The sequence below is a fragment of the Phyllostomus discolor genome, chromosome 3 (genome assembly GCF_004126475.2).
Source record: "Phyllostomus discolor isolate MPI-MPIP mPhyDis1 chromosome 3, mPhyDis1.pri.v3, whole genome shotgun sequence".
NCBI classification, from domain to species: domain Eukaryota; kingdom Metazoa; phylum Chordata; class Mammalia; order Chiroptera; family Phyllostomidae; genus Phyllostomus; species Phyllostomus discolor.
In genome coordinates, this window is record NC_040905.2 from 66,893,545 (window position 1) to 66,997,096 (window position 103,552).

A 103,552-nucleotide genomic window follows, 5' to 3' on the forward strand; every position below is an offset into this window, starting at 1 on the left:
GTGACATGATCCTGACATGATAAGGTTTTCAAATGATCCATCCTCTCTCCCCTTCAGAAGATAGACTAATCTATCCCAAAGTAATATATGTTAAACAAATGCTTTTAAAACTATACCTAAAGATCTCAGAATGTTTATCTTTCCCTAAATTAAATGTTGATTCCAATAAAGAACATAATGAAACCATACATATTTTCTTTTTGCTAGTCAATCAGAATCACATGTACAAAGTTGCTATGCTTCACAAGACTGTAGAGAGTTAAGGAAACTACTTTCTCAGATCTAATTACTAATTATAAAATATCTCAAAACAGGTCTGAGGTGTTACTGCATGATATACTGCTATATTATGTTGTTTTCAATGCACTGCTACTATTATCCACATATATAGGTCCTTTTATTAGAAGTTAGATACTTCACTACATACTGATTAATCATACTATCAAGTTCTAGAATTTTTGTCTTGCTATCCTCATTTAACATCTGGCTGATTGCCTGTCCAAGAGGCTACTTCTACATTCAGTGCTAATACCTCTCGAATGGCAGTGAGTTGATAGCATATGATGGTCACCTCCAGTGTAGGCTTTAACCTAGACAAGAGAATATGGTGATGGAAGGGGCTCCTCTCATACTGAAATAAGGTGTTCTTGTTTCTTCTAATTGTAGGCATTAGGCTCAATTAAAATAACCTGGAGGAATGGTGTTCAAACACTTAATAAAATAAACTAGAATTCAGAAAATAATACACAGTGCACGGAACATAATATAAACAGTATTTTGTGAAAATTTTGCTTCAATTATATATGCTTTATTTACTGAGTTGAAGGATTGAGATTTTTTAAAAAGTACATCTTACTTGGAGTAGACATACTTCCTGTTTCTTGTTCCTTCACAGTCAAAATAGGTCTAGATGGACCTAGAACAGAGTGAGAGAGTAGAAATAGGATATAACATTTTTTAATGTCTGTTATATGTCCTGTTATTAATCCTTACAGGAACAACAGCTATCATTATCTAGATTTTACATATTAAAGAGTAGATTAGTAACTCACCCCAAATCATACAGCTAATAAATGGTCTGCCACCTATTAAGGATATGAAATCAGTACTCCCAGTCAGATATCTCCCATGAACTTTGCATTTTTTCTTTAAATTGCTACAGCTTATTTCTGTTGGTTAGAATTATTACATAGATATTCTGAGAGATCAAGACTCATATTTACCTATTGATGAAGTCTGAAGACTAATTCTGCTCAGAATACCCCAGAGTATTCAGATACCCAAATTAGGCTATCAGAAAATGGTTAGACAGAAATGGACTTAAGGTAGTGTAGAAAGGTGTAAATAGATATGATCACCATTTTCTCTATGAAATATGAAGCAATTTAACCAATAAGCAAATTTTGCTTTCATGAGATGTAATTAAATACAGTTATAATTTAGGATTATTTTGCAGCTTTGAATTAATAGATTCAAAGAAACACAATTGATCCATTATGTACTTTCAGCCAAGATGGAGGTGTAGGTAGACATGCTTTACTTCCTTGAACAACCAAAAAAGGAAAACAAATTTAAAAACAAAAAACAACCAGAACTGCCAGAAAATAGAACCTGTATGGCGGTCAGACAACCAAGGGGTTAAAGAAGAAACATTCACCCAGACAGGTAGGAGGGTCAGAGATGAGCAGCTGGGGCAGAGAGGAAATTCAGGAAGACAGTGGACTAGGTAGATAAGGCGGGAGCTGGCAGACTGAGTGGTCCCATATTCGAGTGCACAAAGGCCAAGGAACAACTAGGGAGTGAGACAGACCATGCAATCCAATGTTCCAGCACAGGAAACTAAAGCCTCAAAACCTTTGTCTGTAAAAACCTGTGGGGTTTGTGGCAGCAAGAAAAACTCCCAGACTCACAGGAGAGTTGGTTGGAGAGAACCACAGGGTCCTAGAATGTAAACATGCCCACCCACTCAGGAATCAGCAGCAAAAGGGCCCAGTTTGCTTGTGGGTACCAGGGGAAGTGACTGAAAGTGGAGCAAGAGCTGAGCAAGTAGAATTGTTCCCTCTCTGACCCCTCCCCCACATACAGCACCACCAATGCAGCAATGAGGCTTGCCTGCCCTAGTAAACACTTAAGGCTCTGCTCCTTACAACATAACAGGTGCACCAAGACAAAGAAATATGACCCAAATGAAAGAACACATCAACCCCCCCCCAAAAAAAGAACTAAGTGAGGAGGAGGTAGCAAACCTATCAGATGCAGAGTTTAAACCACTGGTAATCAGGATGCTCACAGAAATTATTGAGAATGGACATAAAATAGAGGAAGAAGTGAAGGCTATGCAAAGTGAAGTGAAATAAAGCAAAATACACAGTGAATCAACAGTAAAGGGAAGGAAACTGGACTCAAACCAATGATTTGGAGCAGAAGGAAGAAGTAAACATTCAACCAGAACAGAACAAAAACCAAGAATTTTTTTAAAAAAGAAAAAACTTAGGAAGCTTGAAAACAACTTTAAACTTTCCAATATCTGAATCATAGGAGTGCTAGGAGAATAGGAAGAGCAAGAATTTGAAAACTTATTTGAAAAAATAGTGAAGAAAAACTTCCCCAATCTGGCCAAGGAAACTGACTTCTAGGAAGTCCAGGAAGCTCAAAGTCCCAAAGAATTTGGACCTAAGGAAGCACACACCAAGGCACATCATAATTACATTACCCAAGATTAAAGACAAGAAGAGAATCTTAAAAGCACTAAGAGAAAAGGAACAGTTACCTACAAAGAAGTTCCCATAAGACTATCAGCTGATTCCTCAAAAGAAACCTTGCAGGCAAGAAAGGAATGGAAAGAAGTATTCAAAATCATGAAAGGCAAGGACCTACATCCAAGATTACTCTATCCAGCAAAGCTTTCATTTACAATGGAAGGGCAGTATAAAGTGCTTCCCAGGTAAAGTCAAGTTAAAGGAGTTATCGCCAAACCCTTATTATATGAAGTGTTAAAGGGACTTATCTAAGAAAAAGAAGATAAAAAATCTGAATAGTAAAATGATAACCAACTCACAACTATCAACAGCTAAACCTAAAAAAATAAAAACAAAAACAAACTAAGCAAACAACTAGAATAGCAACAGAATCACAGAAATGGAGATCACATGGAGGATTATCAGTGGGGAGGAGGTGGGGAGATAATGGGGGGAAAGGTAAAGGGAATAGGAAGCATAATCGGTAGGCATAAAATAGACAAGGGAAGGTTAAGAATAGTATAGGAAATGGAGAAGCCAAAAAAACTTCTATGTACCGTCCATGGACATGAATCAAGGGAGGGAATGCTTATAGGAACAGGGGTGTGGGGCGGAGGGGGATAAAGGGAAGAAATAAATGGGACAACTGCAATAGCGTAATCAATAAAATATACTTAAAAACAAAGTAGCACAGCCATCATGCACTTAAATCTGTACTCTCTAAGGAGAAATTTCTACCCTTGCAGAGTCATAGAGTTTTGTTGAAAGACTAGCAAAAGTAGCATTGCTTCATTTTAAATACATCTTGCTCTTACTGAAAGTGATTATCAACATCCCTCTCCTTCCCCCTACATCCTTTAAGCTGCAATAATGTAAGGAAATGGGTTCAGGTTTGCTATAAAAAGAGAAAAATGAGACAATACAAAACTCTTGGGTTTTGTCTGCATTCATTCTGTGGAAAATTATCATTTTTTGTTTGGTCAATCTAAGGTAAATCTAGGGAGCGTAGTCAAAATATACCATGTTAAATTTCAGAAGGAAATTTATAAGTTGCTATTATCTTAGTGGATTTTATTTGCCATTTTTCTGAAGGTGGAGAATGGAACAAAGAGGGGTATCCAAATTTTACGGCAGAGCTCCAACAATGTACACAGGAGCAGATGCCTCTGCCTACAGATATCACTCTCTGGAATGTATAGGAGGTAGGTCTTCCCAATCAGGAACAGGATGAACCAAGGGAAAGTGGCTTAATGACAGCAGCAATCCAGATTATCTCACTAACTCTTCTTGTTCTGATTCCACTCTTAAAAGCAATCGTATGATTATATGTAGACCTTCCATGTAGATATATACCTTTAGAATGAAAATGCGCTTATGTGCTTATCTTGAGTACCATGTTCCTGTCTATGTGCTTTTAGTATTTTATTGGTTTCCTTATAGCTGCAGACTAAATCCTTTACCAGTATAATGCTCTGAGGCTCATAGAATATTAAAATTAGAGGGATCTTGAGAGAACCTGAGTACAAAGATGGTCAAGGGCAGATATGGTTGAAGAATATTAAAAATCCCAATATTAAAAATTTATTAATGACACTTTATTTCATATTAATAAAAGCAAGGAAGAATTTTAAGTTATCTTAGTATTCTCCACTTTTCCATTTCAAATGCTCTACAAAATGCATAAATTAGAAATAACAAATTATATCTAAGAAAAAATACAGAATTGAACTGGATTATTTTAAATACTGTTTTGAATTGCAGTTTCATAGAAAGATATATTTATATTGAAAAAATTGCAGCTGTACATTTTTTAGTCCTACTAACCATAAATTATTAAGGCAGTACATCCACAAACATGGACAATCATAATTTTTAAAAAAGAAACAAATAAACATTTAATACAATAATCTCATGAGAAAGCTAACCCAGTCAGTTGTGAAAAATAAACTATTAGTGTAAAAATTACTGTACAGTATCAAGTTGATTATTTTATTAGAATTCATTTAAAACATCAACTCCAAAAAGCATACTTATTCAGATACCACAACACTAGATATAGTGAAGAAAGCATTGTTTAACTTACATACATTGAGAAATGCTTTAAACTACAAGAATTTTCTACTGTAAATTAGGAATTAGAATATTATTTCTAAAACATCTAAAGGCATTTTCCACTCAAGATCTGCTTTTGATGCCTGAAACAGTTGTTAATACTCTATGATTCTAGAGGATATATATAATCACAATGTTATGATTAGGTCAAAATGCAATCTTTGCTGAATAAACACACAAACTGAAACACTTGACAGTCTCATCAACCCACAATTTAATTTCTACCCATTTTTTGAACAAAAGAAAATAGATGATGAAGCTTATTAAAATTTAGATTAATAGAATTGTAAAAGACATCAAGATACCAATTGTTCCCAGCGGTCTGCTTCTGGGAAGATTCATGTCAAATGCAACCAAAAGCTCAATTCAATAAGAAGCAGGAAATGGGCCAATATTAAAGTGAATGGTGAGTAAGGAACTTTTATATACTCTTGCAGAGCAGTCTTTTAATAAATACCAGGAATTGGGAGAAGTCTAGTGTGAGGTTGAGGAAGATAGCAGGCTACTATTATTTAGCAAAATAATTTACTTGTAAACACAAATAAGAGCTTCAATAAACAGAGCTGAAGGCAACAGAAATAGTTAAAACAAAACAAAAACTCTTACATTTCTACTTTATAATTTGTGAAAGCTTTCAGAACATCCTAAAAGACAAGAACAAAAGATGCAGAAAAAGAAGACAAAGGGAACAAAAGTGAATGAGACAGAAAGAAAACAAGTAACATGGTGATATTTTTAAACCTATGTTCATAATCACATAAAGTGTAAATATGGTTAACATTTCAATTAAAAGGAAAAGATCGGCCCTCACTGGATAGCTTGGTTGGAGAGACATCCCTTACACTGAAAGGTTGTAGGTTCAATTCCAGGGCAGGGCACATACCTGGGTTACAGGTGTGATACCCAGTCCAGGTGTGTATGGGAGGCAATTGATTGATGTTTCTTTTTCATTGATGTTTCTCTTTCACATCTGTCTCTCTCCCTTCCTCTCTCTCTAAAATTAAGTTAGGAAAAAACTTATCCTCAGGTGAGTATTAAAAACAGGAAAGATTAAGAGATTATCAGATCTGATACAAAATGTAAGAACCAATTAAATACCGCGCACAAGAAACATACAGGAAATATAAATTATAATAGTCTAAAAGTAAAAATTGAAAGTTATATATTATGTTTATACTAATAATAAAAAACCTGGATGGCTGCATTAATAATAGTACAAAACTTCAAAAGCAAAACTTCACAGCAAAAAAAAAATAAAAAATAAAAACCTATTACTTGGGTTAAAGAAAGTTATTTCCTAATAATACAGGGGTAAATTCATCAAGAGGATGGAAGTATCCTGAACAATTACACACTTAGAAACAACATGTCAAAATGCACAAAACAAAACTGCAAGGAAAAATAGACAAATGCACAATTACACTCAGAGATTTTAATACCTGCCTCTCAATTAGGGTATAGTTGGCGAGGGAAGCTTGAGTGGAGGTGGAGGTGGAAGCCAGAATGTGGTGCACTGAAGAGTTAGTGGGAGATGAGACGGGAGACAGCACCTGCAGCCCTACTGTATTCAAGTACTTGGTTTGGTGAAGGCTGCACAATTCTGACTATACTGATAAACCCCTAAGCTGTACACATGAAATGGGCAAATTATATGGTATGTGAGTTGTATCTCAATAAAGCTGTTTTAAGAAAAATAAAAATATAGGTAATGTAGCTAATGCAGACAAGGACCAAGGTAACAGGAAGACTTGAACATATTTATATGTTGAAAGATAAAACCCAATGCAAAGAGGGAGCATAAAAAAACCATGTTGGGAGGGTTCTGAGAATCACCTAAGCACAGGATTCAGCAGCCAAGGGCAGAAGGGAACACATTGTGGCTGTGCAGAGAGAGGGAAGGAGCAGATGTAGATATGTTTGTGGGTGAGGAGGGCTTGGCAGTTGAATGAGCTTCTACTAATGACTTACGGCTTGTATTTTTTCTGTGAAGTAAGACTTCTGAAAATGAAAAAATCCATCTTTCCTGCTTCTGTCTCCAGCTGGGACCACCTGCTAAAAACAGGGACTAGGGGGATAGTTCTGAAACAAAAATAGTTTCAGACACATTGAATTAGAGACATACAAAATGGGATAGACTGCTTCAATAGATAAATTTCCTGTCACTGGAAAACATAGCAGGTCAATTATTGGGGATTTTGTGGAAGGCATTCAAGCTATAGAGATTTGCATTGGCAATCACTGAAGACCATTCCAAATATAAAATTCAGTGATGCTAAAACTCTATAATCATCCATAAATTTTATAAAACACTAACAAGATATAAACTTAGTTAAATTTGTTTCCTTAAACAATTATTTAGTTCCAGGGCCATGATTAGAATTCTGTTCTCTTTCCACTAGGACACTTTTATTTCTTCCCCTGGTCGTTTCCCATAGCTAGCAACCTGTTTCCCTCCAGGCCTCAGCCAGGCAAATAAAGGGACTGTGTTCCAATTTGACTGGAACCATTCTTGACCTCACTGGCTAAGATGTTTGTTTGTTGTGACCACTTTCTTTTCTTAGCATTTTTTGACTGTCTAGAAAATAAATTTCTCAGGCTTCTGATGTACTGTTTACCCCAATTCTTGTTTTCTTTCTATGTCTAAGGCATTCAAAGTATGTGTTAGCAAAGAAAGAAAAATTCAGTCCTGGGATGTAGGTGGGAAGTAAGAAAACAAGAATGAAAATGCTACCTAGTTTTGAGGTCATTCATACAGTGAAATGAGTGAAAAGACACACACAATTGTACACAAACAAATACTTTCCCAAATAATGGACCAGAAGGTAAAAGGTACATTTCATGAATGCCACTCAAGACTTCCTAAAATAGTATAACAAAATAGTACATTTGGTATGCTGTAAGCATGAAAATACTATAAGCATAAGCATTAATTAGTTACTATAATATATGTGTCAGAATATTCAAGCATCACTATCAACGGCAAAGTTTTGGATAAATTACACATCCTTTTTTAAAAAATATTTATTTATCTACCTATTTATTTACTTATTTCTAGAGAGAGGGGAATGGAGGGAGAAATAGAGGGAAAGAAGCATCACATTAATCAGTTGCCTTTTGAATACACCTGTCCAGGGGCCATACCCATAGCCTAGGCATGTGCCCTGACTAGGAATTGAACCAGTGACCTTTCACTTTGCGAGATGATGCCCAATCAACTGAGCCAGACTTGTCAGGGCTACATATTCTTTTATAATGTCCTTGTTTCAGAAACTTATTCCTGTATTTCTTTGCCCCTCACCCCACCAAAAAAAGTCAAGAGTAAAGGCAAAATTCCTAAAGTGAAATTCAAGCAGTAAAATAAAACTTCCCCTAGGGTATTTACAATGACACCAGAGAGTAGAGGCTAATCTGGAAAATAGTTTTCCACCAACCACTAGGTACCACCCTGTGACTGTCCCAAACTTAAACAGTAAAGATAATTTAAATAACTCCCAAATATTTTTGCATTTATTATATAAAAATATAGAGCAAAGTGACATAATTATTATGGTTCCTGGTTCTTAAATACTAGGTATAGAAATGTCATTTTTGAATCTTAGGAAAGTAAATGCCAACACAGCCATCCTTCCATATACCAGGGCGATTGGTTCAGGACCTGCCTCAGATACCAAAATTTGCAGATGCTCAAATTTATGTATCAGGGGAGACCCACCCTCAAACACAGAATTATCTTCTGGAGGGTGGGCCCCTTGTAGTACAGGCTTCCCCTGCTCAGTGAGTGTTCTAGGAACACGTCTGTATCAGTGCACCAGCTGGCATTGTTGTGAGAGGCTGTGTTCAGCTTCAGTTAATTTATTTTGAAGACTCTTTCAACACATCTGCCCATTTCATGATGAGTGATTTACAAGCACACCTGCCCACACTAAGCTGAGCGTTCAGTCGTTTTTGACCACAAACAGCATGACCCCTATGCCCCACCACCCAATTCACCTGATCTTGCCTGAGAAATTTTTTTTCACTTCCCCAATAGAAAAAGTCCTCAAAGGAAAACCTGTTGCCAATGTGGAAGAGGTGAAACAAAAAAAAGCAGAAGCACTAAAAGGCATCAAATCAATGAGTTCAAACAGTGTTTTGAGCAGTGGGAAAAAACCATCATTATAGGTATGTTGTATCAGATGAAAAGTACCTTGAAGATTATTGAAGTTTAAACCTGTAAGAATAAATACACATTTTTTTATAAATAAATTCTGTGTTTCTTGGGTCCCCACCTCATATAATAGGTAGTATTTGCAGATAAGTGACACACAGCAGGTTATTCCTTCACATCACTGCACTGGCACGAATTCAGCACAATGTCAGGTATGGGTGACAAATTCAAGTTTTGTTTTTTGGAACTTTCTGATTTTTTTTCATAATATTTTGAGTCAGCAGTTTGTTGAATCTGTGGATGCAAAACTTATGGATACAGAAAGCTGGCTATATACCATTTTAGATGTTTTAAAGAGAATAGATTTGGTCATAGGGAATAAACAAGGCTGGCATTGTCATATAATTTTTACTTTACATGAAGTATATATGGAACTTCTTTGCACCATTATTGCAAGTTTTCTGTAATTTTTCAATAGACCAAAATTTGTAAAAAGAAGACCTTATCAATATCTTTTATAAAATCCTCCAGTGCTTTCCATCATACTCACAATAAAATAATGTTCTTCCCATTGCTTATAAGGTCCTATTTATTATAGTACCTACCCACCATTGCACCATTATCTCATACCACTTTACATCTTACTCAGTATACTTTAGTCATAAGGCCCCCCCTATTTCCTTCACATGACTTACTTTTTTCTGCTTCCTGACCCTTGAACTTGCTACTCTCTTTGCCTAGAATATTACTTTCTAGGATCTAGTAAAGCTGACTTTTCCTTATCATTCAATCTCAGTATGCATGTCATCTCAGGGTGTCTTTCTATGGCTTGATTGAAACATTCATCAAACACACAAAAAACACTATTACTTTGTCCTAATTACTTTCCTTATATTATTTATCACAATTCACAAGTATTTTCTATACTAGTTTATCATTATCTTTCTCCTCAACCAAAGTGGTTTTATATTTCCAGTTTTAGCATGATGAGTGTTCAATATGTGTTAGATAAATCAGTTTGAAAGAGAACCACGATATAGTTATTTTTGTAATAATTATTTTGATAGCTACCATTTCTTTTGACAGTAACATGCTATATGTGTATAATTTCCTACCACATCCTCATCTTACTTACCACTGTACCCTTACCTTACCTTTCAGAGTGTGATGGGCAGCTTCTGAAATGGCTCCAATGAGTCCTATCCCAACCACACCGTTACATCATTTCCTTCCCTTGTATGTGCTGGCTGGACTTATTGACTTGTCTCTAACAGTCAGGATATCTCAAAAGTGGTGGAGTGGGATGATTAAAAAAAACAGTAACTTTGCTGAAGTTAAATTTGGTGCATATAACCATGACCAAATCATCAAGGTTAATAACATTGGCAACACAGTTTGACATCATGTCCTGATAATGTGGTGCAATAGAAAGGGAAAACCATTTCTTTGTTATTCTTCCCATAATGTAAAATCTCCATATAATCATGACAAGATATCAAGCAAACCTAACTGAGGGGCATTCTACACAATGACTGCCAGTTCTGAAAAGTGTTAAGATCATGAAACACAAGGAAAGACTAAGGAATGATTACATCAAGGAGACTAAGCAGACAAGACAACTAAATGCAGTGTGACATCCTGGATTAAACTGTGAAACAGAAAACCATGGGTGGAAAATCTGGCGAATTCTGAATAAAGTTGTAGTTCAGTTTTTTAAAAAAGTGTTGAGATGTCCGTCCTGAGATGAGGCTGTAGAAGACTGACTTCCATTTGTTTGCATTTACTCTTTGGGTCTTCTCGCTAGGCACACTGATGAAGCAAGATCCACAATGTGAGCCCACATGGAAAGGCTCATGGGCAAGGAACTGAGGGTGATTTCTGGTCAAAAGCCAGTGAGCCATTCAAGTCCTTGATCCAAATCCCTTGAGAAACTGAATCCTACCAACAATTGTGTAACTATTATATGATTGAGCTTAAAACAGACTCTCCTCTACATAAGCCTTGCAATTACTGTAGCCACAATGACACATTGATCCAGCCCTGTGAGATTCAGAGCCATAGAACCCAGGAAAACTGCACCCAGATGCCTGACACACAGAAACTGGATGGTGTATGGTGTTTAAGCCTTAAGTTTTAGATTAATTTGTTACACAGTAATAGAAAACAAAGGCGCATGTCTCTATACTATTATTATTCTTACTTTCCCAATGAGAAAAGTAGCTAAAATTAGATAGTTGACCAGTTACATAATTGACAAATCATATGCAAACACCAGTCTTTCAGAGACAGTATAGTTTTAATCACTGCATTATAATGTGCTCATAAGGTCCCTTAAAATAGCAGTTGTATTTCTTAATGAAATTGTTCTAAACCAGAATCAAGTTTACAAAACATCTGAACCTACTGCCAAGTAATATTAAGAAAAAATACCCCCTAATATGTAACTAAGTCAAAGGAAAACCATGGGTTTTGGGGCATTTTCACCATGATCCAAATGGATAATATTAAGTAATCCCACTTAGTGAGTTCTCTCAGCTACTTGGAAATACTTGTTGCAATTAGCATTTAGTGGGTCCAGCAATGATAGATAAAACCAGACATTCTCTAAGATTCTATAGTGTGTTCAAGGGATTTTAGAGCTCATCAAGGAAAACATTATAACCATGAGGTGGCAGTAGCACATATGAGCCTTATTTGGGCAACACTTTGACAAGTTTGCATGTGGAAGTCTGTCACAGCATGACACCACCTAGAGGAGGTAGCAAAAGGAAGGAGATGAGAAGCAGTATCCAGGAGGGGAGGAGGGAAGGGAACACTGGGTGGAAAGGAAACTGAGTGAGGTGCTTAGACGTCTAGGTGATGTCATGCAGCAGCTGAGCAGGAAGTCTGGGACAAGAGCTCTAAAAGGTCAGCAGCAGTTTGGGGCCTTTGATAGCTACAGATTTACAGATGTATTTTATCTATGGCTATCTTATCTATTTTATCTATTATTTTATCTATTTTATTTATCTTTTGGGCACAGTTTCCTGTGATATGCAAAGCAGATAACTCAAAATGGCTAAAAAAAGTTTATTTGGGCTATGTTGAAACCAATTGGATATGTAAAAATTGTAGTTTGGCACAATGGTCTTGAACTAACAGATCTTAGAAGCCACTGTAAAGAAATAAACAACCTAGGAACCACTTGGGTTCATTTACATAATAGATTCACACTCAAGTTCTATAATTGACTGGGTCAAATGGCAACAACTTGCCTTTAAAAACCACTAGGCTAAGACAAAATGATAACTTTTAGTTCTTTGGAAAATAATTGTCAAAGATGTATTTGTTCAGGCTTCAACAGGCTCATATCAGGATTATTTACAATAGCCAAGTGCTGGAAACAGCCTAAGTGCCCATCAGCAAATGAGTAGATCAAAATACTGTGGTACATTTACACAATGGAATTCTATGAAGTAGAAAGAAGGAAGGAGCTCCTACCCTTCCCAACAGCATGGATGGAAGTGGAAAGCATTATGCTAAGTGAAGTAAGTCAGGCAGTGAAAGACAAATACCATATGATTTCACCTATAAGTGGAACCTAATCAACAAAACAAACAAGTGAGCAAAATAGAACCAGAGGCTTGGAAACAAAGAGCAAACTGACAGTGACTGGGGGGGAGGGGGAGGGAAATAATGGGGAAAAGAAAGGAAAAGGTCAAGTCAAAGAACATGTATAAAGGACCCATGGACAAAGACAACAGGGTGGGGGGATTGAATGTGGAAAGTAGGGGGTGGATAGAGCAAGGAGAGCAATGGGGATGGGGAATGGGGACAACAGTAATTAAACAATAAGACGAAAAAATTAAGAGGCTGCAAGTTCTTTGGGAAAAATATTGACTTCTATCCTGCCATAGCTGTAGACTGTGAACCACTCACTTTTGTGAGGAAGAAATTTCTTGGGATTACAGCTAAGCAAAAATAACACAACCTCTTAACTTGTTCAACTGCTACTAATGATTGTCAGTAAAGATCATATGGATCTTTTCAATAAAATACAGGTTTCATTTCAGGCACTAGCCACAGAGCACAATTTAGAAATGTAAACACTCTACACTAAAAGTATCTAAAAGTAAGAGTCTAGGCATAATGTTAGCTATAAAGTCTTTTAAATTCTGTAAGTTCTGTCTTCAAGCCAGGACTCTAGAAATTAGAGAAACTTAGTTTGTGGTAGAAATATTTTTACTAAACTATAATTTCATGTTCTTATTTTTTGTGGTAAACTACATGTATGTCACATTGTTGTAACAAATTACCACTTAAATCGTGGTGACTTATCATAATAAAAATTTTATTTCTAGATCAATGTTCAGTGAGGGTTTGAGAGTGATTGCTGCACTGCACATAGTAACCCAGAGGCCTTGGTTGCTTGAGGAGCTACTATCTTGGCATTGTGCCATCTGAACCATACTGACACAGCAGAAGAAAAGGGTCTAATCTGAAAGTAACCCATTTCACTTCTCAAATTTTAGTGGCCAGAATGAGTAACATCTAACTCAGGTGGACTGGAAAATGCAAGTGAGGAGAAGAAATAGAATATTTGATGAATATTATCTCTGTGACAATGCCAATTTAACAAGATTTTGAGGACTAACATAGTAGACACATTAGTTTCTTATTGCTCTTATACCAAATTACCACATACAAGTGACAACACAAATTCATTACTCTAAAGTTCGGAAGGTCAGAATTCAAAAATTAAAATCAAAGCATCAGCATTTGGCATCCCTTGACTTGTTGCCCTAGTCCTTCCATTGTCAAAACAGGAAGTGGGCAGTTGACTGTCACATCACATCATTCTGATACTGAGTCTTCAGCATCCGCCTTCCACATTTCAGGATCTTTGTGATTACATTTGATTTAGACAAACCAGGACAAACTCTTTGTTTTAAGGTCAGCTCGTTAGAATCTTAATTCCATTTGCAAACTTAGCTCTCCTTTGCCACATAACATGACATATTCACAAGTTCCAAAGATTAGGATATGGACATGTTTGAGGGGCCATCATTCTGCCTCCTGAAGAGGATGTAAAATTATTTGTGCAGCTCTGACACAGATATGTTAAAGATAATTCATATTATGTTCTGCAATGGCTTTTACATACAATTCAAATTTTAAAAAATTTTAAGAACTGACAAGTTTCCTTTTATCTATTCATGGAAACAAAGTAACACAATATGTTTTCCTTTTAGTGTTAGAGAGAAGGAAGAAGAAAAGTGAATTCAGTAATACATTGCCATACCCATTTCAGTTTCAGCTTCTGGAACAAGCAAATCTTGTTTTCCTAGGTAGTCCCATAATTTATTTCTCCTTTTAAAAAAATGCTCCCTACAGCTTCCAGTGCTTTTAGAATAAAAAAGTATTAAGAAGTGCATTCTTAATAATGTCAGCATTTCTGAAAGAAAAATTGTAGAAATTTGGATGCAAAGTGAAAGGAAAATAAATATTGCACATTATTCTGAGGAATATAGTTACCCTTATATTTTATTTACAACAACACAGAAATCAAGACATATATGAACTTTGAAGAAAGAACATTCAGAGAAATAAAATAGAATCTCTTTGCTCAAGAAGCACAGCATTTATTTGTGATGAAAAAAACCATTTCCATGAAGGTATAACTAGCTACACCTAGCATGAAATCAGCAGAAAAGTGTAGATCAATGCTATATAAGTTAGGAAGAAAAGGAGGAATATTGAATAATTACATGATAAAAGACCTGATGGGACAAAGGTGTTTTAACAATAAATTCTATTTTAGCTGTGTATTAGGTTCACAGCAAAAATGAGAGAAGATACAGAAATTTCCCATGTAAACCTGTTCCCAGTCCTACACATTCATGGCCTCTGCAATTATCAACAGCCCCAGAGTAGTACCTTTGTTACCATTTGTGAAACTACATTGACAAATCATTGTCACTTAGATCAGGTTTCACTCTTGACATTGTATATTCCATGGTTTGGGGCAAACTATAATGACACGTATCCACCATTAAAGTATACAGGATAGTTTCATTGCCTGAAGAATTTTCCATTCTCTGCTTATGCCTCCCTTCCTCCTCCTTAATACCTGACAACTATTGATCTTTTTACTGTCTCCATACTTTTTCTTTTCCAGAATGGCATGTCATTGGAATTATACAGTATGTAGCAGAGCAGAAGTTTTAATTTTAATGAAATACAATTTATCAATTATTTCTTTCATGGACTATGCTTTTGATGCTTAATCTAAAAAGTCATCATCATATCTATGGTTATCTAGATTTCTTTCTGTTATCTCCTATGAGTTTTGTAGTTTTGTATTTTACATTTAGATCTGTGATTCATTTCTAGTCAATTTTTTGAAGGGTATAAAGTTTGTACCTAGATTCATTTTTGTCCATGTGGAAATGCAGTTGTTTGAACATGCCAACACTATTAGTTGTAAACACTAATTTGTCAAAGATCAGCTGACTCTAGTGACGTATATCTTTTTCAGGCTGTCTATTCTGTGCCAGTATCACACTGTCTTGACCACTGTAGCTTTATATTAAGTCCTCAAGTCTGAGAGCTTCAAACCTCCAACTTTTTTCTTTTCCTTCAATATTTTGTTGGCTATTCTGAGACTCTTGGCTTGCTCTATAAACTTTAGAATCATTACTCTGGGCAAAAAGGACTAATAAGAAGAACATATTGATCCCTCAAAAAACTAGGTAAAATTTAAAAAAATTAACACAATGCTTGTTGGGCAAAAATCTATCAGATCAACAGATCACAAGGAGAGGAAGAGACCAATTAAAAACAACCTTGTTGATGAAATGGTTTGGAACCACCATTTCTAAGTTAGTTAGTACTTGAATGTTCTAGAAAGGGGACTCTTGTTAGCCCTACTCATCTGAGCAGTTAGTAAACACAATCTCTTTTACCAAATACACTGCTAGTGTGTAACTTGCATTTATAGATTATTTTAGGAAGGATTTTCATTACAATGTAGGAAAACAACATTTTATCTTTCTAAATTCTAAAAACTCATTTCTTATGCACACATTTTTGAATTTACATCTTACTTATGGCAAAAGTTTTCTAGTATACACAGAGTTGTATCAATCTGTTAAAAAACAGAGTTGCCAAACAACCATACCCAATGAGAAAATGAATAAACATTTTATATCCACAGCTTAGGAATGCTATTTGTCAAATACACACCTGCAAACAAAGAACAAGGGTGTAACCATCACAAAATAGTTCTATTTATTGTTTTTCCAGATGACGAATGACCAAAAATTTAAACTGTACAGATTTAAGGGCTTAACCTTTGTTTTTCCTCTTCTGCCTCACCTACCACCTCTCAATAAACAAAACTCCCTGTGACTTATATGGGAAGAAATGCATGGGTCAGAAGTGACTGCCATAGTCCCTTGGTTTTGCACAAGAAATAAACTACTGGCATTCATATCTCTATCTCCTCCCTCTCTTTGAGCTGAAATAAACATAAAGCTATTTTTACTAAAAAATACTGGGAATCCCTGGGTCTGGACTTGCCTACAAAAGGCAGAATTACATATTAAAAATAGTATATGACAATAACCACTTTAAATAACTCATCACCATACATCTATCTCAAATAAAAGATAACAAATTAACTTGTTGCAATATTTTATAGTAAGTGAAAAAACAGAAGCTATATCTCATATTTATTTTTATCTTCAGTTGCTTTGGTTAATATTACATGAACTAATTAAACAGTAGTTGCATCTGTCAGACTTTGGTGTCAATGACATTAAAGGCACTAGCCGTTCCTTTGGTCAACTGTTTTTTGAAAGTTTATTACATAGAAAAGAATAAAGTAATGAACAACACAATATTTCCTTTCAAAGCTGTGGTCTAGAAAAGAGCCAGGAAAGTAAGCAATTACAATTCATTGTGTAACACAATCAGACTGGCATTTAAAAAAAAAACACAAAAAATGGAACTCCTTTCACAAAAGGATGGAGAGTGGATTGGAACAAGAAAAGGCCAAGAGACTAGTGAGAGAAGTATTATACTAATATGAACAGAAGTTACAAAGGTTAGGTCATGAGGAAATGATTGTAAGGACAAAACAAAGACACACAGAACATTGTGTGGACTGAGGGATTCTCTCAGGTTCCAGCCACCAAATCTATAACACCATCTGCAGTTGCACCCATTCTTTCTTTATGCCCTGTGCTGCCCAGGAAGAAATCTCTTCACTTCACTCAGCTAATCTTTCTTCCTATTCTTTGGAATCCATCCTATCTCTTTCTGAGTAATCTAGCTCTATTAAGTACATTCTTGCTCTTTGACCACAATCTCTTCCTAACTTCCTCCTTCTCAGTAGCCTTTGGACACACTCAAGCTACCCCATCATAACACTAGTATCAACAACCACCATATCTGCAACCCTCAACAAACCTCAGGACTCCAGCCAACTACTGGCTTACGTCTTCTGTTTACAGCTGCACTTGTAAAAGTTGTTTACATTTGATGTGTCCAATTGCTCATTTACAGCACATTTGGCTTCTGCTCCTACAGTTCCTCTGAAACTTCTCTCATCCTATTGACCTCTCAGCAACAGGTGGCAGTTTTGACTACACCCATCATCTTCATGTACTCCCTTACCTGGCATTTTATTGTATTGATTTCAGCCCAGGTCTTCTTCTTTCTTCTCTTTCTTAGTCTGCTCCTCTATCTTTCCTCTAGCCGTTTCTTATATTTTAAGCTCTTCAAAATTCCTCAGTTTGTGGTAGGCTTTCTCCTCTTTGGAAGTTGACCTGTCTTTTCCCACAGGTCAACTTATTATTTTCATACTGATGATCCTCCATTATGACTCCAATTGAGCTCTCTCACCCCACCTTTGTATCTGTGTTTTCAATGCCAAAAGGCATTTGGCTACCTCATGGATACTTCAAAAGTAATATGTCCAAAACTAAACTAATATCTTATAAATCTTCCATTCCTCCTGTGTTCCACATATTAATAAATGGTAAAACTCTGTATCAAAACATACAAGCCAAGGATACCAAGTTCACTTCCTCTCCCATTCTCTGTCTCTCTCCCTCCCTCTCTTTCTCCCTGTCTCATCCCTCATCCCTTACAATGCATACCCTACCCTCAATCTCACTGTATCACTGCAGTCACGGACTCTCTAACACTTTAACTCCTACAAATTTCTTCTTAAAAGAATTATGTTTGGTGCATGATATATGTCTCTCCCAAACACCCCTGGGACCTAGCGAAAGCTGATTGCATCTGCAGCTCCAAGGCTAGGACCTGATTAAACCATCCAATTATATCAATTATATTCCCCTTGGTGTTAATTAATTTAGGAGCTCAAATTTAAGGCAATCTGGTTATTATTACCTTTTCAACTGTTATTGTTGTGGGCATAGGCATGCAACCAATGAATGCACAAAATGCAGCATGTTAGCTTTGCTGCTATGACTAATGTTTTACTACTTTAAATGTCTTTATAATCATATCACAAATGTATATGTCCATAAATAATGTACTATTACAAGTTATAAACATTTATATATTTAAACTGTAATTTGGAATTTTTGTTCAAAATTGTTTTCTAAGATGTATTTATTTTGACAGCTACACCTCAGTTTCATTCACTTTCATGGTAGTATGCTTTCCGTCATAAAAATATGACATAATGTATTTGTATAGTATCTAATTAATAGTTATAATGTTTCATTTATTTCCTAATACAAACCAAGGCTTTTTTAAACATTTCAAACATTTCTGTTTTTGGACATATATAAAAATTTTCTAAGATATATATTCTTGGGAATGAAATTGCTGAACTACAGAAGCTAACACTGAATGGCTGTCCGCAAGGCTTGTACCATTTTACACTGGTGCCTGCAGTCTAAGAGAGCTCCTGTTTGGTCAGATCTGCAACAAGAAATACTTTCATGCTTTTTTAAATTTTTGTAATCCTAATGAGTACAAAATGGTATTTTTATAATGTTTCTCAGTTTGTGTTTTCATGATTACTTAATTTGGGCAAATAGCTTTCCATACGGTTATTGGGCAGTTGTGTTTCCTCCTTTATAACATGCCTATTTTTCCATTGAGGGTTTGTCTTTTGCTGGTTGAATTTGAGAAGTTGTAATATTTATGCATATTAATATATTCAATGTTTTCTTGGACCTAGGCAGGAAGTACCCTTGTCTTAGGATCTGTGCCTTATGAGGCCTCACTCACTCTGGCTCAATTCCAGCTTTTCCCCTTCCCATTAGGTGAGGAGTTGTTGATGCCTACTGGATATATCAGGAGTTCCAAGAACTTGGGGTTTTCTGATTCAGCAGCTCTAATCATGCTTCCTCAGTCCACATAGGCCTCTTCCTCTTCCTTAAATCAATCAGCTGGAGGTCATACCACACTGCTAATGTGCACACTGTTAAGCCCCAGGAGTGGCCAGCAGATAATTATTTGCAGGGAGGTGGGTACCCTGTATAGCTTTGGGCATAAGCACCAATGTGTCCATACACTATGCACAGTGCTGGTGAAACCTAAGCCAACATTTTGCTTTAAACTTAAAAAAAAACAAACAAACAGAAATTCAGGAGACACTAAAAAATAAAAGGTAGCAGAAATTACTAAAACTATGTAAATAATTATGGCTTAATATTGTCATTTCAAATACAGATATTACCACATTAGATGGAAAAAGTGTAATTAAAATATTAATACATAGGAAAAGTTAAAATTAAAATATGGAAAATGTTACCCCAGACAAATAAAAAAAATGGTAAAGCTATATTGTTATAAGATTATGTGGAAAAGGCACAAGATGGCAGAGAAGTGAACGAAAGCCACACTCGCCTCCTCCCAGGACCGATCTGGAGTTACAACAAAACTGTGGAGAAATCACCCAGAACAAACAACTGAGAAATAGTGAAAGAGAAGACTTACAACCCAGGACAGACAGAAGAATCAGTTTCAGCACAGCCTGACTGGTAAGGAGTGCAGTGGAGACTAAAGAAGGCTGGGTAGGTGGCCAGAGATGGCAGTGCCAGAGGGATAGATAATTAAGAAGCAGGTTGGATCCCCATGAGAAGAAACAGGTCTAAACCCTAAGCTGGAATCCCCAGCCTAGAGCACCAGAGCCCCAAAAGTACACAGATACCAACCAGCAGCAAAAATTGGCAAGATTGCTCTCTGCCAGAGATGGATGATTGGAGATACAAAGAGCTGTTTAAAGGGCCAATGCACAAATTTTCATTTGTAGCCACTAACCCTGGTCTCCCACAAAGGTGGGGGCAGAGTGGGCTAGAGAGGCCTGAGGAAAGACTGGGGAGAGACCTGAAAGGGTAGATGCCAGGAGCCCAGTGCTCAGTCATCACCGATATGGCAGCAGCTATCCCCCACAGGCAGACCACTCCCCTATGAGCAGCAGCAGCATGAGGGAAAAATATAGCCCCAACCCCAGGAGGCTTTCTGCATTCTGCTATGCTCTATGGGGATTAAGCCTGATTGCTGAGGACAGAGTGACTAGATTAACAACTGAAGGAGACAGCCCCAGAGAGTAGATCCCTGGCAGTCTCAGGGTAGGCTGCCTAAGGTCAGACAGGGTCAACATGAGACATCACCAGAGGCAGATCCAGAAATAAAAAATAGTGGTAAATACTAGACGCTACGAAAACAAAATCCACTGTGGCCTTCTCCATGATTTGTGATATTTGCTTTCCTGCACAGCTTTTTATAATGTTCATTTCTTGTCCATCAAAGTTGTGCATATTAAGACTTTTATACTAGAGTTTATCTCTCCTTTCGTATAATAGTCTTAATCTTTTTACGCCCTTGTTAATACTGGTTAATTTGCTGTTGATTGTGGCACTGTGGGGGGAACTTATTTTTGTGTAAGTGGGTTTGTTTCCTGGGCTTTGTGGTTTTGTTCTGGCAGGACCTGCAAAACAGCATACAAGATGTGGTGGGTGGAGGGACCCTCAGTCAACCAGCAAGAGAGAAGGACTCACCAAAGAATGACACAACAATAAAATCCCGAATATGTCCAGACAGCCAACATAAATGGCATAAAGGGCATCCCAAGAGCATCAAGTTCAGGAGATCAAGGAGATGACACCACTGAATCCCACAGATCTACTAACAGATCACACCACAAACTCAGATAGTCAAAAGAGATCAATTTAAGAAGTAGAAGCAAACAAGATGAGTCTCACAGATAATGTGAAGACAAAGAAACCACCCCCAATCAAAATAAAAGGAGAAATCCTCAGAAAGACTGCTAAATGAAATGGAGGCATGTCAACTATCAGATATTGAGTTCAAAACAATGGTTATATGGAAACTTAATGAACTCAGTGAGAATTACCAAACACTACAGGGAAACTACAAGGAACTTACTGCAAACTATACCAGCATAAAAAAGGATGTAGAAATTATCAACAAGAGCCAAGAGTAAATGAAGAATACAATTTCTGAATTGAAGAGCACCGCAGAAGGAATCAAAAGCAGCTAGATGAGGCAGAGGATTGAATTAGCAAGCTGGAGGAGAAGGTGAAAAAAATTCCCAGAAAGAGCAAGAAAAGGAAAAAAGACTCAGAAAGAATGGAGAGGGGTTAAGGGAACTACGGAGTGACTAGATTAACAATGGAAGGAGACAGCCACAGAGAGCAGATCCCTGGCAGTCTCATGAAACAACATGAAACATAATAATATCATATAATAGAAACACCAGAAGGAGAAGAAGAAGAACAAAAGACAGAAAACTTGTTTGAAAAAAGTAATGATGGAAAACTTCCCTAATTTGAGGAAAGAAAAAGTCACACAAGGTCAGGAAGCACAGAGGGTTCCAATCAAGAGGAGCCCAAAGAGGCCTACTCAAGATACATCATAAGTAAAATGGCAAAATTCAAAGACAAAGAGAAAATCTTAAAGGCAGCAAGGGAGAAACAGATAATAACATACAAGGGAGCCCCAATGAGGCTAGCAGCTGACTTCTCAGTTGAAATGCTCTAAGCCAGAAGGGAATGGCAAGAAATATTCCAAGTAATGAAAACCAAAGGCCTGCAACTGAGACTGCTTCATCCAGCAAGGCTCTCAATTAAAAGGGAAGGCCAAATAAGGAGCTTCCTGGACAAAAGAAGTCTAAAAGAATAGACCTCCACCAAACCAGCTCTGGCAAGAGATGCTAAAGGCTCTGCTTTAAGAAGAGGAAGAAAAAGAGTAAGAAAGAGAGGAACAGGTACAACAGGGGAAAAATGAATAAGTACCTGTCAATAATAACCTTAAATGTTAATGGATTAAATGCCCCAATCAGAAGACATAGAATAGCTGAATGGACAAGAAAATATGACTCTCACACATGTGCTGCCTATAAGAGACCCACCTCAGAACATGAGACCTACACTGACTGAAAGTGAAGTGTTAAAAAAAATATTCCAAGAAAATGGAGAGGAAAAAAAGACGGGGTAGCAATACTTATATCAGACAAATAGACTTCAAAACAAAGGCCATAAAAAGAGACACAGAAGGACAATTCATAATCCTCAAGGGAAGAATTCACCAAGAAGACATAAACATCATAAACATGTATGTACCCAACATAGGAGCACCCAAATATATAAGGAAAATCTTGGAAGACTTCAAGAAAGATATAGACAGCATCACACTTACACTAGGGGATTTTAATACCCCACTGTCAACAATGGATAGATCTTCCAAACAAGATATCAACAAAGATATTGTGACACTGAACAGTGCCCTAGAACAAATGGACTTAACTGATATATATAGAACCTTCCATCCCAAAGAAGCAAAATACACATTCTTTTCAAATGCACATAGATCATTCAAAGATAGACCACATGATAGTACACAAAACAAGCCTCTACAAATTCAAGAAAATTGAAATTATATCAAACATCTTCTCGTACTACAAGGGCCTAAAACTAGTAACCAACCTTAAGGAAAAAACTCAAAAACACTCAAATTCATGGAGTGTGAATAGCATGCTATTAAACAATGAGTGGATCAAGAATGATATCAAAGAAGAAATAAAAAAAAATTCTGGAAACAAATGAAAATGAACACACAACAGTCCTAAACTTATGGTACACAGCAAAGGCAGTCCTGAGAGGGAAGTTCATAGCAACACAGGCCGGCCTAAAAAAAGACAGAAACTTTTTTCAAATAAACAACCTAACCCTATACCTACAAGAACTGGGGTATCAACAACAAACAAAGCCCAGAGGTGGTAGAAGGAAGGAAATAACCAAGATCAGAGCAGAATTAAATGAGAGACTAAAAGAACAATTCAAAGCATCAATAAATCCAGGAGCCAGTTCATTTAAAACATAAACAAAATTGGCAAGCCTTTAACCAGAATCATCAAGAAAAAAAGAGAGAGGACCCAAATAAACAAAATCAGAAATGAAAGAGGACAGATTACAAATGATACCTCAGAAATTCAAAGTATTATAAGAAATTCCTATGAACAACTATATGCCAAGAAATTTGAAAACCTGGGTGAAATGGACAAATTTCTAGGAAAATATAATCTTCCAAAACTGAATGAAGATGAATGAGAAATCCTGAACAGACTGATAACAGCTGGCAAAATCGAAGCAGTAATCAGAACTCCCAGCACACAAAATCCCTGGATCAGACAGTTTCACAGAAGAATTTTACAAAACATTTAACAAAGAGCTAAACTCTATCCTTCGCAGACTATTTAAAAAAATCCAAGAAGAAGGATGATTCCCAAACTCTTTTTATGAAGCCAGCATCATCCTAATCCCAAAACCAGATAAGACACATAAAGTCATAAGGGAAGCGCAAATCAAAACCACAGTGAGATTTGTCACTGAATATCAATTAGAATGGCTGTGATCAAAAAGCCAAGAGATAACAAATTCTGAAAAGGATGTAGAAAAAAGGGAACCCTTGTGTATTGTTGGTAGAATACAACAATGTAAGTTGGTAATGAAAACAGAAAACAGTATAGAAATTGTTCAAAATTAAAAATAGAACTACCATATGATTCAGCAATTCCATCTCCAGCAATATGTCCAAAAGAAATGATCATACTATGTCAAAGAGATATGCACTCCCATGTTCATAACATCTTTATTTTATCATGGGCAGGACACAGAAACAACCTAAGTGTCCAAGTGATGGGTTACAAAGTATATATGTGTGTATATATATATATATATATGTGTGTGCGCATGTGTGTGTGTGTATACACACACATGTATATGTAGTTATATATATAGTTATATATATATAACTATATCTATATATAAATACACATATTTATATTTGTATATATAGAATAGAAAGTTGATACATTTTTATTCTACATAAGAAAGAGCACATGCTTAATTTAAAACAGGAAACCTTCAATCCAATACAAACAAGAATCCAGAAAAGGAAAAGCTTGAGGAACCAGGATTTTCATAGTATTTATTCTTCAAGTTTGGAGAAAACTCCATTTGAAGAGCACAAATAAACTCATCGACTCTAAAACATGATCATTTCTCCTATAAAGTTTTGTATGCATTCCTTTAAAATGTCCTTTTAGGCAAAATCAAGCACCAGAAATAACTAGGCTTAGAAAGAAAATACTGTAAAGGTAAACCACTCAAAAACCAATGCAACTTTGTAACCTGTCCTAATGAAAACAATCAGTCTTAATAAATCTTTTTTTATTTTATAATTTTTTATTGTTGTTCAAGTACAGCTGTTCCCATTTTACCCTGACTATGTGCCCTTCCTCCTACACCACCCATCCCCACCTCCTGCCCTTGAACCTACACCCTTAGGCTTTAGGGGAAGGGCCATCAAGGGACATTTATAAAGGACTCAAAGTGTTAATGAATCTTAGCACAAATAAATCCCCACTGGAATTTTCACCTAGCACCAGGGTCAATCAATTGTATGTTCAAACACTAGGGCTCACCTTTCATTTTTTGCATGTAGGTCCTTGAGGGCATGGATTTTCAATGGAGATGTTTCAACACAAATTAAAAGTCTTGATATTTAGAAATATTTGCAACTTTTTTAATCATCACTTGTAGTTTCACTAGATACACAAACATTGTAGAAAACATACAGATTCTTGATAACATCAAATCATTCAAAATTGACTCCAAAAGGAAGGTACTTGTGTAGGATTTTTATTTTTATTTTTTAAGGTTTAATATATTGCTAAGGTCTTCTCTTTAATAGTGACAAAACTTCCCTTCATTGTTTCAAAAGCCACTAAATTGGTGTTAACCAATGCAACATCTGAGTTATACTTACATCATTTCTCTATTTACTAATTCTCTATAAACTAGTTTGTGACATACAAACTGTTGTATGTTCTTTCGTAGCATAAAGTTGTATTCAAATTTAAAAACTTAATGCTACTCTCTAAAGTGTTATAATTTTTAGTATATCTTTGCTAGTTTGTTTTCTAAAAAATACATATATAGACAATGCATATTTATACATACACATTACAAGCACCTTCAAAATGGACCTGAATGTCATTGTTTTACTTTATTCTGGTTATATAAATTTTAAAATATATTTTACATATTTTTCAGACAGTAGAATATTAAGGAAGGATAAAAGTAAACTAAAACTATTAAACCTTAATTTTCCTAGAAAGAGTCATATTGTAAACTGATGTGTAAAATCCTATATACATTAAAAACAAATTAGAAATGTTTCACAGAAAAGTACTTTATTGTGAAAAGAAAGATCTTCATAGATACATTTCTACTAGACAGGTGAACATCCTGTGTGATTTCCCTTTCTAAATGCAGGGCACAGCATCACATCTGGTAGAAGCTTTGAAGAAGAAACTCCTGCTTTCACATGCAGCTCTGCAGACATTCTGCACTCCTGCTCATTCAAACAGAGAAGAGTCAAGCAGTTAAGTAGAGTTTCCACCCAAAAAACTAGTTTATAGATGTTCATAAGTGCATATTTAAGTTAAGGAAGAAAAATATGTAGTATCATATAAACACTCCCTGCTTCACATTTCTTTCTGCTAGACAGGGCCCTGAATAGGGCAGGGAGTACCCTTACACACACAGTCATTGGCTACAGTGAGTAACAAAGGACAAACTTTGTCAGTTGTTCCTTCTCTCAAGAGATTAAAAGCTATTGTCGATAAAGAAGTTTTTGTTTTATAATAACCTGATTTTCATTCTAATATTTGCATTTTTGCTATATAATTTGGATGGGAGCATAAATATATATGAAGTAATTAAAACAAAAACTTTGTATTGACATGTTAAAGCTTAAGAAAAATTCCACAAAGGGTTGACACATCTTCTACACACAAATTTGAAAATTTCTTCACATGGAATAATTATTATTAATCATAAAATGACATTTAAATACACAAAAGTGGATATTAATTCAGGTATCAGGTAGGTTTTATCAATAAAATTCAAGTCAAGGTAAAAATAGAAAGGTTACAATATCATGCTGAATTTTATGTCTACTAAAATTAAAAGACTATGGAAAATATGATAACAAACTGGCCAGTTGACAAGAGACATTTTCTAAGGAAATCTCTCCATCACCAAATACAAGAAAAATAAAATGTTCATTTTTAAGGGTTTAAAATAGGTTTTCTTTTGGAGAATAAATATGACCTTAATTTAAATTTTTATTATATGAACTGAATTGGCAAATTTAATTTTGAAAAATTATTGAGAAATAAACACCCTCAATGCAAATAAAAAGTACCACAAAGAAAACATATGAAGCCCAAGTAACATTGTTTAGCCAAAGGCCAATGACTAGTCTGAGACAGTACTGCATTCAGTCACTTGTGTGTGTTTTCCCATATCCACTTTGTCCTTTTCTTCCAAGTATTATTGTTTTATTAAAAGTATGAAATATATATATTAGAATCTGTAAAAAATTCAAAACACAAAGACTATATTTCTATATTTATACTAAAGTATACGAAAACTTATGGGATCATATGGAACACATTCATTTATTAAACATTCAATTATATTATAATTATTTTAGAATTTATTAGTATAATATTCCACTGAAGGACTGACAACATATAATTCTTACACATTGACGATCCAGTTATAAATCAGTTTCTTCCGTCTGTCTCCTTTTTTTAAATTTTAGAATTTTTACAGGCATAGATAGGAATACACTCTTTTCCTTTAGTGAAAGTTTGTATAGGTAAAATGCAGCAGTAGTGGACAAGATAGTGCATACTTTGCAAAAAAAACCTAAATTAAAAAAAAAACAACAACCATCGTATGCATCAATTTATTTAAAGTAAAAATATTTGTGGAAAGAATGTTAGTTGCCAAAGAAAAAATAAGTGTACTTTGTCTCTAAAGGTACCAATTTTCTTATTGTAGAATGTAATTAAAGTCACAAACATATTAGGTTACTTAAAGGAGATCTTTAAAGTACTCACAAAAACTTTCAGATTTCTTAAATGTGTAGCCCAAGAAAAATGCAAGGCGTGTTGCTATTTCACAGAATATATTAACACAAAAACAAAAGTAATTAATTTCTACCTTCAAAACTTAACTATAAATAGGAACTGGAATCTGTTTAAGTCATTTCATGCAGCCTTACTCTTCTTGAAATATTCATCATTCTCCAAATACAAACAAATGTTTTAGAAATATTAATTGATTATAGGAGGGTTTAAATTGATTTTTATGTTTCAAGTTTCAGAAAATTAATACAGTACAAGTATTACTTAAAAGTACTTGAGCTTTGGGTTCAAATAACCCTATCGATTAAAGTAAAAAATATTACAGATCAACAATATCAATTATCTGATAATATAAATTATAGTGATTTCAAAAGACAAAAGAAAAAATTAACAAGCCTATATCATTTATAACGACACAGTATTTTGTACATTTCATTATAAGAGCCAAACACCATAAACAATCCAAATATACATGAATGAGAATAGATAAACTGTAGTACATTCACAAAAAAAGTTAAAAGCTCAAACTACTGCTATAAAATATCATGGATGAATTTTCCAAAAGCATAACATTAAGCAAGACAGACACAAACAAATAAACAAAAAATCAGTATATGCTGTATTACATTTGCATACATTTCTAGGATAGGTAAAACCAACATATTGTGGTAGAAATCTGAAAGATGTTTATCTGTGGAGGAGGAGGATGTTCTGGGAAGGGGCACAGGGGGAATTTCTATACCTTGTTTTGGGTGGTGGTTCCACAGGTGCACTCAATTACTAAAAGCCATCGAACCAAACACCTAAGATCTATACTATGTAACTATATATTAATTACAAAAAAATAAGTTATTTTAGATTGTTGCTTGATACATTTTTATCATTAATATTCTTTTACTTTTTCCATTCATTTTTATTGTTGACACTAATATAGATGTCCCATTTACCCCTTCTTTGCCTACCTCCAACCTACTCCTGCCCACTTCTTTCTAGCCATTACCCCACTGTTGACTGTGTCTATGTGTCATGTATATATGTGCTTTGACTAATCCCTTCACCTTATTTCATCCAGTTCCACCCTTCCCCTCTGCTCAGACAGCTGTCAGTCTGTTTCATGTATCCATGCCTGTTTCTATTTTATTCATCAGTTTATTTTGTCCATTAGATAACACACATAAGTGAGGATCATATGGTATATGATTTATATGTGTGGTATTAGATTACACACATAAGTGAGAATCAAACTAACTGAATAATTTCACTTAGCATAATAATCTCCAAGTCCATCTATGTTGTTGCAAAAGGTAAGATATTTTTTCTGCTTCATAGCCACATAGTATTCCACTGTGTAAATGTACCACTGCTTTTTTATCTATTCAATGAAACACAGTGTAACCAGCATCTGAATCAAGAACAAAACAGTGTCTACAACAGAGAATCCTTCTTCACGTTTAATCAAATTCACTAACCCAAAAGGGCTAGTTTGGTTTGCTTTGCTTTAGAAATGTTTGATGGCAGGTCAAAATTATGTAAGTGGAATCATACACTGCAAACTGATTTATGACTGGTTTATTTATTTCAACATTATGTTTGTGTGATTCATCTGTATTTTATGTATTTGGGCACTTTCCCTTTTCGTTGTTGTATAGTATTCTATTGTTGCCTTTATCAAAATTATTATCCACTTTGTTGTGTACTGGCTATTTGTTTATCCACTTTTGTGAATTTCTTTCAAGTCTTTTGTCCACTTTTCTATTAAGTTATTACTCCTTTGCTTAGTATTTATTTGTGAGAGTACTTTATATATTTTGGACACTTGCTCTTTTTCACCTTTTTCACTGTCTTCTACACTGCAGCTCTCTTTTCTCTCTCTTAATTACTTCTTTTGATGATCAGAATTTATTAGTTTTCATATAGTTTGACTTTTGTAGCTACTGCTTTTGGTATCCTGTTTATTAAATTACTTCCTACTCCAAGGCCATGAAGATACTCTCCTGTTTTTCTCAAAAGTATTTATTGTTTATCTTTTACATTTACATCTGCTATGCATTTAGAATTGCTTTTTGTACATATGATTTGAGGTAGGGATCAAGATATGTTTTTAGATATGCATATATAAAATGAGCCATTACCCTGTTTGAAGATCATCTTTTTAACATTTCATTGTCTTCCTTCACCATAACTCAGTTGAGTGTGCCTGTGTGGGTTTGTTTCTGGGTCCTCTATTCCACAAGTGGCAAACATGAGGCCAGAGGGCCTAATCCAGCCCTCCACCTTGTTTTATCTGGCCTGGCACCTTGTTTCTACCCAGAGGCAGCACCAAGCTCCTTGCCCATATTTAAGGAATAGTTACATTTACACAGTCCTAAAATTACATTCAGCCCCTCGAAGGCAACCTCAAAGCTGATGTGGCCCTTGGTGAAAATGAGTTTGACACCCCTGCTCTGTTCCATTGGTCAGTGTGATGACATTTGTATCACTATCCTACTGTGCTGATAGCTTGATAATAGGTTTGGGTATCTGATAGAATATATCCTTCAATTTTGTTTCATCTTCAAGATTCTCTTGGCCCTTTGACCTTCAAATGAATTTCAATTCCCTTGTCAATTTAAAAAAAAATACCGCCCTGGCTGGCGTAGCTCAGTGGATTGAGCACGGGCTGGGAACCAAAGTGTCCCAGGTTCGACTCCCAGCCAGGGTACATTCCTGGGTTGCAGGCCATAACCCCCAGCAACCGCACATTGATGTATCTCTCTCTCTCTGTCTCTGTCTCTCTCTCTCTCCCTCCCTTCCCTCTCTAAAAATAAATAAATAAAATCTTTAAAAAAAAATACCTTGTGGGATTTTGTTTGTGATCTCTTGATGCTATAAATTAATTTAGGAGAAGTGGCATTTTCAAGTCTTTATATCTGGAAGCATATGCAGTTTTTCATTTACAGTGGTCCCTCAGTACTCATCATTAATTCGCCCCAATAGGAGGTGAGCAAGCAACAGCTGATGAAGCATTTTCTCTTGTGGGGTGGTGTTGTGACTCATACAAGTTCTAATATGTGCAAAGAGTGGTGTGCAAGCACTGAGTGCTGAAATCTTTTTTTCTCATCAATGAGATAAGTACCAGGTTTGAAGAGTTCTGAAGTTGACAAGTACTAAGGTACCACTGTATTTACATTTTAACATCTCTTAAGTGAAATTTGTGGTCTTTAGTATACAGTTTTTATACCACTTTCAATAGATATTTTTCTTGGTTCTTCATTTTTTATGTTATTTTCGTTATTATATTATTTTTTTATTTGGTTGTACCTGGTATATAGAAACACAATTGATTTGTGTATATTGATTGTATATTCAATGAGCATACTAAATTCATTTCTTACTTCCAATATATGTATTTCTTGATATTAATGCTAATTACAGGTATATTCACTTTATAAAAATGTGTTGAATTTATAATATGTGTTCTTTTCTGAAAATATATATAATTCAATAAAAATTCTACAGAGATAATATAAAACAAGCCTAATGAAGTGGTAAACATAGCAAGCTAACATAGGAAATGTTTGCAAAAGACTTATAAATCATCTCTCTAGTGCAATTTAAGAAAGGTGATAGAATCCTTCATTTAAGGTAAAAGTATGTATGTAATGTGCATATGTAGTGAGTCATTCCAAGGAAAATTAAGAGAAAGATCAGAAGAATTTTCTTGCTACCACAGAGAACTGAAGGATTGATATGATAAATTTCTTACCAACTTTTCTGAGTGATAAAATTTCTAAGAATGGTGAATGCCACCGCCTCCCTCCACAGGAAAAAACTTCTTGGACATAAACTGAATGAAAAGAATTTTAGGGTTTCGAAGATACCCTAAAGCTTAGTGTGGGCTTCTAGGGTCCACGGATCCCTTTTGGATGAGACTTGCTCCATCGTAGCCGTAGTCACACACTGAGTACATCCCACTGCAATGACTGCTCTTCACCTGCTCTGTCCAACAGAGCAGTCCAACATGACCATCAAATAGGTGGAATTCAGCTGTTGCTGATGTGAAACTGAATTTCTAATTGTATTTAATTTTATTTCATTTCTATTTGAATAGCTCTACATGGTTAATGTGCACTATGTTGACGGAATAGCTCTAGAATCTCCGGTTCTCTAGATAGTCACCTGAAGTGCTTTATTAAAAATATGCATGCCTACCTCTCATCCCTGGGATTCTAATTCAGGGCCCCAATACTTATATTTTTAGCAAGCATTCCAAGTTTTTCGGATTCAAGTGACTTATGAAATATAATTTAAAATGTACTGGTTTGCACAAAATTGCCTCAACTGCATATTCCTATCACAGTTTCCTGTATTTGCCTTCTCTTACTGTAATTTCCCATGTTCTTTATTATTGTGATCTCCTTTTAGTAGCTCCTTAAAAGGCTTGAGTAGTTTATCATCTTTCTCAATTATGAATTCTGTTTAAAGGTAGGTTAGCATAAAAATTGAAAGGCTCAGCAGTATTTTAAGAGGATGTCCTTAGGAACAATGCCTAGTTTTGTTGAATTGCCTCTGAGAAATTTATTTTGATTTCTTAAATGTCATTTTTGACTTATTAATTTTTTCTTAAATTTTACTTTTCAGGTTAAGTGTTGACTAAGTTTCCAGGTAATCAATTTCTGAATTAGAAGGCATTGCTCTATATTTTTTATCAAACAGGTAATTGTTATTGTTAAACATTAGAGTCTAACATTATGTGGTTCTTTGAATTACTGAACCCAGTTAGTAAAATCACAAAACATATAATCACTTTGAAATATTTATCACACCAATAGCATCTATATAATAACATCATTCAATGTTAGTAATGATTAAGACTTCAAAATTACATAGCTCTAAATCCTCCTTTTACAGATGAATAAAGATGCAGGAAGATCTACTGAATTATCCAAACTCATACAAGCATATCTAGACTATCCCAGCACTTTGGCTGTAGTTCACACCCCCACGGCACGTCAAGTCCTCTACCTCTCACTTCTTCAATGAATGCTTGCAGTGTGCCAAGCACTGTTACATCATTGAGCATAAGAGACAACATGAAACTTATATTTAAGTAGAGTAAGAGTATGTTGATGCTCTTTAGTGGTGCAAAAACCTTTTTTTAAATCATCCAATCTTTCATGGTAGAAATGGAGAGGGTCACAGGGTCAAACAACTTGGCTGAATATGTATATAGGCAAAACTACTTCCCAAATTGAAAATCTAGTAATTCTCACCCTTTATTCAGGAATAATATAAAACAACTGTATATCTAATACAATGACTCAAATATTTACATATATTCTATAGTACTTTAGTTTCCAAAATATTGTTATGTAGTAATATAAGGCTTCTTTAATCATCAAAGTATCCATTTGCTCATTAATGTTACTGTAACTTACTATGAACAATCATAATTTTGAAAATAATTTTACCTCTCTACATTTCTTCAGTAGATATGACTTACCTGTTCCTAAAACCAGGTAGGCCATTTTTGTCTTGTTATAGATCCAACAGTGTTCTCTGCTTCCACAGTACCCACTGTCCCAAAAGGTACAAGAACTTTCTCCTACCATTTTAAACACTATTGGTCCAGGTATACTCCCTATGAAAAAATGCAGGAATTTTAAATTCTTCATGACACTATAGTTTGGGATCATAATAATTTTTATCCTGAAATTAAACTTCTACATATATATTTAGACATCATCACTAGCAAACATATCATTGAAATTTATCTAACAATTTACTTACAAATAGGATTGTTAATAACTGGAAACAATATGATTTTGAAAAATTTTATCCCTATAGGTATAAAAAATTGGTAGATTTGCATCTTTTCACAAAGGTGTGTATGTTCTTAGTTGACATCTCAAAACTGCTAATTTTTGAATGAAAATTTTAGGACAACGTATTTCCAACAGAGATACTAAATGCTGATTTTAAGTACTCAGTGTTGTTCCAAACATTTCAAATTTTGAAATTTTCAATAACTGAAAAAATGATTTTATAATCAAATGTGTATCTGTTATTTATCAAGATATTGAGGAGAATAACTTAAAACGTAAACTCTGGTGTGTTAATAGCAGCCCTGGGTTCAGATGACTGCCAGTCCACATTCGCAGGACAGCTGAGCGCTGCTGCCTGCATGAAGCCTCTACTACCCTCGGAGGCCGCGTCTGCTCAGCAACAGTGTCACTTGCAGGTAAAAGTGAATTGAGTGTCCAAGGACACCAGGACCAGGTTCTGAAAACTAACATGTCTAATGACTGACCATCTTCTTAAATAAATTATGAGGGCCCTCATGCCTCATGATTTCATTCCTGCCAAAGACCACTATCTAACACCAGAAATCCTGTTTCAGTGAGGGCTGGCACTCTGTTTATAATTGTTCAAGGTAAAAAACCCTCAGCCTACTATGCATTCCCAATCCATGATAAATTTTTGTAACACTAACTGCAAACATAGATTGGATATGCTGGTTTCTCTCTGTCTCTATGACAAGCCCCAGACACCAATTTAATGTGACTAGCACATATTTCAGTAAAAGCCTCCGTTTTCATATTCTCCACATTATATTCTATTAACTATTTCTCCCTCCAGCAGCAGAGTTATCTTTTAAATGTAAATTAGATAATATCTATCCTCTGTTTAAAATTCTCTGATAGCAAAGCCCTGTCCAGAGAGTCTGTATCTAAAATATCATCTTATTCTACTCACTTTCATTAAAAATGCATCACTTTCAATGGGTTTGTTTCTGATGCAGGAAACTGTCTATGCCGTTTTCTTATGTTCTCTTTTCCATTACAAGCCTGTCCTTCTCTAGTGGATCATTGTGCACCATAAAAATATCCTCTTTTTTCCCTATTAAAGCTAATTTAAAACCCCTACTGATGTAGGTCTGGAATGGTTTCTCTGGTTCACATCAGAGCCACACTAAAATTATGTCTGCATTCTTGACTGCATTTATCATGTGCCATTCAGTCTTCAATCCAGTCCAATCTTGTTTCCTTACCCCATCAATATGTTCAATCAGCTTCTTGAATGAGGGGTCCTAATATAGTCCTAATGTGGATTTGAGAGCTAGTTTTTGTTATTTTAAGAAAGCATGGAGTACAGAGTACATTACCCTCAGCAAAACTAATTCTTTCTTTTGGTGGAAGTCCTTAAAAATATCAGATTCAGTCACTTTGGTAATGAAATGTTTAAAAGCAGTAGTTTAGGTTACTGACTTCCCAAATTCAAAGCAATGTGTAGTTGTTAAGCTCATATAAGTGTTTATTTCAGCTACCAAACCACTTGTGTGAGCTTAGTGAACATACTTGTGATCAAGTGGATTATCTCTCCCAATTGAATACAATATTAATGCATATTTTATATGGCAGAATAGGGTTTACATTAGTTATTATCTTTTTACATTAAGTGTTATCTCCTAAATTCTGCAAAGCAGCTCCTCCTTCACTTGGTTTATTTCTGTTTACCCTCATTATTTATTTGAAATTATAAATATACATGTAAACATATTTTTACATAAATATGTATGTAAAAATATACATATACACATATAAAAATAGTAACATTTTGATACAATAAAAGATTACTAAAAGTACATACCAAATATTCTCAAAATCACAAAACTCATGCCCAAAGCCAGACAACGTTGTTTGTCAGGTACGATCCTGCAAACAAAAAGCAATGATATCATCAAAGCATCATTATTGTTAGCTACAGAGAACATTCTCTAGGTTCTAGGTGAACTTTTCCTTCTTGTGCATGAATTAAACTAAGAATCTTTGGTCAGTTAACAGAGTACAGCCTGCTTTAACTATAGAATTGCTACACCTCCCAGTTCTCCAAATCCTGCCCCTTGCCAACCAGCCCCAAAGCTTCTTGCACTTCACAAGGAGTAGGCAGTTATGACCCAAACCCTCTGTCCCTCCATCCTGAAAAAAAAGTCATAGCACCACCTTTCCCACTTCTCTTTTGTCATTCTGTGGTACACACCCATTGTCTTACATTATTCTTTTTGCCCCTGGGAGATCCACGCTCTACATTTCTCACCCTTCTGTCTGTCCTAAATGGGCTGACCTAAATGGACTATGTCAATAGGCTCTCTTGCCTTCTCCTTGGGTTCTGCCAATGGAACCCTCCACAGTGAGGAAGGAAAGTGACATTAAGATCTTCATCCCCAAACTCCATCCCTGAAGAGTTCCTTCAGGATGACTTGGTCCCCAGACAAAGAGGTTCCCCATACAAGTCTCTGTCCTTCCTATCCATTTTGCTTTGGGCCTGGCTGGGGTGGAACCCAGAGGTACTGCATTATATACCTGGGGATCCCCTAAACCCTGCTGTCCTTTTAAATGGCCACTTTAGTCAACCTTGCTTGAGTTGCCCTAATTTGGGGATGTCATCTCTTTCCTGTTGGACCTCTCACTGTTACCTCACTATTCATAAGCTAAAATATATAAAAAACAAATTTCCCAAATAAAAATAATGAAGATCTGTGTATTTCCTACTGGTCAAATTGAATACTTATTTTAAAAAGAAAAATAATGCATAATATCATACATTGTAGCTTGAAAAATAAATGGAAAATAAATTTAAAAATTCAACTTTTCAGGAAGTGGAACTATATAAACTAATTATATTTTAAATGAATATTTTAAGTAAACTCTATACTTGTCCTTTGCTTCCTGTTCCAGAACTTGAACAGAAAATTAGTATGACCAATATTTTCATCCGACATCATTCAACTTATTAAAATGTAGCATATGTATAATATTTTGTGATTATTTTTCAAAAAGTGAGATAATTCCACCTATACCAGTCTGGAAAATATATCTTTTCCTCTAATGCTTACTATTAGTAAAATGAAAATAAATGAACCAATTCTCAAATGATCAGTTTTAAATAAAAGATTTTATACTTTAGTTCTGAGCAGATTCATTAGAGAGAGAAAAATAAGTAAAGCTTCACATTTTAGAACCACACTTTAGTGTAAAGGTTTTGGTATAAAGTGGAAATAGTTACATGCTTAACTGTAATCGAGTGTTCTGCTTCATTTAGCATAAGTAGTTTTCTTATATGGAATGTAAAAGTGCTGCTCTCTGAAGCACCTATATAGAACAGACCATAACTCATAAGTAGACTCATTAGAAGTATTTGTGTATCTTCAGTTTGATTACAATCCCCTTCCTAACTGATATACAAAACAAGATGGAATGATTAATGATTCCCAGGATTTGTCAAACTCAGTTAAATGAACAACACAAAAATAAATAATAGATACTTATAAAAACAAAATTTTAATGAAAAACTACAATGTTTTAATAACAAAGTGAATGCATTTTATTATTCTAACAAGTAAGGTTATGATAGGATGATTTAAGAACTTCAGGGAGTAAACAAAAATTTTGTTAGTACTCTTTCAAAATGTAAAAGGCAGTTCCTACTATCTCTTACAACTTCTAAATGTACATTTTCAGTCCATGCCTTTCATAGAAGGCATCAGTTGTAGACTTCAGTTCCTGCCTTACCCTAAAGCTGTTCTTCCCCTAATGCTCCCTATCACAAGAAGGGAACCATCATCCATGTGGTTTTCAAGCCCAAAACCTAGAAAGAGGCATCCTTGATACCATCCTTTTCCCCATTCACTGCAATCAATAATCAAATACTGCTATTTTACAATTTTATTTTTTCATATTTCTTTTTCTGATTTTCTACATCTCTAAGTCCAGTTATCTATTCCAAGCCTATATCTTCTGCCTTAAAATAAAACTGAAATGACTTCCTAATTTACCTCTCATACCTCCCAACACCATTATCCTTCATTCCACTTTCCACAAAGAGACACACTGATATTATTAAGGGTGGAAGTCTGATTATTTCACTGCTACACTAGGATCCTTCAAAGTCTTCCTATTGTTCTTAGGATAAAATCTAGAATTACAAAAAACAAACGTACAAGGGTCATCCAATCTTACCAGTCTCATTCCATGACACCTCACAACTGTTGTCTTTCTTACTCTCTTTGTTCACAACATTAAAAAATACAACAGTCTTATAAAGTTGCATCAGAATCTTTATGTGTGTTTCTCCCACTGTGTGAAATACTTGTCCCCACCCTTTAGGGCTCAGCTTAAGTGTCATTTCTTCAGCATGCCCTCTCTGAATGCCCAGACTAAATTAGATCATCCTATAATTTTCTCATTGCATTTTTCTATTTTCTTTGCAGCGTGTTTTAGCATTGCAATTAAATACTTAATTGCATACTTAAGTATTTACTTAGTTAAATAGTTAATTGCAATATTATTAAATACTTAATTAGTGAAACCTAATTATTTATTTGTTTATTTTTTGCTGTCTCTCTTGCCACTCTTAAATATCCATTAAGGCAGTAGGAACCTGGTCACATTTATTCCTCTTTTAGTCCATTTTTTCCCTTAAAGTTTTCATCTATCTTCTTACTTGAATCCATGGTGTCTATCATAGTTGAGAAGACACAAACATATTAAAATAATGGGGAATGAAAGGGAAAGATGGAAGAACTAATTTTTCTTTATAACCACATTGATGAAGAGATACAGACAAATCATGATACTTTTCACTTTAGACTTAAGCCTCACACAGCTTCAAACTTCAGAAAATTTCTCCAGAGGGAAAAAATGTTGTCATCCTTAACTTCACGTGAGCAGCAAAAGTCTGCCAATTTGCAGCTCTCCCAGTAGTGACCTTCCACCTGGATCTAGCCTTGCAGGACACTTGGTCCTCTCCAAATTGACCATAACCATATTGGTCCATGACAAATGGTCCTCAATATTTGGTCCTGTCAAAAAAATCCATGCATAGAAAATATCCCTGTGTTTAAACCACCCACAAAGTTTATTTCTACTTTGGGTTTGCAGGATTAGTACATAAAAATACTACCATGTTATATAGGTTTAATAATTGTGTTGGGGCTGCATTGCCAAGAATCACCCTTGTTGCCTTGGTAGCCAGTGTGATGGAGATGGGTCTGGGTTTGAATCTTGCAGAAGAGCAGGGTTGTATTAACTCTGGACCAAATGTCTCTGGGAACATTTTCGACAGAACCAAATATCTACACCTTATGGTATAGACCAGCTGTCTTTGTGGACATCTAACAGGACCAAATGTCTGCTAACGGGGCCTGGTCCAGAGTGTCAGCATCTACCCGTTTTCAAGGACCATCAAGAATTTCAGGGAGAGCTTTAGATCCTTTTTCACCTCTAAAACCTTCTGCTCTCTCTGGAATTTCAATTCCTCTAGTCCTCTGCTTTCTGCTTCAAACAATAGGATGTTTATCATTTGACACAGCTTCTCTAATCATGCTCTGTAGGAGCAGTGGTCTGTTGCAAGTTATTCCACCCTACCCCACTCTCACAATGTTAATAATCACTTATTTGATAATGACTTCATAATTTATGTGTTCAAGTTTTGACTTTCATGGTATTTTTTAATTGAAATTTATTTGTTAAATTCATAGTGTAATTACAGGCTTTAGAAAGCAAAGCGATATAAAGAAAACATGCTGGAGAGGCTTGTCTGTTTAAATCCTTGCCCTCATGTCCCCCCATTACTACCCCACACTCCTTTGGGTTACAAGGAGGTTACCATTTTAGTTATTCAGTTATTTCTTTTAGTTGTTTTTACCTCCAGTATCTAAGGAATTATAAGACACAGGGTCAAGAGGAAAACACATACAAAATGTAGAGTCCTTCAGTACATTCAGATACTAAATATCTGAAAGATTTTAAACTTGGGAGATTAATGTCCAAGAAAACAAATGACATGATAGAGAATATTATCAGAGAATGAGAAGCTACTAAAAATAAATGAAATTCTATAATGGCAAAGTATACCAATTAGAATTAATAACTCAATGGGTGAATTTAAAGGCTATTTAGACATGGATGAAGACAGAATTAGTAAACTAGAGTATGAGTAACTGGAAAAGCAGGTGAAGGTCAGATTGATTAATGGATTAGAATAAAAATAAATTTAAAAAAAACTTTGATCTGAAACAGAGAACACGATAAGAAATGAAAATAGAAAGTAAAAGAGCATAAGAAACCCATGGAACAATAAAAGATTTATGATATGTATAATTGATATCCCAAATGTGAGTAGAGAAAGAATAGAGCAGAAGCAATTACTTTCTGTTGTTTAAGCCTTCTGGCGTGTTGTACCTTTTTATGGCAGCCTAGCAAACTAACACACTTGCCATCCTTTTAGATAACAGGGAAAGATGGCAAGCTTTTCTTTTAAAGACATAAGGAAATTTTAAAACTCCATGCACCATAAATACAAACAAATTTTCATTCAGGAATATCATAGTAAAATTGCTGACAGCCAAAAACAATGGGGAAATGTTAAAAACATCTAGAGTAAAAGGCACATCACATTCAAAGGAACTGTAATAAAAATGTTCCCACAGAAGCCAGGGAGACACTTAAATAATTCTTTTTAAAGTAATGAAAGAAAATAATCTTCAACTTTGAATTCCATAAATAGCCAAAATAAATGTTATAATGAAGATAGATTAAAGACATCTTTACACAAGAAAAAATGAATAAAATTCATTTCCAGCACAGCCATAGTAAAATGATTTTTTTTTTTCTGGAAGAAAATAATCCCTAAGAAATGTAAGAAAAAATGAAAAGATTAAAATTATATTTTTTAGGATTTAAAACTTATGTTGCCTCAAAATACATGAGAACAAAAAGAAAAAGTTTGGAAGAGAGGCAGGTGTTCTTATATCCTGACATTATCCAGGATGTGGCAGAAGTACTAATGTAATTTGACTCTAATGAGTAATATACACTCCCGTAATGTCTAAGGTGACTACCACAAGAAGAATGAAATAGTATATAATTAGCAAAATAATGGGGGAAAATAATAAAAACTAGAAGTAACTATGTCAATTTAAAATAATTTTTAAAAAGGAATAGAAAGAACAAGAAAAAAATTTAAAACAAGACTAATAGATAAAATGCCAAACATATTAGCAATTACTTTTAATTTAATCTTCTATATACTCCAATTAAAAACTAAGTTGCTAATTTTTTTAAAAGTCATCTATATGTGGCCTACAAGAAAATAGCTTAAATAAATATAGTCAGAGAAAGACTGAAAGCAAAATACTAGAAAGTAAACATTATGAAAGAATGAATAAAATATAGCTGATGAAGCAATGTTTAAGTCAGAAATAGTAACTATAAGTTATTAGAGAGAAAGAAGGCTATTTCATAAGGTCAATAAACCAGAAAGTGGTAGCAATTTTAAATTTGTTTTCAACTAATATAGATTCAAACTATATATAACAAAGATGATGGAAATAAAATAACATACAAATCTGCCATAAAATAAACAAAGATTTAAAATCTTTTGTAAATCTAAAGAAACTTTCAGAAACATATTCTTGTTTAAAAATATGTTCTTTGAAGACAGTGGAATTAATCTACAAGTAAATAACAAAATATAACCAATAAATTTCCAGATGTTTAGAAATTAAACTATACACTTCTGAATAACACATGGTTCAAATTTTAAAAATACATTAAAAGGCATATTTGAATATAAAGAATGAGAAAAATACACATCAAGACTTTCAGGGTGCACACTTGGATAGAAAAGTCATATATGCTAACATGCAGGAGTAATACGTGAATAAAATGAAAACATTTTTAACATAAAAGGGAAATGATAGAAATTATAAAAGCAGAAATATTTATTAATCTCTCCCACCTACACACACAAAGTTATTCAATGTTTAATTTCAAACCTCTCACATTTCCAAGCCCAGGTGTCATCACAAGTGATTCCTTCTAAAGATTTAATTTAATAAATGACACCACAGCTTCATAAAACAGTACAGATGTTATGAAATGAGGAGATACTTGCCAACTGATTTTTTTGAGGGCAGCGTAACACTGATGCCAAAACATAACAAGCTCATTAATAGGAGGGGAAAATTGTATGGCAATTTTATTCATGAGTATGATGTAAAAATTCAGAATGAAATATCAACAAATCAAATCAAGCAACTAACCAAACCCAGTTTATTCCTAGAACAAAGTACACATATCATATTGTAATAATTGTATTAGGTATATGAGATGAATCTGATAAATTTCAAAGTTTAATTTTTAAAGTTTTAGTGAATTGGAAGTGGAAGCAAACTGACTTATTGTGATGAGCATTATAAAATACCATGCTTAAAACTGAAATTTACAGTAAATTTTATATCTAACAATAAAATATCAAGTCTTTATCTTAATGGGCATAAAAATAAGGATAGCAACTGTCACTACATCTATTCAGCATTGTACAAGATAGCTTAATCAGTACAAGAAAGAAAAGGTATAAAGGTTGGAAAAGAAGGAATAAAAACTATTATTTGCAGATCATGATTATGTACACAAAACATTTAAAGTAACCTACCAACAAACTATTAGAAATTACTATGAGCACAACCACAGGATATGAGGCCCAAGCACAAGAATAAATTGCAATTTTTCATACCAGCAATAAACAAGTATACTATACTGCACTATAGTAAACATCAACTACTTAGGAATGGATCTAATAAAAGAGGTGTATCACTCCACTTTGAGATAAAAATTAGGAAACATTGGAAAAAATAAATACTTTAAATAAATAAAGTTATTGTATCTCACTGATTGATCAAGAGACTCAGTGTGGTAACTGTAGCCTGCAATTCTCCCAGACTGATTCAAAGGCAACCCTGTCACAATCTGAGTATGTTTTCTATGGGCATTGACTTGGTAATTTTAATTACCTACAAATGCAAAGGATCAGGAATGACCAAGAAATCTGGAAGGTGGGCTTGCAACAAAGCCTGACATAAATATTCACAGTAAATACATAGTGGTTAAGACAGTATAAAATGGGTGCAGGGATGCACAGACCAATGGAACAAAATGAGTGCAGAAACAGACCACATATATACAGCCTATTGGTCCATTGCTCTGGGAAAGGATAGCCTTTAAATAAATGGTGGTGAGTCAATTAACATTCATATAAAAAATAAAACTCAACCCCTACTTTATACAAAAAATGTCCAGCTGAATTATTGATTACGTACTATACTTATTAGAATACAAAATGTCCTCATGATTTTGATGAGGTGAAGATTTCTTAAACAGAATATTAAAACTTATTTCACTCAAAAGATGCCATTATCAGAGTAAAAAGGCAAGGTGAAAAGTTGGAGGATGTATTTATCATGAAAATACATGACAAATAACTCCCCACTTGGAGTATATAAAGAACATATAAAGAATTCTTACAAATTATTAAAGAAGACAAAAACCGTATATAAAAATAGACAAAAGAAATGAACAGACATTTGACAAAATGTCATATTCATATGGCTAATAGATAAAGGAAACTAATTTGCCCTGGCCAGGTAGCTCAGTTGGTCAGAGAGTCATCCCATATGCCAAGGTTGCGGGTTGGATCTTCTGTCAGGGCACGCACAAGAAACAGAATGCATAAATGAGTGGAACAACAAATCTCTTTCTCTCTCTCTGAAATCAATAAGTAAAAAAAATTAAAAATAAAGAAAACTAAGTTTAATAATATTAGTCTTCTGAATAAGGAAATTAAAATCACAAAGGAAAAAAAACACACACCCATCAAAATTGATCAAATTTAAAATAAGAACAAAACTGCTGGAAGAATGAATTTGTGAAAATTCTTTTATAATTTATTAAACAGCTTAAAATATGTGTAGCCTATAACCCAGCAATTCTGCTGTTTCTATACGTTCTTGATAGGAATGTAGTCATATGTTCCCCAAAGACATGTACAAGAATCTTCTTAAAAACACTAGTCCTGATAGCCCTCACCTGAAGACAACATTAATTGTAGAACAAAGAAGCAAATTTGGGCATATGTTCCTACACTGGACTGCTATAAAACTATCCTGTATGTAACCATAAGCCACATGTGCCTACTTGAAAGTCAATTAAAGTGAAATAAAATTCAAAGTTTGGTGCCACATCCACACTAACTTCATTTCAGATGCTCAATAGGCACACCTGGCTAGAGACAACTATATTGGATGGCAGAAATGTAGAATATATCCATCCTCATAGAAAATATGACTAGACAGCACTGCTACAGAGCAATGAAAATGAATTTCTGTTGTGTGTGACAGTGTGAATGACTCTTATGAGCACATTGTGGAGTAACACGATGCACACACAAATGGCTATGTCCTGTATCCTCCTGTGTGTATATAAAGCTCAGACACAGAACGAACTAACTTATTCATTATAGAAGTCAAAATGGTGGTAACCTTAGGGTTGAGGGGGTTAATGACAATAAGGGAGTTGGGGAAAGGCTAAAGAAATAACTGTAATTATCAACCTTTTAACCTGGATTGTGGTTACATAGGTATCTTCACTTTGTAGAAATCCATAAGTCTACAATTTGTGCACTCTTCTGAATACGTATTAATCTTCAATAAAATGTCTATAAAAATGACACCTGTTGATTCCCACTTCCTACTAGCCAGCCAGCAATCTTGTCCTTCTTTTGAGCTCTCTCTTGTTTTATTCTCCCATTTTTGTTAGTTATGTAATTTCTACTTTATCAAAATATATTACATTTCATTCTATTTTGCCACATTTATGCTCAGTTTTTAGTTCTAGCATAAATGAATATACTTAGTTAAATGTATGACTTAAATTTGTTTAGCTTGTCACATTCAGTGCTCTCCACCAGACCTTTTATCAGTTTCTCCAAACGTATGTTGGCTACTTATATGCTGTCCACTATTAAAGAGTAGCTCATAACAACATTTCCTGAGTTTGTCCATATCAAAACTATTTATAATTATGAGGCAGTTTATTGATGATGAAATAATTAGCTTATGTTTTCTTTCCCTGAAGGTCTTCCTAGTCTTCTGGAGGTGAATGTTCCTTTTGAGAAACATGATACCAAACTCTTTACTTTTTCTCTTAGACAATAAAAAAATTATCTCTTTACTTTAAATCCAGTTTTGCTGTGGTATATCTCAGTACTGATTGTTCTGGGTCAATTTCCCTAGATATTTGATGTGCAGTTTCAATATATAAATTCAAATATTATTTCATTTTATTTTATTTATTCACTATTAATTATTATTACTTATTATTTCAGTATTTATTAAAAATCATTCCAGCCCTGACTGGGTACTTCAGTTGGTTAGAGCATTGTCTTGATATACCAAGGTTGTGGGTTCAATCTCCAGTCAGGACACATACAGGAAGCAACCAGTCAATGCATAAGCGGAACAACAAATCAATGTTGCGCTCTCTCTCTCTCTCTCTCCATTCTCTCCCTACATCCTTTCTCTCTCTCTACAATCAACAAATAAAATTTTTTAAATCATTTCAGTAAAGTTTAATTAACTATGGATTAAATATTTATTGTTTGACTGTTTTGGTTTTCTTCTTTGGGGACTCCAGTTATGTAGTATGTTGGATCATCTGTCTTCTATATTTGCCTCATTTCTCTTAAGACCTTTTATCTTAAATTTATTTTGTATTCTCCATTTCTCTCTCTCTCCCTCTCTTTCTATACTTTCTATGCCTCATACTTGTTTTGTATGTTGTCTTTTCTTTTGTGTGTGCTTTATAACTTAATTTTACTTTCTGAAGTTTCTGGTTTTTTCTCCTGAGTTCTGTTCATTTTTATTTCGTAGCTTCCTTCAACTAGATATTTTTCTCTTGTTTTGTGAACATGACTGTTTAAATTTTTTGGTTTAAACTTACATATAGTTACCTGTGTATTTTCTCTGATTTTAGCGTTTGGTATTATTTTTCTAGTGTGGTTTGTAGTAGTGATTAAAATGTTTCATTTCTTTCACTAAAATTATTTTAGTGAATGTTTAGTAGAGGCAGAATGTTTTCCTTTTCTACTTACTCATATTTGAATGAGATTATTTTGTGAAAGTAGAGGCAGAAGTTCATGGAAATGGAACATGAGCCAGGGTTTCTTAGCTTCAAATAGTGTTATCTCCTCCGTGGATAGAGGGAAGACTCTGCCTCCCCAAGCCTGAGCTGTTTCAAAGGAACTTCTGCCAGCCCTGGGCTTCTGAAGTCTCCACACTTCTTGCTTTCCAAAGATATGGATTCATGTGTAGAAGGCATATTTTACTGCCACTCTTTCAGATCTGCCATATGTGGCCCTCATGGGCATTTTCTAAACTTTTCTTTCATTCTTTCCAGAAATATTCAGCCTTAACTTATCTACCTAGGTAATGCTCCCATAACTTCCATCTAAAGGTGAGGTCATCACCCTGGCTGGTGTGGCTCAGTGGATTGAGCACTGGCCTGGGAACTGGAATGTGTCTGGTGCAACAGGTGGTTAGGGCACATGCCTGGGTTGCAGGCCAGGTCTCCAGCTGGGGGCGAGCGAGAGGCAATCAATAGATATTTCTCTTGTGCATCAATGTTTCTCTCCCTCCCTCCCCCTCTCTCTAAAAATAAATAAAATCTTTAAAAATAAATAAAGGTGGGTGTCTTCTTCTCCTAAGCAGAAATACATAACGGAGATATCTGAAATTGGACAATCCTGAGACACTCTCCACATTTCCTGTTTTTCTTTTTAACATCTTTGTGAAATTACAAACTAGATTCCAGTCTGTTTCAATTTAAGAAATACTTACATACAGTTTCAATTTTATCATTTTTATCTGTCTCATAATAGCACTGAAAATACAGTGTGTGCATGTATGTGTGTGTGTTGGTCTCCTTTTTGCTTTGTATCATTTTCAGGTTCAGAATTGAGAAGATTCAGAACTGAACTTCGGGAATATTACTATCATCTTTCTTACCACACTGTGGGGAATATTTCCTTGGATGTTTCACATAAACTTTTAATAAGGTATGTTCAACATTGCACTGATTATCTTCATTCTGAGCTTTCTCTTCTCCTTAAATTTCTTAACTCAGTTAATGCACTATCATTAATTTAGCTCCCCAGACTGGAAATCTGGCCATAATCATAAATTTCTTCATATTTGGTTCCAGGAATATCAAAGTAATAACTTCCCCCTTTTATGTAAACTAAATTTTTCTAAAATATTATCTCTATCTCTGAAAACCACTACTAAATTCTAAAATGATGCCCTAAGTACTTTTTCTTTTTTCCAAGTTTTCTCCCTCAGCATCATCTTCCATACTATTTTAAAGTATTCTATCTAAAATGCGTATTTGATCACTCTTATGTTTTTAAAAAGATTTTTATTCATTTATTTTTAGAGAGAGGGGAAGGGAAGGAGAAAGAAAAGGAGGGAAACATCCATGTATGGTTGCCTCCCACATAGCCCCCACCAGGGACCCAGCTTGCAACCCAGGCATGTACGCTGACTGGGAATCGAACCAGCAACCCTATGGTCCACAGGCTGACATTCAATCCATTGATCCACACCAGCCAGGGCTGATCACTTTTACTTTTGAGGGGTATTGTGGTCATGACCTCCACACATACACACAATAACATCATTCGCATTAACGTGGCAAAGAAGCCACCCATTTCAGGCCCTTCCCAAGCTCGAATCTCCTTGTCCCATTCACCATCATACCACTCCAGTCAAAACAAAACTTGTTGTTCAGGTATTTTATGCATTTTGCCTCTACTTGCACTGCTCACTTTTCCTGTTAAGAACTTGTCCCCAGTCTGCTCACATTATGAGAAATCATTTATCTTTACACCTTAGTTCAAGTGACACACTTTCTGCAAGCATTTCTAAATCACCCTAGGTAAAAATTGCCCTTCTCTTCACTTTGTCCTGGATCAGTCTATGTAGGCTTTAATCAAAGCACTTTTATATATTCACTCTATTTTTTTTTAAGTATTTTTCTTCCCAATTAAACTCTAAGTAACTGAAGGTCAAGGTCCATATTTTATTCGTCCTTACAGGTTCAGTGCCAGACACATGTAAGTAAATGAAAAAGCCGCTTCCTATATTGATATGCCCAAATTTTGTCTCCCATCTAAATTGCAATTTTACTGAGGACAGAGGTCACATAAGCCCAATTCATATTTTATTTCTGTATATATTTATTCAAGTTTTCTAATATGCTTTCCTAAGGGACCAAAAAAGCACTCCTGATGACTTAAAGTTTTATGTTAGCCCCTGGCAAAAAATAATAATTTGAAAATAATGACCAATTATTCTGCTACTGTAATAAAAATAAATATCTTTATTTTATCAATATATATTCAGGACAAACAAATCAATAACAAATGTTGCTTTAATTTAGAATAATAATAAACACATAACAACACTCTAAAATTCTAAAAATTGTCCTGGCTGGTGTGGCTCAGTAGATTGAGCACCAGCCTGCAAACCAAAGGGTCGCTGGTTCAACTCCCAGTCAGGGTGTATTCCTTGGTTGCAGGCCAGGTCCCCAACAAGGGGCACATGAGAGGCAACTGCACATTGATCTCCCTTTCTCCCTCCCTTCCCCTCTAAAAAAAAAGTAAATACAGTATCCCAGTTTCGATTCCCAGCCAGGGTACAGTCCTGGGTTGCAGGCCATAACCCCCAGCAACCGCACATTGATGTTCCTCTCTCTCTTCCTCTCCCTCCCTCCCTCCCTCCTTTCCCTCTCTAAAAATAAATAAATAAAATCTTTAAAAAAAAAAAAAAGTAAATACAAACTCTTTAAAACCTTATAATAAGTAAAATTCTAAAATTATGTTCCTTTCTTGATGATACTGAAGTTTTTTTCATAGTCAAATTGGCTAATATAGAAGTAAATATTCAATAAATACCTATAACCAATTAAACCTTATAATTAAATCTTTGTCATAATTAAGAATTACTCTATATTTACAAAATTTCCAGGTTTGGTAAATTAAGTATTTAAACTTAATTTTAATTTAAAGCTAAACTAAATGTGGTATCTGTAGAGTATGCAAATAAATTAGATAAAGAATTAGACATGTCCATAAATTTTGACAATGTAACAATATGCCTATATATAAATTTTCCATGTTATAAATTAAAGTTTACTGAACTAAATGTGATGGCTTTAGGCTTTATGGAAATAAATTAGTCAATATAGAGAATAAACCATACACATGAATTTTGACAGTGTAACAATTTCCCCTCTAGCAATTGGTACCTTGAAACAAGAGTAAATCATTTACTATAATATTATAAAATCTTCCTGAAATTGACTTTTTTATTTTAAAAGACAATTATCATAAATAATAATATACATACCGAAGGATGGTCAGCATGTTTGGTGTACCAGAAAAAGCAGCAAATACAAGTGTAGAAAACATAACAACAATGAACAAAGGTAATTTATAGCACTTTGTATCACAGGTCCCAGATCTAGCATCAATAAAATCACCGTCCTCATCTGCATTTGTTAATCCATCAGTAATGCAAGAACAATTGAAATATGTCTAAAAATTAAGATAGAATACTATCTTTTAGAAATATAGTTATAAAGCAAAAACATATTATAAAGTAAAAATTAAATCAATAACTATATTGAGACTAGCCAGTTTTAACAGTAAATGCCCTCATATTAAATCTGCTAGTCATCACTCAGAAATGAAATATTAATGTAAGTCCAAGCTATTTTAAAGACTCATGTGTTTGTGTGTGCATGTATGTAATTATAGTTACTTAGAAAAAATTCTATTAATTTAAGAAATTCCACCAAAAATATTGATATCTAATTGCACAGATAATTTTCATAGAGCTCTGTAAATTGAGAGCAGTTAAGGATGATGTGATAAGTAAAACTGAACTTTAGCCCTGGCTGGTGTAGCTCAGTGGATTGAGCGTGGGCTATGAATCAAAGGGTCACGGGTTTGATTCCCAGTCAGGGCACATTCCTGGGTTCCAGGCCAGGTCCCCAGTGGGGGCCACATGAGAGGAAACCACACATGGATGTTTCTCTCCCTCCCTTCCCCTCTCTCTAAAAATAATAAATAAATAAATAAAATATTTTTAAAAATTTAACTTAACCTGGATTTGAAATATCGACAGTCACCCAAAGGTGGAGGTATAGGGACTATTACTACAAAGCTAAGATGTTATTTTGTATGTCATGATAGCAGGGCTATTATCTATTAGGCAGAGTAGGCATTGCCAAATAGGCCCCAAATATATTAGGCCACGTAAATTGTAATTTTAGTGTCTTTGAAAATTAAAAAAATGAATATAATAATAATGAACCTGGCCTGGATGATATTTGTCTTCATACTAATGAAGTTGTACATTAATGTTTAAATGTATTATTGTTGTTGTTACTATTATTATTATCATTATTATTATTTTGTTTACAAAAGCAAAGTTTCTAGGGCCAAAGTCACAAGATAGACTTAACTGGAAGCCAATGAAAATTGGGGGTGGTTGTCGTAGGGTTGATAATTCAAGAAAGATGAATAGGTGATACTATCTAAGAAGAACTAAACAGAGTTTGAAGATACAGAGACAAATTAGCAATTTATTAATTTATTGAAAAGGGTTTAAGTTAAGAAATATCATAAACCCAACAGAAATCTGGCACTAGGTTACTAGTGAAGGTATAAAAGGAAACAAAGATGGCTTGAATCTGAATGATTCATAAAATGTAGGTCCAAAAATCATGTTTGTGAACTTACCATAATTAATGACTACCCCAGTGATTCACTGATAAACTGAGCAGAGATATGAAGAAGGGAAGAGAGGGAGCCATTTGCTATCTTTTAAAAAATGCATTCTAGGCAGAGAAACAAAAACAAACACAGAAATTTAAAGGTCTTAGGTCTAGAGCCTGCTTGATAAGTTCAAAGAAAAGCAAGGAGAAAAATGTGGCTGGAGCAGAGGAACATAAAGTAAACTACGAGAAAATATAATGGAGTAGTGGGGGAAGATCAGACTATACAGAAATTGGTAAATAATTACAAGGCTAATTTAAAAACTTTGGATTTTAATCTTAGTAATGTGTAACCATCGGAGGGATATATGTATAAATGACATTCTAAAAGATCACTTGGCTGCTATATTGAGACTCTTGGCCTATGAAGGTAAAGGTGAAAGCAGAGAAAACAGTTAAAAAGATATAGAAACAAGGTACAAAGTGATGCTGATTGGGACCATGGTAAGTATCAGAGGAACTTATGAAGGTAGCTAGATCTAGCATTTATAATGAAAGTATATTTAAAAGGATTTTCTGAAAGCTCTTAGGGTAGAAATGGTTTTCAGAAGGAAAAAGTCACGTGGAAGCTTCCTTGAAAGAAACTGAGACCTTCAGTCTGGGGAGATAGTCAGTCCATGGGTCAGAGAGGGCACCTAAAAAATGACGCTGACTTCACTGCTGTTCCTCATCTTTCTGGTTTTCTATTAGAACTCCGTATTAGTTTAGTGTAGTTGTAAGCCAAAAGGCAAATGAGTTCTCATCATATAAATCAGTCTCCTGGAACAATGAGGACTGGGAAGAAGTGTGAAAAGTGGATCTGGAGGTCAGACAAAAGATATGTAGCACAGCCAATGGTTGCAGGTTATAGAACCTAGGCTGCCTCAGGGCAAAAGTGAAAATATGAAGAATGTTGGTGAACAGATTGTAGAATCACAAGATCTCAGGTTCTGAAAGGGTCAAACAAAAAATGGGGGAATTATATTCAAAGAGATATAATCAAAATGCCAAAAGTCATATCAAAATAATATAGTAAAATACATTTATTTCCATTAATGAAAAGGAAGATAGATCTAAACACACCATATCAATAATTATAATAAATGTGAGTACTCTAAAAACTCAGATTAAAAAACAGGTTAACAAAACTGAAGACAGAGAAAAACCATATTATATGCTGGCTACAAAGTCACTTTAAACATAAAGACACACATATTCGAAAAATAAAATATCAAAGGACAGACACAGATAACATATGTTCAGTTTTAAGTTATTTGGATTGCTGCCATAATGTAAACATCATCTACAACTTCAAAATCTTACTGGAGAGGAAGAAGCATAATTTAAAATAATTACCTTCTGATCATTTACTGTTTTGGAATATGTACAACCAGCAAAGCAAGGAGAAAAATATCCAATATTATCTCTTCCACACACAGGTGAATAAAATGTCGAGCATTTACAGGCAGAATTGCAAGGAGCTGTCAGGTCTCCCAACTTCCCTGTCCTATATTAAAAAAAAAAGACATTGAATGCAATTATAATGCCTTTATAGTATATTTATTAATGTACAAATCAAGATATCAGTGAGGTTCACAAAATATTATTAAAATAAATTAACAGCTTTATTAAGGTATAATGAGTATACAATAGACTATATATGTTTAAAGTTTATAATTTGAAATTTTGATACATGCATACACTTGTGAAATTATCATCACAATCATGTTAACAAGCATAATCATCACCCCAGAAAGCTTCTTCATGCTCCTTTGTAATTCCTCCACCCCCTGACATCTGATGATCTACTTTCTGTCACCATTCATTAGTTTGGATTTCATAGCTTTTAGTGAAATGGAATAATACATAATGCACCCTTTCTTTATCTGGTTATTTTCATGCAGCTGATCTTCATGTGGTCTTTGTATGGTCATGTGCTTCCATACTCTTGAGTAAAGATTAAGGAGAAGAACATCTGGATAATCTGGTAGGTTCATGTAACCTTTTAAGAAACTGTCAGTTTTCCATAGGGGTTGTGTTATTACACACTTCACCAGTAGTGTGTGAGAGTTTCAGTTGTTTCCTGCATTCCTCATCAGTAGCTGGTATGGTCAGCCTTTTTAATTTTAGACATTCCAACAGGGATATAGTAACTTCATATTGTGATTTTTAATATGAATTTCCCTAATGACTAAAGATGTTGAGCATCTTTTTCATAATTATCATTAAGTATTTCCTTTTCTTTATATGAATGCTAATATTTTTATTGTAAATTCCCAGTTGTTTGTAAGTAGTACCTAGAATTACTATAGGTTCCTGTATACTGATCTTTTCTTTGACAATATTAATTTTTTTCCTGATCCTGTTCTTAACAGTACTATTTTAATATTAATTTCTGCCAATTTATTGATAGATAGGAACACCATAGATTCTTTTATGTTGATCTTATATCCTGCAAACTAGCCAAACTTGGTTTATTAGTTATAATGGTGTTTTGATTTTCTGTGTAGATAACTGTGTTGTTCTTCAAATAAACGCAGGTATACTTCCACTTTTTCTACCTGGATGCCTTTTATTTATTTTTCTTACAGTAATGGCTAACGCCTCCAGTACAATGTTAATATAGGTCATCAAAGCAAACATCTTTATTGCATTCCTGGTCATTCAGTGGCTCATCTTTTTTTAGTCTGCTCAGCTTGCTATAACAAAATATAATCAACTGGGTGGCTTAAACAACAGGCATTATTTCTCACAGTTCTGGAAGCTAAGTCCAAGCTCAAGGCACAGACAGCTTCAGTGTCTGGTGTGGGCTTTCATCCTGGATTGAAGACCACCAACTTCTCCATGTATCCTCACAGGACTAATAGATGGAAGGCTTTGGGTTCTTCCTCCCTTCTAAGGTCACTAATTCCATCATCATGGTGTCCAACTTCATCATCTCATCTAAACCTAATTATCTCCTATAGGTGCCACCTCTTAATACTATTGATTGGGGGTTGGGGCTCCAACATACAAATTTTCTGAGAGGAGGACAAACAAACATTCAGTACATAATAATCACTAAGTGTGATGTCAGTTTTATATTTTCATAGATTCTCTCCCATTCCTAGTTTCCTAGATTACCAAGAATAAATATTGCATTTAAGAAGTGCTTTTTTTCATTGATTATGATAATATATATTCATTTTCATTTTTAGTTTATGGATATGGTAGATTATATTGATTTTCAAATATTAAACTAGCCTTGCATCTCTGTGATAAATCTTCCTTGGTCATAATTTATTTTCCTTTTACTATATTATTGGGTTTAATTTATTAAGATTTTACTAAGAATTTTGTTTTGAATTAATGATCATGAATGATATAGGTCTCTATTTTTTTCTTACAATGTCTTTGTCTAGTTTGATATCATGATAAAAAAGTCTCATAGAATGAGTTAGAAATTATCCAGGCTGACAGCAACCAGAGAGGAGAGTGGAGGAAATTTCAGGAGAATTTCATGGGAAAAGGGGAAGGGTCTACAGGAACAAGTATAAAGGACACATAGACAAAAAGTAGGGGGGTGGAAATGGGAGGGAGGTGGGGAGGGCTAGGGGGTGGGCTGGGATGGGAGTAAAGGCAGAAAACTGCACTTGAACAAATATTAAAATTAAAAAAAGAAATTATCCATTTCTTTTCCATTTTCTTGAAGAATTTTTGTAAAATCAGATATTTTAAAAATGTTTTGTAGCATTCCCCAGGGAAGTCATTTAGGCCTGTACTTGTTTTTGTTTTGGTTTGTCACAAAGTTTTTAGCTACAAATTTATTTCCTAAATATATAAATTATCTATTACTTTTTGAGTGAGTTTATAGCTTTTAAAAGATTTATCCATTTCATGAAATTTTTCAAATTTATAGAAATAAACTTGTTCATGCTATTATCTTATACTTTTAATAGTGGTAGAGCCCTGACTCCTGTAGCTCAGTGGATTGAGTGCCAGCCTGTGAACCAGAGGGTCACTGGTTCAATTCCCAGTCTAAGAGCACATGCCTGGGTTGCAGGACAGGTCCCCAGTAGGGGGCACCTGAGAGACAACCACACATTGCTGTTTCTCTCCCTCTCTCCCTCCTTTCCCCTCTCTCTAGTAATAAATAAATGAAATCTAAAAAAATATACTGGTAGAATCTGCACTAACATCACATCAGATTTCTAACTCTGATAGTAGCAATTTTCTCCTCTAGAAGTTTAGCAATTTTATCAATCTTCTCAAAATATCACCTGTGCTTTTTTTGATTTTTCCATTGTTTTTCTTATCTCAACTTCATTGATTTCTGTTCCAATCTCAATTGCATTTCTTCTACTTCCTGTGGGGTCAATCTGCTTTAGTGTTTCCAGTTACTTAAGGTAGAAGCAAATATCACTGGTTTAACACTATTTTTCTTTTTTTAATACAGGCTTTTAATGCTATACATTATCCCATAAACACTACTTGAGCAGAACTCCACAAATTTTATTATGTGTTTTCATTTTTATTCATTTCAAAAGACTGCCCAATTCCCTTTTTGAAAAATTCTTTTATCCACAGGTTAGTTAGAAGTCTGTTATTCATTTTCCAAATATTTAAGTTTTTCCAGAAATCTTTTTTATTGATTTGTTTCTAATTTAATTTCCCATGGTTAGAAATTTAATTCTGTTGTATGATTTGATCCTTTTGATTTATTGAGACTTGTTTTGCAGAATGCAATCTACTTTGCTAAGTGTTTCATCACTTGAAAAGAATGTATATTTTGCTCTGTTAGATGAAAAAGTTAGATTAAAAGTCTACAAATGTCAATTTCATCCAGTTGGCAGTGTTATTCAAATCTTTTGTGTCATCACTGGTTAATTTTGGACTACTTGCATTAATTATTAAGAAAAATCAAGTTGGAGGTTCTCTGCCTTATTGGGATATTACACCCATTTATATTTAATGTGATTAACAGTATGACTGGGTTTGAATCTATCCTCTTTTTATTCATTTTCTCTCTTCTTTGTTCTTTTTCCTATTTTCTGCTTAATTGCAGATTAAACAGATATTTTTGTGAAATGCTATGTTAACTCTCATGAGGGCTTATCAACTCTGATTCACTTTTATTTTAGTGATTGCTTTAAAATTTACTCTATACATCTTTAACTTCGTGTACCAACACATATTATAGCAGTTCATGTTAACTCATATTACATGTTAAATATCTTTCAAAATTAACATAAAGTGATTTAAATAAGAAAAAATATTTACTATACAGTAATCACTCCTTTTGTTTTTCTTTGCTTTGTGTAGTTCATATTTCCACCTAGTATTATTTTATTTCAAGCAGAAAGACTTCCTTTAGCACTTCAATATCATATATATCATGTACATTTTTATGTCTAAAATTATTTCTCTATTTTTGTAGATATTCTAGCTCAATATAGAGTTATAGGTTGACTTCTTTTCAGTACTTTAAATTATTATTTAACTGTCTTTTTACCTATATTGTTTCTGATGTAAAAATCTATGTTAGCCTTATATTTGGCCCTATGTATACAAAGCATTTTGTTCACCTCTTGCTGCTTTTAAGATTTTTCTCTTTACACTTATTTTGAGCAACTTGATTATTATGAACCATGGTGTAATATTCTTCTTGTTTCTTATAGTGAAGGTTTGCTGAGGTTTTTAAAAGAAAATCTGTAGATGTATAGTTTATATGAAATTTTTAAATTCTGGACATAGCTTCTTTAGATATTTTCTTTCCCCAAACCCCTTTTTTTGGGAGCTCCAACTAAATATATAGTTGTCCACCTGAAGACATCCAACTCGCTGATGCTCTGTTCATTTTTATTAATTCTCTTTTGTCTTTGTGTTCCTTCTTGGGAGGGTTTTATTTCTATTGATTTCATATTCACTAATCATCTGCAATGTATAATTTTGTAGTATTCGGGGTATTTTTCTCACACATCCTAATTTTCATTTCTATATGCACAATTTCAGTTTTAAAAAATATTTCTACTTAACTTGTTAATGTGAGATTTTCCCATTATCTTTTTGTTATTGACTATAGCTTGATTTCACTGGGGTAGAAAGCACATTCTATAGTTTCAGTTCTTCTGTTCAACCTTCAAGGTTTGTTTTGTGTTCTTAAATATGATCTATATGTTTTGCTGAATTTTCCATTTGTACTCAGAAAGAATACTTTTTCTGCTGTTATTTACTGGAGAATTCCATAGACACAATTAGTTTGAGTTGGTTGAGTTGGTTGGCTGTGTTATTTAGTATTTCTTTATTCTCTCTTGAGAGGGTAGTGATCAAGCTTCAAGCATATTTCTGGATCTGCCTTCTGCTCCTTCCAAGTTGTGCTAGCTTTTCTTTCTTATATTTTGAGGCTCTGTTGTTAGCTGTGTACTTAAGTAGAGGTGCTTGTTCTTCTTGGTAAATTGACCAATTGACATTTTGCAATGTCTCTTCATCCCTGAGATTTTCTTGATTCTGAAGTCTGATATCAATATACTCCTTCTGGCTTTCTTTCATTTACTGTTTGAATAACTTTTATTATCTTTTATAGTTTTCAACTATATATGCCATTGTTTGTTGTAGGTTTCATACAGACTACATTTACTTGGGGTTTAATCTTTTTATCCAATCTGAAATTGCTGCCTTCAAATAAGTAGGTTTAGGCTAGGGATGAATGAATATTTTCTGTATAAGGCCAGATAGTAAATATTTTAAGCTTTACAAAACTTGTACTGTCTGTTGTATATTCTTCATCCTTTTATGATTAATAAACTTCACTTTTTAGATCAGAATAATTGAGCATATAGAGTTACCATATTCTTCTCCTATACACAATTTCACCTATTATTAATATGTTGCTTTAGTATGGTACAGTTTTAAAAAATTGATGAATGAATAGTTTTTCCTTTTCCTGATTCCAATAGTCATGTAGTTGGAATCATACGTTATTTAGGCCTTCGTACAGACTTCTTTCACTTATCAATATGTATTTTTAAGGTTTCTCCATGTCATTCCATAGCTTGAGAGCTCATTTCTTTTTATCACTGTATAATATCCCATATATGAATGTACTGTAGTTTATCCATTCACCTATTAAAGGGTGTGTTGACTGCTTTCAGTTTTTGGCAATTATGAATGAAGCTGCTATAAAAACTTGTTAGCAGGGTTTTGTGTGAACATACCCTTTCATCTCATTTGGGTAGATGACAAATAGCAAGACTATGGTTAGCTTTGTAAGAAACTGCCAAAGTCACTTACCATTATATATCTCCAATAGCAGTAAATGAGAGTACTTGTTGCTCTACATAGTCACTGGCATTTTCTTTTATCAGTTTTTTACCATTTTAGCCATTCTAATAGATAATGTTATGGTATCTATAGTTTTAATTTGAAACCTCCTAATGTCATATGATACTGGGCCTATTTTCATATTCTTATCACAATCTGTATATGTTCTTTAGCAAAGTGTCTGTTCAGACTTTTGCCATTCTTAGTTGGGTTATTTACTTGCAAATTAATGAGATTTAAAAGTTCTTTGAAAATTTTGGATATGTCCTCTATCAGATATACTTATATATTTTTCCAACTTGTAACTTATCTTTAATTCTATTCACTGTATCTTTCACAGAGAAAGCTTTTAATTTTAATAAAGTCAAACGTATTTCTTTTTCTTTCATGCATCTTTCCTCTGGTGTTGTATTTAAAATGTCATCACCAAATCCAAGGTTATTTAGATTTGATCCTATGTTATTGTTGAGAAGTTTTACAGTTTTGTGTTTTATATTTAGGTCTATGGTCCATTTTGGGTTAATTTTTTGTGAAAGGTGTAAATTCTGTATCTAGAGACTCTTCCTTCTTTTTTTTTTTTGCATGTAGATTTTCCATTACTTCAGCACCATTTCCTGAGAAGAATATCCTCATTCTGATCCAAATTGTTGACACAGGGGCCTCTTGAACTCACCACCTCCTGTGGAAAGCTATACATGGAGAAATTTTCTCTACAAGAAATCCAGGAACTAGCTGAGTGACTTTTATACATTGGGCAAATGAGAAAATATCCACATCGCCCACATTGAAATGGGTAGGAAAAGCTGAGACACACTCTCACTGTAAACCCTATCCTCAGCACAGAGTCTGTAATTGGGAAGGAGCTCCCAACTCCCATCTTCCTTCCTGAGCAGCACAGGGTTTGGAATTCACATCAAGTACACCAACTTTTAAGACTCACACCTGAGTAATGGGCCTCCTAACTACCAAGTTCTGAAAGCCAATAGGCCTTGTGTCCGGGAGACCCACAAGACTATAGTAAAGAAATAGTTCCTAACAGTCTCTCTGGGACTCACTCTGGCTACATACCCCAGAGCTCAGCATGGAAGTAACAGGAGAAAATAGCCAATCTCTCAGAATTTCCCTGAAAGAGACTTATTTGCATACTTTGAAAGATACTGCCTTCAAGTAAGGCTCCTAATTTAGCAGGCATCTAGGGGATGCTTGCAATCCTCCTGAGACCAAGAAAGTCATTAGACACCATCTCTGCCTTCTCTCTTCATTCTGCTCCAAATTGTCACTATCTCCCTAGAAGGAGCCTACACAGATGCAGGTACCCACAGCTTTTGCAGCTGCTAACCAAGGGATGGGCATTTAGAGGCCTGACTCTGATAGCCAAAGGGGCTTGCATTCATGAGTCCCATGGGGCTGGGAAACAAAGAAGTTGTTAAAAAGCACAGGAACAACCCCTACAGCTGTACACTTTGGCCCAACACAGAAGAAGCAAGCAAAAAGGCCCATCTTCCAGTTTCTCCATTGAAGGGTCCTAACTACATACTTCTCAATGCCTAAGGGTCCAGCTTCCAATTAACCTTCACCTACATGCTGACTGCAATACTCTCCTTTGGGACACTGATAGTTCTTGGAACATTCTCTACCACTGGGAGCCTCTAAAGACAAAGAAGGTGGCTTGCACAATCACAAAGGTCTGAGAGGCATCCAAGAGCTCTGGCTTGTCTGAATAATAAAATTAATCTAGTTATCACAATTATAAGTAAGGATATAGCTATGGATAAGGTCCATCTAGTTAAAATAGTTATTAAAATAAATAGAATTACAATAATTAGTGTTTACACTTGTATCAGGTAAAATATGTAAACTAACATCAAAAACAAAATATGGGGGTGGGGGAGTAAAAATGTAGAGCTCCAGTATGTATTTAAGGTTAACTTATTACCAACTTAAAATGAAACTCATATAAAAATAAGACATTTTATGTAAGCCTCATGGCAACCACAAAGCAAAAACCTAAATAAATATATAAGCAGGGGTGTCCAACCTGAGGCGCAACACAAAATCATAAATTTACTTAAAACATTATGAGATTCTTTGTGTGATTATGTGTCTCACTGTACCTAACGTGTGGCCCAAGACAACACTTCTTCCACTGTGGCCCAGAGACGCTAAAAGGTTAGACTCCCCTGAAAGGATAAGGAGAAGGGAGTCAAATTATGCCAATAAGAAAATAAGTCACAAAGGAAGAGCAAGAGAAGAACATAGGAACTACAAAATAGCCAGAAAATGATGAAATGGCAATATGTACATATCTATCAAGCATTAATGTAAACTTTAAATGTAAATGGGCAGAATTCCCTAATCAAAACACATAGAATACATGAGTATATTTTTACAAAACCAGCACCCATCTACATGCTGCATACAAGAGATTCACTTCCGGTGTAAGGACACACAAAGACTGGAAGTGAAAGGAGGAAAAAGATGCCCCTTGTAAACAGAAACCAGAAGAAAGTTCAGGTGGCTATACTTTTCTCAGGCAAAATTGACTTTCAGACAAAGACTGTAATGAGAAACAAGGAAAGTAATTTTATAACGAAAAGGGACCGATCCACAAAGAAAATATAACATTTGTAAATATTTATGCAGTCACCATAGGGGCACCTAAATACATAAAACAAATATTAACAGACCTTAAGAGATAAATAGCATTACAATAATACTAGAAAAATTCAATATTCCAATTTCAGCAATGAATAAAATTATGCATAAAAATTTATGAAGTCCATTTAAAAAAACTATTGAACTTAAACTTCGTTATGTTAAATGGACTTAACAACCATTTTTAAGACATTTCTCCCAACAACAGCAAAACATAAATCCTTCTCAAGTACACACGAAACACTCTCCAGGATAGATATTATGTTAGACCACCAAAGAAATCTAAATAAATTTAAGATTGGAATTGTATCAAACATCTTTTCCAGCCTCAATGGTATGAAATTAGAAATCAATTCATTATAAGAAAAATAAAAAATTCACAAATATATAAAAATTAAACAACATGCTACTGAACAACCAACGGGTGGAAGAAAAATTTTAAAAAAAATAAATTGAGATAAATAAAAATAGAAAACTAATGTACCAAAACCTATGAGATGTAGCAAAAGCAATTCTAAGACACAAGTTCATAGCAATAAGTGCTTACATTAAGAAGGAAGATCTCAGACAAACAACCAATCTTTACATCTCAAATAACTAGAAAAAGAACAAACTAAGCCTGAATTTAGTAGAAGGAAGGAAATAAAGACCAGAGTGAATATGAATGAAATAGAGACTTACATTTCACAAATCAGTAAAGATCAATAAAACTAAAAGCTGTTTTTCTGAAATAGTAGACAAAATAAACAAATCTTTAACTAGACTTGCCAATTAAAAAAAAAAGGGGGGAGGATGGCTGGGACTCAGCAAAGGAGAGGACGGGGGAAATGGGGACCTCTGTTAGAATGTCAACAATAAAAACAAAGTTCACGAAAGAAATTAAATGAACAAGGAGACTGATAACAAAAGATGAAGGTTATAAGAAACTATTATGCACAATTACATGTCATCAAATTGTTTTTTCACGCTTGCTTTCATATTTTCATCTTTCCCTCTTTTTCTGCCTTCTTGGGTTTTAATGGAGTATTTCATAGAATTCCACCCATTTTTTTTCCTCTGTTAGCACAGCAATCATACTTAAAAAATAGCTGAGTGGTTTCCCTAGAGTTCCCATTATACATTTAGAAGTAAGAAATCCATTTTCAAAGAATGCTGTTCTACTTCATGGGCACTGCAGGTGCCCCAGAGCATTCCCAACTCCTCCCTCCCTTCTACCAGGCGGCTGTTGCTCATTTCACTGTCCATAAACTACCATCACTAAACACCTTATTGCTATTTTTATTTTTGAACAAAGAGTTATCTATTATACCAAATAAAAATAAGAATAACAAAACATTGTATTTTATCTTCATGTATCTCTAATGTTCTATATTTCTTTGCCTTTTATTCCTTTATGTGGATCCAAATTTCTGACTTACATCTTTTTTTTTTCTGAAGAACTTCTTTAAACATTTCTTGCATGGCAGTTTTTCTGGTGACAATTCCCTTATTTTTTGTTTGCCTAAGAATATTTTTATTTCTCCTTCATTTTTGAAAAACAGTTTCATTGCATAGAGCATCCTAGGTTGAGGGGATTTCCCCCACTCAATGTTTAATAATTTTATTCCACTTTCTTCTTGCTCGCATGATTTGTAAAGTCTGTTATAAATTGTCTTCGATCCTCTATAGGCAAGTTTTTATTTCTTCTGTCTTCTTTCATGACTCTGCCTTTGTTTTTTAATTGTGCAGATTACATATTATATGCCTAGGTATAGATTATTTTGATATTTATACTTTTTGGTGTTTCCTAATCTTCCAGGATTTGTGGCCTGGTATTTGTCATTATTTTTGGAACATTCTCAGCCATTATTCACTTATTCCTTCTGTTCCTTTTTTTCCTTCTTCTTCTGGTGTTTCCTTTACACATTTGTTAAACCCTTGAAATTGCTGCATAGTTCTTGAATATTCTGTTTTGGCTTTTTAAATTCTTTTGTTCTCTTTTTCAGTTTGAGAAGTTTCTATTGACATATCTTCAGAGTCACTATAATCTTCCCAATCCTGTCCAGTCTGCTGATGAGCCCAAGGAAGGAACTCTTCATTCCTGTTATAGTATTTTGTATTTTTGCTTTCTAGAATTTACTTTGATTTTTTTTCTTAGAGCTTCCATTTCTCTGCTTACTTTTTCTATCAGGGCCCATAGCATATTAATCATAGTTATGTTCACAGTCTCATCATTCCAAAAATACCTGCCATATCTGACTTGATTCTGATACCTCTTTTGTCTTTTCAGCCTGTGCTTTTTCTTGCCTCTTAGAATGTCTTGTAATGTTCTAATGAGTGTATCAGGTAATAAGAAATCAGGCAGATAGGCCTTTTTGTAAGGTTTTTTGATTATCTGTCTAGGAATTAGGCTGTGATTAAAGTTTGTTGTAACTGTAGGTATCAGAGGCCTCAACTTCCTGTGGTATCCCCATTTTGTCTTCACTGGCGTCTTTGGGTTTCCTTAGAAACTCTTTATTGAATAGAGTGTGTCTTGTAGCTCTTTCGGTTGTAATTACCTGTCATTATACAATATATGTTGATGTGGTAGTATTGTAGGGAGGAAGTATTCTATACTTTCATGATTAAATCTTATGTTAGATCTCAGGTTTTTTCATTGGCTTGAGTCTCTAGACTGTGGCCTTCATAAGTTTTGCTTAAGTTTTCTTTTTTTTTTTTTCTTTCCCTCGTATGAGACAGGAAGGTTAGAGAAAGACCCACTTGTCTAATTGCCCTCTGTTCTAAAGTTTGGTACAGGAAACTCTGATTGTTTCCCTAAAAAGCAGGGTTTTATTACAGGGAGCAGACTTCTCTTGGGCATATTTCAAAATGGTTACCTTCCCTCTCCCCCAATCCAAAACACAGGAGGATTTTTCTTCTTGTGAGAACCTGGTCAGGGCACCTAAATATAAGAGCCCTTAAAGTGGAGAGGGTTTTTTCCTAAGACTACATGTCCAAGAGTTATTAACTCTCCACTTAGTCCAAGCTCCACATCCAAAAAAATTCAAATACTGTCTAATGTTCAGCACTGACACCTTCTGCTCCCAGTAAATTGCAATGGTCTCTATTGATCTATCTTTCCAGTTTGGGGGGCAGCAGTTTGCCCTGTGGTCTCAAGTCTCTGGAGAATCTAAGGACACTTATTAATCTGTAATTTGTTCAATTTTTTTTCTTGCTGTGAGAAGTAACAATTTATATGCTCTTTGCTTATCAGAGTACAAACTAGAAGTGCTTTCTTTACTGTTTTTCACAACCCATACTAATATTAAAACCACTCTTTAGCTTGCAGACCATACAAAAACAGGCAGCAGTATAGGTAAACAGGCCAGTATAGATACATATAGTGCAACTATATACACACCTAATACACATACACATAGTTCACCCTTGAACAACACAAGGTTGGGTGGTTAGAAGCTCCAACCCACACACAGTTGAAAATCTATGTATAACTTAAGTTGACCCATTGTATATGGGCATTCCCAAATGTGGGTCAAAAATACTATTTTCCATTCATGGGTGGGAATCTGCAGATGTGAAACCCAGGGACACAGAGTGCTGACTCTGTTATTTATTGAGAAAAACATACAGTCAGTCAACTCACGAGTTCAAACCCATGCTATTCAATATCTGGATCCCCTGTGGATCTGTTCTATTGTCTGTTTTGTCCCATAGCTTTTTGGCCATGTCCTTGGCTTGCCTGATAATTTTTTTTTCATGCAAATCTTTGCCTAAGCCAGTTTACAGCTCTGTGTATCATCTTTTGTTCAGAATGCAGGATGTCTCCTGCTGCTAGATAGAGTGCTGGCTGATCACATCAACCCAACTAAAGACAGAATTAACTCCTGGATAGGCAATAGTGCTTTAGGAAGGACCTCACTCTAGTTCTTAGCCTTTCAAATATATCGAGAACTTATGCTCACCCAAGTTCCTCTCCCTAGTACCTTCTAACCTCCCAGCACATTAACCTCTTATGTAAAGGCCATCATAATACTACTGAACATTTTCTCTGCTTTTACAAAACTCTGCTTGATTTTGGCCTCTTAGCTTCCTAATTCAGCAAATGTATTGAGTGAAAACCCAACAGACTATCATCTCATTTGCCCACCTCTTTCTTTGATATTATATCCCACCCCATTCTCTAATTTTTCTCATAGATCTGTCAAAAATTTATATTGGTTCCTTCTCATCTTACTAGTGCTTTTTCCCCAAATCTTTTGTCCAGACTCTCAGTTTCTTGCCAATGTGCAGAATTAGCAAATATCCTCAGTTGGCCAGCAGGGAGGGGGTGGGCAACAGAAAGAAGCAACAGAAAGTTGCTTCTCCTCTCAAAAGTGTGCCTTTCTCAGAACTTTGGCTTTTAAATTCCTAGTTATCTGAGCAGTTTTTAAACAAATCTTTTAAAACTCGATTCGGCTTCTCTACTTATTCTCAGTGGGAGTGTTGATCTTCCATAAGTTACTACATTGTAGCTGGAAGTGCGATTTCTTTACTTGTTTTACTTGCTCAGTCTGTTGGTGTCCAATTCCAGTTCTGTTCCCGTGTATTTAATGTCAGTCTCTACCCAGTTCTTTGAATTTCGCATTTTTAGCTTAAAGGAGACATTACTCATGCATACTTTCACATGTACTTCCGTTCCATTTGATGTCTTTAAGAAAGCAGACATACCAGTTCAGGAACACAAAGTAAGACTCGCTTTGTACAGATAGTACCGTTTCCACGTTGCTAGCCACTTTCAGTACAGAGTTCTGCTTCTGGGTTCTAATCATTTCAAAGTGTTTTTTCTTTAGTGTTTTGTGAGTGCATAAGCAATCATATAGCAGGTATCATTATTATATTTCTGTCCTTAATATGAAAGATGAAACTGTGCTTTATATGTCTGTGTTCCATAATTCCAAAAAAGATAAAGATATAAAAGTTACTGGATAGTCATTAACTGACTAAGAAATTCATTGTAGAGTTTGGAAGTAAATATATAACATAAAATTCTATTTACCCGCCGTAATCTTCATTGATTCCAGCAAATGGTATGGGATTACAGTGTACAAAAATTGAAAACACAACCAGTACAAGTGATACAGCAGATGTAACAATTACAAATCTCATATAGCCTTTACAATACATATGTAACTTGGAAACAATGAGGCCTCCAAGAAACTCGCCAAGTGCAGCTGCTGGAATTAAAACAAGCCCTAAAAAAATGGAGAAGAGAAAACACAATTAAAAATAATCAACTAAAGATAGTACAGAAAATTCATACATTGATACAATCCCCTCTGCTCTAAACATATAGCAAACATAGGTTTAAATAAAAAGACAGAGAGAGAATTTAAAGCCATGATAAATAACCCAACAAACCTAAACCTGAGAATTAATACAAATTTGTGTGTGAGGCTGACACTATTGGCCTAATGGACTTTAGGGCAGAGCTATTAAATTTTGCTCTCATGTGGTAATGATATCTAAGGTAAACCCAAAACTTAATCCATGCAAACTAGAAGATGAGAATTGTTTTATTGAGAGCTAGTATTGGATAGCTGCCTGGATTAATGGTTTACAGCAAGAGGCATTCCCATAGTGACAAGAATACATGGAGATTCGTTACCAAGAATTAGACCAAGTCACCCATTGATTCTGTGAATGTACGTGCAATATCAACAACCTCACAACAAAGAAATGTAATTAGAAAATAATCAATCAGATGAAGATAGCAGTCTCCTCTGCCCCAAACATATAGAAATGGTAGATTTAAATAGGAAAATAGGAAGAGAAATATAAGGGAAAAACAAATAAAAATCTTATTAACACCAGATTAAATTTATGTCATAAAATTTTCTGACACACTTGTAAATAATTTTAGAATGCTTGGAAAGATTAATGACTGTAATTTTCATAAAATAAAAGTACAATAATAATAGAAAGTAATTAAAAATAAGAGCAGGTGGATTAAGGAAAGAACAAATAAGGAACCTAGATATTTAAAATTATAACTGTTAAAAAGAAAACTCAGATTCCAGACTACAGACATCTAAAAACTGAATTAATAAATTGGAAGAAGGCATTGTGTTATTCATCCAGTCTATACTTTTTAAAAAAGTGATATTGCTTCAGTAATCCTAACCATTCTATCATACTAATGTAACACCTTTAGAAAATGGAATATAGGTGTACGTATATAGAACCTCTAGCATTATCTTCAAATTTATTTTCCTTTAAACATAAAACAGTTCAAAAAATAAACTTTGTTTTAAAACACAGTGATGAAAGGATAAAAAGCTCCACAAAATGTTTTACAGCAGTTGTGAGAAATACAATGACAGGTGTAAAAGAAAAACAATATTTGAGAAGCTATAACTGAGAATGAGGATTGTTCTATGATTCACAAAATATTAGTCCTGGGAATAAAATTACACTTCAACTACTGAGGAGTACAAATTAAACAATTACATTTATCTCACACAAAAAATAAGCTAGGGAAATTCATAACATCAAGAATAAAGCAAAAAGTATAAGAGCTGCCCAAAAGCATGTTGCTTGCAAAATAATTTTAATTATAGCTAGTGCTTAAAAGATAAAATTAGTAACCTAGACCAAACAAATATGCACAGGCACACACATGCTCCTGAAAAGTAGGGGTAGTGAGCTGTCAGTGGGGAGTTAAAATTTCCTAAACCAAACAAGGGTAATGAATAAAAAATAAGACCATTGAGAGCAGAAAAGATAGTAAGGAATAAAAGAAGAAAAATAGAAGGGTAATAAGCAAATACAAATAAGTTAAAACTAATTAAAATTCACTATAATACTAAATAAGTAAAATTAAACTAGTAAAAACACTTTATTGAGTTTGATATTTTTTAAAAGCAAAGTTTGTAACCAAAATAGTGAAAAAATATGTATCATGAAAATAAATGACATTGTATAAAATAAATTACTTAACTACCCAAATTCCAAGAAAATTCAAAATCCATAAACAAAGTATTATTTTAACTCAGCTTCCTCAAAGCAGCTTTAACACTATTAAAGATATTAAAAATATTAATTGATTTGAACAGTGTTGTTTTAAAATAGAAACAAAAACATTTATTTAGCAACTAAAATCTTGGTAATTTCATCGATTAAATAAAAATGTGATGATGAAAATTAAAAATAGTTACAACTGAACAATAATAAAATTACACCTAAATGTATGACATGCTACTAAAGAAAATCTATAAATGATGATACTTCCATCATAGGGTTGTTGGGAGAATTAAATGAGTTAATATTTAAGTGCTTAGAACAGCATCTAGTCAGAGAGTAAACATTATACAAATGCTTGTTAAAAGGCAGACATTTACAGACAAATTCATTTATTAGAAGGCAAAAAGTACAGAGGGGCAATATTTGTCCAGAAAATTCTGAGAATTGGAACTGAATCAGGAGACTTCAGAGAATAAGCAATAAGCATGCTGGTAAGGAAATCAAGAAGCAAACCACATTTTACCCCAGATTCACAAAAGTTAAAGGCAGTAGGGACCAATGAAAACAGAGTGAGATAGAGGATTGGATGGCAGTCTACATAGAATGTTTGATCCTCAAAATTCCTATTCTCACCCACATGCCATATGATTTATCCAGAAGAAGAGCCTAGATTTATTCAATGTGAACATGAGAACTGTAGGTGTGAGAAAACCAACTGCATCTCTAAGCAGAAAACTGAGAACCCAACTCAGGTAAGAAAACTACCAGCTGTCAGGCTTACTGCCCCAGGCCAGTGATTTTCAATCAGTATGCTGAGGCACACTGGTGTGCCACAATGATTTTTGAAACATGCAATACCTGACTAATTAGCCAGGGGCACTGACCTCTTTTCCCTTAGACTGTCAAATTTTTTAAAAAATGACAACAGCCAACACAACAGCAGCCATCAAGTGTGAATGAATCAAAACTATACCTATTTTTTTTGTCAGACTGGCAAAACTATAATACATGCTTTGGTGTTGCCACAGAATGTTAGTAATTAATTTATGTGCCATGAGATGAGAAAGGTGAAAATCAGTGCCCTAAGCAATAAGAATACTGGATACTGGGGGTTCAACAAGTAAAGACCTGGGTCCTTGAAAGACCACCCTAAAAGGAAATGAATCAGTTGAAAATTTAACTGCAATTTGCAGAACTTTCAATCAGTCTTTATCTAAATAAATATTTTTATTGGTGTAGCAAAAAGTACACAAATCACAATTGTACATATTGATAAATTTTCAAAGTGAACCTAACATATGTAACCACCACCAGGTCAAATACTGAACATTACCAAAAGATCAACAGGCTCTTTCATGCACTTAATAAATTTTATAAAATATGGACCTCAAAGTATGCATACATTATGGCTTCTTTCATTTGACATCATGCTTGAAAAATTCACCCATGTTTTTGTATATAACAATAGATCATGTCTATCATTGCTGAATAGAAATGTATATGCATACACCACACCTTATTTATTCACTATGATGTGAATTGTGCTATTTTAAAATTTATGCACATGTCCTTTGGTGAACATGTGAATTTTGTTGGGCATATTCTGAAGAGAGGAAAGCATGTTGGGTATGTGATTAGGAGTGAAATTTCTGTGTTAGGGGATATGTATGTATTCAGATTTTTATGATACTGCCAAAGAGATTTATAAAATGCTAAATGAACTTTCACTCTCACCAGTAGTAGAAAAAATGCCAATAGCTCATTCATACCAACATCTGTCTCTCTTTTTAATCTTAGTCATTCTGGTGAGTGGGCAATGACAGTATTACAATGTGGCATTTCTCTGAAAACCACTGAAAGGGAGCACATTTTCATATGAATACTGGCCAGTTGACAGCATCTTTTATAGAATGTCTGTTCAAGTCTTTTGTTCATTTTTATTGGATTATTTAAGTTTTTATTATTGTCAAATATTCTTATATATTTGCACATAAGTCCTTTGTAGATTATTTCTATAACAAGATTATCTTGTTTGCATTTTCACTCTTTATGCTGACATTTAATGAGCAGGAATTCTTAATTTTAATGTAAAGCCACTTATTTTTCTTTAGGGTTATGTGATCTATGTCCTATTTTTAAAAACTTTATCTTTTCTAAGGCTATGAAGATCTTTCCCTATGCCTTATTCTGAAAAGCTTTATTGTTTTATCATTCACATTTAGATCTACAATCCATCTAGAATTTGTATTTGTATATGTAGTGAGGAGAGGTCAGGATTTATTTCTTTTTCATAAGGATATCTAAGTGCCCTAATATCACTAATATCTAATTAACTCAATTTTTGTTTTATGCAATTTAAAATCATATTGTTGAGGGCATACACATGTATAACTCTATTACCTAGCTCACTAGTTGACTCTTCTTACATTATAAATGATTCCTTTTTGTACTAAGTAATGCCTCTTGCTTTGAAGACTACTATATTTAAAATTACTATAGGTTTTTTCAGAGATCAAGTCTTTGTATGAGGTATCATTGGCAAATATGTTTTCTGATACAGTTCATTCTCTTCATTTTAATGCTGTTTCTTTAGCCGTGCAGAAGCTTTTGATGACATCCCATGTGTTCATTCTTTCTTTTATGTACCTCGTCATAGGGGACATAACAGTGAAAATACCGCTGTGTGGAATATGTGAGATTTTCCTGCCTATGTTTTTCTCTAGGACTTTTATACTATGCAGTAGAAAGAAAGAAGGAGCTCTACCCTTTGCAACAACATGGGTGGAACTAGAGAACATTATGCTAAGTGAAATAAGCCAGGCAGCGAAAGACAAAGACCATAGGATCTCACCTGCATGTGAAACATAATCAACAAAACAAATAAGCAAGCAAAATATAACCAGAGGCATTGAAATTACAATCTAACAGTAACCAGAGGGGAGATGGGAGGGGACAATGGGGGGAAAGATTTCAGGAACAGCTATAAAGGACACATGGACAAAACCAAGGAGGAGGGGAGAGAAGTGGGGATGGCTGGGGTGGGGGGGGAGGGGCTTGGTGGAGGGAAAATGCAGACAACTGTACTTGAACAACAATAAAATAAAAATAGTTACTATAGTTAACACCACCTTTTGTTTTGGTTAGTGTTCATATAATACAACTTTTTTCACCCTTTTACTTCCAACCTTTTCATATCTTCACATTTAAGGAATGCCTCTTATAAGTAATATAGTGGATTTCCCCCACCAATCTGACAAACTTTATTTACATACACATCGTTACTACTCTATTTAAAGTACTCACAACAGACTTAGGACTCACACAGACTCACTCCTTCTGGGTTCTACCATCAGGGTAGCAGGGGTAAGGGCACCAGTGGCATGCAGGGAGAAACTGAAGTGACTGGCATCAGAATGAGTGACAGCTTCCTCCTGGAGACAGCTTTTTCCTGGACAAAACTCCAGAGGCCAGGCAGCAGCCATAGTCTTTTTCTGAGCCCTGCCACACTCAGACACACAGAATGGCAACACCAGTTGTCCTGCCCTGGGAATGACCTAAGGCTCTGCCCCATCTAAGCTTTTCAACAATAGACCATGCTATTAGACAGGGTGTTAAAGCAGCTCTGCTTAATACACAGAAACAAACATAGGGGGGTTGCCAAAACGAAGAGACAAAGAAATATGGCCCAAATGAAAGAACAAAACAAAACTCTGGAAAAAGAACTAAACAAAAAGGACATAAGCAAACTATCAGATGCAGAGTTAAAAATACTGGATATAAAGAAGCTCCAGGAACACATTGGGGTACTTTAACGGCATAAAAAAGAACCAGGTAGAAATGAAGATTACACTAAGTGAAATAAAGAAAAATTTACAGGGAACCAACAGTGGAGGGGATGAAGCTGAGAATAAAATCAACAATTTGTAACACAGGGAGGAAAAAGCATTAAATCAGAACAGCAAGTAGAAAGAAGAATTTAAAAAAAAACAAAAACAAAGATAGGCTAAGGAGCCTCTGGGACAACTTCAAACATACCAACATTCAAATCACAGGGGAGAAGAGAAAGAGCAAGAAATTGAAAACTTTTTGAAAACATAATGAAAGAAAACATCTTAATTTGGTGAAGGAAATAGACATACAAATGCAGGAAGCACATACAGTCCCAAACAAGATGGACACAAAGAGGACCACACCAAGACACATCATAATTAAAATGCTAAAGGTTAAAGATAAAGAGAGAAATGTAAAAGCAGCAAGAGAAAAGCAAGTAGTCACCTACAAAGGGGTTTCCATAGGACTATAAGCTGATTTCTCAAAGGAAAGTTTGCAGGCTAGAAGGGACTGGAAAGAAATATTCAAAGTGATGAAAAGCAAGGAACCTACAACCTAGGTTACTCCACCCAGCAAAAGTATCATTGGGAATAGAAAGGAAGATAAAGTGCTTCCTAAACAAGGTAAAGCTAAAGGAGCTCATCATTACAAAGCAAAGATTATATGGAATATTAGAGACTAACTTAAGAAAAGAAAGAAGATCAAGACTGTGAACATTAAAATGGCAATAAATTCACAACTAACAACAACTGAATCTAAAAAGCAAACTGGGCAATCAAGCAAAACAGAAACAGAATCACAGATATGGGGATCATTTTCAGGGTTATCAGTTGGGAGGGGGAAAAGGGAGAATGGGGGAAAGGTACAGGGATTAAGAAGCATAATTGGTAGGTACAGAATAGACAGGGGGATATTAAGAACAGTATAGCAAGTGGAGAAGCCAAAGAACTTATATGCATGACCCATGGAGGTGAACTAAGGGAGGGGGATTGCTGGAGGGGGGTGCTGGAAACAGAGGGACAAAGTGGGGATAACTGGGACAACTGTAATAACATAATCAATAAATTATATTTTAAAATGTTGATGCAATGATGGCAAATTGTTCATTTTTAAAATTTGAGCAAAGGGTATTTAGGTATTAAACATCTGAGCAAATACTATTACTCATCTACTTTCTCCTTTTTAAAATGTTTTATAAATACATATAAGAAAACTTTACATTAAAATTTTAAAATGAGTTCAATGAGCAGAAAAGATACCTGAAACTGTAGCTGCCTGATGAGGATTCAATATAAACTGATTTTCTAGATATTTAGGCAAAATTTCAGAAGCACCAATCATAAGTAAAGATTCTGAAGCTTTGGTCAGAGACAGGCATACAAATATTGGCGTCTTTATCAGTATCTAAAAATTAAAAAGTTATATATGGATTATTTTCTTTAGTTTGCTAAAAAGGAACAGACATCTCACTCTTAGGTTAAAAACCAACCTACAAAAATGTAACATTTCCCAGTGTAAATTGAATTAAATATATATATATATATATATATATATATATATATATATATGCACACTCTGTGATGATGTGTTTAATGTGTACTTTATTACCCAAATTTTTGAGGGAAAATTGAGGTGTGCATTATACATAGATAGTACTAATTTGTTTCCATTACAAAAAGTTTCTTATACCTTGTATCTGTTCTTGTGTTTTGTAATTGATTGTTACATAAAATTTCTTTTACCATAGTATATTCAGAGATCAATGCTAAAATTCCTTTATAATACAAAAACAAGTATGTAAATATAAATAAATAAGTAAATAAATAATTAAATTTAAAAATTGGAATGAAAGCCTTTTTGCCTGAAAGTTTGGGCCAAAACACATGGGTGTGCATTATACATGGCAAAATATGGCTTATAATATATATATATATACACTTATGCAACAGAAATTTACAATTCACCAATATACACATACCATGAAAGGCATGGAGGGTTTGAACCATGTTTATTTATAGTTTGATGTCCATACCATTTGTAATTTTTATTTGTGGGTCTGGCAGCTTGCCAGAAAGATTAAGAAAAAGTAGATATCATTAACCAGTTGTCTAGATTTTCCCTTAACTTTATTTAGTTTATTTTTTCTTAGCAAATATTTTTATTTAGCTGAAAAATAGACAAAAATAATTTAAACAATGCTAAAGAAAATTCACTAGGATTGCAGTCAAGTTTCTGTAATATTTTACTCCTGTAAATTCTACATACTGAAAGAATAGAGTCATTAAAATTCTGCATTTTATCTGATTAATAAATGGACAGAGGACCTGGACATACCTTACATTTCCATGAGGTAAGTGTTGTTATAATAGCAAGTTCTTAGCCAAAGAGAGTGAGTCTCAGAAAGATTAAAATACCAGATTTTATTGAATCTAAAATACCTTCAATTATAAGAGGCACCATTATTTTATGCACTGCTAGGGAAAAATAATACTGTCACTTATACACTATGATACAATGCCTTAAGTAAAATTCACTGCTATGTAGTTATCAATCTCACCAGCTTTTGAAATATATTAGATTTATTAAGAAGTACTTGACACTTATTCCTGATTCATCTGAATAGCCTGGTGTGTGGGAGATAATCCTTTTGCAGATGTCCCAATAAAAGGACAATAAAGCTATCTCTACTGTGAGGATGCTTTCCTTAAGTCCCATAAAACACTTGGATATTACTTTGCAAGAAAATGTGATCAAGTGTTCATTCTTCCAAACAGCAAGTATTTGTTTTACTAATGTCAAAATTATGTCCTATTACTGTCTCTGCCTTTCTACACATATAATAACCTTATAATTCAACACATAAATATTGCATCATCTTTTTAAAGAGTTAAAAAAGCAGTTCCACTCAATATGGGCAACACAACTGAAGTTTATAACTCAAAGTAATAAAAATATGAACAACCATGACAAACTTTGCCCATACTCAGGCAGTATCTACTATGTCACAATGAGTTCCTGACATAGCTATTTCGAGACTCCATCAATTTAATACCCAACCCAATTTCAAAGGTGTTAAAATGTGAAGGGAAGAAAGTGTGTGTCTTAGAATCAAAGAAATGTGGACATTTGCATAAGGCATCACCAGTAGTAAATGTTATATAATGTCCCCACTGGGTAATCCTACTAGTCATTAAGCCTGTAAAGTGGTCAGAACCTATGGGTTAGGAGGGACCTGATTTACCGTTTGTCTTGTTACTTCTTGGATAAACCATGGATCACAAAGAGAAGGCTGGAGCTGGCTCTCTCTAAGGTTTTTTATCGAAGAAGAAAAGGAAGATAACTAGGTGGTCAGTTTCTAGTGTGCAACCGGCTTTTTGGATTAGGTGAAAGTAACAGACCCTGACACGGAAAATCTCTCTGCCTATGAGATTATTGCAGAGAAGCATAAGCTCACACTGAACTGTACTTTATACTCTTTTGAAGAAACCCATAGCATCTCTAGCCCTTACCCGATAAGGTATTATATCTATGAATACCGCTGAACTCGACTCTTCTTTCATGAATCCTTTAATTATTTTCATTGCTTAACTGACTCATAGGTGAACACCAACCTAGTAGGCAAAACTGGCTGACTCCTCTATAATCAGGGAAGACATTCTAGACTTCGACTTCACCAGCGTCGTTTAACAGATATGCTCTGCTGAGAAACTCAGCTTTGGCAGGTGCTAAAACCGTGGAACAAACACTGGGAATTTGTGTTAATCTAGTTGGCTGCCTAATATGACTCATTATCCCTGTTTTCTTTCTGAAACTCAGCTTGGCACAATGTTAAATGCAAGGGCCTTTCTATTGTATCTTAATATTATATGCTTGTGTCTAGAGTTTAGTACATTTGCTTCCCCATATTTTAGGCTATTTATTTATTTCTTTATTCATTCATTCATTCATTCATTTATTCATTCATTTATATTCTAAGTCTCCAGAAGCTCAGATCAAGTTGATACCTGGAAGACTATTTTTATTCTCTCGGTCTTCTTCTTACAGAAACCATTGTCCATAGCCCTGAATTTTATAAATCCCAAGTGATTCTTTAATTGGTTCCTGCAATTGGTATATACTACAGCTGAACAAAAAAAAAAAAAAACAACCACTTATAGTACCCAGGGAAAACTTCCTGAAACAACACCCAAATTGCACTGCATTTTCAATCCTTTTCCCATTGTAATCCAGTTTTTACACAGTGACATTTAAAATTTATTAAAACAAAATTTATCTCATGTTCAAATTATTCCCCACTTAAAGTATATTAGTGACTTCCTATTGCATTAAGAACAAAATCTAAAGTTCTTACCATGTGCCACAAAGACCTTCTTTAAGATACCCAAATCTTTGCTGACTTAAGGTGTTTCCACCTGAGTCTCTCGGGCTTGGTATCTAATTAACAACCATTCTTCACATGGATTATTCCTTATCATGCTTCAGCTTCCCCCATTTAAATGTTCCTTGTTCAGTGAAGCCTTTTTTCCCTCACACCTAAAGTAGGCTTCACAAAGGATTAACTACTGTTAATCAGTTATTGTTAATCCAGTTTTGTTTTTTTTCTTTTGAAATCTGAGACTCACGCAAGACCACATGCTCCACAAAGGCATGGGTGTTACTTACTATTGTATTGTCAATACCTAACACAGTATACTACACAATGAAAACAAAAAACAGGAATAAGTAAAACTAAAATAACATACTTATATTGTATTACTATGTACCAGTCATGGTTCTAAGCACCTTATATACATAAACACATTTAATTCTAAGCACATATACAAGGTATATACTATTATAACCATTTTTAATAGAATACAACCTAAGGAATATAAAATAAAAATGCTTTAATTATACAAATTATCTAAGGGCCCTTTTAAATGGTGGACTTTAACCATTGTTAACTTGTACTCACTTAGAAATTAAATGGGTATGGTTCTATCAGGTTTTAATAAAAAATATTTTAAAGAGTGACAAGTATTCCATCTTAATTATACACCAATTCTTACTTGAAAGCTGAAAATAAGAATTTCTCAAATTATTGTTTATATAAAGTCCAGGTGGGATTAAAGAAAAACAACCTCACTTTTGACAAATGTTTTGCTCTTGGCCACCTTTGGCAATGTGTTAGGAATATCAAAATGTTATTCACGGTTTTCCTAGCCTTCCTTTCTCCTAGGGAAGGCACCTACCATGCACCAAAGGTACAAGTCAGTGACACATGCAGAATCTGCTCTGTAATTGTGCTTTCAGAATTAGGGTAAGTAGAAAGATTTCTGATAAATCAGATCAGTGATTCTGAGAGTGTAGTCCTAATTTCGAGAATTTGTAAATGATTGCTAAAAATTTTGCCAGTTTCAGCTACTGTATTTTTAAGGTGAAGATTTTCCAAGCCCCTCACTCTAATATTCTAGAAGTCCCAAGCTTCTAAAATTTTTAAAAAAGTATTAAGATACCTTCTAGTTACTTACCCAGACAGGTATCAATCAAAAGTCTAAGGCTGTTAACAAGGCATTATATTTTTTTGTTATCCTAAGAATAATCAAAACCCTATTTCCGAGAGAGGTATTGGAATTAGCTTGTTTTTGTTTGTTACATGGCAGTTATCTTAAAAAAAACTTAAAATGTACATGTTTAAATTTTCTGAAAAGCATTTTTTAAACGAGTTTTTTTATTTTTTTAAATTTTTTTAAGATTTTATTTATTTTTAGAGAGGGAAGGGAAGGAGATAGGGAGAGAGAGAAACATCAATGTGCGGTTGCTGGGGACTGTGGCCTGCAACCCAGGCATGTACCCTGACTGGAATCGAACCTGCGACACTTTGGTTCACAGCCCGTGCTCAATCCACTGAGCTATGCCAGCCAGGGCTGAAAAGCATTTTTAACAAATATATCTTAAATTTTCACAATATGAAAGGGGTTATACCTAATTTATTTCTGTATTATTAAAATATATGCATGTAAAATTTTGGTAAAAAATTAAAATTAAATAAAAATCTGAATAAAATATGATGCATTACTAGGAATGATCCATGATTTATTAAAATATAAACACGTACATATTTGAATGAAAACAAGTAAATAAAATTTGTGATATTACATAACATATCTGTTCATTTAAGAAAAATTAGACTAAGCACTATGTATATGTTTATCCCATATATATATATTTTTCTATACTATATTTTGAACAAATGTCTATGAAAGCAGTAAGAAAGGAAAAACTCATATAAGATAAGATTTGACAAAGAGTTTTTGTTTTGTTTTTTTTTGATTGGAGAAGAAGTTGAGAGATTAGCATCTACAAAGGTACAGAATTATGAAAGTACCTAATACATCCATTAAAGAGTAAGTGGCTAGAATATTGGGGAGAGAGGGATAAAATTCTGAAATGAGGTAGGGAAACTCAGTTGATGTTATTGTGAAGGGTAAAAGAGTATGGAATTCATCTACCAAGTAATCCGGGAAGTGACTAGATGAAGTCTACATGTGAGAAATACAATTCCACAGGCAACATAAAAGACGAAGTTGTGAATAGAAAACAAATGGAATGCAGAATTATTATTTAGAAATGGGTGTCTTTAACACCACTATGTATGTATTGTACACCTTCTTTCTCACCTACAGTAATGGAGTTCTTCTCCATTTGATATTGAGATAAGATATTTTCAATATGTTTGTTAGAATATTTGTTAACTTCTAGATTTCTAAGTTATTTAAACACAATTAGAAGATATATAATGTTAAAACCTATGTTTCAGCAAGAAAAAAATAAACACAAAATAATATAAGAAAAATAGAAAAAGGAAAATACTTGGTACCAGTCCCTGACACTAGCCAAGTTCTTGAAAATACTTCTTAGGTAAGCTGGGTCCTATTTTTCATTTCCCATAAAATAACGAGGTTAATTAAGAGGAGGGAATTTCAGGGGAAAAGGACGAACGGTGTGCAGGAACTACTATGAAGGACACATGAACAACAAGGGGGAGTGGAAGTGGCAGGGAGGTGGGGAGAGCTGGGGGTGTGGACTGGGATGGGGGTAAAAGGCAGAAAACTGTACTTGAACAACAATTTTTTTAAAAAAAACTTCAAAAGTCCCACTCAGATATAAGTTGAACAGATTATGATTATTTTCTTAATTCGCTATATTAGTAAATTTTACAAGTCAACTTAATAGGCTCATTTATGTAAACATTTTACTTTACCCAAACAGAAGCAAATAAATCTTTGATACCAGCTTCGGATTCCTGATCTTTGTATTTTCTATCCAACAAATGAAGCTTCTTGTGTTTCCTAGAGTCGATCTCTGTTGTACCTGATGTTAACAAGCAAAAGAAGCTTCTGACATATTCAAATAACAAACACACATATATAAGTACACATACACATCCTATAAAACTTCATTTCACTTGGAATGACAAGTGAGCTGTTTTCGAACAAGCTAAAGTCAATCTAATTAAGTAAAACTTACATTTTTCTAATAGCACTATCCTAAAGAACATTCTGTTATAACAAAAAATTTCCATGTCTACACTGTACACTACTGAATCCATTAAGCATTTGAAATGTAGCTCCTATGACTGAGCAAATAAATTTTTCACATAATTTAGTTTAAAATTTCAATAGTCACATGTGGCCAGTTACCACAGTATTTGACAGCACAGGCCTAAAACGTGGAAGACTAACCTTTGATATTGCTAAAAGTATTTTGTGCCAATGAAATGTTCTACCATTAAGAGAACATTTGATTTCCCTAATGTTACATGTATTTTTAGTGTTTTTAAAAGAATTTCAATAGTTACCATTTTATCTTACAGCAATTCTGTGTGGTAGTACATGGATTAAATAATGCTAGGTAAATAGATGTAAATATGTTTCTTTCTTTGAATGTATGAACTCCATACCTAACAGGTTTTTAAAAAATAAATGTCAAAAAAACAAAAATATGTACTAATGAAAGCCTGGTACTTAAATAAAGTAGTATTTGGCCACATGAGGCTCATTTGTCCAAATAAACCTCTCTCTCACATGTCTCTGCACCTTCATGCAGAGAGAAATGCAATTCAGACACATTCTTAGAATGGAAGATGAGGGTGGGATGAGGAACCTACTGTCCTTTAATAATGGGTTGCATCACTACGGTCACCTTGTATGTGCTCTGGAAAGCATGAAAATGGTACCATTGTGGACCACGCAATGACTGAGACAAAAACAAAACGAATCCACCAAGTCTGCAGCCAGTGTTCATCATTATCACTGTCTTCAACGCTTTAATAAAAACAAATGAAAGATTTCAAGTTTGTGTATTTTATTACAGACAAAGTCATAATCTAACAGAAAAACAAAAAGGGAGAGAGAAATGAAACATTTTCTATTAACTCATCCCTGTTGTTTGTTTTGCTGAGAATGAATAGTTATGAGGCCTCCAATTATGTTGCTCCCTTTTGTCCTGTATGATCCTAAATATTTCCCTTTTCTTCTTCTCCCCTGTTCACTAAGGTGATGAACAGTAATTCTTCGAATCTTTTTAACTCTTTCTCTCCAACAGAAGCTGTGCACTCGGAAGACTATCCCTTTAAATCCCATCTCTCCTTTAAAATCATTCCTGTCCCTTTAAATCACGCAACTAGACCTTTAGTGAAAACACTCCTTTTAAGTTGTACGGCTGTCCCTTTAAATCACATTTATTGTGAACTCTCTTGCTTGTAATCCCTTGTCTGAGCTCTCAGACTAAGGCTGAGTTACCCTTCTAATGATCATAACTGCTCACCCTCAGGACCCTTTGTCAAACTGTTGTCTTCTTACTCCCCTACAGTTTGTCTTGCTGCACCTTTGTAAACCACAAAGCCTCACAGAGGGCAGAGTGGGATGGGAATGTGAAAGACCCTGTGCTGGGATTTTAAAATTTGCTCTTTTAATTCACACTTATTTCACAATATTAGCATTTTTTTTTGTCTCAAAGAATAACTTTGTGGAAAAGTTTCATAGTGTGAAGTTATTTTGTGTCATTTAGGGTGGAGATTTAGGAAAGTTGATTACTACATAATTACCATCTCCTTCAGTTTCACAGACCTGTAAAACCTTGTCCCACCAGCCATTGTGGGAAAAGGCCCACATCCTCAGGAACTACAGTTTTGGAGGTGCTGGTTTCTCACTAGTGACTCTACTGCCAACAGACACCTGAGGAGTAGCTTGCTTATAGGCCTTGTCTCTCAGAGAGTGTGGAGAATACTGTTTTATTGATGGGCCAACTCCTTATCCATTGCTACGTTATTCAGGGATACTAATTCCAAAGTGCAGTGACACAGGGTTCCAATCTTGACTTCCATTATCCTGTGGGCACATGCTATGCCTAAAGAGTGTTGACTTCAGACTCTCTCTAGAGGTATGAGATTCCTCAATAATTATAATTTTCAGAAATGTTGTTTTCACTTTTGAACCCAGCTGTATATTCCAACTATATTCATTATATTGCATATAATATGATTATTATATTTTTTTAACTAATTGAGTGCCTGAAATTTAAGGAAAATAAACTTTAAAAACTACAAAGCATAAGCAAATAATTTAATAATATAACATATATATGACAAACTTAGAAATCAATGATTTCCTCCTCATACAAATAAATGATTAGTAAGTGCAATAATACAAATATTCCATGCAAAAACTAACAAAATATATAAAGTCAGGAAGAGTAAGCTTAATAGGATATCTTCAATAAAGAAAATCATAAAATTTCATTGAAGGACATAAACCTAAGGGCCCATCAGTAAATGAGTGGATCAAAACACTATGGTACATTTACACAATGGAATACTACTCCACAGAAAGAAAGAAAGAGTTCCTATCCTTTGCTACATACAGCATGGATGGAACTGGAGAACATTATGCTAAGTGAAATAAGCCAGGCACTAAAAGACAAATACCATATGATCTCACCTATAAGTGGAACCTAATCCACAAAACAAAGGAAGCAAAGTATAACCAGAGGGGAGGGGGCAATAACAGGGTAAAGAAGGGGAAGGGTCATCAAAGAACATGTATAAATGACCCAGGGACAAAGCCAAAACATGGTAGGATTGAGGGTGGGAGGTGAGAGTGGGTGTGGTGGGGAGAAAATGGAGACAACTGCAATTGAACAACAATAAGAAAAACCTATACTGACTGGCATAGCTCAGTGGATTGAGCACGGTCTGCGAACCAAAATGGTGCGGGCTGTGAACCAAAGTGTTGCAGGTTCGATTCCCAGTTAGGGTATATGCCTAGGTTGCAGGCCATGGCCCCCAGCAACCACACATTGATGTTTCTCTCTCTCTCTCTCTTTCTCTCTCCCTTCCCTCTCTAAAAATAAATAAATAAAATCTTAAAAAAAAGAAAAAGTGTTTTTAAAAAAGAAAAACCTATAAAAATAAAAGCAGAGAGAATAGAGCAACATACCACATTCTTGCATGGAAAGAAAACAATTATTCTCAATTTGACACATAAATTTAAATAATTGAAATCAAAATGCTTGAATTATAACCTGAGATTATCAAATATATTTAGAAAGTAATTTGGCAAAAGAGCCCCTGATATTTAATGGATAGTAATGAATAGGGATTTATTCAACCAAACTGAAAATCATGATAAAGCTTTATTACTAAATGTAACTAGTATGTTTAGTCAAGTTAGTTATTTTATTTAGTTATTAAAACATTGCCTGGCTGGCGTAGCTGAGTGGATTGAGTGCGGGCTGCAAACCAAAGTGTTGCAGGTTCAATTCCCAGTTAGGGCACATGCCTGGGTTGCAGGCCATGACCCCCAGAAACCACACATTAATGTTTCTCTCTCTCTCTCTCTCTTTCTCCTTCCCTTCTCTCTCTAAAAATAAATAAATAAATAAAATCTTTAAAAAAACATTGTAGTATTAGCATGAAAGAGAAAAATATATCAGAGAATAGATTAGATAGATAAGAAAAAAACTCATACAGGGAAATTTAATTTATGGTAAAGATGGCATTTAATATCACTAAAATAAATTTTAAAAAATGAAATTACCTAAACTGTCATTAGTACAATTAAATATCCCTTTGAGAAAACAAATAGAATATTGGCCCATGCCTTGTATTATATGCAATAGTAAATTTTAATTGGAAGTTAAATTTAAATGTACAGTCAAAATAAAACAAGAATTCTAGAAGAAAAGAAAATGAAAGGCAAATATTCCTGATGAACATAAATGCAAAAACTTCAACAAAATCTTAGCAGACCTAATTTGACAAAACATTAAAAGGATCATAACACTGTGATGAAGTAGAATTTATCCCAGAAATGCAAGACTGGTTCAATGACCATAAATCATTCAATGCGATAATGAAAGATAAAAATTATATGCTCATGTCAACTGATGCAGAAAAGCATTTGACAAAATTTAAAATCCATTCATGATGAAAACCCTCAAAAGAGTGGGTATAGATAAACATACTTCAACATAATAAAGTCCATATATGACAAATTCATAGCTAATGTCATACTCTATGGTGAAAAGTGGAACCTTTTCTTCTAAGATCAAGAAGAAGACAAGAATGCCCAGTCTCCTCACTTTTATTCAACATAGGACTGGCAGTACTAGCCAGAGTGATTAGGGAAAACGAAGGAGGAGGAGTGGGAGGAGTAGGACATGGGGTAGGTGGAGGGGCAAGGGAGGAAGGGGAGGAGACAGGGGGAGGAGGAGGAGAAATGGAATCCATTACAGAAAGGAATAAGTAAAATTGGCTTTGTTTTAAGATGTTATGGATACTATACATAGAAAGCCCCAAAGACTACACCGAAAAAACCTGCTCATGGTACCAATCCATACACCATTCTATCAAGCCAGCTACTTCTGGATGTTGGGGGCAGAGAGTAAGATCAGTGAATTCTAGAGTTATCATACTGCCACACTTCCTTTGCCTTATCACATGTTCCCTAGTCAGAGACAACATTGTATGAGAAACCACAGGGATGGACGTGCTTTATTAAGACAAACAGAGCCCTGGCTGGCGTAGCTCAGTGGATTGAGCGCGGGCTGGGAACCAAAGTGTCCCAGGTTCGATTCCCAGCTAGGGTACATTCCTGGGTTGCAGGCCAGAACCCCCAGCAACCACACATTGATGTCTCTCTCTCTCTCTCTCTCTCTCTCTCTATCTCTCTCTCTCTCTCTCCCCTCCCTTCCCTCCCTAAAAATAAATAAATAAAATCTTTAAAAAATTAAAAAAAAAAAAAAGACAAACAGGACAGCATCAAACACAAAAACTACACAGCATTTCTCTGATGATTAGTGACATTGAACATCTTTTCATGTCTATTGTACATCTGTATGTCCTCTTTGGAGAAGTGTCTATTCAGGTCCTTTGTCCATTGTTTAATTGGATTGTTTGTTTTCTTGGTGTTGAGTTGTATAAGCTCTTCATATAAAACAAAGAAGCAAGCAAAATACAACCAGAGACACTGAAGTAAAGAACAAATTGACAGTAACCAGAGGGGAGCAGCGAGGGGATAATGAGGAAGAAAGAAGGAGAAGTGTTGTCAAGGAACATGTATAAAGGACACATGGATAAAGCCAAAGGGAGTAGGATCTAGGGTGGGAGGTGGGGATGGGTGGGGTGAGGGGATTGGGGGTTGGTTTATTGTTGTTCAACTGTACTTGAACAACAATAAAAAATAAATTAAAAAAGAAAAAAAGAAGAAAACCTGAAAAAATAAATAAATTTGGATATTAGCTCCTTATCAGATGTATCACTGGTGCATATATTCTCCAATTCAGTGGATTATCTTGTCATTTTGTTAATGGTTTCCTTTGCTTTGCAAAAATTTGTTGTGGTCACATTTGTTTATTTTTTCTTTTGTTTCCCTCGCTCAAGAATATACATCAGAAAAAATATTTCTCAAGAAATGTCTGAACACACAATGAAATATACAGATGTTGTATTATGCAGTTGTACACTTGAAACCTATATAATTTTATTAACCAATGTGTCCCCCACAAATATAATAAAAAATAAAATAAAACAAATAAATACAAAGCAAAGGAAGCAGTCAAGGGAGTGAAAAGGCAAACTATTAGATGGGAGAAAATATTTGTAAATTGTGTATCTGATAAATTGCTAATATCCAGAATAGATTTTTTTTAATTTCTATCTATTTATTTTTAGAGAAATGGGAAGGGAGGGAGAAAGAGAGGGAGAGAAACATCAATGTGTGGTTGCTTCTTATGTGGCCCCCACTGGGTACCTGGCTGCAAACCCAGGCATGTGCCCTGACTGGGAATGGATTCAGCGACCTTTTGGTTCACAGCCCACACTCAACCCACTGAGCTACACCAGCCAGGGCGGAATACATTTTTAAAAACTCCTTCAATTCAACAACAACAAAATCTGATTTAAAAATGGTCATGAAAACTGGAATAGATAGTTCGCCACAGAAAAATTACTGATTGACAAGAGGTATAGGAAAGGATGTCCAACATCACTAATCATGAAGGAAGTGAAAATAAAAGCCACAACAAAATATCAATTTACACTTATTAGGATGGCTGTTACCAAATAACAAAACAAAACAGAAAATAAACATTGGCAAAGATGTTGTAAAACTGGAAACCTTATGCATTATTGGTGGGAATGTAAAATAGTGCAGCCACTACAGAAAAGAGTATAAAAGTTCCTCAAAAACAAACAAAAAAAAGAATTACCAAGTGGCCTAGCAATTTGCCATTTCTGGGTATATATCAAAAAGGACTGAAAGCAGAATCTCAAAGAGATGTTTGCACACCCATGTTAATTACAGAATCATCCACAATAGCTACAAGTTGGAAGTAACCTAATGTCCATTGATGGAGTAATGGGTAAAGAAAATGTGGTATATAAATGCAATGGACTGTTATTCAGCCTTAAACAAGAAGGAATACTGTCATATGCTACAACAGGAGTGAAACTTGAGAACATCATGCTAAGTGAATGAAGTATCTAAAGTAGTCAAACTTAGACAGTAGTGTGGTAATTGCCAGGAGCTGGGGAGAAAGGGAAAAAGGGAAGTCAAGCAATGGACACAGCATTTCAGTTTAGGAAGAAAAAAATTTCTAAATATCTGTTTCACAATAATGTTCATAGAGTTAACACTACCGTACTATACACTTACAACTGGTTAGGATGGTAAACTTTATATTACATATTCTTTACTAGAATTGTTATAAAAACTGTGTGCAGAATTAGTAGCAAGGTTGCTATTACAAGTGGTGTTTTTAAAATTATATTTCAAGCAGTAATGCTAAAAATGTACATTTTAGACATTTATATGCGCATATGTGCATATCAGTCACATTTACATATATTTTTCTAAAAATACGGTTGTTAACAAATTAAATGTCTACATTTATAAGCTAAAGTGTCCAATATTTTACACAATATAGACAAAAAAGGAAAGAAAATAGCTTACCTGTTATCAAAAGTACTATTCTCAGAGTTCTCACTTAGGGGTGCTGCTATAGCGTATCCTAAAGCATATCCAATTTTTACTGAAGCTTCCGCAAGGCCTATAAAATGAATACTGAACATCAAACAACTGTATAAGCCAGCTATGTCATAAGATAATAAAAGGCTACATCACTAAAATGAATCCTATGTGAAAGCCTCATAGCACACTTTTTTAGTCAGGATTCTCCAGAGCCATTCACCTGAACAAATAAGATATTTAGAGAACAAGATTTTAAAGATTGTCTTATGCAATTGTGTGGGCTGGCAAGTCCAAATTTGAATGACAGGCTGGCAGGTTGGAAATCCAGGTAAGAGTTAATGTTACAGTCTTGAGTCCATAATTAAGTCAAAATCCACAGGGCAGACCAGAGGGCTGGGAAAACTCAGAGTTTCGCTGTTGTAGTCTGGAAACATTTATTTCTTTTTTTGGAAAACGTCAGTCTTTATTCTAAAGGCTTCAACTGACTGAATGGGCCTTATGCACATTCTGGAGGTTAATCTCTTTAGTCAAAGTCTGCTGATTGTAACTGTTAGTCACATCTAGAAAATATTACAGAAACATGTAGACTCTTGTTTAACCAAACAACTTGTTGCCATAACTATGCCACATTTACACATAAAATTAACCATCATACATATTATCCAATGTGTGTATTAGAAAAACTCAGATACTTTAATCATACAATTAACTGTACCTTGGTTAATCTATATGTTTAATGTAATATAAATAAATATATTTATATTTAATATAAATATGAATTCAATATACCTTCTTTCACTTTAATTTGTGGAACTAAAATAAGATGATACTTTATAGTGATACATTATCATCACCTTTGCATCTTTCATCTTAGCTGCTAGAGTGACAAGAGGTGGCAATAAAATCAGCTTCTCTTCACAGTATATAGATGTATAGATGTGTGTTTTATTTATCATTTAGTAGAACCAAGTGTAAAGCAAAGATATTTGTTTCCACCTCACATGAGACCAATAAACCACTGCTAGATGTTTTTCTAAAAGCAAACATATATATTAATGTCATCTAATTTAGCTTATTGGCATGACTTTCCTTACCTCTGATAAAAAAAAAATTATTATTTTGGTTCAAAATGCTATTGTCTTTTAAGTCATCTTCACAATAAGTATAGAAAAACAATTTTAATTTTTCTTTAAAAAGTGGTAGTTAAATAACCCTGTACAAATAAATGAGCTACCAGGACTAGAAGGTATCACAATATAAGGAAATACAGATTATTCTGAATTGTACCCTGGCATCAGTTTTTGTAGGATACAGTAGCATAAAACAGTGTAAATGGAGGATACTACACTGTGGTCAATTAAGTAACATATCGCTCCTCTCCTGGAAGGGATGAACCAGGTTGTATTGATTAACTGCAGAATATAAGAGCCCCCCAAAAGACCAGGTTAATATATGGAAAGAACAAATACAATGATGACTATTTTGGCACCACAGTACTGAGGAGGAATAACACAATGTTTCTATCCCCTTATGGATGTGATGGCAGCAACTTCCCACACATATCCTCAAAGGTTAAGCATGTAACTACTCAGGAAAGTCAACCTGGTAATTTAAAGATTTTTTTTCTAGAAAAATGAACTACAGCCTATATAATTTGATATGACATACACTCACGTGTGTGTGTGTATACATATATTCGTGTGTGTGTGTGCAGTATATATGGAAAGAGTACAGTTTTATTACTCAAGAATGCATTTGCTCTATATCTTTTAGGGTGGCCTTCAGATGACTTGTCTATAATTCCAAATCTCAAGCAGCTCTTCAGAATCAAGCAGCTCAATGTGATTTTGAAGTTAGGCATACCAGTTAGCACTCATTCCAATATTATTATAAGAACCAATAATTAGCACTTGCGTATCAGTTTAAATATGCACACCAAAAAATACAGAATCTCAATAAAACTTCAGAATGGGTAAATCATATTAGAAAGGAAAAAAAAACTTGCCTATATAAATACCAGATGAGTGTGTGGCAACGTTCTCATGAATAAAGTTCATTCCGAGGATATAAAGAGGCATTCCTGCTATTCCCTGCACAGTCTGCCCGAGGAGGAAGAAAGATACATATTTTGATTGAAATGATATGTGCCTCTTGCAAGCTTTCGTAACCTTCGTTTCTTTGCAAATATCTTTGAAGAGATAATTTTAATTTTTTGTTAAATGAGTCAAAACTTATACAACAAATATACAGTATCTTTTATGAAATATTTTACCTTTTATAAGCTATAATCAAGATGACTTAAAGACACAAAGGGAGGTAGATTGTCCTATTTCTACTTCCATGGCTCCTATTGAATGCAAATCAAGGACTATATTTAATATGTCTCAAGCAGTGCTTCCTAATTTCTCATCCTTTCTGACCAGGACAGGGTAAATGGAAGAATAGGAATGATGTGGTTTTCATTCCCTTCTTCCCATAAATCACCTTCTCACTCAATTGGCTGTCTATTCAACAAATATGATAAGTATATTAAAATATATTCTATAAATTAATAAATATATTTATTTGGAATATTTATATTCCACACATACTATACATTATAAATATATGAGCATAGTATATAGTTCATTGTTTGATACAATGTCTATCAGAATATTACTTAATGCAAGAATTTTATACTACCTAACTATTGATTATGTTCATTTAGTTCTAGATTAATATGAATTATTTTATTTACATTGTAAATACACATTATGAACATACATTTTAAACATCATAAGCTTATACATATACACACACAGAGAGACACCTTCATGTATTTTTCCATCACGTCCTGCTAAATCTCAGTTTAAAGATGCCAAAATCAGTGGACACATTCCAACACTTTCATAAGCCTATTCACAACAGAAAAGTAGTGAATAGGGTCAGAAATAGTACTATGAAACTTCAAATAGCCTTTAGTTACTGGGAGTCACAAAAAGATTGTGGAATAAATTTTTGACAATGGACAAAGTGAGGAAACCACCAGTCATTTTAGATTCAAAGCCCTAGGTCAAAGGGCGGGTTCATTAGAAGCTAGAAAATGTCTGATCTTTTTCTGTGTGTGTTCAGGTTTTCTTTTTTAATGGTTGTATTTATGCTGTATGTATGTGTTTTGAAGTCAAAATGAAGAGATAATTAAAGCATATTGGGGAAGACATAGAAAATTACTGAAGTTCTCAAAAGATTTAAATACAGAAATGGATAAAAGAAAAACAATTTTACAAAATAATTTTCCCCAAATATTCTTTCTTCTTCCTAGGCCCATCTCTTACATGAAGGGGTATATGATCATGAGAAGTCAAGAGAATGGGTATACATTATAAAGGAACTACAATTATTTAGTTTAACCAACTTGGTCATATAAATAGATTCAGATGGATGGATGTACAGACAGACAAGTATCATAGTTTAAATTCCTAGAGGCAATGATTTAAATGATTAATGATTTAAAGTATGACAGTGTCATTTAAATCTTACCATTAGTTTCAATATCCAGCTCATAATTTTCTCCCATAGTGTAAGGAAAAGCACATAAAAGTGATCCAAATCCTACTAAAAAGGAGGAAGCTGTAATCCACTTTAATATGTTTCCTTTTCCTCCATAGTATGATATAAACAGGACTACCAGGAAAGATGAAACATCATAAGTTGAGGACAACAACATAGTCTCAGTGGTTTTCAGACGGTTGCCAGTCTCAAGCGTGTTGATGCTCAGAGCTACGAGACCAAACACCATACCTCAAAGAGAAAAGAAAAAAAGAAAGTAACAACATGCATTTTAACAGACAAATATATCACCATTATAATCATTGCAAAGCAAAACTTAATTTACAGTGATTTAACTTTATTTCACATTGTTCAGAATGTTTAGGATTTATGAGCATATAAGGATTCCCTTTTTAAAAATACTAATATGCCTTAACCTCTATGAAATAGTTGCTAATGGAATATTATAAATGGCTATTTTTTTTTATTTTAATCATTGTTCAAGTACAGTTTTCTCCCTTTTACTCCCAATCCAGCCCCCCCTCCCAACCCTCCCCACTTCCCTCCCATTACCACCCTCCCCCTAGTTATTGTCCATGTGTCCTTTAAGTTTGTTCCCGTGAACCCTTCCCATTCTCCCCTGAAATTCCCTCTTCTCTCCCCTCTGGTCACTGTCAGTCTGTCCTCTATTTCAGTGTCTTTAATTATATTTTGCTTGTTTCGTTGTTTTGTTATTTAGGTTCCTGTTAAAGGTGAGATCATATGGTATTTGTCTTTCACTGCCTGGCTTGTTTTGCATAGCATAATGTTTTCCAGCTCCATCCAAGCTGTTGCAAAGGGTAGGATCTCCTTCTTTCTTTCTGCTGCATAGAATTCCATTGTGTAAATGTACCACAGTTTTTTGATCCATTCATTTACTGATGGGCATCTTGGTTGCTTCCAGCATGTAGCTATTGTAAATTGTGCTGCTATGAACATTGGGATGCATAGTTTCTTTTGGATTGGTGTTTTAGTATTCTTAGGATAGAGTCCCAGCAGTGGAATTGCTGGATCAAAAGGCAGATCCATTTTTAGTTTTCTGAGGAAGTTCCATATTGCTTTCCATAGTGGTTGTACCAGTCTGCAGTCCCACCAACAGTGCACTAGGGACCCCTTTTCTCCACAAGCTCTCCAACACTTGTTATTTGTTGCTTTCTTTATGATGGCCATTCTGACTGGTGTGAAGTGGTATCTCATTGTGGTTTTAATTTGCATCTCTCTGATAGCTAGCAATACTGAACATCGTTTCATGTGTCTTTGAATTTTCTGTAGGTCCTCCTTGGAGAGGTGTCTGTTCAAGTCCTTTGCCCATTTTTTAATTGGATTCCTTGTCTTCTTAGAGTGCAGTCATGTAAGTTCTTTATATATTTTGGAGATTAAACCCTTGTCTGAGGTACCATTGGCAAATACGTTTTCCCATACAGTTGGTTCTCTTTTAATTTTGATACTGTTTTCTTTAGCTGTGCTGAAGCTTTTAATTTTGATAAGGTCCCATTTGTTTATTATTTCCTTTATGTCCCTTGCTCTAGGGGACTTGTCAATAAAAAACTTTCTGAGTGAATTAGCTGAGATATTCCTACCTACGTTCTACTCTAGGACTTTAATGGTGTCACATTTTATATTTAAGTCTTTTATCCACCTTGAATTTATTTTTGTATATGGTGTAAGTTGGTGCTTGAGTTTCATTTTTTGGAACATGGCTGTCCAGTTCTCCCAACACCATTTGTTGAAGAGGCTATTTTTACTCCATTTTATGTTGCTGCCTCCTTTGTCAAATATTAATTGACCATAGAGACTTGGGTTTATTTCTGGGCTCTCTGTTCTATTCCATTGGTCTATGTGCCTGTTTTTATGCCAATACCAGGCTGTTTTGAGTACAGTGGCCTTGTAGTATAATTTAGTGTCAGGTATTATGATCACTTCTACTTTGCTTTTCTTTCTCAAAATTGCAGCAGCTATTTGGGGGCGTTTATGATTCCATATAAATTTTTGAAGTGTTTCTTCTATGTCTGGGAAATATGCCATTGGTACTTTAATAGGAATTGCATTGAATGTGTAAATTGCTTTGGGTAGTATGGACATTTTGGTGATATTAATTCTTCCAGTAATGGCTATTTTTAAAAACTACGTTCACGAGTAATTTACTGAAGAGTATGATCTTTTTATCATCTCAGTACTAATATTTACTTTGATGTATATTTTGGTTACATGAGTAAAAATGAATAACGAACAACCTAGTATCTACCATCCAGAACAGAAAATAAAATGTCATCAAAAGTTTAAAAAAATAGCTGAAGCCCAACATGTACTCCCCAAACATGTTCTACTTTCTCCCTCTGTAACCCATGTCCTATCCTTGGAGTTCACCATTTCCTAGCCTCTTTAACACTTTTTTGACAATATATACATCCTTGGACAATACAGAGTATTGTTTGTCATGTTCTTGAGCATTAAATAAATGTTCACTCAGCATCCAGCTGGGAAAAAAGTAATCATACTAAATGTTGTGTCTTCTTTTAAGGAAATCGTCAGAGAGGTTACAAAGTAATGCATTTGTTGGATTGGAAAGGGGAAATAGTTATTAATCAAAACTCATGATATCCAATACTACCAAAGTTGCTGGTGCATGGGCAGCTGCAGGGTCCGCTGCAGGGTCCACTGCTGCTCCTGCTGCTCTTCCAGTTCCCAGAGACAGCCCCTGAGCACTGTGCTGCTGAATCATCCACTGTTGCTGCTGGCACAGCTGCATTGATTACTGACTAAATCCTGGAGCCTTCTCAACCCCAGGATTACTGTTGTTGTTAAAAATATCACCAGAAACAGGGACCAGAAAACAAAAAACAAACAAATGAAAAACACGCTTCCCTTTGTTCCTTTTTCAAATCTGCTACAGCTTCTCACTGGTAACACCTAGGTGAAGCTAACTGGCAAGGAAATCTGGGAAATGTAGTTTACTGGCTGCCAGTCTCTTACCAAACAGGAATGATGAGTCCAAAAGGGGAGCAATGGAGTTTATGGCCAACAGACAAACAACTTGCAAAGTTCACATTTTAGACCACTCAGGATATATTTTCACCCTTTTCCCCATATTTACATTTCTGTAGCAAATTAATAGCAACAACACCATCATGCATCTTCCTAATGTGTTTCAATTATTCTTACAAAAACCATCTTACTCTTTCCCTAAAAATGGGAGGTACATAGTTCAATCAGTTACAGTATCCATATCAAGGCAATGTTATTCTTCTAGTTTAATCGCACACATGAATGGACTTTTTAACATAAAAACTAAGTTGCAAAGGTATAAATGGCATAGAAAAGTATAAAAGATATAAATAAGTAATTAAGCAAACATATAATAGGCCTAATTAAATTTGTGAGGGAATTATACTGCAAGACACCATAAATCCAACTTAGAACCACAAGAATTGAACAGTCCAAGAGTGGCAGGAAACAAGACATTAATAGTTTGCTGCATCCAAGAGAACAATGTTTTCAATTCTCATTTTATTTATTCATTTATTTATTCATTTTTAACAACTATTATTTTAGATGTGGCCAAGAAGGAATTATCACAGGCAAAAATGTCCTGTCAGTAACTGTGTCCAGCTCTGGGGTTCGGGTATTAATTCCCCATCTAATTCAGGAATATCCTATAACCTAGAGATGAAATTAAAGGGCACATGGTACTCTTTTATACAATAGTACAGAAAGGAAGTGAAAAAATAAAAAGTTGGAATATACACACAAATGGACTGTGTATATACCTAAAAAAAATGAGAAAGAAAAATGCATAGTTTCTACAGTTTTTATTTCTCTAAGTGGTTATGACACATAACTGATATTTATAACCTCCTTCTTCCCTATTCACTTCCTCTTCTACCTCTGAACCCACATAACATATACGTTATTACAAAGCATATACTTCACCTTATAGGACAGCACCCCAAACTTTTTGATGGTTGTCTCCTAGCTGGAGGCCTATCTGAATCTTCAGTAGGACATTGTAATTATCTACAAGGCCAAGAGTTTCTCATTACTGAGATACAGAGAAAGATCGATGAATTCCATAAACACAAACTCTCTGAATGTATTTCTTTTGCTATAAAATGAATTTATTCATTAAAAGCAATGTAATAAATAAGATGATCACAATGGTATTTAAGGCATTTGTGAGGTCCAATTATAGTTGTTTTTTGGCAGAAATATGGTGATAAAAGAATCCATATTCAAAACAAATATCTGTTCCAGTGAGAAGAAATTATTGTCCATGCCATAATAAAAGCAGATGATGTAATCTACTTGCCTCCAGGTAGCTGGTTGATTTCATCAGGAATGGAGCCATTTCCTGGATTGTGATGACTCTTCCTGGTTGGTAAGTCAGGCACTCAGTACAATAGCCAGATCAACTCCAGTGAAGATAAATCTATGGATTGAGCTCTTGTACAAACTCCATGCTTGATACAATTGAACATGAGCTCATTGAACAAGACATACAATGGCTGGGAAAAGAAGCTGGCTCATATTCACAGGATGGTTATCTATGTACTTCATTACTGAGAGCTTCACCTACGATGGATTTCTTTGGTGAACATTTGCAAAGGGTAACTCTGCCCATTCAGAGACACCATGTATCTGGCTCTCCTAGTCATTCTTGGGCAATGGCAGCATGGTATCTAGGAAATACAGACAATCAAATTATACTGCTTAACGTTCTGCCCACTGGGAGGATTTCCTGTTTGCTCAGTTTTTCAGGGACATCTCTGAGTGGGACTATTATGCTACAATAGCATACTTCCACCTTCAAAAACCACAGGCACAAAAGATTATGCTTCTTTCTTAGTAGTGAGTGGTACAAAGAAATTTTTCCTGTATGTTAGAAGAGGTAGCCCTGCATACTCCAAACAAACTGGTCCCTAGAGACGTCACTGAAGTGGCAGGAAAATTTTGGATGTTGAAGACATTATCTCCCAGGGTAGACTTCAGGTAAGTCATTTTGAGAAGGCTGGGATCTGAGTCCAGTTATGAGTGTGATAGCAGTAAGGGGTGGTGAGATGGGTCATGAGGGCAACCCACGCTCCCTTAACTCAGGTAAGACAATTTCATGTTTTCAAGCAGGGAATTGCTTTTTCCTCAGTTATAGCAAGAAAAGTTGCTCCTACTGGGAAAGGAGATTTGGAATTTCAGGACTGATGGTCCTCAGATTCACCGAATTCCACCAAATGCTCTCATCCCAATTCTCAGGGTCAAACAATGCCCCAACTCTCACATAAGCGGTCTTATGAATCCATGAATTCAACTTGTATTGTAACTCTACAGCCATCAATTAGGGTTGGTATGGTACTATTCAAAATATGCAGTATGTGGCTGAAAGTGATGAGATTCTTTTACAACCATCAGAGAAGCTCACACGTTTTCTAATGATGCCCTAATTTTCTTCCTGTAAACTTTCCAGCACGGTCAGAAGGACTCAGGACGTCAACCCCAGAATCTTTGTAGTCTAAGGTTCCACCATAGAAGTCAACTGCAGAAGCTGTTGGTCTACCAAAGGCTTGCTTTCAATAAGACTTTATCTCAAGCAACATTTGAAATAACTCTTGTGTCAGCATATGCCATGGAGTACCCAGTGTACCATATTCCACAGGCACGAATAGTGTTTTTACTGCTTTCAAGCCCAATTAGGACAGATGACCAATCCAGATTCCCATCTTTGAGGGCTGGTTTGTTTGTTTTGTCCTAATTCAATGCTTGGTATGAAGAAGTACTATATCAAAAATTATATGATTTTTGCGATTTATAGGTCAATTAGTTTAATTACATTGGTGAAGCTAAAAGTTTAGTCAAAAACTGTTCAAACATTTTCACATCTCAAAATATTTTTACAAGGAATATTATTTGATACATACATTAATCAATTTCTTAGTCATGGTTCTCTCTAATGAAATGTTATGAATATTTATCTGAAGAACAGATATTTTAATATGATCCCATTTCTAACAGTTCTCATGAATTTAGTTACAATCCATCAAAGCTGCTTTTTATAGTTCCACAGCAAAAGTTGACTCAGCTAGACTAGCTTGCTCAAAACACACCTGTCTGGAGACTGACTTCTGGCTCCTGGAATACTCCAAGCCCTCCAGTATTCTGCCTCAGAAGAGTGCTTTTATATTCTTGAAGCCTTGGGCCACACAGTGCCAATCGGATCAGGTAGTTTATACTAACAGGGTGGTTTAAGGTGAATATCTGTTGTTGTATGCCTGAGGCTGTATCAGTTTAATTAGCTTATGTTAACAATATATTTAGGTTTCAAACACCTTGTTTGCTGGGGCGGAATGTGAGGGAAAGTATTGAGGTCTGAGTAGCTAAAGTCAGTCACACAGATGCTGCATGCTACATGACTCACCCTCCTGCCAAACATCTTGGACACTGAGGCTCATGTGAACTTCCTTGGTCAGAAACTCTTTGCATGTGCTGAAAAATTAAGCATGCCCATGTGTCCCCACTGGGAAAGGACATATGGAAGCTAGGGCATTGTTTCTTCTGGATGTTATCCCATGTGCCTTTTTTCTTTGCTGATTTTATCCTTGTACTTTAATAAATCCTAGCACGAGTATAACATCGTTCTCTGGGTCATCAGTCCTTCTATTGAATCATTCAGTCTGAGTGAGGTCATATGGATCTCCAATATGATAGTTAATAAATTTGAAGTTTGTTAAGGCCTCCTAAAGACTCTTCACTGTAGATTATAATATTTTAATTGAGAAAATACTTTCTACAAGTGTGTATCTGTGAAAACACTACTAAATAGTGTTCCTGTTCTGTTTTGTACTGAAATATTTCAGCTGAAAATCATTCATAGAATCTTTCTTTGACACATACTTTAAAATCTCTTCAATACATTGTCTGTATTTATTATTATTTTAAACGTTTTCCAAAGGTAAATGTGCAAAGCCATAGCCCTTATTAATTTCATTGTAATATATGAACAAGAATCACTGTAATTCACTATATTAAGATAATAAAAAGCAAAAACAACATGAATATCAGAATGCCAAAAAGGAAATTTGACAAAAACCCAATGCACTTTCTCTCCAAAGAGGACATACAGATGGCCAAGAGACATATGAAAAGATGCTCAACATCACCAATCATCAGAAAATTTAAAATTAAAACCACAATGACATATTACCTCACACTTGTCAGAATAGCCATCATCAATAAATCAACAAACACCTGCTGGCAAGCATGTGGTGAAAGGGGAACTCTTTTGCACTGTTTGTGGAAATGCAGATTGGTGCAGCCAGTGGCAAAAGCAATATGGAGATTCCTTAAGAAACTAAAAGTGGATCTGCCTTTTGACCCAGAGATCCCACTTCTCAGAATATATCCAAAGGAAGCCAAAACACGAATTCAAAAGAACAGAAGAACCCCTATGTTCATTGCAGTGTTATTTACAATTGCCAAGATGTGCAAGCAGCCCAAGGGTCCATTAGTAAATGAGTAGATAAAACAACTATGGCACTTTTATACAAGGGAATACTACTTGGTCATAAAAAGAAAGAAAGAAAATTGTACCCTTTTCAACAGTATGGATGGACCTGGAGAACATTATGCTAAGTGAAATAAGCCAGTCAGAGAAAGATAAATACTATATGATTCCACTCATATGTGAAATCTAATGAAGAAATGGAACTAACAAACAAAATAGAGACAGACTCATAGATAGAGAGCAGGATAACAGCCAAGGTGGGGGGGGGGAGGGTGTGGAGGGATTGTGCAAAAAGTAAACGGACTCATGGACATGGACAACAGTGTGGTGATTGCAGGGCAGGGCAGGATAGGGGGACTAAAAGGAATGGAAAAAATACAATAAAATTAATAAATGAGATAACAAAATTATTATTATTATCTCAATATACTTTCATAATAAAAATATTCAGTGAACTAGGAATAGAAGGCAACCTTCCCAAAATGATAAAAAGCACATACAGTGTGGGACAGAAGAGTGGATTTACACTTGTGAGTATATAAAACACAGAGTTTATTCTTTCATTATCATTTATTAGTTACTGTATTACTTTCAATATGAACAACTACTTTTGCATAAAAGTAAACCTACTTTTGTCCCATCCTGTACAGGGAAATTCTACAACACAATTATAAAGTCAATAATAAAGTTACCATATGACCCAGAAATTCCACTTCTAGGTATAAACCCCAGAGGAAAAATAATATATATATATATATATCCACACAAAAACTTATACACAGTTCCTGCTCTATGTGTAAGGACCTTGGAAGTCACCACTCTGTACTAACTAGTAACAAACTTAACAAACTGAAAAATTAACAACTCTTTGGATACGTAGAAGAGGGAAAGAAACAGCAAACTTGATGAGATTGTAAATGTAACTGTCATTATAACTCATCAAGCCGTACATTTAAATTTTGTGTTTCATTCCCAGAAATGTCAGTTCTGGGGATAAAAAAAATGAGAGCTTATTTTAGAACTTTGATGGGAGTTTGTGAATTCTCAGACCATAACTTGAGCTAAAAGTTGAGACCTGAGTTTGTCATCGCTCTTCACAGTGCTTAAGGTCACTGAAAAGATTTGTTCCAACACTAGATTCTTATAGTCACCATTTCTACCAAAGTGCAGCAACCTCTTGGGCTTTCAAGGTACATGCTTCAGTTGGCGCTTTATTGCAACCAGACATGGTGATAGCTTGATGAGGTATGATGCCACTGCATGACAAGAATCCATTTCGTACTGGCAGAGAGCTCAGCACTTTGTTCAAGATTAAAGGCATAATAAAAACAATCCTGAAATCCTGTCTTTGTGGGTATATCTTCTGGGACCACTAGTCATAGCAATTCCATAATAGTCTGGATCCAATCAGGAGAGAAAAACTACACAGTAATTTGAACAAGGACAGCTTAATATTAAGGGTTACTAACTATAACAGAGATTTAAAGTAACAAGGAATGAGGTGGTAAGAAATAAAGGGAATGCTAAGGAATATAGAAATAAATAGTATAAGGAAGAGCCACTTCCTCTAGGGCTGAGATAAAACACTCAAGGACTGAAATCAGACATTGTGAAAGAGGACACAACAAAATTTTGGCAAATTGAATCCAATAACATGTAAGATAATAATAATAATTCAGTAATAAGAGTTTACCCCAGAATTGAAAGGTTGTTTAAATATCCAAAGTAAAAGAATGCAGTATATAATATTAACAGAATAAATAAGAAAACCAGCCCTGGCTGGTGTGGCTCAGTGGATTGAGCAGTGACCTGTGAACCAAAGGCTTGCTGGTTTGATTCCCAGTCAGGGCACATGCCTGGGTTGCAAGCCAGGCCCCCGGGCGGGGGGCACTCAGGAGGTAACCACACATCGATGTTTCTCTCCCTCTCTTTCTCCTTCCCTTCCCCTCTGTCTAAAAAATAATAAATATTTTTTTTACAAAAACCATATAACAGTCTCAGGAGATACAGAAAAAAATGATAAAATTCAGTACCAATTTATGGAAAAAATTATCAACCAACTAAATAAAAGGGAAGACATGTAAACTGATGAAAGGCATCTACAAAAAGAAATCTAGTTAACATATTTAATTGTGAGGCACTAAATTATTTCTACCTAAAATCAATAAAAATACATGCACTTCTTTTTTTGAATTACTGCTCAACATTTTTACTGGAAGACGTAACAAGTATAGCAAAGCAAGAAAAAGAAAAAGCATACAGATTGGGAAGAAGGAAGTAAAACTGTGCTGATTCACAGATGACATGATTGTGTACGTAACTGGTGACCTTTCACTTTGTGGGACGATGCCCAGCCCACTGGGCCATGCTGGCCAGGGTAAACCATAAAATTTCTAAAAGACAACAAAGCAAAAATGCTTCATGGCCTTGATTTAGGCAATGTTTTTTGATAGAAACCAAAAAAGAATGAACCATTAAAAATTAACAAAACTGAACAGTGCCCTAAGTGGGTAGCTCAGCTGGTTAAAGTGTCATCTGGATGTAGATACATGAAGGTTTGGGTTCAGTTCTGGGTCAGGGCACATTCAAGAATCAACCAATGAATGCATCAATAAGTAGAACAACAAATCTCTCTCTTTCTTTCATCAATCAGTAAGAAAAAAATTATTTAAAACCTGAATCCCTTTTTCATCAAAAAAGATACAGGTGAAAAAAGAAAAGAAAAACAAACCACAGACTGGAGGGAGAAAGGGATGAAGAGAGGCAGACAGGCAGGCAGGAATGCATGGCCTGGGTCTTGTTGGGAAACATCAAACATGTCCAACTTGAACTTCAGCATAAGGAATGAAACACCCACATATTTTAAGACTTCATGGACATAAGATGAGTGAGAGAGGGTGAGGGATGAGGAGGAAGTGTTGCAGATTAAAGAAGTCATCCGAAATATAACAACTAAATGCATCATGTGTGCCTACATAGAATTTGGGGTCAAAAAGGAAAGGAAACACTAGTGAAACCGTTGGTAACACCTGCACAGGGCCATCAATTCCAAGTTTGAGGTTAGTGTGCACTGACAGTCCTGACTGGAGGGTGAGGAGGGGTTACATAGGAAAGAGTCTTCATTTTGGGAAGATGCCCACTGGAGTATTAGCAATAATGGGACACCATGCTGAAAAAATTGGTATGTATAGGGAAAGAAAAGGAGAAGGAACAAATGTGGTCAACGTAAACCAATAGAGAATCTGGGAGAAGGACACTCAGGAATTCTTGGCACCCTTTCCGTATGTTTGAAATCATTTCAAAATTGTTTAAAATGTAACAATAAAAATATCAACTGAAAATAAGTAAATGAAGAGATATGCCATTTTTATGAATGGAAAACTCAATATTATACTTAAACTGAGCTAATGACCTGCATGAGGTCACTTAATAAGTATTGGAACTAAAACCACTCACTGTCAACCACTTGTTCAAAAGACTTAAATGGCTCTTCCCACATAATAAGGAGGTTATGTCAAGTTAGAAAGTGCCTACAAAGCACCTTACTCATCACCTAGTACGTAAGAGGGAAATAAACACCTAGTGTTCTTTCAAAATTGTCCATCAGATATTTAAATAACCTTACAATGCAGCCACAATTTGTCTTTTCCTTTTTTATACATTTATGTATACAATACATATTTATTGACTGTCTTTTTTGCCTCAGTCACTTACTATATTAGGTCCTGGTGGGGTTGGGGAACAATAAATAAAATAAAGATAATTATCCTTTTTGATTCTTAGGTAACATCATCCTGTCATTCAGCATTCTGAAAAAAGGCTTTCCTGTATCTGAACATTTATATCAAAATCTCCCATTTATTCATTCATTTCCTTATTCGATAAAAATTCCTTAACTACCTCCCAGGATATCAGATCTATTTATCAAGGCATAATTCAAATGCTTCTTCCTCAGAGAAAGTTCTTTGATAATCTCCTGAAAAATAAACTGATGACTACTTATTTGTTCCTCTCATATGATTCTAATCACATTTAGTCCTTTTTCATTGCACTTATTTAGACACAGCATTTTAGAGAAAAAAAGAGATCATGTTTGGCAAACTCCAATGCCATGAGTGTAAACAGGCTAGTGATAAAGAACCTAAGTGTAATGGCAGTGGTGAGGGCCTTGGCTGAGCAGGGAATGCACGACTCTCTAAAAGCATTCAAACTCACATTCTTCCACAAACTGTGTGGGCAAAGATGCACACCCTGGAGTCTGGGTTCTTTCATATAGATTGTTTGAGGTTCCAACTCCACCTCCTCAGTTCACCCCCAATGAAACAAGATCCAGGCAGAAATGACATGGCCAGTTTGTCTCAAAATTGCAGGCAGAAGCAGAAAAACCTGGTGGTCACAGATACTGTCTTCAAGGTTAATCCTGCAAGTGATTCAACACTGAGCTTCTCAGTATTGGTGACCAAAAAATACTAATGACTCAAAAACTACGGTCCCCTATTACCCACACTGTGAGGGGTAGCTGCGTCAATAAGGTGTTTGATGACAAAAGCCCAAGCCATGGTGGCAGCCTGTTTAACAAGCTTTTGTCCTAGTCATACCTCAAGAGCATTGGAGAGGATAGCTGCTTCCATGGGAACCACCTGGTTCCTCTGCTGCCTCCCTCACCCATCCACCCCCACCCCGCCCCCTCAGGCTCACCTTGAGAGATCAGCAGGATGCAGAAGAAAACCATAAAGGCACGGATGTTATTAAATCGCTGACAACTGGGAATAACTATCCAGCCCAAGCTGCAGAGTTTGTTCAAATTTGCATAACGTTTTCCCTTGTTCTTGACAATGGAGCGTGGGGACCTAGCCTTCTTTCTTTTCTTGCGGAACTTGATCACGGAATATGAAAGACCCCTGATATAATGAGATTTTTTCTTGGTCTTCCTGACCTCTCTGGCCTCCTTGGCCTCTCCGGTCTCTCCGGCCTCTTCGGTCTCTCCGGTTTCTCCGGTCTCTCCGGTCTCTCTGGCCTTCATGGCTTCCCTGGCCTCCCTGGGCACCGTGCTCCCCGAAGACTGAGCCTGTGTGGCCTGGGGCTCCACTTTCACTAGGGCTTCAGGCATTGCAGGGGGTGTCTGCGGAGGCCAGGGCGTGGCTCACACTGGGGGCTGACTGCTCCGACTCTTCCAACTGACCAGCCCGCGGGCGTGGACGTCATGGAATTGGCGCCCGCAGCCCAGGTCTCCAGAGGAAACGTTCCTTCTTGAGCTAGAGGCAAGCATCCCTGCCAGAAGGTTGACAGTTGGCCTAAGAAAACTTCCAGGGCTGTTTCCTCTTCACTTCTGTGTGGGAAAGAAGGAGGGGGAAAAAAGTTGGGGACTAGTACTATTGGATTCTGATAACTGTTAATATGGGAAGAACCAGCATAACTCTAATGGAAGTAATCTCATTAGGAAGCAAGGAAAGAGAAAGATGCAGTAATTGGATAATGGAACTGTGTCCCCCAACTCCCCCAGAAATTACTTTTTGTTTTCCCAAATTGAATAATCTCACTAGAAACACCCTGAAAATTGTTTAAACGAGCAAAGGTCATAAAACAGTGTTCCAGTGAATGCTCCTAAGTAAAGTGTTTTACATGTAGAAATTATCATCCTGGAAACTCTATCCCTAGCCAAGGACAGAAAGAATTTTAGGACCCAGAGTATGATTTACTTCCCCAGGTACAAAAGTCTTAACTAAAAAGAAAGAATGTAGGAGACTAGCTACAGGACACAAAATGTATGTGTTGTTTATACAAAAATGTGACTTCGTATTGCTTTTCTTTTCTTAGGCAACATGTAAGTTACTCAGATCATGTATGTGGGGATGGTGAACTTTCCAGGAAAATTGAAACTATCTTCCCTCCCGTGTAGTAGAAATTGTGTCACCAAAACAATCCAGCTCTTCAACAAGTTTTTGTGCTGCTAGAAATTGCCAGGGCTCGTAGACCAGTGAGGGGGAAATCACTAAAGAGTTGGGAGAAGGGTCCCACAGGCCCCACCACTGACCTAGGCCTGAGCTTGCCTCTCCAGCGCTCTCTGCCCATCAGTGAGTAGAAATGTTCACCTATACTGAGAGATCTAGTGTGTCCAATATCTAAAAGGGGAATCATCAGTCACAATGTAAGAAGGAACAATGCCCTTTTCCATGATTCTTTCCTACTTAACTAGGATGCCCCCCACATTACTTCAAGACATTAATAAGCATAAGGGGAACACACTTCCTAGGAGGTAGGAATGTGGAGGGACTCATTTTGTGCTTTAATACCAGACTAGGCATAGTCTGGAAGTGGAAGGGAAAAGACAGCTCTTTTCAAAATAAATGGTACTAGGACTTTCACTTCTACTCAGAACACAGAGAGCCAAGCAGAATGTAAACTCCACTCTAACAACAATACTCCAAAAGAAATCTGGGCAATAAAAATCCTATCACCTTTTCTGTCCATCAGAGACCTGTACGTCCAAAGCAACAAGGTAAATTGGTTCTAACAGCTAACAAACCCCTCAGAAAAAGAACGGAACACACAAACTGTTTCACCTATGGTAGAGCACCAGGTATTAGACCTGTGGGGTCAGACGAGACCTTGGTTGAGCATCCTCGGTACTCTCATTCTGTCTAGGAAAGACTTCAGAGCTGAGACTCAAACTATAAGAGAGCAGATATTTAGAAAATCACAGAAGTAAAAGAAGTGACTCATAGGAGAAATAGGCACAGGAAACAAGTTGGAGAGGCAATAGAAAGGTCCCTATTTGAGTTGGGGGAGACGGGAAAGGCACAGGTGCACTCCTGGGAGGGAGAACACTCTGGGTCCTCCATTAGAAAGGCTTTTAAGGGTGGGGATTTTAGGACAGGTCCCAGGGGAGTTTCTCAGTAGAATGTTCATCAGCTTTCCAGGTGTGGCCTTTCAAGGTGGTGGTCTCCACTGAGTGGTGGGTGCCAGGGAAGGGGATCATTAGTCAGTGCCACTGGTTCTGAGTCAGCCACTACATCCCTTGTCTGTTTTTGCTATTCTGGGTGTG

The 103,552-nt window shown here is 35.0% G+C and overlaps 1 protein-coding gene across 1 annotated transcript; it reads right to left on the reverse strand.

Moving 5' to 3' along the window:
- Positions 1-27,114: 27,114 nt before the first annotated feature.
- On the reverse strand, positions 27,115-101,617 carry SLCO6A1 (solute carrier organic anion transporter family member 6A1). Its single transcript, XM_028509978.1, has 13 exons — positions 101,206-101,617; positions 88,971-89,231; positions 87,457-87,639; positions 85,434-85,530; positions 79,126-79,247; positions 78,185-78,294; positions 72,201-72,345; positions 65,147-65,342; positions 51,535-51,685; positions 48,768-48,955; positions 35,117-35,181; positions 32,970-33,107; positions 27,115-27,266 (listed from the first exon to the last, which is right to left on the reverse strand). The coding sequence occupies exons 1-13, from the start codon at positions 101,615-101,617 to the stop codon at positions 27,115-27,117; spliced, it is 2,220 nt and encodes a 739-aa protein (XP_028365779.1).
- Positions 101,618-103,552: the final 1,935 nt, after the last annotated feature.

Excerpts from the sequence above, each read along its gene's own strand:
- SLCO6A1 (XM_028509978.1), bottom strand. The coding sequence starts at position 101,617 with ATGCCTGAAGCCCTAGTGAAAGTGGAGCCCCAGGCCACACAGGCTCAG. Across the intron at positions 85,531-87,456 it reads CTCATCTGGTATTTATATAG|GCCTTGCGGAAGCTTCAGTA; the intron begins GCAAGTTTTTTT and ends TTCATTTTATAG. Across the intron at positions 79,248-85,433 it reads AATAGTACTTTTGATAACAG|CGTTGAAGACAGTGATAATG; the intron begins GTAAGCTATTTT and ends TTTTTATTAAAG.